We start from the raw sequence: 144,179 nt of genomic DNA, 5'->3' as shown, positions 1-144,179 counted from the left end.
TCTCTCTCAAATAAATAAATAAGATCTTAAAAATAAATAAATAAAATCAAGCGAATTTAAGACTACAGTGAGGGGGGGCGCCTGGGTAGCGCAGTCGTTAAGGTGTCTGCCTTCGGCTCAGGGCGTGATCCCGGTGTGTGATCCGCTGTGAGCCTGCTTCTTCCTCTCCCACTCCCCCTCCTGTGTTCCCTCTCTCGCTGGCTGTCTCTCTGTCACATAAACAAATAAAAAAAAAAAAATCTTAAAAAAAAAAAAAAGACTACAGTGAGGGGCTGAGTTATATATAATGAGTGAGCTTAGAAGCCCCATCTTAAGGAGCCCCCACTCCCTTTGTTTGCTCAGCATGCTAGTATTTTGCAGCGAAGCTTTTAGACTTTGAAGCTTCAGGACCTATGCTTTGCCAGTGCCAAGCCAGCTGTATTTGTTTCTTGCATTTACATCTTATCTAAGCTTCTGGAAGGAAAGAATGGCCAACTGAAAGTAGAGAGATACTTCAGGCGAAGAAGACAGATTGTGAAGATATTAGCGCTCTGTGTTCAGGTATCTTTTCATGGTAAACATGACTTTTCCTATTAAAATGGCTATTCTCCGTCATGGAGCTACACAGGTAATTCATTACAAGACCACAAGTCTTCAAAAGTACATGTTCAGAGGTAAATAATATTAAGCTTTACTATAGTTGCCATTTTTATAAGATTGTTTTGTAAGAGAGCATTTAAATCAATCTTTCCTCTTTTTTTAAACTTTAGACTAGTTTTTAACGGGTCATTTATTTCTTCTCTTCCCCAAAGATTTTTATTTCTTGTTCCACTTGTACACAGAATCTCACCTCAAAGTACATCCCGTGCCTAAATGTTATCCCTCTGCTCCCTCTGACCCACAAAGGAAAGAAATTCTTACAAAACTTCATTCTTCAGTTGACGGTTCAACGATAGAGCAATGGTCTTTGATTTTCCTTGTTTTAGATCCATCCCAAATCTTTTAAGTGAATAAGATGAGTGTTTAAGTCAGCTAGGGTATTATTTTTTTTAATGAAATTTAACCATGATTAAATACTACATAAGCATTTGTACACACATGGATAAGATCTGGACAGAAAATATGGACAAATGAAAGCAGTTCGATATACTTGCAAGAATGTAGGTACCTCAGTTCCCCATCTCTCTGCCCAGGGTCAGCTCAGCATAGCCTATGCCAAGGTCAGATTTTGCTCAAATTATAAAATGTGATCTTCCTCTTTCCTCTTTCTCATTTCCCTTTTTGGTTTCCAGAGGAACAAACGTTTCCTCCAAAGCTCCAAACTATGTTTGTCTGGCTCCTGAGAGACAGAGAAAGAGAAAGAGAACTTTTTACAAAATAACCCAGAAATGAAAAATTATAAACCATTATGAGGCAGTTCATTTGGCTCATCCTTTTACCATAAAACTCCATAACGTAGTAAACAGAAAGGATAGTCACTAGGCCCTGTAACCAGAACTGAATGAACCATGAACAGCAATTCATCCAGCAGACACTCTGACTTGCACCAAACTGCTGTCTACTAATTACCTATAAGGTTTGAAGAGCCAGTGATTTCCGTAACACTAGATAATACCTGGGCAATATATGACTATTCTGTATAATCTCCATCCACACTGTTCATGTCCACAATTACACAATCTGTAGGGTTCAAAGTCAAACATAAAGTATTGCTTAAGCAAACAGACATTAGGATATATTTTCCAAATTTCTCCCTGTTGGGCTACCTTCCATTTCAGGTAGAATATTGAGCACTGCATTCAGACCCTCATATGGGCAACTTTCTCAGTTTCTCCATGTAGACAACCTTGAAGACCACTCTTCATGTCCACATGACAAAGAGCTGTTGACTGTTCCTGTATTGACCTCTCGGCTCGGGGCTGAGCCTTCAGTTGGGATCAGTACAGACCCTGTTCCTGCCTTCACGGAGGTGAAAGCTTGTTGTCATTTGGTGGAAAGCTGTCATGAAGCTTCCTTCTGTAATTCTGAGAATCCAAAATATGGTTCTAGTTTGGCCCTTGTCTTTTTTATGCAGTTGGATCTGCTGACAAAGCTTGGACAAACCACTGAAATTAAAGGAAAAGTACTTAGAAATAGCAAAGCGTCAGCACCACCAAATCCCATCTGTTACTTCCTTTTACTCTTGCAGAGGCCTTATCAGGCTTGAGGAAAGCAGCTGTATTTGTCCTCACGCTACAGATGAGGGTGCAAGGAGAGGTGCAGAGGTCACTAAAAGTTACTTGGTAGTAGAAAAAGGACTGAAATTTTGGTTTCATGCCAGGTGGGTTACCAGTAAGCGACATTGTTATTCTTTGCTCTTTTTGTGCAAAGTCTACTTTCTATTTCCCTCCAAAGTGCCCACGCTTGCCTGAAAAGAAAAATTCCCCAGTGGAAATCAAGCATGATCAGAATGAGCATTTCTTACAGCCCCTTCACTCAGCTGTCTTACCAAATTCCCACTTCAAGAAATCTTTTCCAGAGACTTCCCGAGTTCTGAAAGTCTGAACTTAGGGCTGTTTCCTAGAGTTCGTAGTGAAGCTTCGAGAACAGGAAAGGGCATGTAGATAGTTAAAAGTTCACGATCTTCGGGGGCGCCTGGGGGGCTCAGTTGGTTGAGCATCCGGCTCTTGATTTCGGCTCAGGTCATGATCTTAGGGTCCTGAGATCCAGCCCTGCCCCTCCCCCAGCTTTCTCTCTCTCTCTTTCTCTCTCTCTAAAAATAAATAAACACTCCTCATGGAGTCTGCTTGAGATTCTCTCTCCCTCTCCCTCTGCCCCCCCCCACTTGCTCTCCCTCTCTCCCTCTCCAATAAATAAATAAATCTTAAAACAAATGTAATCTAAGGGCGTCTGCGTGGTGCAGTCAGTTGAGTGTCTGGCTCTTGGTTCCAGCTCTGGTCGTGATCTCAGGGCTGTGGGATCCCGCCCCTAATGGGCTCTGCGCTCGGCATGGAGTCTGCTTGAGATCCCCTCTCCCTCTGCCCCTCCCCACTGAGCGTTCTCTCTCTAATAAATACATCTTTAAAAAACCCCATAGTTTAAAAACTACAGTCCTTTTTTATATGCTATTACTTATATACCCCACAGGTAACAATACAGTTTCTTTCAGAGAATTAATTATTTGCCCTTGATATGGCCAGACAAGATTCTAACGGAAATACTGAAGGAAAGAGGGTAAAAATGTAAAGTTAATCTATTAGAAGCATTCTTCCTATTTTCTTACCCATTTTGCAGATGTGAAGATGGAGGTGGGGGAAACCATCCCAGGGGGAGGACCAGGCAAAACAGCCAAGCTGATTGGTTGGGAGACTGAAGCAAGGGTAGCCCAGTCACCTGGGTCCTCCTCTGTCCTCTTCTGGGGTGGGGGCACTAGGAGGGGAGGGGAATTGGCCTCTAGGCTGGAGTTGTGAGGGTGGGAAGCGTACCCTGCCTCTCCCTTATTCTAATTAGAAATTGGGCAGCATTTGTCTGTGGTGCTCCCCAAGACTTTCACTCCCCATCTGAAATGGATGTACAAACAGAGGCCACAGACATTCTATAGAAGCTCAACCAGGAAGATAAGCCCATGATCTAAAATGACCAAATACTGGGGCTAGCTAACACTGTGGAACCGAGAAAATAAAGGGACTTATTTGCTTGGGAGAGAACACAGATAACAGAGCAAATAGGTCAGAACTTCATTTAAAAGTTTAATTAATGTCTTCAAACACTGGAGAGATCACATACATCTAAGTTATTATATATTACAGAATTTTTAGAGATCTTGGAAATGAAATATCTAGTTGCTTAAAATCACTTTGGGTCATCAGCAGATAAATGAAATGTGATATATACATATAATAGAATATTTTTCAGCCTGGAAAAGGTAGGGAATTCTGACATATGATGTAACATACACAAACCTTGAAGACATGCTGAGTGAAATAAGCTAGACACAAAAGAACAAATATTGTATGACTCCTCCTATCTGACGTACCGAGCATAGGCAAATACATAAAGGCAGAAAGTAGAACAGAGGTTCCAGGAGCTGGGGGAGACCAAGGAATGGAGACTCAGTGTTTAATGGATACAAAGTTTCAGTTTGCGGTGGTGAAAATGTTCTGGAAATGACAAGTGATGAAGGCTGCAACAGCATTATGAATGCATTAATGCACTGAATTATACACTTAAAATGGTTACAATGGCAGGGGCACCTGGGTGGCTTTGTTGGTTAAGCATCTGACTCTTGAGCTCAGCTTGGATCCTGATCTCAGTGTCGTGAGTTCAAGCCATGCGTTGGGCTCAGAGCCTCCTTTAAAAAAAAAAAAAAAACAAAGGTTAACTTGGCAATTTTTATGTTCTGTACATTTTACCTCACACATGCAAAATCACACATGCAAAATTGAGTTATATAGGAGAACAAGTTTAGCAGGTGCTGAAGAACTTCATCCACAGGTAAGAGGCATGGCGGATACATTTGAAAGTTCTAGTACTGGGGCAACTGGGGGGCTCAGCTGGTTAAGCATCAGACTCTTGGTTTCAGCTCAGGTCATGATCTCCGGGTTGAGATTGAGCCCTGAGTCCGGGTCTTGCTCAGTGGGGAATCTGCCTGAGTTTCTCTCTCTCCTTCTCCCTCTGCCCCTCCCCCTGCTTTCTCTCTCTCTCTCTCTCTCTCTAAAAATAAGTAAACAAAATCTTCAAAAAAAATTAAAGTTCTAGTAGTGATTTGTATACATTTCATTGACTTTATTGTCATCATTCCTCATCAACGTCTCCACCAGCGAAATCACCGTAAGGGCCAGCTCAGTTCCCCCATCGAATAAGCCCCGGCTCCGTAGTCCCTCGGCAACCAGGGATGGACACCTCCATGGCCCGGCCTCTTCTCTTCTAGAGCACAGGTCTCAGAAGATGGGAGACTGCAGAAACCGTGTTTCAATCACTCAAAAGTGCCAGAAAAATCTTCCTCCGGTTCCAGTAGCCCCAGGTGAAAGCTGGAAAGTCCAGTGTCCTCACTTCGCCCTCTGCAAGCCCTGCCTTGTCCCCCTTCTTCCTCAGCCAGATTCCTCCAGGGTCATCGTTGGAGTCCCGTCTCAGTGTCACTAGATCCCCCAGCAGAGCAGGGAGGAAGCAATCGTGTGGGTAGGAAGCAGGGGGAGCCCATGACCTGGGGCCCTCAGGGAAGAGAGCCAAGGGGCCTGCCCATGGGACACAGGGGAGGCTGAATGCTGCTCCTCTTGGCTGGGTTCTCCCCACTCAGCCTCCAGAAGGCGTGGCAGCACGTTCGCCCAGACGCGCTCGGGTTTCCATCCAGGCTGACCACCCCGCCGCCGAGACCCTATCTGGCTCCCGGAATTCACGGGCTTGGTGCCCCGGAGTGAACCTGTTCCGGGAGAAGCCTCGTCCCGGGCCTGGTGACACCAGCAGGTGCTGGCTGCCTGTGGCTTTACCGCTGTGAGCGGATGTGGGGGTGGGGATCAAAAGGTCTGGAAGTGCCTTCCTCTATGAGCCCAATAAAACGGTCCGTTCTAATCATTTACTCATTAAATGACTGATACGCGCGGTGCGGGGGAGCGCGCCCTGCGTGGGCAGCCCGTAAAGTCCGCAGCAGGCGCGTCTGGGCGCTCCCCGCGCGATGGCTCCATGGCTGTGCTGTTTACGGAGCACGTCAGCCAGACAACCACGCGAGGCACGTGCGGCTCTTTCTCCTGTTTTTGAAATGAGGACATGGAAGCTCAGGAATAGTTCGTAATCCCCCAAAGTCGTAGAGGACACAAGAGGTGATGTCAGCTTGGGCTCCGTGCGATCTGATTCCGGGGTCATGGTCCCAATGACTCCATCGTGTTCCTGGCGTCTGCTTTTCATTCTGCTTTGACTGGCTCTGTGACCCTGTGCAAGTCATTCATCTGTCCCGGCCTTGCTTTCCTTATCTGTGAGGGGTCATGAAGCTGCTTTTGCGCTGAGGTTTTATGACTGTGATTGGAGCACTTGCTAGGTAGAAGGCCTTTGCCGATAGGCGTGGAACTAATAAAAATGCTTTTAGTGTACATTAAGTTCCCAAGGCCATCGAGTTCAAGAGACCTCTTTTGACTTCTAGACTTTACAGCCTCGTTTGCTTCTCAACCCCAAATTGTTCTAGTACCTCCCCAAACAAGTACCAAGCGATAAGTTTTAGCCTTCTCCACATTTGGACAAAGCTTTTTATCTGGAGTCCACTGTTTCTGGAGAAGCTTTTTCTCCCCTGCACTTTGGGTTGTAAGACCTAGACCAGCTCTGCCTTGTGAATCTCCCCTTATTATTGCTTTGAAACTGTTTTCCTCTTGGAAGAGCTCAAACTATTATTCATAAGGCTGTTTGTTGCAATCAATTCCTATAATATACCGAATTCCAGTGCAGCCAGGATCCTCAGCAAAACCTGGTTATGTACAAATCACATATCTTAAGCAGTCAGACAAACCCAACATCACTATGAGAACATTTGGAAGTATTCTGGTAAATACACCAGAATACTGTATCTGGATTTACACTGGAGTTCAAATTTCGCACCTACTTTTTTTTTAAGTAATGTGACTTTGGGCAAGTCAAATAGCTTCTCTGAGGTCCAGTTTTCCTCAAATTTCCAAAATATCATTTTTCCTATAATAGCAAACAAGTGTATGGTGTGCTGGGTATTAACTTATTTAATCCTCACAACAACTGCACAAATAGGTATTTTATTATCCCCATTTTACAGACAGGGAAAGCTCAGACACGTACTAAGGCTGTGGTGGGGTCAGAATTCGAACCAGGCAGTTGGTGCCAGAGCTCAGCCTCCTTAACACAGCAGAACCTTTATGGGCTTAGTAGTGGGTATGTTACTCCAACTAGCAACTCCTGGGCCTGCTTTTTTCCTTTTTATTAAAGTATAATTAACGTACAATGTTATGTGAGTTTTCAGTACAACATATTGATTTGACAATTTTTTAAAAATATTTATTTATTTAAGAGAGAGCATGCATGCATGCAAGCAGGGGGAGGGGCAGAGGGAGAGGGACAAGCAGACTCTGTGCCAAGCGCAGAGCCTGACGTGGGGCTCGATCCCAGGACCCTGAGATCATGACTTGAGCCGAAATCAAGAGTCCCATGCTTAACTGGCTAAGCCACCCAGGTGTCCCATTGATTCAACAATTCTATACATTATGACATGCTCACCATGGTAGGCGTAGTCCCCATCTGTCACCGTGCAACGTTATTGCAACATTATTCCCTGTGCTGTACTTTCCACCTCTGTGACTTATTTTTTTTTTTTATTTTTTATTTTTTTTTTAAGATTTTATTTATTTATTCGACAGAGATAGAGACAGCCAGCGATAGAGGGAACACAGGCAGGGGGAGTGGGAGAGGAAGAAGCAGGCTCATAGCGGAGGAGCCTGATGTGGGGCTCGATCCCATAACGCCGGGATCACGCCCTGAGCCGAAGGCAGACGCTTAACCGCTGTGCCACCCAGGCGCCCCGACTTATTTATTTTTTAACTGGAAGTTTTACCTCTTCATTCCCTTTACTGATTTTGCCCGTCCCCTCACCCCCCTCCCCTCTGGCCACCACCATATTTAAGTCTTTTTGGCTTGACTTTTATAACTCTAAGCTCTCAGTGACTTGTTATTGAAGAACCTAAGTACTCATCAGTGTGTGGAAGGGAAGTGGAGGAAGGGCAATACCCGTAACTTTCGTGCTCTTAGATCCCTGGCCGAAGTAGCTGCAGCATTTCCCGTGATTTTATTCAACTCAGAAGCTTTCCTTGTGATTTCTGGGAAAGGATGGGGCCTCTGCTTGTTCCGAAAATGGTGAGAGATTGAACATTAACTTTGAACTCCCTCTTCAGGGAAGGAGCTGGCCTAGCCCATGGAGACACTGTGCAAAGTTTAATCATGGGTAGTCCACAAAAAGCAGAAGGGAGAACTCCTGATGTCATGAGCCCTTCTTTCACTGAGAAGAGGCCAACATCTGTCCTCAGTATTCTTCAGCTTCCTTTGGGAGATGTTGTATTGTGAAGGTTTCAAATTGGTGGTGTGTGGGCCTCATATGGCCCACAGAACTAACCTGTTTGGCTTGCAAACTGTTGACCTACAGATCATTTTAAAAATGTAATTAGATGTCAACATTTAGCAATAAGAGTTCATATTTATATCCGAGTTGCTGGCCTATTGAAAAACCTGAAGGTCTAACAACAGTCCCACCAGTCAACCATCAGCTGGAGCCCAGCACATGCTGCTGCCATTAGAAGGGGTACATGCACCACTTCCCTGGAGCCCTCTCACCACCAGCAGCAGCTCAGCTCACTAATGGCCACACCGCCTGCACTCCTAATAGCCACTGACGTGGCCATCCTCATCCTAGCCTTTCAGGGTCTTCTGCTGACATTAGCCCTTTCATCAGATACTGTCCACTTCATTTACTCAATTAGGATGATTTCCAGGTTAAAAAAAAACTCTCAGCCTTGCTAAAATGCAAACATCTCCTTAGAAGACATTAAGGTAATAGTGTTAATAATAAAGATTCCAAGCATCCGGAAAATCCACTTTATCAAATGGCCTTTTGGCAGAGCCTGCTTAATAATAAATCATCCTCAGAGCATAAAATATATACATTTTAAGACTACAGTTTCTTTAAGTTTTTATTTCACAAATGAACCTTTTGAAAGATGAGTAAGTCAAAATGCCAGAATTATATAGATAATATAAGCATATAGATAATATGTTCCAAATGCAATGCCTGCAGAAAACTATAATGATGATCAACATATAGCTAACTTACAAATTGACTGTTTTTTTTTCTTCAAAGATTTTATTTATTTATTTGAGAGAGAGCATGAGTGGGGGGAGGGGCAGAGGCAGAGGGAGAAGCAGACTCTCTGCTGGGGGTGGGGGGGAGGGTTCCATGTGGGGCTCCATCCCAGGACCTTAAAGATCATGACCTGAGCCAAAGGCAGATGCTTAACTGACTGAGCCACTCAGGTGCCCCAAATTGACTATTTCTTGAAAACCCCTGAAATAGTATGCACCTAAGTGAATAAGACAGAGTTCTTCACAGACAGAATTTTCTTCATGATAATTCTTCATGAGAAAATTTTCAAACCTCTAAATTGGTATATGTGGTCTTAGATTATATATATATAGATATATATAGATATATATATCTATATATATATATGATATTCCCTTAGAAAGTATCAAATTATACATATATATGAAATCCTAATCTGGATTACTTTTAGATATACTTCACCACTTATTTTTCTTGACAATAGTTCTACTAAATCAAGATCTCTGGAAAATCTAGACCTACAGTCCCACACATAATGAAAATCCATTCATTTGTGGATATGAACCAAGATAGCACTATCACCCAAACCACAGTTGAGAATGTTCCTTCTCCCATCAGCTGTCAGATTTATGTTATACTTGGCATCTCTTAGAGCAGGTACTGTACAGCATAAGGAGCATAATAATTCATTATTTCTCCACCAAGAATGAGAAAGCAGGGCTGACAGGCAGGTGTGCCATCCAGGAAGAATAGGAAGTGCTAGATAAAATCACAAATGAGAGGAGAAATATCCACGAACACCACAGAGATACAAACAGTTATAAGAGACTATTATGAAAAACTATAGTCAACAAATTGGACAACGCAGAGAAATGGGTAAATTCCTAGAAACATACAAACTACCAAAGCTGAAACAGAAAGAAATAGAAAGCTTGAATAGACCAATAACCAGCAAAAGAAATTGAATCAGTAATCAAAAAACTTCCAACAAATGAAAGTCCACGACCAGATCACTTCACACTTAAAGAAGAGTTAATACTTATTCTTCTCAAACTATTCCAAAATACAGAAGAGAAAAGAAAACTTCCAAATTCATTCTATGAGGCCAACATTACCCTGATACCAAAACCTGATAAAGACACCACTAAAAAACAGAACTATAGGTCAATACATCTGATGAACACAGATGCAAAAATTTTCAATAAAATACTAGCAAACTGACAATACATTAAAAAAAAATCATTCACCACGATCAAGTGGGATTTATTCTTGGTTTGCAAGGGTGGTTCAATATTCCCAAATCAATCAGTGTGATATATCACATCAATAAGAGAATGGGAAAGAACCGTATGATCATCTCAATAGATGCAGAAAAAGCATTTGACCAAGTACAATATCCATTTATGATAAATAACCTTCAACAAAATAGGTTTAAAGGGAACATACCTCAACATAATAAAGGCCATGTATGAAAAACCCATAGCTAACATCATCCTAAATGGGAAAAAACTGAGAGCTTTTCTTCTACAGTCAGGAACAAGGCAGGGATGCCCACTCTCACCACTTTTATTCAACATGGTACTGGAAGTCCTAGACACACCAATCAGACAACAAAAAGGAATAAAAGGCATCCAAATTGGTAAGGAAGAAGTATAACTTTCACTATTTGCAGATGGCATGATACTCTATGTAAAACCTGAAAAACTCCATTAAAAAACAGCTAGAACTGGGGCGCCTGGGTGGCTCAGTTGGTGAAGCTTTGGCCTTCAGCTCAGGTCATGATCCTGGGGTCCTGGGATCAAACCCCACATTGGGCTCTATGCTCAGTGGGGAGCCTGCTTCTTCCTCTCCCTCTGTCATTCCCCCTGCTTATGCTCTCTCTCTCTCTCTCTTTCTCTCTCGCTCCTTCTCTGTCAAATAAATCAATAAAATCTTTTTTTTAAAAAACTGCTAGAACTGATAAACAAATTCAGTAAAGTCACAGGATACAAAATCAATGTACAGAAATCTGTTGCATTTCTATACACTAAAAGGAAGCAGGAGAATAAGAAATTAAGGAATCAGTCCTATTTACCATTGCACAAAAACCATAAGATACCTAGCAGTAAACCTAACCAAAGAAGTGAAAGACCTGTGTTCTGAAAACTATACAACATTGATGAAAGAAATTGAAGATGACGCAAGGAAATGGAAAAACATTCCATTTTTATGGATTAGAAGAACAAATATTGTTAATATGTCTATACTACCCAAAGCGGTCTACGTATTTAATGCCATTCCTATCAAAATACCAACATCATTTTTCACAGAGCTAGAACAAATCATCCTAAAATTTGTATGGAACCACAAATACCCTGAATAGGCAAAGCAACCTTGAAAAAGAAAAACAAAGCTTGGAACACCTGGGTAGCTCAGTCGGTTAAACACCTGACTCTTGATTTTGGCTCAGGTCATGATCTGGGGTCATGAGATCGAGCCCCACATCCAGCTCCACACTGGGCATGGAACCTGCTTACGATTCTCTCTCTCCCTCTCCTTCTGCCCACCACTCACAATCTCTCTCTCTCTTTAAAAAAAGAGAAAAGGAAAGGAAAGGAAAAGAAAAAAGAGAAACAAAGCTGGAGGCATCACAATTCCAGACTTCAAGTTATATTACAAAGCTGTAGTGATCAAGATAGTATAGTACTGGCACAAAAATAGACACATAGATTGAAAAGAATTAAAAACCCAGAAATGAACCCCAACTATATAGTCAATCTTCAATAAAGCAGGAAAGAGCATCCAATGGGAAAAAGGACAGTCTCTTCAACAAATAGTGTTGGGAAAACTGGACAGCAACATGCAAAAGAATGAAACTGGACACTCTGTTGCAGCACACACAAAAATAAATTAAAAATGGATTAAAGACCTAAAGGTGAGACCTGAAACCATAAAAATCCTAGAAAAGAACACAGGTAGTAATTTCTTTGACATTGGCCATAGCGACTTCTTTCTAGTTATGTCTCTTGAAGCAAGGGAAATGAAATTAATAATGAACTATTGGGACTACATAAAAAAAAAAAGCTTCTGCACAGCAGAGGAAACAATCAACAAAACTAAAAGACAATCCACTGAATGGCAGAAGATATTTGCAAATGACATATCCAATAAAGGTTTACTATCCAAAATATATAAAGAACTTATAAAATTCAACACCTCAAAAATGAATAATCCAATTTAAAAATGGGCAGAAGACATGAATAGACATTTTTCCAAAGAAGACATGCAGATGGCCAACAGATACATGAAAAGTTCCTCAACATCACTGAGCATCAGGGAAATGCAAGTCAAAACCACAACGAGATATCACCTCACACCTACCAGAATGGCTAAAACCAAACGACACAAGAAACAACAGGTGCTGGTGAGGAGGTGCAGAAAGGGGAACCTCGTGCACTGTTGGTGGGAATGCAAACTGGTGTAGCCATTCTGGAAAACAGTATGGAGGGTCCTCAAAAAGTTAAAAATAGAACCAGCCTATGATCCAGCAGTTTCATTACTAGGTATTTACCCAAAGAATACAAAAATACTAATTCAAAGGGATACATGCACCCTGATGTTTATAGCAGAATTATCTATAGTGCCAAAGTGTCCATTGATTGATGAACAGATAAAAAGTGATATATATATATATATATATATATATATATATATAATGGAATATTACTCAACCATAAAAAGAATGAACTCTTGCCATTTGCAAAAACATGGATGGAGCTGGACTGTATTATGCTAAGCCAGATAAGACAGCCAGAGAAAGACAAGTACCATATGATTTCATTCATATGTGGAATTTAAGAAAAAAAACAAACAGGCAAAGGGGGAAAAGAGAGAGAGAGAGGGAAACCAAGAAACAGACTCTTGACTGTAGAGAACAAACGGATGGTTACCAGAGGGAGTTGGAGGGTGGATGGGTGAAATAGGTGTTGGGGATGAAGGAGGGCACATGTCGTGATGAACACAGGGTGATGAATGGAAGTGTTGAATCACTACATCGAACACCTGAAACTCATATTGCACTGTATGTTAACTACCTGGAATTTAAATAAAAACTTAAAAAAAAGAATAAGAAATGCCCAACATAGTTTGAAGTCAATCCTAGTCCTTGATGTACTACATTTGACACAATTAAAATTACTTTCTGTCCTTTGAATATCCAAAAATAACTCATGGTTTTGGTTTACCTTTAATATTCACAAAACACTTTAACTGCAGCACATCGGAAAGAAAGATGGCAGCCATCAAATTATTATATTGTATAGGACGCCCAAAGCTCTCTGCCACTCAGCATCACTAGGCTTTGACAGTCCCCGAAATCACAGCTGTTAGAGACACACGGTGCTGCCAACAACATCTGCACCCTCTCTCACATTGGTGTCATCTCAACTCATAAATCCACATTTCTGCCAGCCTATCTGCAATCCCTGTCATCTTTAATTTACCCCATCTCCAGTAAGCAATAAAAATCTTTTATTGGTGTCTTCTTTATTCATTTTCTCCATCAGTTACATTATTACTATTGCTAGTATTTCCTATTCTATTTAGACCAGTAGTTTTCAAACATTTCTTTCTTTCTTTCTTTCTTTCTTTCTTTCTTTCTTTCTTTCTTTCTTTCTTTCTTTCTTTCTCTCTCTCTTTCTTTCTCTCTCTTTCTTTCTTTCTTTCTTTCTTTCTTTCTTTCTTTCTTTCTTTCTTTCTTTCTTTCTTTCTTCTTTCCAGTAACAACCTTATTGAGATGTAATTTACATATCATCACCCATTTAAAGTGTCCAGTTCAAGGTTGTTAGTATATTCACAAAATTGTGAAAACATCACCACAATCAATTTTGGACCATTTCCATCACCCCCAAAAGCAACTCCATACCCATTGGCATGCATCCCCCATTTCCCTCCAGCCCCTCAGCCCCTCACTGTGTGTCTCTATAGCATTGCCTATTCTGGATATTCTATATAAATGGAATCATACAATATGTAGTCTTCTGGGACTCACTTCTTTCCCTTAGCATAGTATTTTCAAGGTTCACCTGTGTTCTAGAATGTATGAGTACTTCATTTCATTTTACCGTTAAATAATATTTCATTTTATAAATATGCCACATTACAAATCTAAAGATACTAAGTACTTCAATGATGTGGGACAATGAGAAATTTGTATCCCTAAAGTAAATTCTTCAAACATTGTGAAGAGAAACTGGCAATACCACTATAGTTTAAAAAATGGGTACCCAAGGACACAGCAATTACAGTCCTAGGTATGAATTCTATAGAAATGTTTGCACAGGAGCACAAGACATGTACATGCACTCTCAGCTTTGTAACTGCAAAAATTATAATCCTTCTTACTGTTCATGAAGAAGAGAATGAGTATACCATTCTCATGAACAGTATATTCATTCAATGGACTATTTCATAATGAACTACAGAGATGGATGAAATCTGAAACATATGCCAACAGAATAGCTTTCCAGAACACATGTAATGTGATATCATGTATGTAATTTTTAAGATTTTAAATAATACTAAATACCTACTTTTGTATTTCTCTAAAAGCATTTATTTATTTTCAAAAACTATCCCCCTCTCCCCTTCTCAGTTAAGGTTCTTTAAAGTTTATAAACAATAGAAAATAACTCTAAAAGTTTTCAAATCAAAGTGATAAATTAAGATTATACTGAACAGTCCATATAGTCAAAGAATGTGCTGAACCATAAAAATCTTGAAATGGAAATTATGGCAGCACCAAAGTCCTCAGCAACAGGAAATTATCTATGGGTCCTGCCATTGTGACTTTGCTTCTGACCTTAAGTCTGTTGTGGGTTTTCTCCTTGGAAATGGAAATTCCTGAAAGGGTATATGTCATTGACCCACTTAGTCTCGCTTCCCTTATGGTAGGAGTGTGTAGGCTGGCACGTTCTCCTCTCTGACTGATTGTGCAGGCAAGGGGAATGAGCCTCTCAGATCCCTGACTGCAGGGCCCTGATTTGTGAATCCGTGGCCAGGCTAGCTCAGAGCACACGCTTCCTCCAGGCTGCTCTCAGCCAATCTGTAGGCTCAGTGGGGGTATGTGGCAAGCCTGGGAGTATCCAGGTCTGACAGCTCTCCCACCCTCTCCCAGCTCCCTCCGCATTTTCTCTCATAGGCATTTCCCCCAAATAAATCTCTTTTAATCCCATCTTGCCATCGGATCTCAAAGGAACTGAGTTAACATATGAAGTACCATATGGAGTGGGTAAAGACAGCTCTCCAAAGGATGGGAGCTGAGAAGAAAAAACACACCTATATTCCAACAGCACCATATTCCAGTACTTAACTTCCCAGCACAAACACATATATACACTCTAAATCCTTCTTCTGAGCCTTTCCAAAAATGTTCCTGAGATCCTGCAAGTTTCCACATACAACTGTAAGCACTCTCATCCCCTTACCAGTGAAAGGCAGCCCAAGTCATGCCTACCTCTTGCATCTAGAAATAAAGACTTCGATGTTTTCTGAATTTACAAGCTCCCAATAATGTCCATTCCATTTCTGATTCCATCCCAATATTTTATTAATATTCTGAAGTCCATGGTGAATTTAACCATTGCCCAAACTCCTGCTAACAATGCAAGAGGTAAGCATAAAGAGAAGGAAAAATTTTTAAATAAATAGAAGACCAAAAAAAAAAAATAAGGAAATAGAGACTGAAGTAAAGCATAGTCAAAGGATACAGCCAGTGCTCATCTCATCACTATCACATCTGTAGCTCTACTGGTCAGGGGTCTGTGCTCAGCAGGGTACCTGAATGCTTTATTCCCGAGGGTCTGAGACCATGATCCTTCTGCCCATGTAGGGTACTGGTAGTCCTCATGCACCTTTGCTATTAGGACTAGTGGTTAAGGAAGATCCCAGAGTGGACGTCAAGGTCTCACCATTCTCTTCAGGACCTCACTGTATTACAGTATATCTCTATATCAATTTTGAAAATCTCCATTTAAAACTGAATCAGAAACATTGAACTCTATTTTCTCAAGAACAGGAAGTCAGAAAGACATTAAGTTTCAGGAGCATTTTGGTCAGAGCTCCTGCTCAATTTCTGGAATCTTCTCTTTGGTCTTCCCTCCTTTGTGGGTCAGCTTTATCTATGCTACCAAGGGTGACAGGATGGGGGATTGGCTGCTGCCTTCCAGATACCTTGAATTAGTGACACATACAGTATTACTCTTCCCATAGAAGAATGCATGGATGCAGGAACCCAAGAGGAGAGCTGGGTGAGGGAGAGAAGAGGATTCTTCCCACAGTCGTAGGTCATGAACCACCTGTTTCCTTTCCCCCCAGACTCTTGGTTCTATGGGTCTAAAGGTTTTACTGATGTCTTCTCCCTCTCTCTACACCCTCCCCCCCGCCTAGGGCATAGTAAGATTTTTGCTGAAACAGAAGTTGCATTTGCCACTTGGCTATGTTTGGTTTTTTGCTCAACCAAGAAAACAGACAACAAGGAGGGAGTTAGAGTTACAATGTCGGCAAGTATGTGGCCCTGAGTCTCTCCACAAGGGAAAGAGAATTTGCTCCTTGTGGACACTCTTCCCTCAGCATCTGTCCCGCCCTTCCTCCTCTGCATCAGATCTCCAATTTTCATCCACCATTTATTTATACCCCTTATGATTCACGTGATTCCAGAGATGATAATCTCATTCCTACACACAGGGGTAGGTCCTGAATTGTCTAAGCCAAATAGGCTGATTCCATTGGCCTTCTAATATTAGAACCAGAAACCAAAATTAGAACCAATTAACACATGACACTCCCAGACAATTATCATTGGTTCAAGGTGGGGGAAGTGACCAATGTCGGTCCAGTCAGACTTCTGGGAAGAGCTTTTAGTCTATGACCAGGATAGAGGTAAGTGAAGTGTTTTGTCTCACAAGCTCCTTGTCTGCAGCGTTGCTTCAATACTTAATAAAGTTAATTGGATTCACGTTTGCACAATTCATTTCTAATTAATTGTAAAAGCACATTGCTCAAAACAGATTGTTTTTCCAAATTAATCAAAAGAAAGTCAAAACTTCCTTCATTCCTTAATGTTTCAAGTACTAAGCGAATGCCTGTTAAGTAATGCAACTGATCTCTTGCAATTTAATAATATTTCTTTTCCTTAAGTGACCAAGTTTTAGCCACAATAAAACAATTTTTAATCAGATTTAAAATCTTAAAAAAATCTTCTGATTTTTCTTTCTAATGTGTTCCACTGTGTTTTATAGTCCAAAATGGCTTGTCCCATTCCTTGATTCTCAATCACTTCCTGTTGCAAAAGAGAGTCCACACGTAATGATGCTGGGGAAGGCAGGGCAGACAGAAAGGGCAAAGCCAGATGCAGAATGTGTCTGTACAGGTGAAGGAAAAATTCCTGCCTTTTCCAAGAAGAATGAAGTCCAAGGTCACTGGCATACCACTAGGTAGCTGGCTGGTCATCTCAGGCCAGGGTGCCAGATGAGGGGTTCAGGGTGAATGATGGTGGCCAGCAAATTAGGCAAATTAGGCATCGCATAGTGACAGGTTTGGCGATTGAAAGTCCCCATTACTGAACTTCCACATAACTTGAATCCCTGCCATCGCGCGTGATGGATTCACGAGCATGCTGGGGTGGCCGGGGAACCAGGACACTACCATCCAAAACCCAGGTTGTCTCATGTCCTTAATTCAAAAGCTCCTCTGCAAGGGATAAAAAAAATTTTCTTGTCCTTTTGGGAACATAGCAAGGGCATGAATGAGAATATTCATGTGGCTCAAAGCCGGTATTCTCAACATGCCGTCTTGGCATTCCTTCCTCTACATCAGGTTTCTCAACCTTGGCACTATAGTCGTTTGGGGCCAGTGAGTTCTTTGCTGTGTGTGGGGGGGTGCTGTCCTGCTCATGGTAGGATGTTTAATAGCACCTCTGACCTCTCTCCTGGAGCACTCTCAGTGTGACAATCAAAAATATCTGTAGACAGCTAATTGTCTGAGAGCCACTGTACTATCTGCCAGTGGGTTTCTTATCTGTTTATATAATTTAACATGGGCACCATGAGGTCCAAGCTTGCAACAGGCAACCTAGAAAACCATCGAAATGTAACCATCTATTCAGTTAGCATACTGAATTCACACCGTGCTGATCATGCTGATGGTAATACTTTTATCTGGATTCAAAATTTGTCATGCTCTCGGTCTGGAGGCCCCAGGAGGCTCAGTCTGTTAAGGGTTTGCCTTCAGCTCAGGTCATGATCTCAGGGTCCTGCTGGGGGCGGCGGCGGGGGGGGGGGGGAGCCTGCTTCTCCCTTCCCTGCTGCTCGCCCTGCTTGTGCTCTCTCTCTCTGTCAAATGAATAAATAAAATCTTTTTTACAAAATTATAATCCTCTCAGTCAAACACCTTTAAAATTCAAGTCCCACAAATATTCCCCCAATTTCTAAGGAATAAAGTGAATTCTTAGAGTTTTTTGTTGTTTTTTTTTTAATCCCTGTTCTGCAGTCCTGCAGACCCACCACACCAGGGCTACACTGAGCTTGGAACTGGCTTACTCGGTAAGCAAGTATTACTCTTACTACAGTAGCTGCCCCTCGGACTGTTACAGGGCAGGCATTGTGCTTTTCCCTTTACAGGTCTGCACTTATTTCACTCTCCCAACAACCCCAGGGGGTTGCTACTGAAATACCGAGAAGTTGTCCCACCACAAATCAGCAGCAATGCCGTGGGCGGGGAATCACTTGCTTTTCCTGGCCAGGAAGGCAACTCTGGCTAACAAAGGGGGACGGGATGAGAGGGGCTGCGCTCTCTTTCTCCTGAGTTTTCACCAAGGGAGGGACCGTGAAGAGCATCTGTGTATAGGCGGACACTTGTGTAATGCGTTCCTAAATTCTTTAATTGGGATATTTTATTTCTGGAACTCTGGATATTCTTTGTTCTGATCCTGACTAATAAAATCATGGCTCAGGTCTGAGACTGCGGATCTCTAGCCAGCAAATCTCTAGTTTATGAAATTTTCTGAGGTAAAATGATCAGTGACCCAAGTAGTGCCGGAAGGCAACATCTGAGCCGAGCTGCCACTTAAAAGATCGTTAAATATATGAAGGCTGAGAACTTTCTTTAAGGCTTGGCGATGGTAAGATCATAAATCCTCATGCACAGTGAAGCCAGGTATTGGATATGGGACAGGGGGTTGGCTTGAAAGTCTAGGATACAAGAGATTAAAGGTGAGGGAAGTCCTGGTATAGAGTCATTTCATTATTTTTTTTTTAAGATTTTACTTATTTATAGTGCATGCATGCGAGCCGGGCCGGGGGCAGAGGGAGAGGAAAGGATAGAACCTTAAGCAGACTCCTGGCTGAGCACAGAGCGGGACTCTGGGCTCGATTCCAGGACCCTGAGATCATGACCTGAGCCGAAACTGAGAGTTGGACACAACCAATTGAGCCACCCAGGGCCCCTAAATTTAATTTTTTTAAAAAACTAGTATACTTCCTTGAGAGGATAAAATCAATGATGCAAGCCCTTTTGAGGACTCAACACTGACCTTGTCATTACTCTTGGGCAGAGAAAAAGGAGGAAAAATATTTACTTTATCGGTCAACATAATGACACAAAGAGAAAAGAACACTAGCCAAGTGGGGTTAAGGAAGGGCTGAATATAGTGTGATTTTTAGCATGACGAAGTTGTTTCTGGATAATTTTTTTCTCTGAAGGGTGAAATCTCCTCTAAAATCTATTTTTAAGTACAACAATTTTTCTCTCTCCTATGGAATTTAATCCTTAATCCTGAGTTTAGGGTTATAAGTTTGTTGTAAGATACTGTATTTATTATGTGTTTACTATAGGGAAATATAATTTTTAATTTCATGTGTTGTAGAAATTGAATTTACTCACTCACACCTTAATGTCTATGCCATCACGATGATGATTAGCTTATCATTGTTCTATAACTTCACCAGTATACATGTGACATGGATTCCCCTTCTAGGCAGACATTGTCTTGACATTCCTTTTCAAGACTTGTTTCAGAAAAACACATTTTATGATCTTAATAGACTTGCCTAAGTAAAATGTGAATCTTGTATCTCCAGTATCCTAAATATTTCTTAGATGCCTTGCGTATGGCATTTCTTGAAAAGGCAGTAAGATGAAAAGTGATCTTTCGGGGCACCTGGGTGGCTCAGTCGTTAAGCGTCTGCCTCCGGCTCAGGGTGTGATCCCAGCGTTCTGGGATCGAGCCTCACATCAGGCTCCTTGTTCTGCTGGGAGCCTGCTTCTTCCTCTCCCACACCCCCTGCTTGTGTTCCCTCTCTCTCTGGCTGTCTCTCTCTCTGTGTCAAATAAATAAATAAAATCTTAAAAAAAAAAAAAAAGAAAAAAGAAAAGTGATCTTTCATTAGCAAAGGATAGACCTTCTTCCAAAACGTTCATCGGAGAATCAAAATGTCTAAAGGATTATCGTATGCGTTGGCACTGTAACCAGACCCAAGTGTGCCAGCCTGATGGGCAGCAAAGACCATCCCTGAGACATCAAGCATGCAGCAGGGAAAGGGTCTACCCGAGCGGCAGCCAAAGGAGGGACGGAGGGAGAGCCTCAAATCGGCCTCACCTAAGGAACAGTAAGGGAAACCTAAAGGCGGACGAACAAGGCCTGAGTAAAAAGTCGTAGCTCTGCTTACTAGTCCCGTTAACCTTACCTGTTTTAGTACCAACACAAGAAATCCCACCAGCTCAAGCGCTCTGTTAAACGGCTAAGAATTAAATAATAATAATAATAATAATAATAATAACAAAGGCTTCAGGGCACGTGGGTGGCTCAGTCGGTGAGGTGTCTGCCTTCAGCTCAGGTCATGAACCTGGGGTCCTGGGATCTAGTCCTGCATGGATGGGCTCCCTGCTCAGCGGGGAGTCTGCCTCTCCCTCTCCCTCTGCCCCGCCCCCAGGCTCGTGTGCACCCTCGCACTCTCTCTCAAATAAGTAAATAAAATGTTTTTTAAAAATACCAAAGGCTTCAGGGCTCCTTGTTAGATTAACAGGGTGTTAAGAGGTTGTGTGGATTAAATCGCACTATTTGCATTTCCGTGACACTAGCAAATGTATTGCCACTGTACCGTGACCGTGTTCCGGTTGACTTGTCTTTTTAATGAAGGAGGAAACAGCTGACTGAACAGTTCTACTTCAACCTGAAGGTGTTGGGATGAAGATGTAATAACACGGTTTGTATTTTTAATGGCTAGATGAATTTGTAAGCGCGGACAAGCTGGATACTTGTGCCCACCAATACCGTCCTGCAAAGGGGATGCTGGCGACTTGTTTATTGGATTTATATCTGCAACTTACATGAGCGACTTTTGGCGTGACATTAGGTTTTCTGGCCTTTTCTCAAGACACTCCTCTTTCTTTTAAAAAATAATAGGAATGAAAAGTAACCCAAGTGAAAGACCATGTTTCACCCCACAGTATTTCTTGAGTATTAAACTGTCTTCTATCAGACAACAGAGGAAAACATGAAATAATTCAGAATCATTAATAACTCTGAGTTTAAAGAGAAATGTCACATGAAGAAAGATCTTTTAATTTTATTTAAAGATTTTGTTTATTTATTTGATGGAGAGAGACAGAGTGAGCACAAGCAGGGGGAGGAGCAGAGGGAGAAGCAGACTCTCTGCTGAGCAGGGAACGGATGAAGGACTCCATCCCAGGACCCTGGGATCATGACCCGAGCCGAAGGCAGATGCTCAACTGACTGAGCCCCGCAGGCGCCCTGAACGTTTTCTTAACTCCTCCCACTTTCCTGCTCTGGCCCACTCCACCCGGGACCCTGCGGAAATCACAGTGAGGACAAGCACCACCACTGTTTGGACAGTGGGAAGTAAACATCGCCTGGTGGAGCCGGGACAAGGTCATGCAAACACTGACAGCAGACAGGGAGGGCTGATGGCACAGCCGTGCCGGTCTTAGGTGGCTGATGGAGGTGAGTTTGTGTTGGCACTGAGTTTTTCCCTCCCCAAGGCATTGAGAACCTCACAACACTGGGCTTTAACACTGGCCCCGGAACTCCTCAAGGTCAATGCCTTCCCCTGGTTCATTCAAAACCACATTGATCGTTTCCATGCGGTTGCTCCCTTTTGCTCTGTGCGGCTTCTTTCCGTCACGCCCTGAAGAGCCTGGTGCTTCCTGTGCAGGCTCAGTGGAGCAGGTCTCTGCTCCCAGCCATCTCAGCCTCCATCTCCACTCAGGGTTAGAGTCCCTCTGCCTGGTCGCTGTTCTCTGTCACTGGTTTCCACTCTCTGAATCCCTTCAAGGACTTCACCTTCTTAAGAAGACTGTAGCTTATGTTTCCAATGCTGTGCTCTTGTTTGGAAGAAAGACAACAGAGTACATGTTCTGCAAGTCTTTAAAACAGTCCTTTGAATTTGGTCCTTATGTGAGTACTTAAGAGGATTTTCATTTCGGGGTATCCCTAATGGGAGCGACTGCCAGGCTGAACCACATTCCTGGAATGCACATGTCCCCCAGTGTGAAAGAAGTCATTTGTGCCACCCCTTTCCTCCCAGACCCTCCGCAGACATCAGCTCTCCAGCACAATCAATGGATTTCTAATCTTACTATCTGGCTTTTTAGCATAGCCAAAGTATGGATATTTGAAATAAAAAATTTGAGTTCTTTTATAAAAGTTGCACAGAAAACCAAATATCATAAAATACAGGTTATGCCCATTATAATTTCTGTATATATAGTTAAATATTATAATTATATTATGTATGGTTATATGGATCATAGTTATATAGTTATATGAATTATATATATATATATATATATATAAATTAAAGTGAATGCTCTGTAATGCTTGTGACAAACAGCCTCTTGGAAAGTAAGTGCAGGATGAAGGACCTATGAGAAGTTGTTTTCGAGTTATTGCTAACATTGTGATTCAAAGAGCTCTCCCTTGGCGTTCCCATCCAACCCTGACCGGTTCTAGCGTGTGGAGCATCTCGTGCGGGGCGGGGAGGTGGTGTAAACGGCCCCTCGTACTCTGCTCTGGCACCGTGAGAACACAGCATCCCCTGGGCAATGGTAGCTCCCATGTATTCAGCATTCGCTGTGTCCCAGGCAGGCACTGTTCTTGTGGCTTACATGCACTGAACATCTTCAATACTCCCGGCCACCCTTTCCTTGGAAAAGTGTAGTAACTCACCCAAGGTTGCATTCCTATGAAGTTGTAGACCCAGGGTTTACACCAGTGAGTCCCTCTGCAGTGTCTCTGCTTTCACTTTTAGGCTGCCCTATCTTGATCATTATACCTTGTACCGGCTTTCACCTTTCTTCCAAAGTTCCAAGGGTTGAGCGTAGAAGGAGGAGAAGGCACCTCATTCCAAAATACTAATGACTCCTGGAATATAGTAGCACTGGCTTTGAAACAAGTCCTTCTAATTTTTGTTTTCTCTTCAGCTTTCATCAAACAGAAAAGTATTTTCTTTGAAATACGTGAGTCTGGTCTTAGCTCTTTCGTGTTCTGGTTGCTGAAGTGGGCTTATGCCAGTGGGGGCTTGGGGTGTCTCATCGCAGAAGCAAACTGGAGGTGGGCAACCAAACACTGCCAGGATCCCTCCCTCATAGCCCTGTTCCTCTCTGAACATCTCTCTTTTCTTCACCTTGCCCTGCAGACCTGCCCTTTCATACAGAAGGACATGGACAGCCCCAGCGACCAGGCTTCCCCTGCCTCCCTTCTCCAACCCAGCCAGTCTGTGCAGGAGTATCTCGGTAATCGGTCCGAATTCTTGGCTCAGGGTGGTCAGGTGTGAACTCTTGTGAGAGATCCTGGGCCTGCGGCAAGGCCGTGTTATCCTAATGTGTCTGCTCCCTTAGCCAACCTGTTAGGATCTGTTGGTATGAATGAGCACTTTTCTGAAAAGGGATGAAGGCTAGGGGTGGCAGTGAGAAGGATAAACAGACCATCTAGTAGGTACCTACTACATTTCGATTTCACTGAAACTCAACTGGGAAGTCGTTGTTAGACCCCCAATCTCTTCCTGAACCCATCGGGTCCGGCTTAGTTTTGTGAGTTTTCAGAATAAACAGCTGGTTATTTGAAAGGAGGATCTGAAGCCGTTTCCCCCTGTGGCATTTTAAGGAATGCCTTTGAAAAGCAAAATAGGACAGTCAGCAAGAAGAGCAAGCTTTCTTAGGTCTCCTTAAACGGAAGACCCGCAGCTCCTACAGCCAGCCCTGGCACAGAGCAGACATTGGGTAAATGATAGCTGTTGTTTTAATTCTTGGAGAAGGCGCGGAACAAGTAGTATCGGATGTTGTCAAAGTGGGGTTACTGAGATGGGTGCTGGCACCCGAACTCGCTTACTCTTCTCTAGACCAAGGCCCATCACAGAGCATCAGCTGACAGTCCTCAGGAAGACTTAACATGATAGAAGCGCCTGGGTGGCTCAGTCAGGTAAGCTTCCGAGTCTTGGTTTGGGCTCAGGTCATGACCTCAGGATTGTGAGACAGCCTGGCATTGGGCTCGCGCTCAGCGGGGAGTCTGCTGGAGATTCGCTCTCTGCCCCTCCCCCCACGCGCATGCGTGTGTACTCAGGCACGCTCTCCCTTTCTCTAATGGTGGTCCCTTCTGCCCCGGATCGCTCAGGGATACTGGTCTGATCCTTCTTAGAACCCAGCATTGCACCACTCTTCCTCAGCAATGAACTCTGCTAAGGGGAAAAGACTTCTGGATGGGACGCCGGGGTGGCTCAGTCGTTCAGCGTCTACCTTCGGCTCAGGTCATGATCCTGAGGTCCTGGGATGCAGTCCCGCATTGGGCTGCCTGCTCAGCGGGAAGCCTGCTTCTCCTTCTCCCTCTGCCACTCCACCTGCTTGTGCTCTCTCTCTCTCTGTCAAATAAATAAATAAAATCTTAAAAAAACAATTCTGGGATCCTATCTTTTCTAAGTGAAGAAAGTCATGCCAACCGAGAGATGAGGAATCAGGGCATGTGGGCACTGGACGTGGCTGCCGTGAACTAATATCTCAAATCCTACAGGGGTTACGGAAATCAGGAATTATGGACAAACCAAGATCACACAAACAGAGGGTAAGACGGTACTCCTTAATTTATAGCACAGAACTTCTCAGGGTGCCAACTGGCTCCAAATGTCCTCTTTTTGGAGGGGGGCAAGATCAAACCATTTTATTGAGGGGCTTCAGGGAAAGGTCAAAGGGCTTGGAGGACAATGAGATCCATATCCTCAGTCTGGCCGGGATCTCCCCAGCTTCACAGTCACCAAAAAAAGTCCAAATGTGGTCTTAAGGCCCACATTCCATATTTTTTGGCAGTTGGCCTTCTGGTAACTTAACTATTCACTTAAGAATCACCGTGTGGTGCCCGCAATGATCTGGCTTCCCATAGCATAGGGCTCCCAAACTCCTCTACCCTGGTCACAGCCTTCATAGTTTTCCTTGCCTAAAATTCATATTTTCCAAACCAAATAACAGCAAGGTAGGCATTCTAGGTTTCAGATGGGGAAAAGTAGCATAGCTCAGATCTCAGGCCAGAGAAGGCTGTGCCCAACGGTTCCTGGCCTGCTGGATTCAGCCACCTCAGTCACCCCCCACGCCAGCGTCTTCTCCATCACAGTGGGGCCACTGTGCTATATTTCAGGTGCCTGCCCTGAAGTCAGGAAATTGCCACTAGACAGAGCACTGGGGCAATCCTGGGTGTCCCTTCTCTTAGGGGCTGTAGTCGGTGTCACTTCGGCACGGTACCTGGAAACTCTGCCTCGTGCATGTCTGGTTTTATAGAAGTTCCTCTTTGTTGGAAGAGAAAAGGGTATTTCTAAAAAGGAAAATACTATGTTTTTAAAATCTTGGTGAAACTAGGGCACCTGGGGGGCTCAGTTGCTGAAGTGTCTACCTTCGGCTCAGGTCATGATCCCAGGGTCCTGGGATGGAGCCCGCATCAGGCTCCCTGCTCATCAGGAAGCCTGTTTCTCCCTCTGCCTGCCGCTCCCCCTGCTTGTGCTCCCTCTCTGTCTCTCAGTCAAATAAATAAATAAATAAAATCTTAAGAAAAAATTTAAAATCTTGATGAGTCTGATCCTACCCTTGGCATAATCCCATCGCAATTCTGGGGATACTAGAAAAGAAACCATGCATGCATTTGAAAGATAGTAAAAGAAAATAGAAATATTACATTCTAATCTTGTAAGTTCAAGCTTTTCCATAATACTAAACTTGAGCTATGGAGAGCAGTAGTTGCCCTTGGCTATCTACCTGAAGAATGCTGAGAAGCCCTCCCCAAGGAGCATGGATAGACTGAAGCATTCTGAGCTCAACTTGAAACATTTCAAATTTTTTTAAATTATTTTTTTTTTTAGAAAGAGAGTGAGCACTCGTGGGAACAGGGGGTGGGGATGATCGGGATTGGGGGGTGTAGGGTGGGGGCAGAGGGAGAGACAGAATCTTTTTTTTTAATGTTTTTTTATTATATTATGTTAGTCACCATACAGTACATCCCCGGTTTCCGATGTAAGGCTCGATGATTCATTAGTTGCGTATAACACCCAGTGCACCATGCAATACGTGCCCTCCCTACTACCCATCACCAGCCTATCCCATTCCCCCCCTCTGAAGCCCTCAGTTTGTTTCTCAGAGTCCATAGTCTCCCATGCTTCACTCCCCCTTCTGATTGCCCCCCTTTCTTTATCCCTTTCTTTCCCTACCGATCTTCCTAGTTCTTATGTTCCATAGATGAGAGAAATCATATGATAATTGTCTTTCTCTGCTTGACTTATTTCACTTAGCATTATCTCCTCCAGTGCCGTCCATGTTGCAGCAAATGTTGAGAAATCGTTCTTTTTGTTGGCTGAGTAATATTCCATTGTATATATGGACCACAGCTTCTTAATCCAGTCATCTGTTGAAGGGCATCTCGGTACCTTCCACAATTTAGCTATTGTGGATAATGCTGCTATGAACATTGGGGTGCATATGGCCCTTCTCTTCACTACGTCTGTATCTTTGGGGTAAATACCCAGTAGTGCAATGGCTGGGTCATAGGGTAGCTCAATTTTTAACTTTTTAAGGGCCCTCCACGCTGTTTTCCAGAGTGGCTGCACTAACCTGCATTCCCACCAACAATGTAGGAGGGATCCCCTTTCTCCACATCCTCTCCAGCAATTGCTGTTTCCTGTCTTGTTGATTTTTGCCCGAATCTTAAATACCTAAGGCATCAATCTTGTGACCCTGAGATCATGACCCTAGCTGAAATCAAGAGTCAGACGCTTCGGGCGCCTGGGTGGCCCAGTCAGTCAAGCGGCTCTCAGCTCAGGTCATGATCTCAGGGTCCTAGGATTGAGCCCTGTGTCAGGCTCCCTGCTCAGCAAAGAGTCTGATTCTCCTTCTGTCTCTCCCTCCTGCTCTCTCTCTCTCTCAAATAAATAAATAAAATCTTAAAAAAAAAGAAAAAACTCAGACGTTTAACTGACTGAATCACTCAGGCACCTCAAAACATATTTCAATTTTATTTGGAGATTCATGGTTAATACCATGGTAGGATCTAAACTAACAATTCATTTAATCAGCATTCAGAGATTTTTGTTGGAAGGGTTGTTGTTCAAAAGCTTTAAGGAAAGATAGACAATCCTTTTGTTGCTAGTTTAAGTATCATTTGGGAACTAGAAAAGAATATTCTCTATGATTATCTGAAGCCTAATTTCATATCTACAAGCTGACTTAAAATAAATCAATTCTTTATATATTTGACAACATGAAGTATCTTTTTTGCATAGCAGTTTCTGTAAAAAAAAAAGTAACGTTTAATATGTTGTGTTTTTATTTGGCATTCTCATAATATATGCCCATTTATTTCTCAGTTATGAAGAGGCAATAAAAATACAAAATTTTTTGACACATCAGATAACCCTATCATCACCATGACATAAAGATGGGGAAAGTGACCCACAAAGGCTTCATGCCTCACTTTGAGCCAGGCAGCAGCACAGGGAGGGTCTGCCCTCAGGCTCGAGTTCCTCCCAGACCACCCTCTGCAGTGTGGCGAGTAAGACCCCAAGTTATCAGGGATGCTCAAGTCAGATTTGTTAATAACCAACGTTCACACACCTCTGAGGAAAAACCAGCATCATGGAAGAGAGATCACGATCTCTATAAACGGAGACTCTCTTGTAAAATAAGTACAGTTAATATTTTTAGTGGCTGAGAGACAACGGCACATGCAGAAAAGAGACAAGGTGTGGAGACAAGATCTTGCAAGGGGAAGATAGTTTTTACAGTTAAAGAATTCACCAGATGGGCTGAACGGCAGGAAAGACACAGCTCAAGAGTAAATCAATGAACAGGAATATCAAGCCAAGAACTTCTTTGAGAACACAGTACAGAACAAGGGAAGACGGACAGAAAGTTGAGATATTAAGGACGAACCCTCAAGTTCCAACATCATCCCCTAGTTGTTCTATTTACGTTGCTGTCAGCTCCTTCCTAGCCAAAAAATACATCCCCTGAGCCAGCCTTTTCTCTTCCCAAGTTCCAGGCACTGTGAAGTCCACCATAGGGGCCAAGGGCACCACGGCGCCCGGTGAGCTGAGTCTCCATCTGGTGAATGCACAGCCCCAGCATTTTGCCCACGGATTTGCAAAACCCAGGGAGGCAGATTTCTTTTCTCTCTTTCTCTCTCTCTGTAGCCTCATACCAACCGGGAATTCTTAGAACTCTCTTCAGTGACTTCTGGGTGTAGCTTGGCCACCGTTTTCACTGAAAGCCCAGTTGAGCATGACCACCACCATTCAAGCACACGTATGAGCAATTACGTTTTCTAAAAAACAACCAGCCAATGTGCACAAACCTTTGAGTAGCACAGGGCACACAAGTTGCTGGAGTCCCTACCTCGGGAAATAGCAACAGAAGCCGGGTTCAGTGACCCAGGACCCTGGACCTTTGGCAGTTTCTGTGGTTGCAAATCCAAACGTGCCAAATCCTGAGGGACAACCTACTAACTGTAAAAGAGCAAAAATGCATCAGGATTCAAAGAGTGGAAATCAATTTGTACTGAAAAACAAAGAAGCAGGCTTACTGTGAATCAGGCTGGGAGGACAGGCATAGATAAAGGCTGCTGTATGGGTCACAGGAACCATTGTGACCTAAGGTCATGCTATATCTTGTAAAATGCTATGAGGACCCCTTCTTGGGGAGCTTCTGCTTTCCTACCAATGATGCCCCCCAATCTGCTTTGCTAGTCCCATGGATTCCTGGAGATACCCAAGTTCGAAACTACCCTGTCCTCATGACAACACCTGTCAATGGACTGCATGTTTGTGTCTTCCCCAAACTCGGATATCGAAATCCTAACCCTCAATGTGATGCCATTGGGAGGTGTGGCCTTTGGGCGATGATTAGGTCATGAGATTGGAGCCCTCATGAATGAGGTTAATGCCCTTCTAAGAAAACACCCGAGAGCTCGTCCTCCCTACTGTCGGCCGTGCAAGGACACAACAGGAAGATGGATGTCTGTAGACAATGAAGCAAGCTCTTGGCGGATGTCAGATCTGCCAGGACCTTGATCTTGGACTTCCCAGCCTCTAGGACTGCAAGGAATAGTAAATGTTTGCTGTTTAAGCCACCCAGTCTATGGTCACTTGTTATAGCAGCCTGAACTGACTAAGGCAGCGCCCAAGTCCTGACTAAGCCCTGCTTCTACTAATTTCCCCAGAAAGAGCACACGATCCAGAACTGACCTCTGCTTTCCATACACCTGCTTCAGATTCCTTCAGTGGGAGCCCAAACTTTGCAAAAGATGCTTTCCTCCTCCCTCGTGGCAACCAGCACCCTATGTCTCCTGAGGAAGGTCCTCCCGCACTGTATTAAGTCAGTAAATCTGATTTTAACAGATCATAGGCTTGTTCTTGGTGGTCTTTGAAAGATTAGGCATTAACTCTTCCGAGAATGTTCCGAAATGGCTGCTTCGTGAAGAGGTGAACTGTGTCCCCAAAGCCTGTTTTGCCACCTTGCAATCACAGACACACAGCCGAGACAAACCCTCCCAGGTGCTGGTGTCTCAGAGCACTCAATGCTTTGGCTCAGATGTCCCTCATATGACGGGTCTGCTGTAATCAGTTCTTGACAAGACGGCCGATTGGCGGTGGGTACAAAGTGCACTGATAAGCAATGTTAATATTAGGGAACAATTTTTTGAGTGCCAAGTGTGTGTGTGTGTGTGCACACACACGCATTCACGTGCTAAGCATTATGGTAAATGTCTGACAAGGACTAAAACATTGAAAAGTCAGAATAACCCATTAGCTGATATTGTCATTATCCTTACTTCCTGAATTATGAAACAGGTTCTCAAAAGAACCGAGATTTGAGGCAGCTCACTTCACAGCCAGGCTTGAGCCATAAGCACGTACACCTGGGTCAAGTTTCGGCTCTGTGTAACCTTGCCGTAACCTTGGATAAGCCGTTCGCCTCTAAGGTTCAGGCTCTTCATCTGCAAATGACGGACGTTTCAGGACCCATAACTCCCAGACCATTCCTGTGAACTCCACACTTGTAAATTCAGCTACCTACTTTACTTTTTATCAGGAACTGGGAAGGGTCTGAAACTTTTATTGTGGCTAGCCTGCTACAGTGTCATGGACGCTGGCAAAAAAATGCAAGATTTAAGTCAGAAACAAAGGACTTGACTACTAATAGCACAGGAAGTAGCGTGAACGTCATGTTCACATTGGTTTGCTCATTCCCTGGGTACCATGCAGGAAATATGGGGCAGTCCAGGGGGATACTTTGCATGCTGACGAATCCTGAACATAGGGACCCCAGATCTTTCATAATGGGCAGTACGCCTGGCTGAACTTTCCTTTTTTTTTTTTTTTTAAGATTTTATGTACTTATTTTTGCACGCACACATGCCAAGGGAAAGAGAAAGAGAGAGAGCGTGTGTGCAGGAGCAGGGGGGAGAGGCAGAGGGAGACGCAGACTCCCCGCCGAGCAGGAAGCCCGATGTGAGACTCGATTCCAGGACCCCGGGATCATGACCCAAGCCAAAGGCAGACGCTTCACCAACTGAGCCACCCAGGTGCCCCCTGACTGAAATTCCCTTAGAGGGAGACATTATCATTATTACACGAGACAGGAAGAAAGCCTGCCATCTGCTCTGGAAAGAGATGCTCTTTCCATATTTCAAAGTTATTCACTATGTAAACATCCTTACAGAGCTAGTCTGGAACAAAGGCTCTCAGTGCCTCTGCGCACAAGATGTGCGGACATAAATCCGTGCAGAACTGTCTCCCACAATATCCACTCTGTATTTCTATACTGTCTTGGCCTCTTATGAATTTTCTCACAAGTGAGACAGTCTAATGACTCTGACCAATAGAGACTGGGACCAAATCTGTTAATTTGGTCTCATGCAGCATTTAAAGTTACTATCAATAGGACCTAAGCAGCAGGATGAAGCCAACCTGTGATGTTGACCTCAGTCATGCCCTCCAGGGTCCTGGACCCAACCAGCCGAACAAATCTAAGTCATCATTGTCATTAAGGTTCTGTACTGACCTTTCCACATGGTGCCAGGCATTAACCCAGGTGTAGCAAGATGCATTAGTGATTGCAGTCTCTGCCTTGGCCCTTCAGGAAGAATTTCAGGGCAATTCTGACACCCATAATAACCTCAGGCAGTGAGTTGAGGCTGGCCTGACTCTTTCCCATGGCCAAACTGGTGGTCACTTCATTAAAGTCAGGAACAATTTTGTACCACCTCTTCTAACTGGATGACTCTCATTGTAGGAAAAACTGTCTGCGATATGTGCATAAGTACTAAGTCGGTTATCCCTCTGGAAGATTCCCCTGAATAACCAAGAGCAGCCTCATTTTAGGTAGAGCTCTGCCATCATATTAGGGCTATATGACATTCTGGTGGTGTTTCCTTAGGCTCACCCTTTAAGTACAAGTCCATGTCTTTTGAGAAGGAGGTAAATTAATGCCTCAATTCCACACTAGAGGTGCAGTGCCAGAGGTCCATGTGGGGCCTCTAGAAAGAAAGTGTTGTTGACAACTGTCGGAAACTCCCAAGGGAAGCCCACATTTGTGGAGGGACACAGGTTGAGTACCTCCAACGTGACTTCCTGGTAAGGCCTAGCGTTCCCAGTTTCAGTTTGAGTAATTACATCTTGACTCTTAATCATAGGAAACAAACTGAGGGTTCCTGGAGGGGAGGCGAGTGGATGGATGGGATAACTGGGTGTTGGGCATTAAGGAGGGCATGTGATGTAATGAGCACTGGGTGTTATATATAACTGATGAATCACTGACCTCTATGTCTGAAACTAATATTATATGTTAATTAATTGGATTTAAATTCTATTTTTTTAAAAATTAAAAAAATAAAATAAGTAGCAATCAAATCATGATCAGAGCTGTCTAGCAGGGAGTATCAGAGCCAGCAGTCAGTTACATTTAAGGAGCTTGCCAAAGTTTAGGACAGTCACACTAGGGCATTTTCCTGTGTGAGGAAGTCTTCAGGGGCATTTCCGAAGACAAAGATTATGAACATCTCTCCTTCCCCTATACCTCCTAGAGCCAAGGATGCTCCCTCTACCCACTCACCCCACTGGCCCTGTACGTGGGTGTTGTTTTCTCTCCATCGACCACAAAATCAGTAAGTAGCTATAACTTCACTTTTTCCAATATTCCTGCTCCCACCCGGACCTTTCATCTTTAATGGCCATGGGCAACAGGGACAAAGGCATCATTTAAAAACTTACAGACTTCTATTATGCTCCACTACCTTGGTCCACATGGGCCACTGCAAAGGGACTCTGTGAACTGTGTACTCAGATGAGTGGTCATTTTCTTCAGAAAGGCAGGGACTATGACAGATACAGGAACCAAAGAAGCAAGAATTAATGGGCCATCAGAATAATGGAGCACCGACCCTTTTTCATCCTTGGTTTGATCCTCAAGGTCCAATTTCTCAACAGAATTTTCATTTTGGCCTCATCTGACTCACTTGGCTACCCCTGGGCCAGTTGGCAGTTCTACTAAGAACTGGAACTGAGGAGGGTGCTACCTTAGAGGAGGAAGAGAAGAATATTTGTCAGGTAAACCCAGGAAATGTCCCGTATAGGAAGTTATGCTTTTTGTCATGGTTCTCCATTAACACCTCCCCGACTGTTAAGGAAAAAAATTATTCGTGACACATGATAAAGACGGTAGGGAAGATTTTATTCAAGGGATGCTACTACAATGGGATTTTGTGGTATGGGAGAGAGATCTGCCTCAACTCTGAATACAGCAAGGACAAATGGAGATTTATAGCCAGAGAGGATGGCGGGGGTCATTAGACAGAAAATTAAGAGGAAACATCAGGGTTAAGGGTGGAGGGATTCTGCCTGAATCACCTGGACAGGAATATTGCTGAAGGAAGGCCAGGGTCATAAAATATTGAGAATGGGGGATAAGGAATTTTTTAAAAGATTTATTTATTTATTTATTTGGGGGGTTAGAGATAGAGGAAGAGGGAAATAGAATTCTCAGCAGACTTGCATTGAGCGTCGAGCCCAATGTGGGGCTTCCTCTCACGACCCTAAGATCACGACCTGAGCAGAAACCAAGAGTCGAACGTTCAACCAACTGCACCACCCAGGCACCCGGGAATAAGGAATTTGATCAGATATTAAGAGTGGTAAGATACCGGGGCACCTGGGTGGCTCAGTCGGTTAAGCGTCTGCCTTCGGCTCAGGTCATGATCCCAGGCTCCCAGCTCAGCGGGGAGTCTGCTTCTCCCTTTCCTAGTGCCCCTCCCCCTTGCTCATGCTCTCTCTCTCTCTCAAAATAAATAAATAAAATCTCAAAAAAAAAAGAGTGGTAAGATATTAAGGGTGAGAGATAAGGAATTTGATCAGCTATCAAGGGTAGAGTAGGAGATTTCTGAAAAATTGACTCAGCAGGATTCTTGCTAAAACTGGACTAAATGAGCAGAGCCTGAGGTCAGGGCCTGGGCAGAAAGAGGACTCAGAGGAACCTGACTCAACTTTGGTCAAGGAGAAAGTCTTCCTCATGCATGACTCATTGTATTTTCTGCAGTCAAAAGAATTTGATAATTCTTTTATCAAACAGTCAGTGAACAAGAGATATTAAAACAACAGCAATAATAATAACAAATGTAAGCACTCTAGCAGAGACAAGGGCAGTGCAGGAATCTGCCTCATCAGGTTTAGAATATACATGACTCTATGATTGAGTTACTACCAGCACTTGACTTAATTGTTGAGATTAAGAAGTAGCACAGAGGATCACAGGGGAAGGGAGGGAAAAAACTGAATGGGGAGTCATCAGAGAGGGAGGCAAACCAGGAGACACTCTTAACCAGGAAACAAACTGAGGGTTGTTGGAGGGGAGGTGGGCGGGGGGAAGGGGAACAGGGTGGTGGGCATTAAGGAGGACATGTGATGTGATGAGCACTGGGTGTTACACGCAACCGATGAGTTACTGAACTCTACACCTGAAACTAACGATGTACTGTATGTTGGCTAACTGGATTTAAATATTTAAAAAAAGACACTAAAAAAAAAAAGATGTAGCTAACTCACAATATCTTTGAGTGGAAGAATGTGTGGACTTTCTACACCCATGCGGTCCAAATACCATGGCTAGCAGCCACATGTGGCTATTGACCACTTGAAAGGTGGCCAGTGCAAACGAAGAAATGCCGTAAATGTAAAATACACACTGGCTTTCAAAGACATGTTATGACCAAAAGTCAGAGAGTATTGCAACCCTAACACTGCAAACATTGCATGGCATCTACAACTAATGGGAGTGGGAGCCAACCTGAAAGGTCAACCTGAAAGACCATGATGTCAGAAAGAACATGGGGGAGAAATACTTACAAACCTGGAGTGAACGGGCTGAGGCCAGTCAGGTTGCCTTTTTTTGTGCGCAATTCTGTATATGGACAAAGAGAATTCACTGGAGATGACATGTGTGTGCCTCACATTTTCAAAGGGATATTATCAAAATGTGTACAGACTGACAGCCATACGTTAATTATGTTTGAAATGTATTCAGACCTACCCGAGTCCATTAAAGTGTATCCTTTCATGTTTAGCTTCTCAATTTTGCTCTTCAGCTCCTCCCATTCTTGAAATCCCAACACAAATCCCATCTCTTGCCTAAGGACCATGAACGACCTCACTATCAATGGCCATAGTGATTTGTTCAAAACAACTTAATCTGGAGTGATGTGTCAGGTGCTGTTCTAGGGACTGGTGACACGGTGAACAAAACAGGTAAAGATCGTGCTTTCATGGAGCCTATCTGGCCTTAAGGGGGAGAGCCCTTCTTTATCAACACGAATAGACTTGCTATGGATGTTGTTTAGAATTTCAGTTTTTTCTTGGAGATATTCAAGTGATCATCTTGGAGGTGGTTCTCCTGAAAATCCCCTTGGAGGACTGATTCGACCTTCTGAGTCAGGAACTTTCCTAAAGACAGCAGTAACAGGAAAGGTGACAACTGGCACTCTTGCATTAAGAAAAAGAACCACAGTGCTTGAAACACAGATATGCTGCTCAGCTGTCAAAGAGTCCACAAGGCTGCCGAACGTGTGTGGCCAACAGACACAGAGGTTATCATCCTAAAGAGCAATGGGAAATCCCTCTGGTTGATGACTCTCCTTGACAGAGGCTTGACAATGGCCTTGATTCACTTACTATGATGTTTAAGTAATTGTACACATTATGAAAAGTACACTGGGCACTTCCGTTTCCATGACACCATCAAGGATAGTGTCGTTCTATTAAAATTTTGCATGGAGAGCTGTAACGTATAGAGTAGTTAAATCGTTATGTGGTACAGGTGAAACTAATGCAATGTTGTGTGTCAGCTATAATTCCATAAAAAAGAAATTTTTTGTGGTTTCTGATCTAGGAATCAGCCAGTGAATAATTCTATATCAGTGTCCAGTTACCAGGATAAACATGTGATTTATTTGTACTCCTGAGAGTAAGCTGAATTGTGATCAACAAGCTAGCTGGGCAACTACTCATTTATCCTGCTTAATAGAGACATACGAAGGTAAAAGGCATCTGAGGAGACTGATGATTTATATATTGAATAACATCTTGACAGGTATAAATTGCAATTTGTGCTTGGTGATAAGATTTTTGATATTTACTTTCTCCTTCCCTTGGCAAGTCAAGAGGGTTAAAAAGTAACTAGTGTTGAGTCCATTGTTTTTCTTAAATGTTTACAGAGCTATAGAACTCTCAAGTTTTCTTTATTAGACAGGATTAGATATAAATTAGTGATAAGATTTAAAACGATTTATACTGCTAAAATGAGAACTGTCAGTTTGAAGAAAGCTCGTTTTTATAACCAAAGCATTGCTCGGGCTAGAGATTAATGAGTGCTGTGCTCGGGGTGACTGAAATGATCGCTTCAATGACTGGTCGAACTTGTTCTGGATTCTCCCGCCCCTCTGTTCCACAGACCATCTTCTTCAGTACACGGCACTTCCCATAATTGCCTTCAGAAAGTCAGTTAACAGAACTGGGCTATTAGTTTTGCTTGTAAACCCCAAGTCCCTCCGCACACCTTGCCTGCGTCCTCTGGTAACTGACCACATTCTTGGGATCTGCTTGTCACCCTAGAGTGGGAAGGAAGGGCGGACTGCTCTTTTCCTCCAGGATCTCAGGCTCGCTTTCTCCACTCTCATCTCACACCTAACAACGTGGCCATGCCGGATAATAGCACCAACTTTCAGCAACCAGAAACCATCCCCAGATGATAAAATCACCAGCAAATGGACAGAAGAAATGCCCTACCTCTTCTTCCACCATTCAGGGCAGAGTCAGCTTGATGAGCCCACTGAGGACAACGAAGTCCTTCTAAGGAACAGACATGTCCAACCCCGTCGGTGCTTGATGGTGTTACACAGTGGCTGGAGAAGACAGAATGGGAATGGCACAGGGAGAACAGTGGGTTTCAGCTTCTTGGAAACAGAGCCCACATCTATTTCTATGTTTACCTCGCCGCTATAAACCCAGGTCATAGCACAGTGCCTGGAGCAGAGCAGTGGAAGCTCTCCAGAACTGATAACTATTGCTATTTATACACTAAAATTCCTCCCACAAAGGGCCAAGTGTCACAGCTTCCCCCAGTTCCCCACACCAGGCTGCAGCCAGGCCCGCTGGGCTTAAAGCAATGAAGAATCAAACTATTGGATTAAAGATGGCGAGAGGCATTTAACAGGACCCAGGTTACAGGAGCCATATTGTCCTTCAGGACCTTGGGTCTTACCAGTGACTAGTTTTTCACTTCTCTGAAGAGACTGCTCCCCAGATCTCCCTTGAACCTATGTCTGGAGTCCAGCACCAACACCTCATTTATAATCATATTGAATTTCTTACTATCACAGGAGAAATCTCATCAGAAACAAAAGTAAGCACTTATTGCCCATGGTTTTTTATTTTTTATTTGTTAGAGAGAGAATGAGAGAGCACAAGCAGGGGGAGCAGCAGAGGGGAAGCAGGGAGCCTGATGCAGGACTCCATCCCAGGAGCCTGGGATCATGACCTGAGGGCAGATCCTTAAAGGACTCAGCCATCCAGGAGCCCCTTATTGCCCTTGTTTAAAACTTAATGCATTCTCTCCCCCCACCCTCACTCATACACGCCCATTCACAGAGTCAAATACAAAAGCAGGTATTCCCCACTCTAATTCGCTAAGGCACTATGAGCTTAAGCTCAACCAAGTCACTTCGCCTGGGGCTGCTCTATTGCCTCCTACCTGCTTCTCTGTCCCCAAGCATGATCTGTGACTGAAGTGAAAGGGCGGTGGCACCTTCTGCCCTCCCTCCACAAGGCTGTCATCAGCACACTCTTCCCTGTGCCTCCACTCCCAGGCCCTGGCTGCATTGGCCCTCATGGTCTGCCCTCTCTTAGAGCCTTTCCACTCTCTCCAAGGGGAAGGGAGACCTTACTTCTCACCCGTGGCTGTCACGTGCCCTATGTATATTGTGATGTCAGCCCAATTAAGATCTTGGGAACCAAAGGACCTGCCTCTGGTTATGGATGAAACCAACTCTGGGGCTTGGGACACACGACACCAGCACAAGCTGGTAGATGGTAGATGGTTAAGGAATTACCTGAGTTTTCACATCTGGTTAACGGCAGAACAAAGAGGAGAGCCCGGATTTCCTATCTCCCAGGACGGTACTCTTTAAGTAACTTACAGCGCCATCCCTCTCGGGCTTTGGGAGTGGCACTGTTCCAACCGCAAAGTCTTGGTTCTGTGCAGCACTCTGGGCTCTGAGGATAGTCAGTCCAGAGTCACCCCCGGCTGGGAGCTGTGGTTGGCAGACGACTCCCAAATACCTTCCCGTCACAGTTACCCTGCGTCAGATGCGAAACTGTGGAACGCATGGGGCTTTCCTGTTGGCCTCTAGCACTGACGCCCGAATGGGCTTCAGAGTGATTTTTTACACCCACTTATCTTAACACATCACAGTGTGACTGCTCTAGAACTCACTCCAGGGTTTTCCTCCTGCGCTGACTGTTCCCCAAAAGTCATATGCAGAATTTCTAATCCCCAGCGTGACTGCATGTGGAGACAGGGCCTATAAGGAGGTAATAAAGGTTAAATGAGGTCATGAGGGTCCTGATCTGCTAGGACTGGTGTCCTCATAAGGGGGGTGAGATATGACAGCTCTCTCCCTGCCTCCCCACTGAGTGCCCACAGAGAAGAGGTCATCTGAGGGCACAGTTGAAAAGATAGCTATCTACAGGCCCGGAGGAAAAGGCTCACTGGAAACCAGCCTTGCTGGTGCCTGGATCTGGAGCTTCCGGCCTCCAGATCTGTGAGGAAACAAATTTCTGTTGCTTAAGCCACCCGGTCTGTGGTGTGTTGCTGTGGCAGCCTGAGCGGACAAAAATACACTGATAACGTTTCTTTCAAGCTCTGGGGAAACTTCTATACACTGTGCTCCATGCTTTGGGGTCGACCCTTCTCTCTATAGCTGTTGCTAATACTTGAGCCAGAGAAGTGCTAGGCACTAGGGATGTTGGAATTGGAGAGGATATCTATAACCATCCAGCTCAGCATCCCCAGCTATGAAGAATTCACACACAGTGCAAACGTGGTTATCCTGCTTAATTACCCTGGTGATTTCTTGATACCCAAACCCAAATGCCAGTTCCCCTGTGGAGTACTAACCTCACTACCTCCCTCCCTCACCCGCCTCCATGCAGACCTGGGGCCCTATCCTTCAACTCTTGCCAAGCCAACAACAACAGTTCATGATTCAGTTCCTGCCTCTCATGCTTTATTCATTGCCTCCTAAAGTCTGGTAACCCCACACTCCTCTTCTTTCCAAAAAAAATGCACCGCTCCCTTGGAACCTACCAGATGTTTTTTACCCCTACAATTTAGTGGACAACAAGGTACCAGAGCCTCTGAGTGACTATTAATGCCTATTTGTCACACTGTGTATGCTACAGAGTACCCTGTTCTGTGTTCTTAACAATCAGGGCTTTGACTTCTTGCAAGGCCTCTGAAGGCCCATCACCCACAGTAGTTTGTACGTAGCTGACGGTGGACTTTAACCAGAGTCTATTGCGCAAAGGCCAGAAGTGGTAAGTCCCTTGACCAGTGAATGAGGCATGCACACCTCCACACGTCTTGAGGTCCTCTCTTCAAATATACACATTCACTCTGAACAGTCATGCCCTCCCCGAGGGAAAGGATGACCACCCAAAATCAGTGCGTGACCTCAGAAAGTTGACGCTAGACTGTGCAGGCAGTGGTAACGTCCCCCAGTTCATTGGCCTCTCTCAGTGCTAAAAACCCCCTTTCTGTACACAAGCTTCCTCTCAAAATTCTAACCAATCAATAGAGGCAACTGGGTAATTTTCTATCTGCGTTACGAAAGTTCAGTGCTATGTATTTTGAAACAAATAATTTTGTACTCTATTGGGTTTGTTATTTTAGTAGAATTATCTGTAAGAGAGGCAGTTAGAAAGAGCTTTTGATGTACCAATTTAAATTTGAACTTATTCTGAATTAGTCATTTATTCTCTCCCCTCTCTCCAGTGAATTTCTTTCATGTCCTTAACAGAACTGAGAGTTCTTATATAGAATATGGATGATCACACTGACTCTATGATGCCTTGCTTGACCAAGATATTAAAGTATACAAACGTCAACTTTCAAAGGATTACCTCCAGCAAATTCTTATGTTTACCATAATGTTAATTTAAAAAATTTACTTGTTTAGATGCAGTACAAAGAATAGACGTTTGCCATTTCTGTAGCAAATTATTACTGGTTTTTCATTCATCTTTGAGAGTCCTAGTGAAGATGTTTGGTTCCCTTTCAAGTACTGAAAAGAAGATACTAAAAAATACTTGGAAGGACTCCTCTACCACTCTTTCCTACCATCCCCATTTGTACATGAGGAAACGGGGTGAAAACCTAGAGGGAGGAGGCCAGCAGAAAATGAAAGGGAAACAGGCTGAGAGACTAGAACTGAAGCTTCGCAAAAATATAGCCTTTCAGGAAGTAGAAAATGGGCTGTCTGCTTCCAGCTTGGAGATGAGAGTATGGAAGCTTGGGTAAAAGGAAGAAGCAAAATCCTGAAGATTATCAGGCTCAGGAGGAATGGGGTGGGGGTGGGGGGCACCCAGGTTACCAGTAAGTTACAAACCTTGACTCTTCCCATTTTCGTTAAAAAAAAAAAAATTAAACCCTGCAGTTCCCTCCTCTTCATCCCCCTCCCTCCTGCAAAGAGAGTAAAAAACAGTGACTCTCAGGGTTCCTAAAAATGAGTGAGACATAAACCAACAACCACAAACGTTTCAGAAAAACCAAACAATGAAAAAAACCCTTTAATATGTTTTATCGTTTTTTTTCAAAAGAGAATTTGCACCTAAGGGGTAAAAAAGTGATCAAGACATTAACATCAGTATAATTAAATTAATCATAGGGATATGCCAGAATATCATATCATGAAATGAGAGCAGGCAGTTATGAAAATTAACCGAGATCTTGGAAATACAAACAGCTATCGAAATAAAAAGAAACGTTTCAAGAGATGGGCTGAATAGCAGAATGGGCACTGCTCAAAACCGAACCAGGGAGCTGGAACATAAAGCTAAGGAATTCTCCCAGGAGGCAACACAAGAAATAAAAAGATAAAAGCTATGAATGACAGGTAGGGAATTATAGAATATAGATCTAAAAGTTTCAGCAAAGGTCCACAGACATCCATGGGTTTGACTGTCATCTTTCCTGCTTATCTTCTCAGCCAAAAGTGAAGCACCTGAGCCGTTGGGCTTTTTCCCAGAGTTACTGTTGGCTTCCGGCTCGGAGTCTCAAAGTGCCGGTTTGGGCCCTGGTTCTCCCTCGGGATTCGTCTACCAGCACCTGTAACTTCTTCAGACAGGCTCCCCAGGAAGCCCAGGACCACCAGCGGCTTCAACGCCACCCAGTCGCCAGCACTGCGCCTCCCCAGCTAACACTGTGGCACACGCTGCCCAGCGAGAGCGGGTCCGAGGCGACGCTCCGGGACTTGAATGACTCCAGCGGACAGATGCCAGTCCAGCGGTGAGAAAGCTCCTGAGCTCCTGGAAGCCGCGTGGGGAGGCGGGGATGCTGAGACACCTGCTTCACGGCCCCGCCCCTCCACGCAGACCACGCCTCTTCGTCGGCCACGCCCCCTCCGAGCGCGGGGCCTTGTGGGAGTTGTGGTCCCGCGCGGCCGCGAGCTGGCCTCCTCCCGGAAGGCGGGGCCGGCGGCCGGGAGAACCCAGGAACTACAGCAGCGGAGGCCGCTCCGCCTCCCCGGGGCCTCGGGCTAGACGGCGGCCAATGAGGCAGGACCACGCGGGCCTCCAAAACAAGAGGCGGTGCGGGCCGTGCGGGCGGTGCGGGCGTGCGGACGGGGCTCCCTGCTCCTGCGCCCGCAGCCGCCCGCAGCCCTCCCGAGAGCCTCCCCGCAGGCTCCGGATTCAGCCCTTCTCCTGCCCTGCACCTGCACAGCCCCGGGGCCAGGATTCGGCCGGACGTCCCAGAAGTCGGGCTCTCCTCCTCCCGGTCGCCTTTCTGTGACCGCCTGCCCAGGCGGTTACCAGCTATGCCTCCACTGGCCTGAGAACTTTGTCCAGGTAGTGCGGTGAGCAGTCCAGGACTCACCAGCTTGCGTTTCTGTCTCAGAGGTCACCGCTCTTTGATGTAGAGATGCTTGAAAACCATCGTTTTCATCTCTCCTGTCTGTTTGGGGCTTGTTTCAGGCTGGACGAGGAATCGAATCCCTATGACTGTTTCTTTGCTGGAAGCAGAAACTAAGGGTGGCTTTTGTTTGTTCGTTTTTTAAGTACTGTCTTAAACATTTTATGAAATCAACAGATCTGGATTCCAGAAAAACAGAGCGCCCCGGAATTCATGCCTAGTGCCTGCTGATGAAATAATCCGTTTAACTGTTCGCTATATTCTCGCGACTGGGGCTGATAACATCTCACTTTATGCATAATACCGAACTCTACATACACACGGTAGCAGTATTTTTCAAAGCCTACTCTGGGACGTTTGGACTGCGATTTTTAGGCTTAATATTTAATAATAAATAGGAAGAGGCCTGCTCAGACACCACTCTACACATTTACTGATTCTGGTAGAAAAATGGAGAAAACAAAGGAGTTAAGACTCCTTCCGTAAAAATTGACGGTCCATTTGGTTTTAAAATTAAATACACTAAGATATTATTTTCTTTTTAGAGTCCTGTCCTTCACATCAAAGATCTTTCACTACAGAATCAGGGTTACTTTTGTATTACTGAAGCACATACTCTTAAGAAATAAAAAAAGAAGAAAAAAAAAGCTGTCTCCCACTGGGTGTGAGCTGATGACTCTTCCGGCTGCTCAAGTGATACCAAAAATCGGTCCGGCTGGGCTCCTACTTCCCCAGGAAGATTCACTGCCTTTGATGGGGAACGACAAGGTGGTTCTGGAGGTGGAATGCCTGGCGATGGTTCCTCACTGCTCTGTCAAGCTTCAAACAGGGAAAGAACTCGTTACTGTAAGACGCCAGCTTTCACCACTGTCCCAGCTGCTTTCCTTGTAGCTTCTACGCAAGTTTTGGATCTTCCTCCTTCACCGACTTCTCCCTCCTTCACCGACTTCTCCCTCCAACCCAATTCTCAAGAGTTATAGGTTGCTCAGCTCCCTTGCAACTCCCCGGTGCCAGCATCAGGCTGGGGTCCCTCAAGCAAAGGCCTGAGTGCCTCTCAGCACGCACTGCTCTCCTCTCCCAGTGGTCTCTCCAGGAGGTGGGCACTCCCACCTGCACCTCTTGCCAGACCAACACTTACCTGTCCTGCAGGGTCACACCAGCCCGGCTTTTTATGTGTTCTCTTCCCAGTGGATAGCTTGTCGTCAGCGCTGTGCCTTGCTTCTGTCAGGATTTACCCTGGACATCAAAACCCTTTTTCTTGTGCCAGTGAAGCCTAAGAAACATTCCTGATGAGTGAACCAGGAAGTCGAATAGATCATATTTATCCTGAATGTTCTGTCCAAAATGAAAAATATTTACATTTCTGAGGAGCCTCAAGATCTCTGACAAGGGAAAGTTCATCGACTCTATCACGTAGTGGCGTATATAAATGTCAACCCCGATTCTGTGTCAGTTTTCCTGCTTTCCCAGCTAGTAATTCTCTACCTCAGAAAGCCCACTCTCAGCCCTTTCTTCCCTGAAAGGCCATTGCTCTTAGAGTCTGCACATGGTACGTGGGGCCTGATGGTGCTGGCCGCCCTCTGTACCTTGAGTCTAACTGCTGGGTATGCAGCACGTCTCTTGTTCTAAGATTTGAGATAGTTTGGGGCACTTAGTCAACAATAATCACTTTTTTGTTGATCCAAATGTTCACCCTTTCTTAATTATTCTATTACCATAATTGACTGGTTCTGATATTTGTTCCCCCCCCCCCAATTTAATATCTCTTAAGGTGGAATGCACCTTGCACGGGACAATACGTCATAGTGTAACTGACAGCATTTCTCTTTCTTAGCAGAACAGAAAACATAGTGCATCTTACCCTTGATAAAAGCTAAGATGCAATTAAATACTCTATTTCGATCATGATTCCGCTACTTTAAATCCTCTGCTGGCTCCCTGTGCCCCCACAGTGTAATATCTCAGCTCCTCAGCACAGTATACAAACCATCTCGCCCCCAGTGTCGAGCTCTGGGCTCAGCTTCCATCCCCACCCTTCCCCCTCCCGCCCGATGCTGCCAGATCGGTTGTCTGTCCGTGAAGTTGCTCTGGTTTCCCAAATGCACCCTGCTGCCTCCTGCCACTTGGAAACCTGGCATCTTCATACTCATTCTCCCACGTTGCATTCACACCCCCTCCCCTGAGAATCTGTTGCTGAGTGGCTCCTGCCCAGCTCTAGGTGACCCTTGGCAGCCTTGTATCTCCCTCTAGTAAAGAGCCTGTCACGCTGCACTGTGGACATGCCCACCACCCCCCGAGAGGAGGAAGAAGCCTTGAGGGTGCCGAGCGTTTTCAGCTCCAGTGTGGAGCCCCATGCCTGGCTCGCAGGAAATGCCGGATCCTGAAGACAGATGGAGGTCATCTTCTGGCTGCAGCGGGCTCTGCTTTGCCCACCACAGGGTCTGGATCAATAAAATAGTAGCTGGTTATTACTGCTGTTGTCCTAGGGATTTTTCCCCATATATTTCCCAGGTCTTGACTCTTTTTACATCACTTTAATTCAGGCCTCAACCACTTCCTGATCAGATCAGGTGAAAGCATTTTCCTTCCTGTACCTTCTATGGATTCCATACCCAGTAATTTATAATCTACATGGATTTACTGCATCAAATAATTCCATCTTCTTCAAATATGATTTTGATCAAGTCACTTGCCCTTCTTAGAACCATGTCATAACTCCAGTAGCAAACTTGAAATCTTGGCCATTGGTTTTGATTTTTGTTTTGTTTTTGTTTAGGGGTTTTGTTTTGGTTTGGTTTGGTTTGGTTTTTGTAACTTTAAAAATCCCTTCAGCTCTCGGCTCTGTCTGACCTGATTGCTTTCATTGGTTTCTTCCACAAAATTGTACTGCTTCAAAAACTCTCCTTGTTGTCAGTGGTGCCCCCACCCCCCCGAATGCTTCATTAGGAGAAAGCTTTTTTTTTTTTTTTTTTTTTGCTCTGGTAAATTTGTAACAACAATGAGACATTTCAAAGAGGTGATTCACAGAAAAATTTCTCTAAGGGTGGGGTGAGGGTTACTCAAAAAGGAATTTTACAAAGTTTTTTTTTTAAGACACGGATAGTTATTACAACTTAACGTAACTCATGGGGACTGTGCTCTTAACTGGTCAAACGCTTCTTGGCATGCAAGAAAGAGTAACAGGGTTCTAGATGGTTCTCGAGGCATTCCAGCACGAGTCTCTTGAGGTGCGGATTCTAGTCCTGCGCTGTGCAAAGCATGAGGCCTGTCAGTGAATCTATTTCTTCCTGTCCTTTCCACCTGAATAAATAATGTGGTGATCCTCTCAATGAGTTATACTTTTGGTTTAAACAGCCAACTGTCTTTTAAGAGGGCTGCAGTCATTTTTTTCAAAATCCCATATATTTACTCCGATCCTAGAACTTTGTCATTCTGACCCTCTCTGCTGATTAACATATTCTCTCCAAAACTTCAGTTATTTGCAGGTACTTGTGGTAGAAACAAAGATTCTTTACATATTAAAAAAAAATCCATTCACAAGCTTCATTTACAGTGATAATACCAAGACTTCATAGTGAAAATCTCAGGAATCTAAAAGAGTACCATATGCTATTCATCAAATAGTTATGGAATCTCCACTAAGTTCCAGGGCTGCAGAGAATGTGAGCTGAGAGGGAGGTAGCATTTGTTCCACCTTATGCTACCATATTTATTTCTTTGTTACTCAGAGGGGCCTTCTTTGTAGAACACATTATCTGATGTTTTAAAAATCATAAAGGTGGACATGGGTTTGAAAGAATGGAGCCTAGAACAAGCAAAACTAATTGAAGCTATTACAAGCATCCAAGACCCAGCAAGCAAGAACCTGAGTAAGAATCCAAAAATTCAGGGAAAGGAGTTAAGATGGCAGAGGAGTAGGGGTCCTCTTTTTCAGCCGGTCCCCTGAGTCAAGCTGGATAGGTACAAGACCATCCTGAACACCCACAGAATCAGCCTGAGACACAGGAAGATACATCTGGATCTCTACAAATGAACATCTCCAGCGCTGAGTATTGAGGTACAAAGCGGGGAGCCATGGAACCGCGCACAGATATCGGAAGATAAACGGAAGGGGGAGGGAGCCGCCACGTTCGGGCACCGGGAAGTGGTAGCCACCTGCACAGGGGAGCGGGCTGACTTGCGGACTGGCACCCGCGAGAGAGCAGACTGAGACCGTGAGCCGGGGAACGCATGCCACCAGACTTCTCACGGAACTCCGGTGTGCTCACTGGATCCAGACTGAGACCGGGAGCTCCGGGAGCACACAGGGGCGGCTGGCAGCTGGCGGTGTTAGAAACACAAAGGACAGAGAAGCGCCGGGCCGGGAAGTGAGGGCTGGGACGCCGGGTGTAGGGCGCACATCCCAGGATGCTGCAGGGTTGAGCAGCACCAACAGAATCAGAGTTAAAGTGGCCAGAACATCAGTGGAGAACGGCCCTCGATCCCTCTGATCTGAGACAGAGGCCGAGATTCGGCCACTGCTGCTCTGTCTCTCAGAAAAGGCACAGCAAACCGCCAGGGAAAGCCGCCAGAGAACAAAAGCCTGGAAACACCAGCTCACAGGGTGCCCATGCCCATCCCCCCTCGCAGGAGAAACAGAGACCCTACCCAAACAGGGTTGCCTGAGTATTGGCGTGGCAGGCCCCTCCCCCAGAAGGCAGGCTGAAAAATCAAGAAGTCCACATCCCTAAGATCCCTATAAAACAAGGGCGCACAGCCTGGGTCTTGGTCAATAATTTGGGCTCTGGACAACCCCGCAACCTCTCCTCATCAGAATGACGAGAAGGAGAAATCCCCCCCAGCAAAGAAAAGACAGTGAGTCTGTGGGCTCTGCCACAGAACTAATGGATATGGATGTAACCAAATTATCAGAAATGGAATTCAGAGTAACAATGGTCAAGATGATGTGTAGACTTGAAAAAAACATTAACAAAAATGTTAATGAGAATATAGAATCTCTAAGGGCAGAAATGAGAGTGAATCTGGCAGAAATTAAAAATTCTATAAGCCAAATGCAGTCAAAACTAGAGGCTCTGACGGACAGAGTAAATGAGGCAGAGGAACGTATCAGCGAATTGAAGGATGGGTTAGTAGAAGAAAAAACGAAAATAGAAACTGGACTTAAAAAAATCCACACCCACGAATGTAGGTTACGGGAGATCACGGACTCAATGAAATGATCCAATGTCAGAATCATCGGCATCCCCGAGGGGGTGGAGAAAAACAGAGGTCTAGAAGAGATATTTGAACAAGTTGTAGCTGAAAACTTCCCTAATCTAGCGAGGGAAACAAACATTCGTGTCCAAGAGGCAGAGAGGACCCCTCCCAAGCTCAACCACGGCAAACCTATGCCACGTCATGTCATAGTGCCATTCGCAAATATTAGATCCAAGAATACAGTATTGAAAGCGGCCAGGGCAAAGAAATTTCTCACGTACCAAGGCAAAGGCATCAGAATTACGTCAGACCTGTCTACACAGACCTGGAATGAGAGAAAGGGTTGGGGGGTCATTTTTAAAACTCTTTCAGAGAAAAACATGCAGCCAAGGATCCTTTATCCAGCAAGGCTGTCATTCAGAATTGATGGAGAAATAAAGACCTTCCAGAATCGCCAGTCACTGACCAATTTCGTAACCATGAAACCAGCCAGCCCTACAGGAGATGTTAACAGGGGTTCTATAAAGGTAAAAAGGCCCCAAAAGTGATACAGAACAGAAAGTCACAACCGATACAAACAAAGACTTTACAGGCAACATGGCATCATTAAAATCATATCTCTCAATAATCAGTCTCAATGTGAATAGCTTAAATGCTCCCATAAATGCCACCGGGTTGCAGATTGGATAAAAAGACATGACCCATCCATTTGCTGTCTATAAGAGACTCATTTTGAACCCAAAGATACATTCAGACTGAAAGTAAAGGGATGGAGTACCATCTTTCATGCCAATGGACCTCAAAAGAAAGCTGGGGTAGCAATTCTCATATCAGATAGATTGGATTTTAAACTAAAGGCTATAGTTAGAGACACAGAAGGGCAATATATTATTCTTAAAGGATGTATCCAACAAGTGGATATGACAATTATAAATATCTATGCCCCCAACAGGGGAGCAGCAAGATACACAAGCCAACTCTTAACCAGAATAAAGAGACATATAGATAAAAATACGTTAATAGTAGGGGACCTTAACACTCCCCTCAGCAATAGACAGAGCACCGGAGCAGAAAACCAACATAGAAACAAGAGCTTTGAATGCCATACTCGACGAGTTGGACCTCATAGATATATATAGAACACTACACCCCAGAACCAAAGAATACTCATTCTATTCTAATGCCCATGCAACATTCTCAAGAATAGACCATGTTCTGGGACACAAAACAGGTCTCAACCGATACCAAAAGATTGAAATTATCCCCTGCATATTCTCAGACCACAACGCTCTGAAATTGGAACTCAACCACAAGGAAAAATTTGGAAGAAACTCAAACACTTGGAGACTAAGAACCATCCTGCTCAGGAATGACTCGATAAACCAGGAAATAAAAAATCAATTTAAACAATTTATGGAGACCAACAAGAATGAAAACACAATGGTCCAAAACCTATGGGATACTGCAAAGGCAGTCCTAAGGGGAAAATACACAACCATCCAAGCCTCACTCAAAAGAATAGAAAAATCTAAAATGCAGTTTTTATATTCTCACCTCAAGAAGCTGGAACAGCAACAGAGGGACAGGCCTAATCCACGCACGAGGAAGCAGTTGACCAAGATTAGAGCAGAAATCAATGAATCAGAAACCAGAAGTACAGTAGAGCAGATCAACAGGACTAGAAGCTGGTTCTTGGAGAGAATCAATAAAATTGACAGACCACTGGCAAGACTTATCCAAAAGAAAAGAGAAAGGACCCAAATTAATAAAATTATGAATGAAAAAGGAGAGGTCACGACCAACACCAATGAAATTGGAAGGATTATTAGAAACTTTTATCAACAGCTATATGCCAATAAATTTAGCAATCTGGAAGAGATGGAGGCCTTCCTGGAAACCTATAAACTACGAAGACTGAAACAGGAAGAAATTGATTTCTTAAACAGGCCAATTAATTATGAAGAGATTGAGTCAGTGAAAAACAACCTTCCAAAACACAAAACTCCAGGCCCGGATGGTTTTCCTGGGGAATTCTACCAAACATTCAAAGAAGAAATAATACCTATTCTCCTAAAGCTATTTCAAAAAATAGAAACAGAAGGAAAGCTACCAAACTCATTCTATGAGGCCAATATTACCTTGATCCCCAAACCAGGCAAAGACCCCCTCAAAAAGGAGAATTACAGACCGATTTCCCTGATGAATATGGACGCCAAAATCCTCAACAAGATCCTGGCTAATAGAATCCAACAGTACATTAAAAGGATTATCCATCATGACCAAGTGGGATTCATCCCTGGGATGCAAGGGTGGTTCAACATTCGCAAATCGATCAGCGTGATACATCATATCAACAAGAAAAGACTCAGGAACCATATGATCCTCTCAATTGATGCCGAAAAAGCATTTGACAAAATACAGCATCCTTTCCTGATTAAAACCCTTCAGAGTGTAGGGATAGAGGGTACATTTCTCAATCTCATAAAAGCCATCTATGAAAAGCCTACAGCAAATATTACTCTCAATGGGGAAAAGCTGGAAGCCTTTCCCTTAAGATCAGGAACACGACAAGGATGCCCACTCTCGCCACTATTATTCAACATCGTACTAGAAGTCCTGGCAACAGCAATCAGACATCAAAAAGGGATCAAAGGTATCCAAATCGGCAAAGAAGAAGTCAAAATGTCTCTCTTCGCAGATGACATGATACTCTATATGGAAAACCCAAAAGAATCCACTCCCAAACTATTAGAAGTTATAGAGCAATTCCGTAATGTGGCGGGATACAAAAATCAATGCTCAGAAATCAGTTGCATTTCTATACACGAATAATGAGACTGAAGAAAGAGAAATTAGGGAATCCATCCCATATACAATAGCACCAAAAACCATATGTTACCTTGGAATTAACTTAATCAGAGACATAAAGGATCTATTTTCTAGAAACTATAAATCACTCTTGAAAGACATTGAAGAAGACACAAAAAGATGGGAAAACATTCCATGCTCATGGATCGGTAGAATTAACATCGTTAAAATGTCCATGCTACCCAGAGCAATCTACACTTTCAATGCTATCCCGATCAAAATACCAAGGACATTTTTCAAAGAACTGGAACAAATAGTCCTTAAATTTGTATGGAACCAGAAAAGTCCCCAAATCTCCAAGGAACTGTTGAAAAGGAAAAACAAAGCTGGGGGCATCACAATGCCGGATTTCGAGCTGTACTACAAAGCTGTGATCACAAAGACAGCATAGTACCGGCACAAAAACAGACACATAGACCAATGGAACAGAATAGAGAACCCAGAAATGGACCCTCGGCTCTTTGGGCAACTAATATTTGATAAAGCAGGAAAAAACATCCGGTGGGAAAAAGACAGTCTCTTCAATAAATGGTGCTGGGAAAATTAGACAGCTACATGCAAAAGAATGAAACTTGACCACTCTCTCACACCATACACAAAAATAAACTCCAAATGGATGAAAGACCTCGATGTGAGACAGGAATCCATCAAAATCCTAGAGGAGAACATAGGCAGCAACCTCTACGACATCAGCCACAGCAACCTTTTTCATGACACATCTCCAAAGGCAAGAGAAACAAAAGATAAAATGAACTTGTGGGATTTCATCAAGATAAAAAGCTTCTGCACATCCAAGGAAACAGTCAAAAAAACTAAGAGGCAGCCCACGGAATGGGAGAAGATATTTGCAAATGACACTACAGGTAAAAGACTGTATCCAAGATCTACAAAGAACTTCTCAAACTCAATACACGAGAAACAAATAAACAAATCAAAAAATGGGCAGAAGATATGAACTGACACTTTTCCAATGAAGACATACAAATGGCTAACAGACACATGAAAAAATGTTCAACATCATTAGCCATCAGGGAAATTCAAATCAAAACCACACTGAGATACCACCTTACGCCAGTTAGAATGGCAAAAATAGGCAAGGCAAGAAACCACAATTGTTGGAGAGGATGTGGAGAAAGGGGATCCCTCCTACATTGTTGGTGGGAATGCAAGTTGGTACAGCCACTCTGGAAAACAGTGTGGAGGTCCCTTAAAAAGTTAAAAATTGAGCTACCCTATGATCCAGCCATTGCACTACTGGGTATTTACCCCAAAGATACAGACGTAGTGAAGAGAAGGGCCATATGCACCCCATTGTTCATAGCAGCATTGTCCACAATAGCCAAAGCATGGAAGGAACCGAGATGCCCTTCAACAGATGACTGGATTAAGAAGCTGTGGTCCATATATACAATGGAATATTACTCAGCTATCAGAAAGAACGAGTTCTCAACATTTGCTGCAACATGGACGGCACTGGAGGAGATAATGCTAAGTGAAATAAGTCAAGCAGAGAAAGATAATTATCATATGGTTTCTCTCATCTATGGAACATATGAACTAGGAAGATCGGTAGGGGAAGAAAGGGAGAGAGAAGAGGGGGGTAATCAGAAGGGGGAATGAAGCATGAGAGACTATGGACTCTGAGAAACAAACTGAGGGCTTCAGAGGGGAGGGAGGTGGGGGAATGGGATAGGCTGGTGATGGGTAGTAAGGAGGGCACGTATTGCATGGTGCACTGGGTGTTATACGCAACTAACGAATCATCGAACTTTACATCGGAAACCGGGGATGTACTGTATGGTGACTAACATAATATAATAAAAAAACATTAAAAAAAAAGAATCCAAAAATTCAAAGATCTTTGAGAAATATCCAGGCCATCTACTTATGTATCACAAGATAGTGAAAGAATCAAACACTGAGTCATCAGGGATCCAATCATAGTTTAAATGACACAAATAAAAACCAGGTCATGTTTGGTTGGAAAGTTATCCATAAAGGATTTAATAGTAAAAAAAAAAAATCATAAAGCTGAATTTAAATTCTGTCCTTCATTTCCCACAACCTTTATAAAGCCAAGAAGTATTGGATGGAAAATAATTTTGCTCCATTTTTTAAGAGCCCATAGATGGCATTTTTTAATGTTATGTTTTTGAGTTTTCATCACTGTTTATTCACATTACTTCTGCTTTGGACAGATAAACAATTGCTAATGACAATGTGAACTTCCTCCAAATGTACAACCCAAAATCCCTAGGTACACCTTACTTAAGCTCTTTGTCCCCTCTAAACATTATTTCTCTCTTATTATGCATTCTTGTTTTGTATTGTCTTGCATTATAAAGTTTTTTTTAATAGACTTTATTTTTTAGAGCAGTTTGGGGATCACAGCAAAATTCCCTTTCCCCACATACACAGAGTTTTCCCCATTATCAACATCCTCTTCCACAGTGATAATTTGGCACATGCACTGACCCTACACTGACATATCATTATCACCCAAAGCCCATAGTTTACATTGGAGTCCACTCTTGGTATCGTACCTTCTATGCGCTTTGACAAGTGTGTGCTGATATGTATCTACTATTAAAGGATCACGCAGAATGATTTCACTGCCCTGAAAATCCTCCGTGCTCTGACTATTCATCCTTCTCCTCCCTAACTACTATAACACTGACTTTTTACCATCTGCATCGTTCTGCCTTTTCCAGAATGTCATAGAGTTGGAGTCCTACAGCATGTAGTTTTTTCAGGTTGACTTCTTTCACTTATTAATAGGAATTTTAAGTTTCTTCCATGTCTTTTCATTGTTTGATAGCCATTTCTTTTTATTGCCGACTCATATCCCATTGTCTAGATGTACCACAATTAATTTATCTGTTCTCCTACTGAAGGACATCTTGGTTGCTTCCAACATTTGGCAATTATGAGAAGAGCTGTGATAAACATCTGTATGAAGGTTTTTGTGTGCACACAGTTTTCAACTCTTTTGGATAAGTACCAAGGAGCACAGTTGCTGGATCATATGGTAAGAGTATGTTTAGTTTTGTAAGAAACTGCCCAGCTTGTCTTCCAAAGTAGCTGCACCATTTTCGTGTTCTCACCATAAATGAATGAGAGTGCTCTTGTTCCACATCATCAAGAACATTTTATGTTGTCAGTGTTTTGGATTTCAGCCATTCTAATACATGTGTAGTGATACATCATTGTTGTTTTAATTTACAGTTCCCTAATGATACATGGTGTGGGGCATCAGAGCATCTTTTCATACGCTTATTGCCATCGTCTTATCTTCTTCAGTGAGGTATCTCTTCAAGTCCTTTGCCAATTTTTAAATCACGTTGTTCATTTTCTTATGTTTGAGTTTTAATAGCTCTTTGTGTATTTTTAATAACAGTCCTCTCTCAGATATGTCTTTTGCAAATATTTTTCTCCCTGTTTGTGGCTTACCTTCTCTCTCTTGACAATGTCTTTTGTGAAGCAGAAGCTTTCAGTTTTAATGAAATCCAGCTTATCGATTATTTCTTTCATGGCTCATGCCTTTGGTGTGTATTTGAAAAGTCATTGCCATATCCAAGGTCATTTAGGTTTTCTCCAGTGTTGTCATCTGTTTTATAACTTTGCTTTATATTTTATATATATTTTATATAATATATAAAAATTTTATAATATATATTATATTATATATCATATATTTTTATATATTTGTATTTATATATTTATAAATTATATATTATAATTTTAAAGGGTGTAAGGTCTCTGTCTGGATTTTCTTTTTTTTGTATGTGGATGTCCAGTTGTTCCAGCACCATTTGTTGAAAAGAATATTTTTGCTCCTTTGTCAAAGATCAGTTAACTATATGACTATATTTATGCGGGTCTATTTATGGGCTCTTTATTCTGTTTCATTGATCTGTTTGTCTGTTTTTTGCCAATTGTACTGTCTTCATTGATGTAGTTTTATAGTAAGTCTTGAAGTTGATTTTTATCAGTCTGACTTTGCTGTTCTCCTTCAATATTGTGTTGGCTATTCTGAATCTTTGACATCTCCATATAAAATATAGAATCAGTTTGTTGATATCCACAAAATAACTTTTTGGAACTTTTATTAATAGGATTCTGTTGAATCTATAGGTCAAGGCGAGAATAACTGACATCTTGACAATATTGAGTCTTCCTATCCATGAATATAGAATATATCTTCATTTATTTAGTTGTTCTGATTTCTTTCCTTTGGGTTTTATAATTTTCCTCATATAGATGTTACAGATATTTTGTTAGATTTATAACTAAGTATTTCATTTTGGGGGGTGCTAATGTAAATGGTATTGTGTTTTTAATTTCAAATTCCATTTGTTCATTGCTAGTATACAGGAACATGATTGACTTTTGTATATTAACCTTGTATCTTGCAACCTTGCAATAATAGCTTATTAGTTCCAGGAATTTTTTGACAATTTTTTTTTCTACATAAATGATCACGTCACCTGCAAAGATAGTTTTATTTCATCCTTCCCAATCAGTATATTTTTAATTCCTTTTCTTGTCTTATTGCATTACGTAAGACTTCCAATGTGATGTTGAAAAGGAGTGCTGAGAAGCAACATCCTTATCTTGTTCCTAATCTAACAGGAAAACTTACAGTTTCTCACCATTAAGTGTAATGTTAATTGTGGGGGGTTTTGTACATGTTCTTTATCAAGAATGTGTATTCTGCTGTGGTTGAATGAAATAGTTAACAGATGTTGATTATGTCCACTTGATTAATGATGCTGTTGTGTTCAACTATGTCCTTACCGGTTTTCTACTGGATCTGCCCACTTCTGACAGGGGGTGTTGAATTCTCCAACTGTAATAATGAATTCATCTATTTCTCCCTGAAGTTCTAGCAATTTTTGCCTCGTGCATTTTGATGTCTGTTGTTAGACACATACATATTAAGAGTTGTGAAGTCTTCTTGGAAAATTGACTGCTTTATTATTATGTAATGCCCCTCTTTATCTCTGATAACTTTCTTTGCTCTGGAGTCTGCTCTGTCAGAAATTAATATAGCTACTCCTGTGTTCTTTTTATCAGTATTAACATGGTCTATATCTCTCTGTCCCTTTACTTTTAATCTATATATGTGCTTTTATATTTAAAATAAGTTTCTTTTTTTAAAGATTTTATTTATTTATTTGAGAGCAAGAGAGAGCATGAATGGGCGGAGGAGGCAGAGGGAAAGAGAGAAGCAGACTCCCCCTGAGCCAGGAGCCCAATGTGGGACTTGATCCCAGGACCCTGAGATCATGACCTGAGCTGAAGGCAGATGCTTCACCGACTGAGCCACCCAGTCGCCCCTAAAATAAGTTTCTTATAGGCAACATACAGTTGGATCTTGTTTTTTGGTCCACTCCAATAATCTCTGTCTTTTAGTTGGTGTATTTAGACAATTAACATTTAAAGCGATTATTGATATTGTTGAATTAATACCTACCATAATTGTGACGATTTTCCACTCCATGCCTTTGTTCTTTCTTCCTGTTTTTATCTTGCTCTGTCTTTTGTAGTTTTTTTTTTTTTTAAGATTTTATTTATTTGAGAGAGAGAGAGAGAACAAGGAGGGGGAGCTGCAGGCAGATGAAGAGGGAGAGACAGACTCCCTGCTGAGCAGGGAGCCCGATGTGGGACTTGATCCCAGGACCTGGGATCATGACCTGAGCTGAAGGCCGACGCTTAACGACTGAGCCACCCAGGCACTTGAGCATTTTATGTGATTCCATTTTGTCTTCTTTTGTGGGATATCAGTTATATTACTTTTTTAAAAAACTTTTTTAGTGGCTGTTCTAGACTTTGCAATATAATAACTAATACAAGCCACTTTCAAATAGTGAAAAAAATATATTATTATATATATAATAACAAAGTAATCCTAATTCCTCCCACATATCCCTTGTATCATTGCTGTCACTCATTTCACTTATATAATAAGCGTACATAAGCATATATGTACATAAGCATAAATAATTGAATATATTATTGCTATTATTATTTTGAACAAATTATTATTTGCTAGATCAGTTAAAAATTTTAAAAGTAAAGTTTTTTTATTTTACCTTGACTTACTGCTTTCCTGATGGTCTTCCTTTCTTTATGTAGGTCTGAGTTTTTGACCTATATTTTTTCCTTCTAAGGAACTTCTCTTAACATTTCTTATAAGGTAGGCCCACTGGCAATTAATTCCCTCAATTTTTGTTAATTTGAAAAAATCTTTACTTCTCTTTCACTTTTGGAGGGTAAGTTTTCAGGGTGCAGAATTTTAGGTTAGCATTTTTTTTTTCAATCAACACTAAATATTTCACTCCACTGTCTTCTTGTTTGCACAGTTTCTGAGCAGAAGTTGGATATAATTCTTACCTTTATTCCTCTATAGGTAAGGTGTTTTTATTCTCTGGCTTATTTTTCCTTTGTCATTGCTTTTCCGAAGTTTGAATATAATATGCTTAGGTATAGTTTTTGTTTGTTTTGGTTTAGTTTTCATTTTTGTCATTTATCCTGCTTGGTGTTCTCTGAGATTCTTGGATCTGTGGGTTGGTCTCTGATATTAATTTAGGAAAATTCTCCATCATTATCACTTCAAATATTTCTTTTGTTCCTTTCCCTCTTTCTTCTCTTTCTGATATTCCCATTACATGTGTGTTAAAACTTCTGTGGCTACCTCTCAGTTGCTGAATATTCCAGTTTCTTTTTCTGTCTTCTTTCCCTTTTCTTTTCCATTTTGGAATTTTCTACTGTCTTATCCTGAAGCTCTGAGTTTTTCTCCTCAGCCATATCCCATCTGCTAATGGGCCCATCAAAGGCATTCTTTATTTCTGTTATTTCTGTGGGTTTTTTTTTTTTTATTTCTAGCATTTAAAAAATTTTCTTCTGAGAATTTACATCTCCCTGCTTAAGTTGTCAATCTGTTCTTACATGCTGTCTACTTTATCTGTTAGAGCCCGTAACATATTGATCATAATTTTCAGTCCTCTGGCTGATAATTCCAACACCCTTGCCTTATCTGAGCCTGATTCTAGTGCTGTTTCTTCAGATTGTGTTGTTTGCCTTTTTAGCTTGCCTTGTAATTTTTTCTCGATAGGCAGACTTGAAGTACCAGGTAAAAGGAACTGCAGTATGTAGGCTTTCAGTACATAGGCCTTTAGTAATGTGGTGGTGAGTGTGGGGCAGAGGAAGCATTCTGTAGTCCTATTATCTGGTTTCAATCTTCTAGTGAGTCTGTGCCTCTGGACTACAAACTTCACAAATGATTCTCAGTCCAGTCTTGCCCCTAGATGAGACAAACTGCTAGAGTGGGTTGGAGTTGGCTCTTTCCTTTCCCGCATGGGGAAGGTTAGAGCCAGCTGAAGTTGGACATTTCCTTCCTCCAGGATGGTTAGGCTGTGATAAAACCCCAATAGTTTAGGTTTTGGTAGAATAGTTCCTCTGAAGGGGAGGCCTTTTTAAGAACAGAATGCTCTGAGTGTTTCAAGATGATTTTGTTTCTCCTCTTGTTGCCAATATTCACTGTGAGAACCTGGTCAAACTCCTGGAGGTAAAATTCATAAAAAGGTGTGGTCCCCTCTGGAGGTTTTTTTTTTTTTTAATTGAGATTTTTATTTTTTTTATTTTAATGGTTTTTTATTATATTGTGTTAGTCACCATACAGTACATCCCTGGTTTCTGATGTAAAGTTCGATGATTCATTAGTTGCGTATAACACCCAGTGCACCACGCAATATGTGCCCTCCTTACTACCCATCACCAGTCTATCCCATTCCCCCGCCCCCTCCCCTCTGAAGCCCTCAGTTTGTTTCTCAGAGTCCATAATCTCTCATGGTTCATTCCCCCTTCTGATTACCCCCCCTTTCTTTATCCCTTCCTTCTCCTACCGATCTTCCTAGTTCTTATGTTCCATAGCTGAGAGCCCTCTGGAGGTTTTATTTCTCAGAAATCCACGCTGAGCCTTCAGCCATTGACCAATCACAGTTCAGGGTTTCCTGCCTTAATACTAATTCCAGTGAAGGTGTCTGTTTATGGGTTTCTGTTCTGGTAGATTGTAATCCTCTATACTGGCCTGTTGGTTTCTCCAGTCTTGAAAGCAGTGGTTTGCTCTGTGACCCCACTTCTCTGATGGACCTGAGGAGGGCTGTTGACTTTCTGGTTTGTTGAGCTTTTCACTTGTTGTCAGGGAGGAGTGATGATGACTTTAGGCTCCATGCTGGCCATTATATAGTTTTAAGTATTTGAAAGCAGAATACTGATTTTATTGTTGTATCAATATACTTTTGTGATTATCGTTAATGTATCATAATTCGACCACTCTATTATTATTGAACATTTAGGTGCTTCTACTGCTCCTTTATTTCTTAGTTATACTTCAGCTGAAATGATTATGTTTGTGCGCTTAAAATTATTCTTCTTTGGATTATTTTTTTCTTACATCCAAGTTCACACCCATAACCCTCAATCCCAAACTCTATTAAGAAAATGACTGTAATATTCATAATTGATTGGATGTTTTGGTTGGGAGAGGAGGATGGGGGAGGAGAGAGATGAAGATTAGTCCTCTTTCCACACTTTCAAATCTTTGCACTGACTGAAATGAAAAATGTCTGAGTATCATAAGGAGTTGCCCGTTGAAACAAGTTTAGTGACAATCCGTCCTCTCCACTAAAGGAATAAGTAGTCCTGAAACTGAGAAAGCTTTTATTGAAATGCTGCTGATGGGCGTTTCTAAAATGCAAGTTCTCAATGATCACAAAACAAAGGTCAATTTAATTCTGTTAGCCTACGAGAAATTATATCCTACAATGTGCAACTTAAACTTCCCCTTCTGTTTCAACTGAATTAAACTTCTCTCCGTGCTAATTGCGTCAACTGTAACTTACTGATAAAGAAGTACAAGTTACTGCCCCTGAGGCTGCTGTTGCCGATGCTGGTTTGAGCTAGTTCACCGCAGGTCCTCTTACTTGTATTTGCCTTTGGTGCCCTCTACCTTTCCTCTTGGTGCACTTCCTTGCTCCTCTTCATCATTTCCTCCCTTCCTAATGTTCCCCCATTACCCCGAGAAAACCTGATTGGATTAAAATAGTTGATAATAGCATGAAACTATTTGCAATTTAAAAGAGATCAAAACAGTGTGACACAAAGGAATGAAATGCTAATTGGTATATAATCTCAGATAGGAAAAGTTGCAAATCATCTCAAATATGCTAACCACCACTTATTGTGTAAAATGGATAAAAAATCAATTTTACTTTCATATTTATGTCATAGCCTGCAATATTGAAATTTCATAATCTGGAAAATGAGAAGAATGAAGGAAAATTTTTCAAGTGACTAATTCTTTGCAAACAGATCAGCCTGAAACAGTGTTTATTGGGGGGGGGGCACAAGGTAGGTCGAGACTGATTTTTGTTAAGTAGGCACCTTTATGAAAACTATTTCCAAATTATCTATTTAAATTTTTAACTAAATAATATATACATAAATAAATATTTATGTCTAAAATTAGGACATTACAGAAAAAGCTAAAGTCTCTTGAAGCATTCATCTCTTCCTATCCTGGTTATCTTCCCTTGTTGCCCAGAGATAACCATTATTAGCCATTGTTATAAATTTGGCATGTATCCATCCTTACGAAAACAAGAAAAGCTTTATCGAGGTATAATTATCATACACCCAGCTACACATACTTAGACTGTACCCTTTGGTAAGCTCTGACATGCATGTACACCTATGAAAGCATTACCCCGAGCTCTATGTGCTGGACCTATCCATCCCCCAGGTTTACTCATTTCCCTTTGTCATCACACTTCCTTCCCAACCTCCATCCTAGACACCCACTGATCAGCTTTCTATCACTATAGATGAGTTTGCATTTCAGTAGGTTTATATAAATGGAGGCACACATTATGTACTCTTCCCTTTTTCTGGCCTCTCTCACTCAGAATAACTATTTGAAGATTCATCTGAGCTGTTATGTGTGCAAGAGTTAATTCCCTTTTTTTTTTAAAGATTTTATTTATTTATTCAACAGAGACAGAGACAGCCAGCGAGATAGGTAACACAAGCAGGGGGAGTGGGAGAGGAAGAAGCAGGCTCATAGTGGAGGAGCCTGATGTGGGGCTCGATCCCAGAACGCCAGGATCACGCCCTGAGCCGAAGGCAGACGTTCAACCGCTGTGCCACCCAGGCGCCCCAAGAGTTAATTCCCTTTATTACTGAGTAGTGTTCCACGCTAAAGGTATACCTCAATATTTTTACCCATTTACCTTTTGATGGACATCTGGGTTGTTTCCAGTTTGGAGTTATTACAAATAAAACTGCAGTGAACTGTGCACAAGTCTTTGTCTAGATGTGTGACTTTTTAAAACTTGGATAAATATGTAGAGTAGCAAGATCATGTTGTAGGTGCGTATTTAAATTTTCAAGAAAATGCCAAATGGTTTTCCAAGCAGGTTGTACTCAACATTGCAACCACTGGGTGGAGGATTCCAGTTCCTCCATATCCTTGTCAACATTCGGCATGATCAGTCTTAAATTTTAGCCTTCCTAACAGGTGTTAAAGTATCTCATTATGGTTTTAATTAGAATTTCCTAAAATGCTAGTGATGTAAGTGTTTATTTGCCATCTTCCTTGGTGAAGTGTTTCTTTGAGTGTTTTGTCCATTTTCATTGGGTTGTTTGTTTCTTTATGTGTTGAGGGTTCTTTTCATATTTTGGGGAAAAGTCCTTTGTCAAACACATCATTTGCCAATATTGTCTCCCAGCAGTGGCTGGACTTTCCATTATTCTAAGTTTCTTTAGAAAAGGAAAATTTTAAAAATTTGATGAAGGCCAATATTTCAATTTTTAAATAGGTATGTATTTTTGGTGTTGTACCTAAGAAATCCTAGCTGAACCCGAAGCCACAAGAATTTCTCCTCTGTTTTCTTCTTATAGTTTTAGGTTTTTATATTCATGCACATTGCTTTCAGACATGGTTTAATTGCTCTTGAGTGAATAAGGGTGGTAGGTACACATTTAATTTTTTTAAGAAACTGCCAAGTTGTATTATTTCTGGCTTCATTTTTTCCTTTATTGGCTTATTAACCATAACTCTTATTTGTTATTTTGGTGGTTGTTTTAGATTTTATTTATACATCTTTAACATATCACAGTACAGCTTTAAATGATATTTTAACAATTCCTGCATTAGAACCTTAGAAACATATACTTCCTTTTCTCTCCTCCAGGCTTTTGAGTCATTGTTGACATTAATTTCACTTCCACATATATTATAAACCCCACATATATTGTTACCATTTTGCTTTAAAAATCTATTAGCTTTTGGGACACCTGGGTGGCTCAGTTGGTTAAGCATCTGCTTTTGGCTCAGGTCATGATCCTGGACTCCTGGGATTGAGTCCCTGTGTCAGGCTCCTTTCTCAGCAGGGGAGTCTGCTTCTCCCTCTCCCTCTGCTCCTTCTCTCTTGCCCTCTCTCTCTCCCTCATTCACTCTCTCAAATAAATAAATAAAATTTTTTTTAAAAAACGATTAGCTTTTAAATACACTGACCAAGAAAAAAATCCTTTTCTATGTAACAACATATTCATCATTTGTTCTTCATGCCTTTGTGAAGATCCAAATTTCCATCTGGTGTCATGTTCTTGTCTGCCTGAAGGTCTTCCCTTAACAATTCATTTAGTGCCAGTCTGACAAAGACAAACTCTTTCAACTTCTGTATGTCTAAAAAATACGTCATCTTTATTTTTGCAATACATTTCTACTGAGTGTACAATTCTCAGTTGACAGGTTTTTTTTTTTCTTTCAGTTCTTTAAAAACATTGCTCCACCATCTCCTGCATGGTTTCTGATGAGAAATATGCTGTAATTCTTCATTTTGTCCCTCTGTAATGTATCCTTTTTCCCTGTGGCTGCCTTACGACTGTCTTTGTCTATGGCTTTGAGCAAATTGATTATGTGAGGCTTGGTGAAGTTGTTTTCATGTTTCTAGTGCTTGGGGTTCACTGAGCTTTTTGGATCTGTGGGTTTAAGGTTTCCATCCAATTTGGAAACCTTTCAGCCATTACCTCTTCGAACAATTTTTGGTTCCCCTCCATCTTTCCATTTCAGGGTTTTCAGTTACATGTATGTTAGGTGGCTTGAAGTTGTCCCACAGTTCATTTTTGTTAAATTATTTTTTCTCTCTGAGGCTCATTTTCAATGCTTTCAATTGCTGTGTCGTAAAGTCACTAATCTTTTCTTCTGCAACATCTTATCTGTTGTTAATCCCATCCAATGTATTTTCCCCTCCTTAGGTGTTATAGTTTTAATCTCCAAAAGTTTTATTTTGGGTTTTTTATTTTATTTATTTTTTTAAAGATTTACTTATTTGTCAGAGAGAGAAAGAGAGAGCACAAGCAGGGGGAGTGGCAGGCAGAAGGTGAAGGGGACTCCCTGATGATCAAGGAGCCCAATGTGGGGCTTGATCCCAGGACCCTGGGATCAGGACCTGAGCTGAAGGCAGATGCTTAACTGACTGAGCCACCCAGGCGTCCCCATTCTGGGTTTTTTAATAGTTTCTGTGTCTCTACTTAGCTCACCAAACCTATGGAATACAGTTACAATAAAAGCTGTAATGTCCTTCTCTGTTAAGTCTAACATTTGTGTTAGTTCTGGATTAGTCTCAATTACCTAGTTTTTCTCGTCATTATGAGCCTATGTTTTCCTACTTCTTGCAAGCCTAGTAATCTCTGTATCCCAGACCTGTGCATGTACCTTGTTGGGTACTGGATATTTTTGCATTTCTATATTTTGTATTTGTATTTATTGAGGTTTTCAGGATGCAGCTAAGTTACTTGAAAAGAGTTTGATACTTTTGGGTCTTGCTTTTAAGATTTGTTGGGTGGAACTGGGGAGGGCTTGATCAGTCCAGGCATAATTATTCTAATTATTCTGCACTACTGGGCAAGACTCTTCTGTGTACTCTACCAAATTCCCATGAAATAGAGGTTTTTCCAGTCTGGTTGGTAGGGCTAAGCACTATTCATGGCTCTGAGTGAGCACCAGGTATTGTCCCTTCTAATCCTCTAACATAGTCCCTCTAATCATCCTTTCTCCAACTGTGGGTGATTTCTAACATGAACGCTTCCATCAGGAAATGTCATGCTGAGTAGTCAAGAGGGGCAATCCATGGGTCTCTGAGGAACTTTCTGTGAAGTCTCTACAGCCTTCTGTCCCGTGACTTCTAGCTACATCTCTTCCCATCAGGGAATCATAGGCCTTAGAAAGGTCTGTGTTCCCTTTCTCTGCACTGTAGCCTGGAAATTCCCTTAAGGCAACAAGCTGGGGCAATCATAGGAATCACCTTGCTTATATCCTGGCTCTTAGGAATCACTGACCTTTTTTGTCTGATGTGTAGTGCCTTAAAAACTGTTGTTTCATATATTTTACTTGGGTTTTTGTTGTTCTTGTTTCAGGCAGGAGGGTAAATCTGGTTCCTGTTACTCTACCGTGGTCAGAAGGCAAAGTTGATATGTATCCGTTTCTTAAAATTTTTACATGTAGTTATAGAAAACATAGATTGGCTTATGTCTACCCCTCATATCATTTTGCGACTTGTTTTTTCATTTAAAATGTTTTTTAGCTGGTTTTTGGCAGCTTCTGTAAAATACTGCATTGCATGACTATATTATGTATTTATTTATTCTCCTGTTGATTGGCATTTAGGTTGTTTCTAATATTGGCTGTTACGAACAAGGCTGCAACCAACATTCATATGCATGCCTCCTTGTATCACATGTAGGTGTTCCTTTAGGGAAATTTTAGGTCAATTTTAGCAAACTTAGCAGTTTTAGGTCAAACTGCTCTTCAATGTGACCATATCACTTTACATTCCTACACTGTATGAAGACCTCTTTCTTTGCAATCTTGCCCGTATTTGATATTGGCGAGCTTTTAAGTTTTTGCCAGTCTGCTAGCTCACTGTTGCTTTAATTTGTGTTTCTCTTATTTTTATAAGGTTGAGCGTCTTATCATATTTTTATTGATCATTTTGGTTTCTTCTAGGAATTTTCTAGTTAGTCTTTATCTAATCTTATATTATTTTTTAACATACTTTATTTAAATGAATGCTGACAGCTTCGGATGCTGATCGTTTATTATATATATATATAAATTATATATTATATACTGTTCTATTTTATAATTAGAAATACAAATATTTTATAATTAAATTTTATTTTATATTTTGTTATAGTTATAAAATAGAATATTATATATAATTTCTCTAAGTTTATCCCCATTTTATAATTTTCTATTGCCTTTATGGTGCAAAATTTGAATTTTTATCCAGTTAGGTTTATCAGGTTTTTCTTTTATGTCTGTTTCTTTTTTGGCCTTAAGAAAGCCTTTCCTGGGGTGCCTGGGTAGAGCAGTCAGTTAAGTGACTCGTCTTGCTTGCTGCTCAGGTCGTGATCTTAGGGTCAAGAGATCCAGCCCCAAGTTGGGCTCAGTGCTCAGCACAGAGTCTGCTTAAGACTCTCTCTCCCTGTCCCTCTGCCCCCCCACCCCCCCAAATAAATAAATAAATATTGTTTAAAAAAGAAAGCCCTTCCTGCTACTGAAGTTATTAAGACATTCTCTCTTATAGTCTCTCTTAGTAATTTTAAAGTTAAATGCTTTAATATTAGATATTTCATCTATTTGAAGCTTACTTTTGTGTATAAGGTGAGGTAGGGATATAAATTACATTGTTTGCTATCTAAATAGCAAAATATCCCAATACTATTTTTGAACTGTCCATCTTCTCACCACTTACTTTAAAAAAAAAAAGATTTATTTATTTATTTATTTATTTGAGAGAGAGAGGGCACCTGCGTGTGTGTCAGTGGGAGAAGGTGCAGAGGAAGACAAACCCAAGCAGACTCCTCGCTGAGTGCGGAGGCTAAGGCAGGGCTCGCCACACAGACCCCTGCGATCATGACCTGAGCAGAAACCAAGAGCTGGATGCTTAACGGACTGAGCCACCCAGGCGCCCCTCACCATTTAAATGTCTCTTGTCATATAGCAAATTCCCAAAAGATACAAAAATCTGTGCTTGAATTTTTTCTGCCCCCATTAATCTTTTTTTTTTTACACCAACTCCTTTAATTACTGTTGCTTTATAATATCTTGCTATCTTGTAGGGCAAATCCCCCCACTTTGTTATTCCTTCTCAAAATTATCTTATTTATCCTTTCATATACATTTGCAACTAGTTTCATGTTCTAAGAAAATCTTATTAGCTTCATTGGGATTTATTAACTCCATAGATTAATTAGGGAATCATGAATATCTTTACAATATTGAAGCTTCTTCTTTTTTTTTAATTTTTATTTATTTATTTGAGAGAGAGAGAACGTGAGCTGGGGGCCCACCTTCCTGTCTTAGCTCAGAATGAATTCTAAATGACGAGTTGTTAAAATAATTTATTTAACAATGGATGATTTTGTAGATTTCTGAGTCACCAACTTGAGCCTGTGTTCCACATTGGGGGGGTGCACAACCCAGGAAACTAAGTTCTGGGGTGCTTACTATACAGGTTTTCGCTGGTCACTGATAACACCAGGTTTTCTTCTCATCTGTCCTCTTCTAACAGCAGAAACAACAAAATCTCCTCCAATTACTTAGGTTTCAGGGTTTAATGTGTAAAGCTCGTCCCTCTGAACAGATTTTTCTCTCAAAATCTGGAGCAAGAAATAAACTGTATTCACTAAGAAAGCAGCTGGAAGATGCTGAGCATGATGGCCCGTAAGATCAAGGCACCGGCACACACCTGTGAGTGGTCAGATCCCAAGGCTGGAGGAAGATTCTAGAATAAAGTGCTCATTAGCGAGCCATACCTTCTCTCCTGTCTCCTTACCCCTCTGCACCTCCCCCTTCCTATCCATGGCCTTTGAAATGTTTTAGCAACACAACATACTGAGAATCACCCACACTGTGCGACTCCGTGGAAAACCAAACACAGCACAAAAACTGGTTTTCTAGCTCATGCTTCTGGATGGTAAATAATTCAAAGCAAGCTGGAGGAGGAGGCAAGAAGGCATCTCCTAGACTCACGGCCTCACTCACCGATGTTCTGAAAGGCCAGTACGGGGTCACGTGCCAACTGCCAGAGTCAGGGTGAAGTTGCCACCGCCTACCCACGTGGACTGAAAGTGGAAATGGTGATTCTCTGGAAGAAACCTGGGGCATTACTATGAGAAGTCAGATGGCAAAACCGTACAGAGATGTAATCTTCTGTACAAAAAAGGGCTTTTCTGTAAGTGAGTAGAGGAAGTTTAAGAATTATTCATGTTTAAATATAGGCACCAGAATGCCATGTTCCTTGTCAGATAGGCTTCAAATCAGCAAAAATGATAATATTTTACTTACATAAGTTTTTTAGTCCCTCTGTTAACATTTTGGAATACATCATTTTAACGCACACCTGCAAATTTGTTAAGCAATCACTTCGTATGAGACAAGGAATGCTTAAAAAGGCAACAAAAGAACATTTACAATTTTCAGACATGAGCTTCCCTCACATTTGGATAAGGATGCAAATTCAACTCTGTAATAAATTACAGTGCATTGTAAAGATTAAATGCACTCAAGGATTGCGTTCTCTCCTTCCTCCACCCTATCCTACACACAGCTGCCAGACTAATCCTCCAAAAACACCAATTTTCATGTGCTGCTTTTCAAAACTAGCTTCCTGGCTTCCTGTTGCCTGGAAAATAGTCTCAAATGCTTTCGTCTGGCAGTCAAGGCTCTCTGTGATGTGCACCCTGGCAAACGTGTCCCTCTGCTTCTTTCTTCCACTGTGCACAAGTGTGGTGATCTCAGGCTAGTTATTTAGAGACCCATCTCCCCACTGACCCAGCAACGGTCCGTGCATCTCCTAGACTCACGGCCTCACTCACCGATGTTCTGAAAGGCCAGTATGGGGTCACATACCAACTGCCAGAGTCAGGGTGAAGTTGCCACCACCCAACCACGTGGACTGAAAGTGGGAATGGTGATTCTCTGGAAGAAACCTGGGGCATTAGTATGAGAAGTCAAATGGCAAAACCGTCAAGGTCCCCTACGACTGCCTTAACACACTCCGGACAAAATTTAAGGAGACAAGCAAACGTATTAACTCCCACTTAGGCCTCGTCCATCACACACAATTCCACAAGGCTGAATCAAGCAAATGCAACTGAGGGAGGCATTGTCTCATTCTGGAACAAAAGGAGCCTCCCGTAGCCCCCAATCCATGCACTACCATTATAGCTCTAGCCACTTTTGTATACATCAGTCCCTGTCCGGGAGCCCAGTTCGCTGGGGTCATTTGTGTACAATGGACATATCCTCAAGAATATAACTTTTTATCTCAGATTGCATAATTTTAAATAACACTGAACAAAAATGGGGTAAAGTGAACAAAACAGCATATTCTGTGATGAATCAAATGAAATATATTTTGAGTTGCGGTTTTCCCCCATTTAAAGATAACATTTCTGATAACTGTCATTATCCGTGAAAAGACACAAGACCAACAGTTTTTTTTGGGGGGGGTTTGGTTTTTTGCATGTGTGTTTGTGTGTATTTTTCCACTTAAAGCTGTAGCCATATTGTCACGAATAAAGATCTCAAATTTGCCTGGAAGCTTTCATGGCAAATTGCCGGTTTGGGGATAGTCACCACCCAGCCAAATGACTTCATCCATCATTAGTGCCTTTCTTCCACACATACTCTCTTCCTGGCATAAACATTTGGTACCCTGGCTCTACAGGGAAACAGTGTCTGTAAATCTCTCTTGATCATAAACTCCTAAAAGTTGGGGACTCTCACTTTGGTTTCCCCAGGGCTTCACACTTTGTTTGGTGCTTGGGGGGCAATGGGCAGTTCAAAAGGTATGTTAATGCTCTCACTCAACTCATTGCTCGATGCTAGGCACCAACACTGTAATACGTATCAGTTTATTTCTTGTAACAAAGGCAGTAGGAACTTCTCCCAATCGACAAAATTCCAAGGACAGAATGAAGGCAGGAAGGGAGCTGGTGTATTTGTACCTACTATGTGAGAGACACTGGTTTAGGGATATAATATATATATATATTCCACTGAACTGTCACAATCCTGCAAAATCTTACACGCTCAGACTTTGAACTGTCACAATCCTGCAAAATCTTACACGCTCAGACTTTGTAACCCAGACTCAGTGTCAGGCCCATGAGTCAAATCCAGCATGGTTGAGTCTGTGATGACCAAGTCCACTACCCATTTATCATGATTCTGAGATTCATGAGTGTGTATGTACTATTAGGAAATGTCAAAAATGCCCATTTTAAAGAGCGTTTTAAAACACTGGGTAGCAATAGAAGCAAAAGCAGAATGACATACTGTGATGACAGCAAATAGTTTGGGTGGGAACCCTTTGGGAACTCTGATGGATGAGAATTGTTTTTAAATTAGTTTTTTGTAAATTGCAAAAAAAGCGCTCCCATTTGCAGTGCACACTTTATAGTTCACAAAGCACGTGGCAACGATCAAGATAATGATGGGTTACAGTCGCAACTCATAGAAAAGGAGGTACAGGGAAATTGAATGCAAGGAAATAATAACCTACATCCACGGTCCATCTGCCTTGTAAAGAAAATCAGCCCGAAAGTGCATCCCCGCCGCCTCTCTCCTATCTGACATACTACAGAATGGCCGTGATACCAAGATGCAGCAGAGTTCAGGGTTTTGAAAAGCAGACCAGCTGCGGAGCAATGACCGAGCTTGCGCAGCTAACAGGATAGCTCAACTTGGTACGTGGTTCCCGACACCGACTTTCAGAAGTGATTCCATCTTCATGAGACGTCAGAAAGAACGACAAACCAAACCTCAAAATAGATTCGGAGAGAAAACACTCTTAAAAAAAACTTCCCTTCATGGGGTGCCTGGGTGGCACAGCGGTTAGGCAGACGCCTTCGGCTCAGGGTGTTATCCCGGCGTTGTGGGATCGAGCCCCACATCAGGCTCTTCTGCTATGAGCCTGCTTCTTCCTCTCCCACTCCCCCTGCTTGTGTTCCCTCTCTCGCTGGCTGTCTCTATCTCTGTCGAATAAATAAATAAAATCTTTAAAAAAAAATTTTTTCCCTTCTTATCAGAAGCAGACCAAAGGGAAGTTTATCCTCCCACTTGCTAAATTCCCCAGAAAGCTTCCTCTAGAAGGTTGTACGCTCTTCAGACGCCCAGCAGGACCCTCCTGAGGCTGGCACAGCTTCCACGGCATAGTCCGGAGAGTAAGACACTAACTTAGAGAGCGCCATGGGCCTCAGGGCTACAAAACAGATGATGATGAGAGGCATAAAGCAAGCCCCTGGTCACCAAGAGGGTATGTAGACGTTGCTGCTTTTCCGCGTTTTTCAAAGCTGAGTTTTTAGCTGGAGGCACCTGCTTTATGATAAATTGCTAAGACCGTACACTAAAAGCTATTATGTTAACTCTTACAAACCATTTCCTATCTTTCCATTCTCGTGTGCCAAGGCAGACATGGATTATTTAAAATCCTGAAGAGAGGCTATTAAATTTAAATTGCCTGTAACCTTTGTGTAATAGACTCATGACTGATGATAGGTTTAGTTAAAATGTAAGTATTTTAAATGTATTCTTGGTAAACGATTCCAATCTGTGCTCCCTTAAGTAACTGGTGCCTAATCCCTTTTCGATTAAACCGTAGCGCTCTTCTATTAAGGTCCCATTCTGCATTTCCGAGAGAACCCCGAGCTGTTTTTCTCAGCGGCTGTACGGGTGCGTATCAGGCGCCCTCTTTTCACTCCCTTTGTGCAGCATCTACCCTGGAGGTCATGTAATAACTGATCCCAAAGAAAAACTCAGATCGAAGTCAGTCGTGTGTGCCATCAGGCAGCGGCATACTCTGCCTGAAGACGAGCAGGCAGGCATCTCAGCGCTGGCCTGCGTCGGGAAAGCTGTGTCCTGGCCACGGGCGCGATTAGGGAGCCAGCAGAGCGACCCGAGACTGCAGCCCAGCGCTGGGCTAATCATTTCTTCGCAGCCAGGCGTGGGCCGCGCACAAACATCAGCTCGCTGAGCCGGGGCGCGAGGCTGCAAGGACGCCCGCTGCCGACGCTGGCGACGCTCCGGGCCCTCGAGGGCCCCTCCCCGCGCCCCGGCCGGGCCAGCGCCTCGGGAGGGAGGGAGGGAGGGAGGGAGGCGGCGGCGCGGAGCACGGGCTTTGCTAATTGCCGAAGCAGGAAGTGAGCGCGAGGAGGACGCCGCGGAGAGTCTGGGAGGCGGTGGAGGTGCTGCAGGAGGAGGGGCGCGCGGCGCCGCGGGGGTGTGCTGCGGCCGCGTCGGAACTGCAGGGCCGGCCGGACCCGCCATCCCTGCGCTCCCGCTCTCCTGCCCGGTCCCCGAGGCCGCGCAGCCCCGCTCGGGCGCCCGTCCGCCCCACCGCGCCCCATGGCTTCTCCGGACGACCCTCTGCGCGCAGGTAAAGTGACGCCGAGCCGCTCCTTCCCCGGGAGCGGGAACCGCGGGCCCGGAGCTCGCGGGGCGGCCGCAGCTGCCGCGGGACTGTCGGGGCCCAGCCTCCCGAGACCCCCGGATTCCCCCCTGCCCCGGGGCGAGCCGGGTCCGCGCGGGGTCGGGCCGGGGACGGCGGCAGCGCCCGGGCCCCGAGGGCGCGGCGAGCTTCCCCCTCGCGGGCGGGCGCACTGGCCCCCAACGCTCGGCACCCCCACGCGTGCCCGGGGCGCGTCTGCCCGCTTCCCACGCTGCGGCCGCGCAGCTTTTGTTCTGGACTCGGGATCCCAGGTTGAAACAAGCCTCTCAAACTTCTCCGGCGGCCAAGAGCGCAAGGAGTGATTTTCATCCCCCCCCCTTCCTTTCTCCCCGCTCACATGCCTTCTCAAGTCTCCTCTTCTCTCCTCATTTTCACTTTTATTTAATGGTTTTGTTCTGTATATTGGCCCTCAGAGCCTTTTCATAAATGTGTACGCACGAAAGGGAGAGCCGGATCCCACCTGTGGGATCCCACCTGCAGAGGCCTTTAATCAGAATGGCCTCCAGTTCTAGCCTTAATTTAAAATGCTGTGTGTACCTGAGGACTGAGTCTAGGTTTTTCTTTAATCTCTTATTTGGATTTGAAATCCTCCTCAGACTTCACCTTCCAGGATTCCTCCGTCCTTGCTCTCCCACGGTCTTGGCCGGATGGATCCCCCGTGACTGTTGAACACAGGAATGAATGAACGATATGTTCCCCAGGGCACACTGGGGCTTTTTCTTGTTTTGCTGAGGTTGGAAAGGCTAGGGAGAGAACCATACACACAGATACAGAACTGCATGTAATTGCTTAGGTAAACCTGCTTCCTAGTTTATTGCTTGGGCTTGGACAGGGCTGGAACATTCCGCCATGAGTCTGACTTGAGCAGTTAGGAAGAGACAATATCTGGAGGTGAGTCAGAAGACAGCGACATTGGCATCCTGGTGTGCTGGGTTTGGGAGAGTTTCCTGGAGATTCTAAAGAAAGCTAAATTCTTCAAGTGGGGAATGGTAAACATTGTATTGATGGGAGATGGAAAATAAATAAATAGTCTGGATATCCTTTCCCTCCCTCCATACCCATTATTTGGGAAAACAGAAAGGGAGGGGAGAAATCCTCCCACTCCCATCCCCACTCACCTCCACATCCTCCTCCTCTTCCAGGAACCTAATGGATGAAGCACCAAGAGGTGTTAGGCCTGTTGTTACCAACAGTGGTCTCCATCTCATTCAGTGGTCATGGTGAAGGGGATTCAAAAAGATCTTGGGGATGCAGGGATCCATTGAATGGGGATAAGTGTAAAATCCGCTTGGGCCCCTAAAAATTAAGGGTACCAGAGAAGACAAGGCTCAGGAACACAGGCTTACTAGTGAAACAATGTGTAAAAAGCTTCAGTGAGTCACTGCGTGAAGAGGCCACCAGGGCAGCGAATACGGTCGTAGGTGACCCTACGTAACAGCACTACAGGATCTGGATTTCCCATGGTGGTCTTGGTCGGCCCGGCCCTGCCAAAATGGATGCTCACAACCTGGAACAATAGGTTTGGGAAGTCCCAGCACATGAGGCATGATGAGAGGGTAGGATGATAGGAGGGTGTCCTTCGGAAGGACTCTGTCTCCTTGACTTTAAGAGGGAGAACCCAAATCTGTAGGTGAAATCTTTTGGGCTACAAAGAGGGGAGAAGCCTCCTAAGGTAGGGGTCTCCTTGTCACTTGCGAAGATGTCGGAGAACCTATTCAGACAGCTCAAAGAGGTCCTCATGTCCAGCCATTCTCACTCTGGAATTCTATCAATAAGGTGAGGGTTCCTCCAGTTAAAAAAAGACTAAAATGACTTCCCTTTCTCCTGTGTTTCTGTAACCTCCAGGACACACCCAGCTACCCCTTCCAGTGCTGTAATGAAGCCCCAGATGGTGCCCATTTGTGGAACTCGTTAAAGGCAACGTTCACGTGTACCCCCATCAAGTACCATGCTCCCTCACCTGATTTCCTACACTCATCTCCCACCTGGTGTGTGCACACCTGCCTTTTACCAACCCCTTCGCCAAACAGCAGCCAGAGTGGCCTTTCAAAGACATATCAGTTCCCGTCATTTGTCTACTAAGAAACCTGCAGTGATTTTCTAACAAACTCTCAGTCCTTACAAGGTGTCAGTAGTCGGCACATCCATCTCTAGCCCTCCAACTGATGTCTGTTCTGTCCCTGCCTCTCTGCCCTTCAGCCACTCTGCCTCCTTTTCCCCTGGAGAGCCCTCATCCCTCCTGTCTCCGAGCCTTTGTACAGGTGATTCCCATTGCTGGGAAGACCCTCTTCGTCTCCCCCCACCACTCCTCACTGCAGTTACCTCCTTCTTATTCTTCAGACTTCAGCTCAAAAGCCCCAGGGTATATGCTCTCCATGCGCCCTGTTCTTTCCTTTCTAGCGCAGGCCTCCGTGTCCAGCTGTGGTTGTGTCACTGCGGTCTCTCCCCAGCTCACCTCCAAGCTCTGGGATGGAGCGCATGTCCCCTTAGCTAGAACGCCCGACACAGTGCTCAGCACATAGGAAGCCCTGGTTAACTCCTTATTGCCTCATCGAGTGAGCGAAAGGATTTAAAAATTTCACCTCAGACGCTTCAAACTGGGCACAAAAAGCTTTCCTTGGATTGACATTTTAGAAACTTCATCAAGTTAGGCGTGTTCACTGACTTCACTTTTTAAAGTTAAAAAGAAAAAGACATTTGTATCTGCACCTGCGTCTAACAGAGGTGTGTGTTTACTATTAGACCACGTTATGAGATGAAGGGAAGGAGACGACTTTTTACATGGAGAAAACGTATGAGACTGTTGGGATCACATGGAAGGAAAATAGTCATTCTAGTTGCAGTTGCTATCTTACTCTATCTCTGCCACTAATAAAAATCTAACATGGGATGAGTCAGAATCGTCTGTCGGAGGTGAGGAAAATCTGGCTCGCGTTCATACAGACGTGAAAGCCAGGAAGGAAGAAAGAGGCTTTGAAAGCCTGGGTGAGGAGGTGGTGCGATTCACTGCAGTGAGCTAAGTGCCCAGGGCCAGCGGCTGCGGGCATGTGTCCTTCTTTTGTTCTGGGGTTCCTTCTGCACCGCGTGGCCAGGCTGGTGGCTGGGAGCAGCTCAGGACGGTGCCTAGTCACGTCTTACCTCTCCCCGCCCCTCCCAGCCCTCCTGTGGGCTCAGGTGGGTCCCAGGTGGCTGCCTGCCCTCCTGGCAAAGCCCAGTAGCCCTGGAAGCAGAAACCAGGACCGGCCAGTGAGCGCCGTGTTTGACAAACCCTACTGGCCAGCTCTTGTTCAGATGCACGAGGGAGCCATGGCCTGCGGCAGTTTTGCCTTCTCCCTCTCCCCTTCCCTCCCCGCTTCCTTCACTCCTTCCCTGCTGGTGAGCTTTCCCAATGCCAACTTCCTCTCTTTTCCTTTCTTGCATGCCTGTCTTCTAGATTTTCTTCTCTCTCTCCCAATTACTTCCCCTTGTCTGAATCTCCTCTTTGGTCCCTTTGTCCCCTCTCTTCCCTCCTCCTTCCCTGCCCTCTCTCAAGCTCCATCCCGTCTGTAGGCATGAGCCTGACTGTCACACTGCATGCTCGGCCACCCTCCACAGAAGTCACTCTTAGGTGGGCACCTTCCCGAGCCCCTGGTCCTGCCCCTGCTCTGAGGTCTGAGGATGACAGAGCGGGGCTGCTGCAGAATCAGGCCGGAGGAGAGGCTGAATCCTGCATCCACACCGCCACCCAGCATTGCTGTTCTGAGAGCTTTCGGGGTCCTGATAGGGTTAGGACTCTGGGGCTTCTTCAGAACCAGGTACGTGAAGAGCCGTAGGTCAAAAGAAAAGCCATCGCGCACACACACAAAATAATCATGAAGGAAAAATAAGTTAACTCTGAAATCCCGGGTTCGAAGAGTTGCCTTGAATTCGTCACTAGGAAGCACACAAGGCCTTACTGTCTTGGCTCCTGGTGCCCGGGAAAGGCAGGAAGCTCTCTGACACGCTTCCCTCCTTGTCGCTCCCAAAGAACATCCTTAGAGGCGGTGGGTTTTGTTTTGTTTTGTGTTTTTTTTTTAATTCTTTTTAAAATTTTATTTTTTAAATTTTAATTCTGGTGTAGTTAACATACGGTGTTACATTAGTTTCAGATGTACGATATAGTGATTCAGCACTTCCATTCATCACCCAGTGCTCATCACAAGTGCCCTCCTTAATCCCCATCACCTGTTTAACCCATCCTCCAAACCCTTCCTCTGGCAACCATCTGTTTATCCTCTATAATTAAGAATCTCTGTTAATTCGTTTCTCTCTTTGTCCCTTTGTTCATTTGTTTTGTTTCTTAAATTCCACGCATGAGTGAACTCATATGGTGTTTGTCTTTCTCTGACTTATTTCCCTTATATTGTCTAGCTCTGTGTCATTGCAAATGGCAAGATTTCATTTTTATGGCTAAATAATATTCCACTGTGTGTGTGTGTGTATAAGCATATATATGCACTACACTTTATCCATTCATCAATCGATGGACACTTGGGCTGCTTCCATAATTTGCTACTGTAAATAATGCTGCTGTAAACATTGGGGTGCACGTATCCCTTTGAATTAGTGTTTTTGTATCTTTGGGTAAATACCCAGGAGTGTGATTGCCAGATCAGAGGGTAGTTCTATTTTTAACTTTTTGAAGAACCGCCATATTTTCCACAGTGACCACCGGTTTGCATTCCCACCAGTAGTGGGAGAGGGTCCCTTTTCCTCCACCTCCTTGCCAAGAGGCGGTGTTTGAACCTCCTCGGAGGAACTGTGTCTAGGCGCTGTTGGCCGTCGTCTGCTGTGACTCGTGAAGGGAGATGTCAGGACAGGGCGTGTGTTGCAGAATACGAGACTGTGGCTTCTGGAGAGGCTGTGGGGTGCAGTCCGCGGTCCTAAGTCTCCCGCGGAGATTCGGGTCTCCGAGTGGATGAGGACGGATGAGGTTGTGGACTTAGAGTTGATGCTGCGATGACTAGTGCTGTGGGGGACGTTGGGTGAAGGTATTTTGCACATGGGAAGGACGTGAATTTGGGGGGCCAGACTGCATTTCCCCCAGGAAACCTTGTTGCCGTCCTAATCTCCCGTAGGTCAGGGTGAGACCTGATTCGGAGCTAGAGTCTGTGCAGCTGTAATCCAGTTACAATGAGGTCATGGGAGTGGGCCCTAATCTCCTGTAACTGACATCCTTATGAGAAGGGACAATCTGGACGGAGATTCCCCCACTGTCAGTGGTGGTCAGTGCGTGAACTTCTAGAAACTCTGAAAGTAGTGGAGAACAGGCACAGATGGGCACTAGGTAAGTGGGAGCTCTAGTGGAATTTTGGGTGAAGGTGCGATGGACGGTGGCATCTTGTGTCATAGTGACGTCAGCCCGAAGATGCTCTTTTGCCTCTGGGGCCCCTGCTTCTCACCACGCACCGACCTTTAGAGCTGGAGGGACATGTGGAGGCTCTCTGTTCCCCCGTGAGTATTGCCAACTAGGGACAGGAGGCCCCGAGAAGCAGCCTGCCTAGTTGGCTCTCACCAGAGGTCTCCAAGAGCGAGGCCCGGTGCCCTCGCCAAGGGCCATGCTGTGTGAGTTCACCCTGGGCCTCTCTCAGGCCTTTTGAGAACATTCCGGATGTTCTTACAAATTAAACATTGTCCTCACTGCCAGCACTGGGATCCTTTTGGGTCAGTTGCCAGCTGATTTAGTGTGGTCTGTGCCCTGCCTAGACTCACCCATGCAGGAGAGGCCAGGTGGCTGTGGGAGGAAAGGACTGCCCGAGACAGCAGAGGGACAGCCGAGAGCTAGAGAAGGTACCCGTGCGGCCCTGGCCTGAGCTCCCATGGCCCCCCTTGTTTGTTTTGGCCCCTCCTGTGCCTCCTGTCTCCTCTGATATCAGAGCCTTGCCTGGGGGCCCTGCCTGCTGTTCCCTGGGGCCTGTAAAAATAAACATTTTAATGCTCCCAAATCAATGATTTGATCTTAGAGTTAGTGATATTGTAAATGTGCAGCCCCAGGAGCTCTCAGAAATCCTTTAGGACAACTTCCTACTTCCAGACCAGTGTCAGATAACCAGGGTCAGCCCTCCTCCACGTAATCTTCTTGGTGCACAGCCATCCGGGCCTTACAAACAGAGGTAGTTGAGTGGGAACCACAGGACTTTCCGGCAGAGGAAGGCGCAGAGTCAGGCAGAGCACGCTGGGCGCCACGTGGGCCTGGCTGGTGAGCGAACGTGGCACGATGTGTGTGGAAGAACTCCCTCCACGGTCTGACCTGCGTCAGGGGTTCCAGCGAACTCCATCAAAGGCCCTGAAGGTGCCGAACCCACGGCCTTTTCTGATGGCCCTTTCGCGTTGAGGCCGTGCCTCAGACAACGAGAAACCTAAATTCATTGTGCCCTTCCCGTCGCAAGTTCCATCTATTCTCAGAGATTACGGACCAAAGCAAGAGACTTGGGGCCTCCAGACAGGTGCTGTTGCTGGGCTGGCTCTTCATGTTCACCTTACAGCCTCCGGAGACGTGCTCCCGTGGGTCCGAGGCGGGCGGACGGGGTTGCCATCTGTCTCCCGGCCCGACTGCGTTTTACGGGGGAAGGAGCCTGAGGCAGCAAGCGCTTAGGGGAGTCACCAAGATCACATTGCGAGGCTCGTCCGAGGTCACCCCTGGACCTACTCAAGGCCAGACCGCTGCTCTCAGCAGCGGCGTGGCGGGGAGAGCCCAGGCCTTCTGCACCCAGCCCACTGTGCCTTCATTTTAACTGTGCTGTTGGCTTCCTCACTGCGGATTTTGGTGTGATTCTGCCTTTCCCAGCCATGCCCTCCATTTCCTTCCTCTCATGCTGATTTTTCTACAGGAAACGGCACTAACGTGTCATAGATGTAGTGGGCGGTATGTGCACAGATCCTGTTGAGGGTCGTTTAGAAACCCCCCCCACCACGTACCCCAGCTCCCCAGCTCCTGCACAGCCCCTGGACCTGAAATTCTATTGTTACCTGCTAACATTCCACACCACGGGTGGGGGGCTTGTTTTACATCATCATCGTCCAGCTACACTTTAGTGAAACTGGAATTATTGAGGCAAGGCTGTGACAGGAGGGCGGGAGGAAGAAACTGGAGGTGGCGTCCACCACCCTCTCCCCAGCCGGGAACCAGATCGAGAAGCATGGAAAGGAAAAACTCAATAACCACACTTGGTATGTCTGGCTGGATGTATCTGGAGTCCACGAATATGTTGTGTTCTCTCCCATCTCTTGGCCTTTGCCCATGCTGTTCCCTCTACCTACAATGCTGTTCCCCCCCTTCTCCTGTCTCACTTCAGCTCATCCTTCCAGGCTCAGCTGTCAGTTCCCCTGCAGGCTCTTCTCTCCTGCTGCTCTCTCCGCATGGCCTCTGCGCACCCTGGGCTGAGCACAGGCTGCTCCTCTCAGTTCCATATCATTCTGCACTTCTGTGACTTCACACTAAGGGCTCTGTGGTGTAAGTGCCTATTCCTTGGACCACACAAGTCCTGCGAACTCAGGGTGGAATGAGCACAAGTGGTTCTTACTTTATCCCATGGATTTAAATCCATTTTGAGTCTGTATTCTACTGGGCTGCTAGGAAATTCCAGCTTAGTCTGAATTGGGGCCCCGGCCCCCTTGTTAGGGTCACACAGGGACCTGAGAGGATGAGGTGGTGCTGGGAGAACTAGGGAGGCATCTGGGTAGGCATCGATATCCTTGGGGTCAGGCAGCGCTCTGCTTCTGTGCCAGACACAAATCACGGTTTCTTTGCTAGAGCGGAGGAGTCCCCTTTGTGCATCCCCTGATGTGGCCTTGCTACCTCTGGGCCCTTCCAGGGACCAGGGCACAGTCCCCTGCTCCATGGGAGGATGCTGGCAGAAGGCTGTCTCCATGCGTCCCCACTCCTCTGGGCCACCCCATTTAACCTCTCCAGTGACTAGCCTGTCAAAAACCAACAGAGAGATGTTGCCTGCACACTGCTTCTCCTTCGGGCATCATCAACATGTGCTGGGCAGAGAGCTGTGGAAACCCCAGACACATTCTAGAAGGGAGACATCTAGGGAGAACAAACACAGATTAACATATCAACAAATCATCTTGCTGTGCTCCTTAGAATCCCCAAAGGTGTTTCCTGGGCCTGGTGCCTGGTGCACAGTGTGTACTTAATTCAAGTTAAACTCAACTTTCCTCTTGGCTGGTGTCAGGCTTCCGCTGAGGGTTCTATAGGTTGCGCACTGCATAAATCTAGAGGACCGCACTCAAACGGATTTGCTCTTGATTAACATAGTTTTCTGGCAGATGTCTGGTCAGGTGTCTTGGAGTGGGGGAGCTCTTTTCCACTTTGAACAAACTCTTAAGATCTAGTGGTGGCCTCGACCGAGGCCTATACCTTTTTCTGTTTTTTCCTCATTCAATTCCTTAAATGCAACAAGTGTGGTAACTAAGAAGCAACATCTTGGGAAATCAAAATCACTTTTTGCTTAATAATGATCCTGGGAGGTTGCTGGCTTTATTAATTTACCTAAACCACAGCCAGAAGCTTAATATTTTAAAACGATTTGAGAAAAAAAAAAAAGCATTACAGAAGAGTGGGAAACATGGAGAGGAGAAACCAGGATCATGTCATTCCTGCTCAAAGATATAATCAAATTACACCAAAGAGTCATGGGTACCATGTGTGCATATCCATTGTTATATAAAACTCCGAGGGTCTGTAGATCTCTACAGGTAAACGGTTCAAAATATGGTGTTTTTTATTTTATTTTATTTTATTTTATTTTATTTATTTATTTATTTATTTATTTATTTATTTTTAAGATTTTATTTATTGGACAGAGAGAGACATAGCAAGAGAGGGAACAGCAGCAGGGGGAGTGGGCGAGGGAGAAGCAGACTCCCCACTGAGCAGGGAGCCCAATGTGGGGCTCGATCCCAGGACGCTGAAATCATGACCTGAGCCGAAGGCAGATGCTTCATGACAAGCACCCCAAAAATATGGTGTTTTTTTAAAATAGAGTTTGTCTTAATCTCTTTCTTGGTGCCATCAGACCCCATTCCTTCCTATTTTGTTTCCAGTCATGGTTGACAGTAAGTTTTTCTCAAGCCTGAGTAGGGTGTCTTGCATCAATATGAAGACGGTTCTCAAAGGACACGTCTGTGCTCTTAAATTACAGAGAATACCCTCCATTTGGATTTTTTTGTTTTTTTGTTTTTTGTTTTTTGGTTTTTTTTACAGATCATATGGCAAAGGAGCCAGTGGAAGACACGGACCCCAGCACTTTATCCTTTAACACGGTAAGTTACAGTCTTTACATCGATGGGGAGAACGCTTGTTATTCCTTGTGTGCCTTTGTTACATTTTTATTGCTCAGTATTGACACGAAGATCAGAAACCCCAAAGTCAGGTTTTCCCAAGGTAAATTTCTTTATCACCGTGTTCTCTGTGATGTAAGAGGCTTTGGGTTTCTCAGGGCGAAAAATGGTACTGGATTCTGTTCTTGTGATCTTTTTAGATTACATCCAGTCTGTGTATACTTGTCTATTTTTAATACTTGTCTATCTACTTTTAACTTCCTCTTCTTCAAAATTCAAAATATTTGGGGCACCTGGGTGGCGCACTTGTTAAGCGTCTGCCTTCAGCTCAGGGCGTGATCCTGGCGTTCTGGGATCGAGCCCCATTGGGCTCCTCCGCTGGGAGCCTGCTTTTTCCTCTCCCACTCCCCCTGCTTGTGTCCCCTCTCTCACTGTCTCTCTCTGTCAAATAAATAAGATCTTTAAAAATTTCAAAGTATTTAACATGAGATGGAAATTAAAAACAGGACTGCAGTACAGTTACTGGGGGCTGGCCCCTTGGCCAGCTGGGCACACGCTGTTTGATTCACATGTGTTACCGCATCTATTCCCTGCAGCAACCCTATAAGGTAAGCCCTGCCCATTTTACAGATGAAAAACAGAAACGCAGGGGTTGCGGTGAGTGGCCCCCCGTGGAAGCCGCCTAGGCGGGATGCAGACCCGGCAGCTGGCTTCAGGCCCTGCCCTCCCAGAACCACTCTGGGGCGTGTCTGGTGCTGAAGGCTCACCAAGGATTTCGCACACAGCATTCTGCATCCTCCACGTGATCGCCGAGATGGCAGGACGGCCGCCCCGTTCCGCGGAGGAAGCATGAAAGCTAACGGATTCGTATACAGTCCCCCAGACTGGAGCGCGGCTCTCCTGGGTGGGACCGCCTCTTGCTTAGGACCAGATCCGTGCATCTGGCAACATCACATGTGTTCTTATGCATATAGGGTGTGACACGTTCCTTTTTTTTAAAAAAAAATTGGAGGAGAGGAACTCTGATTAATAAAATTCTGATTCACTAATTTAGTTAGAATGACATAAAGTACACAGCACAATACCATTAGACAATGTAATTCGATGAAATGTCCTCAAGTCTTTGGTGGTTCACGAGGCACCTCAGTGTCTTGAAGACCTGAGGTGTTTGTCCTTGTGTCTCGAGTCCCCACCGCAAGTTCGCTAAGGGGCACTGTGGGGGACAAAGCTGGACCCATGGCGGAAATCAGTATGGAAACATCCCCTGCCCCTGCATTGCACAACGACAGAGTGCGGGACGGCCCCGTGGCTGTCGCCCACCGTCCCCTGGGCAGTAGCCCTGAACGAGAGCCTTTGGCTGCTAGAACGTGCACTCAGTTCGTCCTTCCGGTCCCCTTCCCCGGCGCCCGACCTGCGCTGCTCTCGGGCTCCCACTCTCTTCCCCACATCAGGTTCTCCTTCCCTCTCACTGGGGGTCACGGCCACCTCTGCTCACTTCTCCGTGCCAGGGCACAGTGATTTCCCCAGACCTTCCCTGGGTCGGTTTGCTGGGGCTGCCACAACAGAGGACGGCATGGCGGGGGACCTAAGTGCCCCCCACTCCTGCAGGTTGGAAAGGCCAGGGCCCTTCTCCTCCCTCCGAAACTGGTGGGGAAGAATCCTTTCTCATTTCTGCTGGTCTGTGTGGTGGTCGGCAACCCCTGGTGGTTCTCAGCTTTGAGCTGCATCCCTCCAGCGCCCTTGCTGCCTTGGCTCGTGGCCGGGGTCTCCCCGTGGGTCTGCGTCTCTTCTTTGTAAGGACGCTGGTCCTATTGGCTGGAGGCTCCAATCCACTCCAGTACGATCTCATCTTAACTAGTCCTCTATCTAAGTGTGTAGCAGCCCTATTTCCAGATGAGGTCACATTTGGAGGTACGGGGGGTTAGAACTTCAACAGAACTTTTTGGGAGGATACAAGGTCAGCCCATAACATTGCAGGTGCTCAGGATGAAACCCGTACTCCTCAACATGGCAGATGAGGTCATGGCTCCATGACCTCATCTCAGCATCCCTCCTGATGAGCCAGTCATGTGTAGCTCTTTGCTGCTGCTGAAACACCCCACACCTTCTCACCTTCCCGGGGTGCTAACACTGTTCCATCCAGCAAGGAAGATCTCCCCGCTTCCTCACCTATGGAACTCCTCCCCACACCTTCTCACCTTCCAGGGGTGCTAACACTGTTCCGTCCAGTTGATGGGCCAAGCTTCCCAAGAACCTGGAATGGCACCCATCTAAATCTTTTCACCTCACTTCCAGAATCTTCCATGTAAACTGGCTCCATCATTTCCCGTCCACCCCTGCCCCCTCTAGCGTGCATCTCTGCTTCTACACCCGTCACCCTTCACACGCCCTGAACTTGCTCCTCTGTGCCCACCACCTGCGATCACTGTGCTCCTTCCTCTTGGTCACCGAGTTCTTGGGCATTCTCCACGCCTAGCTCAAATGTCGGCCACTCCAGGAAACCTGCATTTGCTCCAGCCTGTTGGTTCCTTCACGCAGATTTTGGTTGAAGTTTAACACTGAGTCAGAATGTGGGGTTGCAAAGATCATAGTTCCTTTTTTAAAAAAGCTCTGAGTCTGAGGAAAAGGCAAGTACATACTTTAAAAACAGCCTGATAAGTGTTACAGTGCAGGTGTGTTTTCCGTGCTCTGGGGAACAGACTATCTAGAAGAATTTAGTCTCGGGGAAAATTTGACTTTGAGTTCTCCGTGATTAATGATTGATGGAGTTCTCCAGTGGAAGAGGAGTTCGAGGCTTTTAGAAGTTCTGAAACTTCAGTGTTGAGCTCCAAAGAAGCTGCAAGGAAGGGGTTTTAAAATAAAATCTTTGGTTCCACGTTTGTTTCTTTTTCTCCTCTGTCAGAGGAAGACATGTGTGAGACCTACAGGCACTTAGAAGGTGCAGCCTTTTTTCAAGGCCGGAGGAGGTGGACCCAAAGTCCCAGATGGGGAGTAGGAGCCAAGCCGGTTGGGGGACAGGATAGGGGGGCTGGGCACATTCCACTCGTCTGGTGTAAGTCATCAGAGAGTGGCCAACATTGTTCAGTCGGAAGTCAGAGTTTCCAGAAAGAAACACGTGATTGTAAGAGCCTTTGCTGTTTTGCATTCCCTCCCATGGTACTGCCCCCATCCCGTGCTGAGGAACTGAGTAGATCTTCGACATCCTTGTGCAGTCAGGAGGCTGGTTGGCTTTTGAATCCTATCCTGGTCACCCCAGGACAGAGCTTTACAAGAGTGAGGACTGCCTCGTCCACAGGCTTGTTGACCCAAAGGAATGCCACAGAAATGAGGACAAGAAATTGGTCTATCCCCATAATTTGTGAAAAGAAATGCTCCTCAATTTTAAACTACAGGAAATGGGGGTGGGATAGCACTGCAGAAAAGAGAAGTGTGGTTTAGCGGTCAGAGCTGAGGAAGTTTGGAAGGATTATTGTGTCTCGTATTCCAACATTAACTTCTTGTCAACCTTGATTTCATTTTTATAGGCTGAAGATAAAAACAAGCAATGGGTCAGGCCTGTTGGTAAATCCATGGCTAGAAAGTTGCAAGGTTTTAAACTAAAATTATGACTTTCCCCAAACAAAGCCTTCTTTTCACTTTGCTCTTATAACTGAACTGTGACGTTTAAAAATAACTCTCCTCTTTTGTTGGTTTCCACAGTCAGACAAATATCCCATTCAAGATACGGGACTCCCTAAAGGTATGTACACTCAATATAACTACTTGAACTTGTGATTATTTTAATACCTTGAACAAAGCACTAGTCAAAGTCATCTCTCGTTACTTAAAGTTGTTAAACAGAAACATAGTGACAATTTACCTTTTGACTTGTTGATTATCTCAGGCATGGATTTTCTTATTGAAATCTATAAGTCGTTTCATTACAAATTGTACATTAAATCCCTATGGTGTTTTTAAGATGCATAAAGTGAACATAGCCAGGACTCTGGGTTGCAAGTGACAGAAACCTAACTGAAGCTCATTTTAAAAAGGGAGGAGGGACACACTGGCTTAGGGTCTTTGGACGCTGCTGGGTGCAAGCATTTAAAGGATGCTGTCAGGCTCAGTCTCTGTGTCTCTCATGGCTCTGTCTTGATCTGTGTTGGCTCCATTTTGGGGCAGGCTTTCCCTTCACGGCAGGGAAGATGGTCACCGACACCTCCAGCTGTACACGGTGCCCGTCAAGATGGCGCCCCCCTCGTGCCCACAGCACAGTTCTAGGGATGACTGTCATACGGGGAGTTTGGGTCACGTGGCCATGCGTGAATCAGTTGTTGCCCTCAGGACGATGGAGGACACTGGTCAGGTCTGCGCCTTGAGGTTGGCTGGGGGAGGGCATGGAGTGAAGTCCACCCAAACCACAGGAAAGAGGCTTCTGTTACTAGACAGAGGGGCAAAGGATGCTTGTCAGTCCCCAAAGCAAAAAGCAAAAAAAAAAAAAAAAAAACACCCCAAAACCCAAAAAACCTATCTTTTGTAATTCACAGACTAATGTTTTAGCCATGGTACAGACATGGCTAGGCTTAGCCTCTTGTAATTTCTTCTGTGGGGCACTTTGCAAAGCCGTATCTGTTGTGGACGCCGTCTGGTTGCCCTCCTGGAGCATTTACCTTGTGCTTGCTGACAAGCCAGAGAGGAGGGGTGGACGGGGTGGGGGACAATCAGATCTGACCAGCTTCAGAGATGTCGGGGGCCCCCAGCTTCCTGGAGAGGTAGGACTTCCCAGCATGTGGGAATTTAGTGGGTTTTCCTGGCAGTCCTGGTGATAGGGTCACCCGACCAGAGGGTGGGGAGGGAGCTCCCCGCCAGGGTCCACCTGGAGTTAAGTGCAGGGTTCTGGCAAGGCTCCCCCCCCCCCAGTCCTTACTCACCAGACTCTTCGCCTTACACCCAGAAACTACACAACTAGGGTTTCATTCCTTTTGCACCCTGTGCATGCCCCTGGGAGTGACAGTGATGTAGGAAAGAGGGACCGAAGGCCAGGTTTGAGTCCACATCCTGGCTGTACTTGGGGAGGCTTCTGGCAAGTTCGCTTCCCCCTTTCCCCTATTGACTTCTAAGTGTCCCGAGTCCTCCAGTCTGTGATTCGATTCTCTAGTTCGGCCAGAAGGTGGAAGATGCCAGCCAGGTGACCAGGGGCAGAGGGGAGGCAGTCTCAGGTGCTGCTCCCTGGACTTCAGTGTGCAGTGAAGAATTACCAGGGGAGGGGAGGGGGCTGTTTAAAATGTAGGTTCTGGGCCCAGCTGCTCTGAAATCACCATGTGGTAGGTCTGGGGCCAGGCCCAGGAACCTGTGTGTAAATGCACACCTGAGGGGCTGGGAGGCAGACCTCAGTTTAACCTAAGAAGCTTCAAGGATTTGGTGTGTCCACCAGGGAGGCACATAGACAAGAGAACCAAACTGTAGCCAGACCACGTGCTGGACTCTGAGTACCCTCAGAATGGTGGTTCCACATCTCAGGGTCTCAGTTTCCTGTCTCCTGGTGTAGGAAGGACGGTCTCCTCCTCCCCCTCCCCCCCCCCTCCCCGCCCCCCCCCCTCGAACGCTAGTGAGCATCGAGTGAAATGAGTCCAGGACAGTGCCTGACACAGGCGAGCATCAGATGGCAGAGGGAAATCTGGCCAAGGAAGTGTGCGAGATCAGGCTTGAGGATGCTTTCCCAGCCCCATGGCAGAAACAGCACTGCTTGAGACAACCACTGAGCTGCAGGGACTCTGGAAATGCAATGTCATGGTCTGATCTGTCTAAAGATCTTTTTTAACACCCTTGAAAGTGATTTCCTGTTTTGGGGGGAAAAAAAAAAGACTGGTTGCTTAGCAACCTGATACTATAGTAACTGTGTTATTGGTTTCTCCTGGAATTTGAGATTTACAAAACCTTAATTAAACTGATGATGAGTTTATAAGTAACATGACTGTGAAAACCACGTTTATGAGAAATGTGACTAGATCTTTCTTCTATCCTTATTCACGGAGAACAGTATAATTAAGCACATGATTTCTTACCTCTAAAGAAATATATCATCTTATATATAACGTCTAAAAGTTTAAAAACTTACTCCAAGGGCGCCTGGGTGGCTCAGTTGGTTGAGCGTCTGACTCTTGGTTTTGGCTCGGGTCATGATCTCACGGTTGTGGGATCGAGCCCCGCATTGGGCTCCCTGCTCAGTGGAGAGAGTCTCTCCCCCTCTGCCCTTCCTCCCAATCACTCACACGCACGCATGTTCTCTCTCTCTCTCTGTAAATAAGTAAATGAATAAAATCTTTAAAAAAAACCTTCAACATTTGCATTCAATAATGTCTATGACTTGGGGTGCCTGGGCGGCCCAGTCGGTGAAGCGTCTGCCTTCAGCTCAGGTCATGATCCCAGGGTCCTGGGGTCCAGCCCCCACAGCGGGCTCCTGGCTCAGGGGGGAGCCCGCTTCCTTCTCTCCCTCTGCTGCCGTTCCCCTACTTGTGCTTTCTCTCTCGCTGTCTCTGTCAAATACATAAATAAAATCCTTAAAAATAATGATAATAATATCTATGACTTGATATTTGCTAGTATTTTTTAACACCTACCAATGGGGCCAATATTATCATTAAACATTTATGGTCATTTTTTCATTGTAAATGTTTTTACAGAAAGAAACCCCATGTGAATCAGTGTGGAAACTAACGTGTAGATTTAAAAATAAATGTAATCTAATTAAGTCCGAGCTTGGACTCTAACATTTAAGTGAATTTTAGGGGGTCCTGCTTTATTTAAAGGAGGATTTGCCTGTAATTAACTTGACCGATTTCCATATGGTTAAAAAGTCTTCAAAATTTATTTTCTTAAGCAGATTAGGCATGTTTCACAAAATCTTTGTTACACGTCTGGTATATTCCTGCTGTCTTCATGGGCAGTTTTAAACTCTTCCTCACACGGTCCAGACTAGAGTGGCTCTGAATTATGTGCTTTCACCACAAACCAACAGTGGAAATCTAAGGTAACTCCAGCGATCAGCATGTTTTTGAGACGAAGCACGTTGTTAAACTTGTTTTCTTACCGAGAACCGCCTCCCCTAATTTTAGAGATTTCAGGGGGTTCGTTCTGTCCGGTGTCTTTTCTGAGAGCTGTTCTGTGACGGTCTGCAGGCGCCACACTCAGGGCTTATCTGATTACTGTTATTCTATTTGAGTGTAGTTGACACACACGTTACATCAGTTTCAGGTGTAGGACATAGTGCAACACAGTATGGAGGGTCCTTAAAAAAATTAAAAACAGAATTACCATAGGATCCGGTTATACCATGACTGGGTATGTACCCAAAGAAAACGAAAACACTGATTCGAAAACACAGACGCACTCTTATGTTTGCAGCTGCGTTCTTTGCGGTAGCCAAGCTATGGAAGCAGTCCGCGTGTCCGTGGACAGATGAATGGATGAAGAAGATGCGGGGTGTGTGTGTGAGAAGTAGAATGTCACACAACCTTCAGAAAGGATGAGATCGTGCAGTGTGCGACATGAGTGAAGCTTATTTTATGTCAGAGCTCCTGATGTCTTGTAGAACTGCTGGCTCGAGTGCTCTGGAGGGACTGCGACTCTTCACAATTTGAGAGAAAATGTGTTTGGAAAAAAATTCCGATTTTTGAGCCACTCTTCACAGTGAGGGGAAATCATTGCACATAAATACGTCATAAATCAATCAGGATTTTAGCCTCTTTTTCTCTAGGGTTCCTGCTCTTTTATTGTTCAAAATATTTTGTGGAGAATTTTAAGTTAAAGAGACATAGGGGCGCCTGGGTGGCACAGCGGTTGAGCCTCTGCCTTCGGCTCAGGACGTGATCCCGGCGTTATGGGATCAAGCCCCACATCAGGCTCCTCCGCTATGAGCCTGCTTCTTCCTCTCCCACTCCCCCTGCTTGTGTTTCCTCTCTTGCTGGCTGTCTCTCTCTCTGTCGAATAAATAAATAAAATCTTAAAAAAAAAAAAAAGAGAGACATAAAGACTAATTCTATTGTGAAAGTTGAGGCATTTGAACTCAAGCGTAGATGATATTTGGGGGGACCTTTTAGAGCAATTTTTAACAAGTGTAGAAGTAGTGGTTCAATTTTAAAAAGGAGAAAAATAAACAAATATGAAGGAATTCACTAAAATAATTCAGAAGTAAAAATGTTTGCCCTAAAACTTGGAAGCCCATGTGTTGTATTTTGTACAATTTCTCCCCTCATAGACTGACAGCATTTTGTTAATAGGCGTCCTTGTTCTAAGACGAGACTGACCACCCCTCCTGCCTGCACAATTTGCCGTGTCCTGGTCCTGCTCATTCCATAAGTTCATGGCCTCCCACTCAACCTTGACTGGGACTCTACAGGAAACTCCCAAATCAACCTTTCTCCCCCAAGTTATGATTTAAATACAAAGGTAACCAGCCTGCACAATTTTTTTAGAAGATTTGATTTATTTGAAAGACAGCGAGTGAGAATGAGAGCGCGAGCTTGGCGGGGGGGGGGGGGGGGCAGAGGGAGAGGAAGAAGCAGACTCCCCGCTCAGTAGGGAGCCTGAGGCAGGATTCGATCCCAGGACCCTGGGATCATGACCTGAGCCAAAAGCACATGCTTAACTGACTGAGCTGCTCAGGCGCCCCCATCCGGCACAGTTTTTTTTTCCTTTTGTGGAGGGTAGAGAGGAGAGAGAGGAATATGACCACAGGAGTGTTTGGGGTACCACTTCACAAAAGTAACTATGTAAGTTCAAGTTGTCCTCATATTGGGGAAAAAAACATGCTTTCACAAAAATGCTGGGTTGACCATTATGACAGGAGCCCTTCTGAGAATCAGTGTGACGGAGATCACACGTCTGTTACTTTTTGCTGTAATGCATCAGGATTCTGTGGGATGCCTGTTGGATGTCAGGTTCCTGGGGGCCCCACAATTCCAGGTAAGGAAGTCTGGTGTGGGGCCTGGGAATCTGCATTCTTAACCAGCACAGGTGCTTTGGATGCCTGAACGCTGGGCACTGTCTCTTGAGAAGTGTAGGCCCAGGTGAGATCTCTACTGCTCTTGTGTCAAAAGAATAGAATCCTCATGAAGAACCATGCTTTTAGTTGACATTCCTCAGATCATACGATTAAGGGGAATCATGTAGGAGGCCATGAATGTAGCCCCTTGTTTGAACAAACCCAGCAGCCCGGCACTTCATAGGTGACTGAAAACGAATGCAAGAGATGAATCAGCCAATCTCTCGTTCGGTCTCAGCTGTTGGCCCCTGATAAATGATTCTTTATTTAAAGCTCTATAACTCTAAAAGTTCGCCTAAACGTTTCTTTCATAGCATCCTAGATTTCTGTCAACTGTTTAGAGAGTAGTATTAAAATCTGTAAAGATTCAAATCTGATGGGACCAAAATCAGTTCATCTGTGCCGTCCTCACCACAAGTCGGGGAGCTGCGAAGTTAACACCTAAGTCAAACAACCTAAGAATGGAGGTTTCTTCCCCAAGTGAAATTTTTGAAAGGTGTTAAACACAGGTCATGCATTGCGGGTTCTTTGACTTTCACTGGCAATCCCCACTTTGACAATAGCGCTGAGGTGGCTTTGCTTTGACTTTAAGAGGCTGAGCTATGACGACAGGTGCAATCCCACTGCCTGCTACCTGCCAGGCTTAGTAAGATGTCAGCTGAACAGAGCAGCACAGTGAATTCTGATGTGGTATTAAGCAGAGGGGAACGTGTTTGGAGTGCCACTTACTCACCTGGCTGCTGAGGGAAGGATCCTGCCCCGGGGTTAGGCGGATGGCCGCACATACCTGCACTGGACGGATGGGATGGACAGCAGTTTATGGGTCACTTATCCTCACGGCCTGGGGCGGGGGAAGCACCGCAAGCCACTCAGGGTCACAGGGGGTTGCCCTCAGGAGCAGCGCGGACAAGCCGGGGCTGCAGGTGGTAAGTGTGGCGAGAGGAAGAGGGCCCCTGGTTCCCCGGGAGGATGTGATTGTTTCATCTGAGTAATTCTGTGGGCTGGCAGGGAACTGAAACTCAGAACTCAGGGGTGAGTGGGGACTGTGGCTTGAGTTTAGCTAGGGGGCCTTATCCACGGAGCAGAGTGTGGACAGCTTGTACCTCGGCCGTTCGAGGCCCTCCTGATTTTACCAGATGTCAAGACAGCACATGACATTGAGTCTTAATCTTAGATCTTATACTCCAGTTGACTCCATGGTGCCTTGACCTCAATTTAAATCTTAGTGACGAGCGAGACTTACAGGGTAGAGACGGTCCCTAAATGGCAAAACAGGCACTTAACCAGAAGAGAATGGGCCATGTGGTGTGGCATTGGGGTAGTGAGTGCACGGCCCCAGAGGGCATGAATTAAGATAACCCGTGCCTGTGACAATTGTCACCCCAGGCAGAGGCTCTGTTTGCACTTTGTAAGTAAAGCAGGAATTCTGTGAGGAGCCCATTATACCTTTCGATGTAATCTGTTGCCCGTAGAGTGGATGGAAGTTCCATTGAATGGCTCCTTTTAGAGCCAGGCATTGTGCATTCTGAGAGGTGAAATGAACATCTTCGTCCCTGTCCAGTAATGTCTCGAACTCCAGGGGTTAGGGAGTAGTCTAGCGAGGCCTTATATTGTGGTCTTATAAGAAGAGACATCTGTTACCTTGATTTATAGTCTGTTCATCTGTGAGGCAAGAGATTCCCAGAGTTCTTTACCCCAGAGTGGACAAGTCTCCCAGGCAATGATTCAAGAGTTCCTAAAAAAAAAAAAAAAAAGTGCTGATGGGACCATTTGTTGGCCAGGGCATCCAGCACTAAGATGACAGCCTGAAGTTTGGCCAATTGTGCTGACCCTTGACTCCCATCTGTTATCAGGAACATCCTGAAAGTGCTGGAAAGCACACTTGTCAATGGGCTCCATCATGTATGATGGTGGTGATCTCGTCTGTAGTGTCTACGAGCTCCCACGGCTATTTGCTCAGTTGATCTGAAGCCCCCCCCCCCCCGCCCCAGGTAACCCAGGAATCTGAGCAGAGTGATCTCTTCCAGCACCATGGCATCCAGCAAGAGACTGAGGATAGTGGGGGACACCCCCTCCCGTGGGTGGAATATGCCGGAGGGCCTAGGTTTTGCTCCACTGAGTAGCAAGGCCTCAGAAGCTATGTCAAGCTTGTACGGTGCTGCTTCCGTGACCCGAGGCATAGTGGGCAGCAGGGCATGGAGGCTCACAGGTACAGATCAGGGAGAGCCTCTGTTTCCAGAAGGGCCTAGCATGCAGCCAGCAATCGCTGCTCTCATGGTGTAGAGAGAGGAGCAGTTTCTTGCATCAGAAGCCCGTGGACAACTTACGGCTATTACGGTGGTCCAGAGACTTCAGGAGAAGTGGGAGGAGGTGGTTGAAACCCTGACACTGAAGGGGTCTCTGAGAAGGCTCACCGTAGACTTTTGTTGGAGGGAGCCAAATTCATGGTGGACCAATTTGCACGAAACTGTAGCAATGAGAGTAAGTAAATATGTAAGGGGAATACGTTGCCTCCAGAATTCCAAAGGAACTAAAAGATGTTGGACTTGTATTAACTTGTAGGTTCTGAGAAGGTCCATAACTCTTTATTGGCAGTGTCAGAGATGGTTACCAGAAGAGTCTTAGGAGTTTAACCAAGTTGGCCGGGCGGTGCACTGTGTTGGGGGGCAATGTCCCGTTCCCTTTCTGTGAGCTCTTTTATGGATATTTATATGGCTTGGATGATTATGTCAAATGGATGTCCTCAGAGGAGGATGTCATCCATGTAGTGTCATACCCGTGATCCTGGAGAAGGCCGGGTGTAGTTGAGACCTTGCCTGCAAAGACCGTGTGCTAGGACGAGGCTGGTAGGTACCCATGGGGAGCCCGGTCACCACGTGTGGGAGCCTTTGCAGATCAAGGCTCATTGCAGCGCAGAGGCTGCTGAAGCCGACACTGCACAGAACATATCGGCCAAATCTGTAATGGCCAGACGTTTACTCGTGGCTGATCGGACGGAGCCAGCAGTTTCAGTAGTACCGGGCATCAGTGTGGGGCCACATTAGGGTGCAGTAATGCGCTTCGAGGTGCCGTTCATTTGCTTTCAGGTTTAAGAGGAGGCCAAATTCAGCTGTTAAATGGAGAAGCAGTAGATAATCAGCCTTTCCCTCATCAGGGCTTATATAATAATTTTTGATCTTTGAAGGTCCTGTTTAATTTACATTGGGCCATATTAGTTATTTGAACTAAGAGGTCTATGGGGTCCCATTTTGTCAAGTCATCTAACTGTGAAGATTTAATAATAGTTCATGGAGTCAGAGCAGCTGTGCCCCCAGTGGGACGCTCCAAGGCAATGGGTGCTGTGACCGTGGGAAACTGAGGCAAAGCAGGAGGTCTCACGGTCAGGGTGAGGCGTGCCAGTCCTCTGTTTTACATGCAGGAGCTCTCCTAAGATTATGGGGGAAACCATGTTGACATTCAGCGGCATCTCCAGGAGTAACTGTAATTCGAGCCCCAGCACTGATTAAGTCCATGAGGGTTTGCCAATTCATGCACTGAAGCAGCTATTAGAGTGGATTCAGAACCTATGTCATCAGGTACGGAGGCATCCAGCACTTTTTTTTTTTTTAGAGTCTGTGTGCACACGTGCAGTGGGGGGAGGGGCAGAAGGAGAGAGGGAGAATCTCAAGCCAACTCCACGCTCACCGTGGAGCCCGACAGCAGGCTCAATCTCACGACCCTGAGATCACAACCTGAGCTGAAATCAAGAGTCGGATGCTCAACCTACTGAGCCCCCCCGACGCCCCCCCCCCATCCAGCACTCTTTCATCTGTGGGCTGTATAAATGATTATAGTAAATGTTGGATTTGTCAGTGGGTCCACCTGTGCACCTCCGTTTTTAGTTTTATTTTTCCTTTTCTCTCCTCCCCAGTATCCAGGTTTCTGTCCATCTTGCTTTCATTTCCCTTCCCCTTTTCTTTTTGCGTCACTGGATAAATTCTGGGTGCAAGTAGGTGGGGGAATCCTCTACTCTGCTCATATTTCTACATTTCCTCCTCCACAGAGCCTCAAATCAGCACTGTGGGGGTTGGGGCCTGCCGCGGCTGCCCACCATACGGCAGTGGTGGCTCGCACGTGGTTTCGGGACCCCAGGCTTGCGTCAGGCTTGAACTAACCCCTTGCCATGCCGCAGGGGGACCATGGGTTTCCCCTGTAACTGGGGATCAGGATCTTCTTTGCAGCCAGGCACGGGTGGCCCAGTGGCCAGCAGGCAACGGGCTGATACTGCGCTTTGCGACAGCCCTGCCTTTCCTTTGTCTTTTATGCTTTCTCTGCAGATTCCCTTGGAATATTTTTATTTCTACCTGCATAAAGTCTCACATTTTTTTTCTTTCTTTCTTTCTTTCTTTCTTTCTTTCTTTCTTTCTTTCTTTCTTCCTTCCTTCCTTCCTTCCTTCCTTCCTTCCTTCCTTCCTTCCTTCCTTCCTTCCCACAAGCAGGGGAAGTGGGAGAGTAAGAAACAGGCTTCCTGCTGAGCAGGGAGCCCAATGCGGGACTCGATCCCAGAACGCTGGGATCATGACCTGAGCCAAAGGCAAATGCTTAATGGCTGAGCCACACAGGCTCCCCTCGTCATTCACTTTCTGATCATTCATGGTGCAGACTTTCTGGGGGGTTTATAGGGACAGGCTGGGGAAGCTGATGGCCCACCTCATAGGGAAGGCCAGTCTATCTGCTTGGGGTCGGGAATCCACCTCCAGGAAGGTCCTACTGCTTATGGGTCAGGTGGGGCCCATGAGGCCCGCGATCGCAGGGTCGGTCCTTTGGCATACCGTAAGCAGTTCCTGGGCCACGGGCTGCCATGGATGTAAACCACGTTGCCCTTGGAGGTCAGGAGAGCTTGTGTGCCGGTAGTGAGGGAAGCAACAGCATAGGAGACAGGCAAAGTCAAGGTTTGTACCTGAACAACCAGAAGCAGGGAGCCCTGTCTTAGTCTCTCTGGGGTGGTGATCTCATTGGTTTCTGCAAACCTCCCAAAGGGCCATCCCCACACCCATACTGGCCATGTACGATCACAGTGCCTGTGCGCCTGGCCCAAGTACCCACCAGGCTGGACACAGCCCCCCGAGAGCTCCAGCCCAGCCCTTGATAGCTGGGACTTAAGTAACGTAGTGACCAGCCAGGGCGCTTAGAGCTGGAATCCTCCCAGCTCACCTGCCCAACATCGGTGGAACCCGACAACACATCACAGTGGGGGACAGATGGTGAACAACAGCTTTCACCTTGGGGACGAGGACATTTTAGGTGGGAAGAGAGGACAGACATCAAAGGAAGACAGCAAGCGTACGTCTGCCAGCAACTGGCAGTCCTGTCCCAGGCAGCCCCCGCCAAGCTCCTGCCGCTAGCTCAGTCTGACTGAGTGTCTTCCCTAGTGGTCGGGCCGTGCTGGTCGTGAGGCCAGTTGTCAGACCACCTCCTGTGCACCCCTAACGCTAAGGGAGGATCCTGCCCCGGGGTTAGGCGGATGGCCGCACATACCTGCACTGGACGGATGGGATGGACAGCAGTTTATGGGTCACTATCCTCATGGCCTGGGGGAGGGGAACGCTGCAAGCCACGCAGGGTCACGGGGGTTGCCCTCTGGAGCGGCGTGAACAACCCGGGGCTGCAGGTGGTGAGGGTGGGGGGAGGACGGAGGGCCCCTGGTTCCCTGGGGAGGATGTGATTGGCTTCTCTGAGTAATTCTGTGGGCTGGCAGGGAACTGAACCTTGGTACTCAGGGGTGCGTGGGGACTGTGGCTGGTGACCTCCCAGGCAGCGGGGTGTAGCTCAGGGGGCTTACTCGTGGACGCGGAGAGGGCAGAAGACCTCGCGCCTTCCCGGTTTTACCAGGTGTCCAAGCAGCATGTAATCCTGAGTCCTGATTCTAGGCCTTACGTGTCAGAGCGCGCTCTTTATGAAGCCCTGTGTCTTTTTCCCGCAGCTGGGGAACGTGACGCCATCACTCCGAACCGCCCAACAGACTATGAGGTGCGACATCAGGTAAGACTCGTTTCAGCTCTAGTTTCACCCTCAGCTTCTTCCCTATCCATCTAGAGTTGTTTAGAAATTATCTTCCAGAGCTTTGAAAAGAAAGAAGAGGATTTTTAGGTAATAAAATAAGTCTGGAAATGATCTTTCAACAGCCCAGTGATAGAGCACACGGATACAACTTTTGTTACTCCCCGTTGCATGGGAGCTTTAATCCAGTCTTCAAAAAAAAACACTTGTCTGTAGGCTACACACGGACCGTCAGTGTTCGTGCATGAAAGAGCAGAGGCTGCTTGCTTTCAGATGGAGCTGGTATGCTGTGAATGAGAAGCTTTTTTTTTTAGCCCCAAGCAAAACTGGATAGTCTAATAACATTTTTGACACGTTTTCATAAAACCTTTCCTTTTTTCAGTAACATGTTATTTTTTTTTCCTGTCTTTTGCCAAAAAAGCAAATCCAGGTATTGTTTTCCGATTATAAAAGAATGTTTGTTATTTTAAACTTTAGAAAGGACAAAACTGTACCCCCAAAATTGAGAATTGCCTGTCATTCCATTGTTCACCTTTTGAGGTACATTCTTCCAGAAGGTTCATTGGGTCGCCGTGTGCTTCACTGTCCAGCCCATTGCTTTCCACGCGCTCAAAGCTCATTAGCAGAATTGCACAATACTTCACATCTGCTGAACTATGTTTAGAGTGTCAAGTGTCTCAAAAAGCATGTCTTGCCTCAAGATGGGCTAGTTTGATCCTGCCCGTTCCTTAACAGCAAAGTAATTCTTCGCGAGACAGATTGAAAGTTCTGTTCAGACTTGCTTGTCAGACATCAGTCTGTCATAAATCATTAATAGTGATACTCTTGGACAGTCAGATCACTTCTGCAAAAAAAGCAAAATTATAGTGTAGTTGATAGCACAGTCGATTTTAAGTTACACAGCTCTCTTGAAAGTAGTCAGTGATGCTGCTTTTACCTTTGGTTTGGGGCTCTTCGGTCACCTACTGTGAATACCATATTCTTATTTAGTAATCCTTAGCATTTTCCTTGGCATTACAATCTAATGATTGGCTTTGGCACCGACTAAATTTAAACAATTGTACTAAACCCAAAGTATTAAATTTCTCTTCTTGCATTTCTTAATTTGTTTAACAAAGTTTTGTTTCTCGCACGTTTTGTAACACGATACAGACTCACATGAAAACGCAAGAATGCTACAGTGTTTGTTTAGCTCGCTCTTAGGGATTTTCCAAAACCAGTTAAGATTAGGTGCAGAAAATACCTTAGGACACTGTTCAGAAACTGTTTTAGTGTCATGGGTCTGGCTATATGAAGTGAAGTCTATCCTACGAGATGAAAATAGATCTGTCGACGAATAAAAGGGGAAGAAACCTATTTGAGATCGTTTTCAGTTCTGTTGTACAAGAAATTGTCCTGTTCCTATGTAAGGTGGGACTGTACCTAGCTCCTTCAGTTCATTATTTCTGAATCATCTATAGGATTGGTTCTAACTGCGGGATATCCAGAGGATTCTTTGAAACCAACTTGGCAGTTAGAACAAAGAAAACTCACTAGGGGTGACACGTTTAAAAAAACCAAACCAAACCAAACAAAAACACCCCACAGTCCATTTTCCAGAGCTCCGACATTAAAAGCAAGCCGAAAATATGTTCTTCAGAATACGTAACATTTGACGTGTGAGTGCTTTTATCATTTGAAAACTAAAATCTGCCTCTTTGGATGAGGTGGAGGGAGAACATCGCAGCGTCCTGGTGTGCAGAGTCGAATTCGACTTCTCAGACAAGATTTCCTGAAGAATCCTTTACTTTTAGGACCTTAAATCCATACCCCATCTGCTAGAGCCTGTCCTACTTCTACAGTTTATTACAACTGTGACTTGTTTGATCATCTGCTGAGACCAGACCTGGACTGGGTGTTCTTGGACGTAAGGAAAAGCAGGGGGCGGGCAGGGAGGAGAGAAGACCTCTGCAGAGCTTACGGAGTTGCTGGCGAACCAGAGCCCCAACATGAGATTCTAGGTGTGGGGATGGTTCACAGGGCTTAAAAACATTCATGGAACGTGGGACGGCTGGGTGCTCAGTCGGTTAAGCATCTGACTCTTGATCTCAGCTCAGGTCTTAGTCTCAGGGTTGTGAGTTCAAGCCCCACACCGGGCTTCACCCTGGGCATGGACCCTACTTACAAAAACAAACTCTGTGGAACTCTATGTTCAAGAACACACTTTCCAGAACCTTTAGCCCACAGTAAAGTTTCAGCTACGTGAGCCACATGCGCAAACGTCTGGCCAATGAGACTAAAGCAAAATTGTTCCAGTTTGTAGCCAACAGTCCATGCCGAGAGGAAATAATAAAAATAATATCAGGTTGCTCACTCAGAGCTAGAGGTTATGTGAAGAGTGACATTTTCCTCTATTTATGTGTTTAATTGGTTTTATCAAACTAAAGCTTTTATCTTTTAAGATTTAGAAACCACATGAAAGTACTGGGCTCATTTAGTTGTGACAAAAGAACCGTACTAATGTAAGGTGTTAGTAGTGAAGGGAATGGGGTGTAGGGTATAGAGGACTCTCTATACCATCTTCTTGAGTTATCTGTAATTCTCAAACTACTCTAAAAATATTTTATTTTAAGATTTAATTATTTTAGAGAGAATGTGCAAGTGGGGGGAGGGGCAGAGGGAGAGGGAGAGAGACTCTCAAGCCGACTCCGTGCTGAGCTTGGAGCCCAACATGGGGCTCAATCCCACGACCCCAAGATCACAACCTGACCTGAAACCAAGAGTTGGCTGCTTATCTGACTGAGCCACCCCCTAAAGTAAAAATGTATTTTAAAAACCACACTAAGGGGGACGCCTGGGTGGCTCAGTTGTTAAGGGTCTGCCTTTGGCTCAGGGCGTGATCCCGAGGTCCTGGGATCGAGACCCGCATCGGGCTCCTCTGCTAGGAGCCTGCTTCTTCCTCTCCCACTCCCCCTGCTTGTCTTCCCTCTCTCGCTCTGTCAAATAAAGAAATAAAATCTTAAAAACAAAACAACACTAAGGGACACCTGGGTGGCTCAGTCAGTGAAGCATCTGCCTTTGGCTCAGGTCATGATCCCAGGGTCCTGCGATTGAGTCCCACATCAGGCTCCTTGCTCAGCAGGGAGCCGCCTCCTTCCTCTGCCCCTTCCCCTGCTTGTGCTCTCTCTCTCTCTCTCTGACAAATAAATAAGTAAAATCTTTTTTAAAAATTTAACAATAAATAAGTACCAAACGAAGTAAAAGTTAGAATCTAGGAAAATGAAAAACTTCATTCACAATTTCACTACTCTAATATAACCATTTTTTACCATTTGGATGTATTCCCTCATACATTTTTTTCATATGAATAATTATAACAACTGTAAATATATCTTGCTTTTGTTGTGTAATGTCATCTCACAAACGTTATCCAGTTTGCGACATGGCTGTGCTGTCAGTTTGAATGGCTGCGTGGTGTTACCGTCTCTGACATGGAAGTGATTCTGGGATGCGTGTCCAATGGCAGGACCGGCAATGGTACCCGTCAAGGTCTGAGGAGAGAGTCACTGACAAAGACTTTGCCTGGAGCTGAAGTATTAGGAGATCCTGGATGATAAGGCTGAGGGATAAGTTGGAGCCAGACACGGGTGGATGAAAGGTATTGGGCTTCGTGAGTGATGGCCCCATGACCATATTCAGGAGCCCAGGGGGACTGCAGAGAAGATGAGGGTAAATTTTAAGCCTGTACCTGGAAACTGTTCCTACCAAAAATATAAATAGAGAATTCAGGAAGAAGATAGGATTCACGTATTGCTGGGATTAAGTTCTGTTTGTCTGTGGGCTGTGAAACAGGAGATGAAGGTTTGTAGAGGTTGGGGTGTGTGAGATTTGCGGCAATGCCCAGTAAGTGCTAGAAAATGCAGCTCTAGGGCCTGGTTTAAGAGTCTCACGTTAGAGGGGCGCCTGGATAGCGCAGTCGTTAAGCGTCTGCCTTCCGCTCAGGGCGTGATCCCGGCGTTCCAAGATCGAGTCCCACATCGGGCTCCTCCGCTGGGAGCCTGCTTCTTCCTCTCCCACTCCCCCTGCTTGTGTTCCCTCTCTCGCTGGCTGTCTCTCTCTATCAAATAAATAAATAAAATCTTTAAAAAAATTAAAAAGAAATAAAAAAAAAAAGAGTCTCACGTTAGGAGGTTACAGCTGAAGCCTCAGGAGTGGACAAGACTGCCAAGGAGGGAGTCCTTGTAGAAAAACAAAGAAAGGAGCCAAGGGTGGAAGCTTGAGGAACACCTCATTTTGAGGCCAGAGGAAGAAAAGGAGCTCAGAAGCAGAAATCGGTCCTCAGGACAAAAATATAATTGCAGGGTTTAAAGAATCAGTGGGTGATAAGAAAGTTCATGCAGTCCTGGCAGATTCCTTAAGGGAACAAGGGAAAAAAAATTCTTGTTTGAGGGTGTTAGAAAATACAGGAACAATGCTGGTTCTTTTCAGGATGGAAAACAGTGGATTTTGAAGGATAAGGTATTACCAGGAGTGAAGATACCCAAAACAGGAGAAGGAGAAGTATAATAATTAGTGGGGTTTATTTTCCTTCCAGGGTTAATGTTCCTAGCAAATACTGATTTATAATGTGCTTAAAGATGTTCTGTGGAGGGGCGCCTGTGTGACCCAATCAGTTAAGTGCCTGACTCTTGATCTCAGCTCAGGTCTTGATCTCGGCATTGTGAGTTTGAGCCCCGCGTCGGGCTCCGCGCTGGGTGTGGAGCCTACTTAAAAAAAAAAAAAGTGTTCTGGGGCGCCTGGGTGGCACAGTCATTAAGCGTCTGCCTTCGGCTCAAGGCGTGATCCCAGCTTTCTGGGATCGAGCCCCACATCAGGCTCATCTGCTAGGAGCTTGCTTCTTCCTCTCCCACTCCCCCTGCTTGTGTTCCCTCTCTTGCTGGCTGTCTCTGCCAAATAAATAAATAAAATCTTAAAAAAAAAAATGTTCTGTAGGGAACACCCAGCATATTGGTTTCCTCCAAGGAATGTAGAGTCTGGCAGAGAAGATATACGCACACATATTTTAGATAAATAATCTTATCCTAGGCACATATCGATGAGTTAGCATTTGAGAAGTAAGAATCTCTGGGCACTTGGGCGGCTCAGGTCATGATCCCAGGGTCCTGGGATCAAGTCCCACATTGGGCTCCCAGCTCAGTTGAGGAGTCTTCTTCTCCCTCTGACCCTCTCCCTTCTTGTGTTCTGTCTCTCTCACGCTCTCTCAAATAAATAAATAAAATCTTCAAAAATAAAAGTAAGAATCTCAACTTTTTCAGAGACAGGACAAAAAGAAGGCTGGTTAGGTAAAGATGCACGCATTCTTTTTAGACGTGAAGACCCTGGACGCTGAGATAGTTGATGTCAGATTTGAGTAACGCCTTGAGTGGCGACCCTTGAGTGGGGCAGGAGGGGATTGCAACAGGCTAGATGACGCTGCCTCCATCCATCCATCACATCTTCAATACCGCACTCTCTTAGGTGCCGGGGATATAGTGGTGACCGCTTAGAGCTACAGTCATAGTAGCGTTTGACATCTCCAGCCTGGAAAGCTGAGTAGGAATGTTTCTGGATGCTCCAAGAGCAGAGGCTCCGTAGGCAGGTAAGCTGAGAAGCTCTCCCTTAGATTCTTGGAGAATCTCAGCGCATCTCCGTAAGAGAAAGCAGAGCGCGGAGACAGCTGGTTGAGTTCATTTGGCAGGTAAGCCAACTTCTCTGAACAGGGAAGCCTTGTTTCTCCCACCACCTGGGCTTGGCTGTCAACCTGGGCATCCAGCGGGGTCAACAGCTCCACTTTGGAAAGCGCTGCTCTGGGCAAAGTCGTCTTGATCTTGCAGACCTGGGGAGCTTCCTGAAAGAGTGTCCGTGTAGAATGATGGCGTAAGAACAGAGTTTTAGACAAGTCATCCCGGCAGTGGCTCGTCGAGGGGAGGGCGGGGGAGAAACACGGAGGCTGTGGTGCTCACCCAGGAATGGGGTCCCCAGGGCTTGAGTGAAGATGTGCAGGGGAGAATGAGAAGGGGAGGGTGCCTTTCCTAGCATCCGTGCTGGTGTCTAGGGCTGCTCTTGCCAAGCTCTGCAAGCAGGGTGTCACTGCCCCGGAGTCTGTAAGTCCAAGATGGATCCTTCTGAGGGTTCTGGGGGCAGGCTCTGTCCCCGGCCTCTACCCTTGCTTGTCAATGGCCATCTCCTCCCTGTGTCTTCCTGCCGTCTTTGCTCTGTGCGTGGCTCTCTGTACAAATGTGCCCTTTTCACAAGGACGCCGGTAATACTGGTTTAGGGCCAACCTGCATGACCTCATTGGAACTTGATACCTCTGTAAAGAACCTGTCTCCAAATACAGCCACGTTCTGAGGTGCTGGAGGCCAGGACCCCAATGTGTCTCTTTGGGGGAGTACATAATTCAACTCATAGGAACATTTGCAAACAGAACGAAACAAGAACCAAACGTCAACATGTTTGGAAGGAAGTGAAAGGGCTTGACGTCCATCAGGGCTTGGGACAGAAGAGAAGGGAACCTGGTGACTGCTGGTGACTGGGCGCGTGGGGGGGGGGTCACTGTCAAAAATAGGAAAACAGCGAATCTGGGCAGTGGGGGGGAAATGAATTGGTCTTTTTGAAGCTCTTAAAATGTCATCCAGACATCAGAGATGCTTTACGGGCGTGCAACTAGTAAGTAAGACTGACAAGGAGCCGACGGTACAGGATCGATTGTTTCTACTGGTACTAGTGCTTGGAGGGAAATGAAGCAGGGGAGGAGGATTGGGGAGCCCCAGGACTGGCCGGGAGTCCCAGGACTGGCCGGGAGTTGCCATTTGTAATCGGGACTCAGAATGAAGCTTGCCTTGCTCCGGGTACCAGAGCAAGTGACGCGTTTGGGGAACATGGGAAAAAAAGCAATCAAGGCAGAAGACAAGCAAAGTCATCAGAAATCAAGAGCCGGGCCAGCTCAGGTACAGGCAGCCCCCCCCCGCCATCCACCCAGCCGCTCGTGTGGCCGTGTGGCTTGCAGGGACCCCCAAGGCCAGGTTTCTCCCTCCAGAAACCCACAGGGCAGCTGAGCTGGCAGGACACGCAAGGGAGCGAACACAGCTCGAGGCATTGACTTTGGGGTTCAGCCAGGCTCCTGCCCCTTGAGACCAGGACTGTGTCCTGCACTGGGTTGGTCCTGTTATCTGGGAGGAAGAGGGGTGCGGAGGCCTTAGTGAAACCACCCTGCTGGCCATCGTTGAGAAGAGGCAGGCGGGGTAGAGACAAGGGAGTGGGGCAGGTTGTCGGAGCTCGGAGCTTCCAGAACAGGAAGAGAGAGGGCAGAACCTTCCCAACCCAGGCGTCGATTCTAAAAGCCCCGTAGGTGGGTCTGATGCACCCCACTTCCTCTCCTGCAGACCAAATCACTGAATAGGGGGGTAGCACCTGGCCATGGGTTCAATCGCCTGTTCCACAGCAAGGCTGAGGAATGAGTAATTTGAGTTCACGTTAACATGGACGTGCAGCTACAGTTATTGTGAGATTTGTCAAGTGTGCCTCTTACCCCTCATCTGCCATATCCCCTCAGCACCTGCCCTTCTTGACCATCTCTGGATAATCTGTGAGCCTGGCTTTGCACAGAGAAGGGGCAGGGGTCCTTCGTGTGTCAGGTGGCTGCTGTGCGATCTGACGCCGTAGGCAGGAAGGAGAGTCCTTAAGGACAAATTTACAAAACATGGAAAACACCTATTAGTGGCCCAGAGAAAACAGATTTAAGTTTTTGCCCACCTGTGATCTGCTTAGCCCAGTGGATCTGAACCCTAACCGCACATAGGAATCACTTGGAGAACTTTTATGATACGCCAGTGCCTGGGTCCCATCCCGCAGAGATTCTAACTGAAATGGTTTGGGGTAAGCTCCCATTGCTGACAGTTCTTAATGCCCTGGGAACTTCACTGCACAGCAGAGTGAAGAAGGGTGGGGTAGACCACACATCCAGGGGGTGACAGGTGCAGACACGCCCATGGCCTTAACTCGTCATTCCCCACACATGCGGGCTGCTCCCACCTGCTACCAGGTATGGCCCTGTGTGGTGCCCATCTCCAAATGTCCCCTTTTTTTTTTTTTTAAAGATTTTATTTATTTATTTGACAGAGATAGAGACAGCCAGCAAGAGAGGGAACACAAGCAGGGGGAGTGGGAGAGGAAGAAGCAGGCTCATTAGCGGAGGAGCCTGATGTGGGGCTCGATCCCATAACTTCAGGATCACGCCCTGAGCCGAAGGCAGACGCTTAACCGCTGTGCCACCCAGGTGCCCCCAAATGTCCCCTTTTTATAGGGAAGCCCGTCCTCTTGGGTTAGGGTCCTCCTTAATGACCTCTCTGTGACTTGATTACCTCCGTAAAGACCGTATTTCCAAATACAGTCACATGCTGAGGTCAGGACTCTGACATATGAATTTGGAGTGGGGGTGGGGGAGGCACAATTCAACCTAAAACAGCATTCAGTGATTTGGTGTTGATTATATGACAGCATTTATCTTGGAATCTAATACTTGGTAGGCATTTAATAAGTGGAATGGATGGAGGAACACCTGTCTTCTAGCATCCAGGGTGTTGCGTGTGCAGAACACATGCACCCTGGTTGTTTACGTCCTCTTCCAGGCAGAAAGCCAGAGCTTTCCCAACTGACTAACCTCCAAGTAAAAGTCATGTTCTTATGAAAAGAAGATAAGGGAAGTATTACTCTCCTTTTCCTTTACATGGGTATAACTATTTTGTGTATCCCTGTAATCACACTGTACAGACAATGTAATTTTAAAAAAAGATTATTTATTTTAGAGACAGAGAGTACAAGTGGGAGGGGGAGAGGGAGAGCAAGAGAGAATATCAGGCAGACTCCACACTGAGCGTGGAGGCCAACACGGGCTCAATCTCATGACCCTGAGATCATGGCCTGAGCCGAAACCAAGAGTCCGACTGAGCCACCCGGGGAACCCCTCCTTTCTCAACCTAATATGGTATCCTAAGCATTCTAAGAAGTTAATGGGATGCAATCAAAAGAAGAGTAATTAACATTTTTAAGGCCAAGAGTTATTCCAGGCACTGACCTGTATGAACTCATGTAATCTTCCAAATGACCCTATGTGGGATATGTGCTATTACTATGTCTGTTTTTCAAATGCACACTGCGACACAGGAAGATTAAATAATTTGTTTAAGGTCACACAGCTACTGAGTAGTGGAGCGAAGATTTGAACCACGCAGGCATTCGGACTCCAGACGCCATGTTATGGTTGCTACTGGCCTCACCGTGGGCTTTGGAGCCAGACAGACCTTTGAGGCCCCTAGCTCTGTCACCTTGAGCTGGTTACCTGACCTCTCTCGGTCGGTTTCCTCCTTCGTAAAATAGGTACAATAGTACTAGTCTTCCGGCACACGGTAAACGCTCAATAAATATCTGGTTAGCGTTGCATTTAAATGAGTGCCATACCGTACTTGACTAAGTCTTGGCCTTAAACCTCTAAGCTTGTCTCCACACCTTCAGCTCAGGCCTGATCGAAATTCTGAGGCCCAAAGAGATAGGGACGTAGTTCCCCTCTCCTCCCCCACGTGAGAACACAGCACCATAGAATGACCTGATGTGGACGGAGCACTCCCAGCTGAATGTTTCCATCTGCCCCCAACAGCCAGTCCCAGCCGCGTCTCCTCCAGTGGTATGTCACACCATCTTACCTGCGTAGGCTCCTTCCAAGATGGCTCCGGTGCACTTGGCCAGCGGAAACTTGTCAGGGACAGCTCCCTTGTCATTTCCTCAGACCTTCCCAGTGGCAAAGGGTTGGGCCCGGAGTCTACACATCGGTTGGCATCCAGTCAAGGAGTGAGAGGCTGGTCTCCCCGTTCTGACAAGCACCCCCCACAGGTGGTGATACTGAGGCCCCCTCACCTGGCTTGGGTGGGCACAGAGGTCCCCCTTCCTCCTAATGGCAGGGAAGGGAAATAGGCACAGCGCTCACGTCTTCCGGTTCCTTCAAAGACATCTCTCCTTAGCTGAGCTGAAGGCGGGGTGGGAGATTAATGGCCACACCAGCACTACCGGTCCCCCCTCAGCTAGTCCTTTGGGGTTTACCTGGCCTCACTGGGCAGTGTATGCACACCGGTGTCCTCCACTTGGGGCCCCAGTCAAAACTCTTGAGACACTAGGAAAATGTCCCATCTCATATCCTGTTTTATTCTTGGCCATAGAGGGATTTAAGAGTCTCCTTCTTGTGGAACTCGAGGTGGTTTCAGCTGTTAGGCTGTCTGAGATGTTGCTGTGGCGAACATCCTTTCCCTGCCTCTCTCCCCACTCCACCCCCCATGTAAGGCTGCAAAGTTCTTAGACTGCATTTGCATCTGTATTTACAGACTAGACCTAACAGACCAGCCTGCCAGTCTGATCTTCCTCCCAACGAGTTCCAAGAGCTCAGATCCGTTCCTAGTGACAAATGGCACCAAATTAAAAGAAGATACTGTTTTATCCGTTGAGAGCCTATCAATAACTAAGTGATTTCTTTGAAATTGAACAAAACCTTTCAAAAATAAAGCTGCACAGTATGTTGCCCAGAGTATGGGGGGGGGGCGCAGGGGGCCATAGCCAGTTTTTAAGCCATGAAATGCCAAGCATGCATGTTGATAGTATTACACAAAGTACCCTACAAGGACCAAGACAGAAGTGCTCAACCCTTTGCAAGCCGGAGAACCATCTCAGTTAGTAACTGACGCCCAAGACATTGTGGCTAATCTTGGCTCTTGTATATTCACCAAAGAAACGGAAGTCTTCTATTTCCAAGGACACATGTTTTGTATCTTAGGTGGGACTCTCCCCCCCAACTCCCCGCACCGTGGCCTTGACCCCTTACCTACCATCGGTGCCTCTTCTTTTTTTTTTTTTTTAAGATTTTATTTATTGTTTTAGAGAGAGAGAGAGAGAGAAGGGTGGGGGGCCGGGTGCAGAGCAAGAAGGGGAAGGAGTCTCAGGCAGGCTTTGCACTGAGCAGGGAGTCCGAGTGGGACTCGATCCCAGGACCTTGAGATCACGACCTGAGCCAAAACCAAGAGTCATCCTCTGAACCAGCGGCTCCACCCAGGTGCCTCCATGCCTTCATTTCATCTCTGGGTCCTCACCTTCCTCCCAGATCCCAGAGGCCAGCGAGGCACTGCTGATCCTGACCATTTAGAAAGTGGGTTTGGGCCCAGATGGGCAGACTGACAGCTTGGCAGGGTTAGAGCTGAAGAGGCCCACAGAAATCATGTTGTTCATGATTTCTCTTGTTTTGCAGCGAGGGAACCTGAGACCGTTGATGAGGGACAGAGTTGGGACCGGTGCCTTGTCCTGTGTCCCCCCCACCCCCGCGCCCCCACCCCCAATGCCCAGCGTTTCTGAGTCAGTAGCAGCTGCTCTTTGCAGTTGCTTCTGGGCCCCTTGCCTGGGGAGATTTTCGGCTTTTCCCACAACTCTAAATGCTATCTGTCTGGCAGCACAGCGTGGGTCAGAGCGCCTGGAATAAAACCGGGTAAACGGCGGGGTTGCTCTTTGCTTTAAATTGGATCGAGAGGTAGTTGGCAAAATGCTCTCCAGCGGGCTCGTTGCCTTGGCAGGGCCACCGACCTAGCTGACTGGGCAAACCCGAGCCATTGTGTGCGTCTAATAATGGGGCGGCCAGGCGGCGCTGCGATGGGATCTTACGGGAGGCAGCCCAGCAGGCCGCCACCTGCCCTTCCGCACGATCCGTTCAAGTGCCAACAAGATCTGTTAACAGGTTGGGGAGCCCTCTCGTTTGTTCTTTGAGGGGAAAGCAGATAGTTCTGGGTGTGGGAAATACTAGTCACCTCTCACTTCATCGAGAATGAGGAAGCAGTGCTCTTAGGTGAAACCAGAAGACTTCCCTGGAGGCCGAAGTGGCTATTTTTAACTCCGGTGAGAGGGACTTCCTTGGGCTCTGCGGTCACTAGCTAGCGGGCCGAAACAGAGTGCCCGTTCTTGCAGCAGGCTGGGAGAGGGCTCTCAAAGACGCACACAGCTAGCTCTCTGGGTGTGTAGAGGAAGGAGAAGGAATTTCAAGGGTGGGTGTTGCTGGGACAGAAACCGCCTGTTCTGTAAATATAAGTATTATACATCTCCCACGTCCGCTGCTCCCTCTCTCCCTCACTGACCCACCCTTCCCCCCACTCTGCGCACTTGACCACCTCACCTCTACTAACGGGACTGGGGGGAACAGATACATGTTAAAATTAAGCAATACCAGGTGAATTTGATTAGGGTCTTTCAAAGGGGTCGATCTTTTCTTTGTCTTGATACCCTAGACAGTTGTGCCTAAAACACATCAAGATCTGACTCTGTCTCCCAAGATAGAACTTAACTTCCTCAGGTCGTATCATCTTACTTGTTCCAGACTAAATTTGTGTGTCCGGCAAGGGGACCTTCCGCTGGCCGCCTCCTCACTCTGCTTATGCCATCGCTGGGAAGGACCGCAGCTGGTAGCACATCAACACGGGGAGCAAACCCGCCACCCCCCCAGCACCCAGCCTTGTCCCTTTATCCTCTCCCTCCTCCTCCCTCCCCCAGCCCGCAGGCTCAGCCCTCACAGCCCTCCCCTTGTCAGGCGTTTCCGCCGGTGCTGCTTTTGCTGACTTTCGGTGGAGCCTGCCTTGCCTAGCCCTTGGCTGGGGTAGACCAGGACCACCTGTATTCTGTTTTTTTTTTTTTTTTAAGATTTCATTTATTTATGTGACACAGAGACAGCCAGCGAGAGAGGGAACACAGCAGGGGAGAGGGAGAGGAAGAAGCAGGCTCCCAGCGGAGGAGCCCGATGTGGGACTCGATTCCAGAACGCTGGGATCACGCCCTGAGCCGAAGGCAGACGCTTAACGACTGCGCCACCCAGGCACCCCCTGTATTCTGTTTCTGAACGCTGGACACAGTAATGAAATGTAAACTCCTGTTCCCACGACAAACTCACGCTGTCCGCTGCAGTCATCATTCCAGGGCCTCGAGAATATTTTCTTTAATAAGCTTGCCAGAAATGAAATTTTAGAAGAAAAATCAAAGTACAGGCAATTCCCCACATAGGATGGGCCAACTGACGATTTTTCGACTTTACGGGGGTACAAAAGCGATACGTGTTCAGTAGAAACCACCCTTGAAATTTGGGCTATGCATGTTTTCCCGGGCTAGTGATCCCCCAGGACGTCCTCTCTCTTGATGCCGGCCAGCGGCCCAGCGCCCAGGCAGCCACGCGACCACAAGGTCAACAGCCAACACACCGATACCCGTTCCACACCCACATAGCCGATCTGCTTCCCACTGTCAGTACGGTGCTCCGTCAACGACAGGAGATCCTCAACACTTTCTTGTCAAATAGGCTTCGTGTGAGACACTCTTGCCCAATTGCAGGCTAACGTAAGTGTTCTCTCTCTCTCTCTTTTATGATTTATTTATTAGAGTGAGCATGTGGGAGGGACAGGCAAGGGAGAGAGAGAGATGCTTAATCAGACTCTCTGCTGAGCACGGGGCTCGATCCCACAACCCGGAGATCATGACCTGAGCCGAAACCAAGAATCTGATGCTTCCCTGACTGGCCACCCAGACGGCCCACCTCAAGTACGTGCTCTGAGCACGTGTCAGGTCAGCAGGGCTGAGCTATGGTGTTCAGTAGGTTAGCTGTAGTTATGCATTTTCAATTTAGGATATTTTCAACTTACAATGGGTTTATTGGGATATAACCCTCTCATCAGTCAAGGAAGATCTATACTCTAATTTGATAGTTTAATTTGATGTTTTATTAACTTATTTCTACTTTTGGGCCAAGTCAAAATAATATATTTGTGGTCAGACACATATAAGCCAAAGGGCAGGAATGCCGGCTTTCTAGCACTTAGTAATTATGTCCCTAGGAACAGCATAAGAGGAGTTTATTAGTCACTGAATTATACAGCCCCTCATTATATTTACTCTAATTGTTTGACTTAAAGGCTTCTGTTCTCATTATCATTCAGCACTTTGTTGGCTGTAATGCCTTTGAATTTCACTAGTGAGTGAGAATTTCACTGAGACTTCCCATTGGTGCAGGGTTGGGCTGCAGCCTCCCACATGCACCGTCGAGAGTGCAGATTGATACAGCTTTCAGAGCACGGGTTGGCAGTACCCATTACTCATTGATCAGGCCATCTCCCTTTGAAGATCCTACAGAAATCATAGCAGAGTGTGTTTGAAATAGAGAAAAACTGCAGATAACTTACGTGCCCATCTGTAGGGACTGGTCGAATACATTTTGGTACTTCGATGCAGTACAATTAAAACTATTAAAAAGAGGAGATATCACTGGCCTTAAAAGATATCCATAAAATATTATTTTTTTAAGATTTTATTTATTTGAGAGAAAGAGAGCATGAGCAGAGGGGAGGGGCAGATGGAGAAGCAGACTCCCTGCTAAGCAGGGAGCCTGACACAGGACTTGATCCTGGGACTCCGAGATCATGACCTGAGCCGAAGGCAGCTGCCTGACCGACTGAGCCACCCAGGCGCCCTCCATAAGATAATATTAAAACAAATTGTAGGGGGACACCTGGGTGGCTCAGTCAGTTAAGCAGCTACCTTCGGCTCAGGTCATGATCCCAGGGTCCTGGGATCGAGTCCCGCATCAGGCTCTCTGGTCAGTCGGGAGCCTGCTTCTCCCTCTCCTCCTTGCTCGTGCTCTCTGTCACTATCTCTGTCTCTCTCTCTCAAATAAATAAATAAAATCTTTTAAAAAATACACATTATTTAAAAAAAAAGTTGTAGGGGCACGCGGGTAGCTCAGTCAATTAAGTGTCTGACTCTTGATCTTGGCTCAGGTCATGATCTTAGGTTGTGAGATCGAGCCCCCTGTCGGGCTCCAAACTAGGTGGGGATGCTGCTTAAAATTCTCTCTCTCCCTGGGGCACCTGGGTGGCACAGCGGTTAAGCGCCTGCCTTCAGCTCAGGGCGTGATCCTGGCGTTATGGGATTGAGCCCCACATCAGGCTTCTCTGCTGTGAGCCTGCTTCTTCCTCTCCCACTCCCCCTGCTTGTGTTCCCTCTCTCGCTGGCTGTCTCTCTCTCTATCAAACAAATAAATAAAATCTTTAAAAAAAAAATTCTCTCTCTCCCTCTTCCTCTGCTCCTCCTCCACTTAAAAAAAAAGGGTGTAGACTTGTATGGTTTGCAGTTAAAAAACTGTGTCAGTCTTGGTTCCTATGACTAAGGAGTCAGGAAGGACACGCCCCAGATTGTAACCAGTAACCTCTGGAGTGGGAGATGGGCTGAGAGATCGAGAGAAAGATTTTCATGTCTCTTGTGGCTTTTTATAAAAATTTGAATAACAATATTCCTTAACTTACAGTGGGGTTATGTCCTCATAAACTCTTCATAAGTTAAAAATATTTAAGTTGAAAATGCATTACTGGACGCCTGGGGGGCTCAGTCGGCTGGGCCTCTGTCTTCGGCTCAGCTCAGGATCCTGGGATCCAGCTCCACGTCCGGCTCCCTGCTCAGCGGGGAGTCTGCTTCTCCCTCTGCCCCGGTCTCGTGCTCTCTCTCTCAAATAAATAAATAAAATCTTTTTTTAAAAAAGGTCTAAACCACCTTCCAAATATTGGCACTTGCCACCACGTGTCCCCACATAATGATGCACCGAGGGAAAATGATAGGGTGAACTGAAGGCTGGTGAGAGTGTCTGCTCATCTTGCACGAGTCTGTGCTCCAGCGTCACGTGCGTCCTTCACCTGGGATTTGCAAGTGTTAGAAATCTAGGCAGCAACCCCCTGCCTCTCCGTGACACCTGCTGCCTTTGCACGTGCAAACCATAACCTCCTGTGAAACACTTGGTGATATTTCAGAACAGTAATCAACTATACTTCATGCTCAAGGGGAAAACCCCTGCCTCCTTCACCTTTGAAACCATAGCAAGGGTATGAAATTACACCTAAGCGTGCCTGGCCTCCAAGTCGCAGGGGAGCACCTGTGGGCTTTGACCCCCACTTCAACTCCAGAATAGCAGGTCTTCCTTGCAGTTGGATAGAACCCTCTTTGAACCAAATGTACACAAACCTGTGTGTTTGCTCTCACCCCAGCAAAGCAGGGCAGCCTTTATTTCAAATTTCCATTCTTCTGCATTTTGTTCTTTCATCCTCAATGAAACTTCCCCTGTTCCCTGTGGTCTCACTTGAATTCCTGCCCACCTTTATGCTCCCCTGGCATTCTCTCTGTGCCTTTCTAATACATCACTCATTCCTTGTGGTGTCAGTATTTATGCTCATGACTTTGTTTCATTACTGGCTTGTAACCTTGAAGCAGCGAGGATATGGATCCTTTGTCTCCAAATTGCAAGCCTGAGAATGGTCTTGGACACTGAGTCGGTGCTTGGTAAACGTATCCTAAATTAAATGCATTTCTGAAGGCTGGTTTCTGGAATATACTTTCAAATAAATAGATATGCCCAGCTTTTTATATACATAGTATACTTCAGCAAAAAGTAAAAGTGTAAACAGTTACTGTAATAATTGTTATTAATTTGCAGAAAAAGAATTAAGTATAAATTGCTTTAGAAAAATCCAACAGGAGACGCATAGTCTAGTCCTACTGTGTAAAAGCGGTTGATCATTTAATACATTCAGGAGAGTTGCATGGATACCTGCTGTGTCTTGGGAATTCACACCACTGAAAGTGGCTTGAGTTTCACTGGGCGTGTGACAGAAGAGAGTCTAGAACACTCTAAATCCGAGCTGTAGAAGATCTGTTACTATTGCACACCCAGGCTTTTAAAATCATATTTTCAAAGCCATTTACAAAAATATTGTCTTAAAGCAGAGATCGAGATTTAGCGTTGGTCGTTCTCCCGAAGAAGCTACTTACGGAATTTCACTGAGCTGGTACCCCGCCTGGGCAAGTCATTCAAGTGGAAGGTAGCTCTTCTCTGGCTCTTTGGGTCTAATTCAGGTTGCTCCCACCAAGTGAGCAGTGATAACTTGGTTTTGGTCTTCGTGGTGGTTTCCAAGCAGACTCAGGTGATCATCAGGTTAAGTGCTTTCCCACGCAGTTATCCTTACAAAATAACAAAGATGGAACTCTTTATTAATTAGCTAAGTGTAGACATTTAAAGATGGAACCAGACAGTCCAGAAGGGCGTGTTTCCCAGAAGACCAGCTCCTACGTACGGCTTGGTACCTTCCCTGTCAATCTGTCAGCGTCTCCGGTCTGTCAGTCCAGCCCCACGTGGGACGGACCATACATGACGTACACATGCCTCTGTGAGGAGGAAGTCTTCCCCACAGTGTGTTCTTGGCCGTGGGGGTTCTGCTGCTGTGTGAAATCCATGCGAGTTTCCAGAGCCCTGTGGGAGCCCTGTGTGAAATCCGCAGACGTGGCTGTTGGTCACCTGGTGCCTGCAGCTCCCTGAGCAGAAATGGGACCTGGCGACCAGTGTATAAGCTAACAACCAAAGCACAAAACGAGGGTAGCCTAGCCAACTTTCTGCTCAAAGAATTCTTGGCAGCAGTTAACACCTCTGCCCAAATATTAGGTAATTCCCCCATATTCACAATGAGAAGGCTTTACAAAATGGAGATTTTCTTTAGCCTGTTTGGTTTTATATAAAGCATTAGCGTTCAACTTCGCAATCCCTTCAGATTTCCTGAGAAGATTAAGAAAAAAAATTTTTTATTGTGGTAAAATACACATAACATAATATTTCCCATCTTGATCATTTTTAAGTATATGATTCTTGGCATTAAGTCCATTCATGTGCAACCATCACCACCATCCATCTCTAGAACGTTTCATCTTCCCAAACTGAACCTCTGTACCCATTAAACACGAATTCCTTCTCCACTCACCCCAACTCTTGGTAATCACTATTTTACTTTCTGTCTTTTGAATTTGATTCCTCTCAGTACCTCATATAACTGGAATCATACAATATTTGTCCCTTTGTAACTGGCTTATTTCACTTACCGTAATGTCCTCAGGGTTCATCCATGTTGTAGCCTGGGTCAGGATTTCCTTCTTTCTAAGGCTGGGTCACATTCAACATTTTGTTAGTCCATTCATATGCCAACGGACATTTGGGTGGTTTCCCTCTTTTTTCTTACCTAGACCTTTCTTTTTTGGCACACAGACCCAACCATACCCAGAAACTATTCGCTCCCATAAAACCGATACTTTATACTTGAACTTCATTCAGAATTAAAACAAGGCTTTTAAACAGAAGTCTTTTTTGTCGTTTGTAAAGAGTAGCCCTTCGCTCCTGAGAAGTACTCGGAGTAGCCAATGAGCTAGCCCAAAGGGTCATGTGCCTGGCACGTGCAGAAGTAAGTCCTTGAGAAGTCTGGAAAGAAGTAGGGAAGAAGAAAGGGAGTAGAATGAGGGGACTGGTTTCAGAGGTTGGCTTACAACAGGGGGACTTGTATGTGATAGGAGACCCCTGCTGTCCTGGCTTGCTCACAGCTGAGCCCGGTGCCGCTCTGACCCACGACTCTGTCCTCCAAGGTCCTGGATCAGTTTTAATGGGGGAACGAGATCTCAAGCTACAGCTTGTGCGACTGAGCACCATTCAATCCCTCGGGCCCCAGTCCTGGGTCCCAGGGATGCCACAGGCTGGACCTCTGTGCCCCAGTCCTGTGGACTCTAGTTCCTAGAACTGGGCTTATGTTGGGTTCCCATCACCAGCACACCTCCTGAGGACTGGTGCTGGCCCTGTCTGCCACCAGGGATCATCTGCCCATGTTTCCTACTGGTTTGTCACAACCCTCTGATCTCCAGGTGGAGCCCATGGTCTCCTTCTGGAAATCCTTCACATCAGCTGCTCCCAGAACCATCACAGAACTTGCCACATCCTCTGTATCCTGGGCCTTGTCCATGAGCTGGTCCTCTGCTCCCTTGTCTACCCCTGCACTCCGCAGGCCTGACCTGGTCCTGGAAGCAGGTTCTGTGCTGTAGCGAGAGGCCCCCTTGCGACGATTCTGGGCTCAATTATATTGAACTAACATTTCTGAACACAGCATCTAATATCAGTGCTAGGCAATATAAAGACAAATAAGGTATGTCCCACCCTTCCCAGTAAGTGCCATTAAAAACATCTGCACATGACCACAGTTCAAGGATAAAGGTTGGGTCTTGAAGGTGAAAAGACGCCATCTCTTTGGAGATAAGAGAAAAGGAGAAGAGTAGGGACAAACACATTGACCCAGCCCCTTCTCAGGATAAGAAGCACAAGTGGGTATGAGGCCTTCAGCTGGGTGGAAAAGGTTTGGAACAAAACCCAGGAGGGCCTTAAGGAGGACAGTGGAAGAAAGAACAAGCATGACGGAGGAACAGCTGAGATCAGATATGTAATCTTACGAATGTGGGAGGGTTATCACTTCTTTTTCCCAAGCAATACTCAGCAGTTTAGAGCAAGACAGGGGGAAGGGAGGGCAGAGCTAAGGACTGGCCACGGGCCCGCAGCTAACAGACAAGTCTAGGGTGTTTTTAATCACATGGTTAAGACACTGGACCATGACTGAGTGGACAGGAATCCAGGTGAGGCCAGAACAGTGGAGTGGGGGTGGAGGCCACAGAATCAGTGACCAAGAAGATGAGGCCAATGAGCAGGGTTGGAAGCATGAGGGAGGCATGGGGAGAACATCCTGGAGGATGGCAGTTCATCCCCTGCTCCAGAGACCAGACTCCACACAATATTTGTGTCTTCTTTCCTTCCTCCTGCCCACTCGCTGTCCCTTCCACAGATAGTCTGTGTTCTCTGTTTCCAACGTGCTAATCACAGGACGGCATGGACAAGGGCCCTTGCCTGGCAGTCCTGTGGTCTAGTGCAGAAGAGAGACACTTCAAACCCCCACACCCAGTGTAGCAAGCATCCCGTGGGATGCGCAGACAGGATGCCCCCAACACATGACCCACACTGGGAGTTTGCAGAAGGCTTTCCAAGAGGAAGTGATGTCTAAGCCGGGACCTCAACAGTAAGAGGAAGTTGAGCAGACAGAAGGGTGTGGGGGTGGGTAGCCCTGCGGGCTAACACCTCTGTCCTCACCGCCCACCTGGTAGGAGCTGGCGTCCATGTCTGCTGCAACCGTGCTCAGATATCACCACTCATCTCCTCGCCAGATCTTGTCTTCGCGGGGCCTACATAGCCCCTGAACTTTCCCTAACTTGATGCTATCACCTCTTGCTTTTCTCCCTCCTCTCTGACCTCCCTTCTCTGCTTTCCTCCTCATTCCCTCCCCTGCCCCCCAAAATGTAGGTGTCGGGCTGCTCCTCAAGGCTGTGAGCACATGTCCTGCTCTCCAGCACCTCTCTTCTTCCCTAATACTGTCGGCATCCGTATTTTCATCTCCGGCCCTGACCTCCCTCAAGGACCAGCACCATGTTTTCAATACCCATGGACGTCTCGTAGTCTCATCCATCACTCTTGAAAAAACTTGATTTCATCTCCTTTTGGCTCGTGCGCGTATCTCTGCAGTGGCTGCGGCGTTATCCCTTCCTTTCCCAGATGAGTGGTCTGGGGTCTCATTAAGCGTCCCCTCCGAGGCCATCTTGCTTTTCCCCACAGCACCGCATAGTCACTGGGTCTGTACATGCTCCGTAACTTCCATACACACAGCCGCGTTTCCTGGACGCCTCTGAGCACGCCTGCTTGTGGACAGAGCTCCTGAGTGACCCCCCGCCCCTGTCTGTGAGATGAAGCCCAGCTCCTGACAGGCTTCCGGGCCTCAGTGCGGCCTCAGAGCCCCTCCCTCTATTGCCTCTCATGGCCTTTCTTCGGACAAGGCGCCCTACAGCCGCCATGTTGCCGCTTCCTTGGCGGCTCACAGGGCCCCCGGCTCAGTGCCCTTGCCTCCAAGTGCCCACTGTCCACATCCTCAGCAAAGCGTGTCTCAAACATCTCTGGTTCAACGAAACCTCCTGTGCTTTTTCCTGTCGGAGGAACCATCTCCCCTCTGACTGTGTCTATACCTCCCTGTTGGAACTCAGCACCATCTGCCACGTATTTTAGTTATTGGTGTGCGTCTCTACTTCCCCAGCATATCTGAGGGCAGGCCTGGAGGTCGAGGGTTCAGATTTCTCTGTCTTTGCATATAGGTTCTGACATGGGGAACTGGTATAAACCGGGTGCTGAAAGTGGCTTAGGGAAGGCCATTTTAACAAATGCAAAAATAAGTCTTCCGATTTCACTCTTAGAAAACTAACCTCAGAAGGAGCGTAACGTAATAATGAGAGCAAGAACAGAGATGGTACTTCGTGAGTCACTCTGAGTCACGTCATGTCCCTCGTCTCTGTCACGGGGATGACTCAGGCCGGACGTTGTCTTTGGTAAAAACCGTCTGCAGTTATGAGACATCAAGGCACATAGGCCACGTAACGTAGTGTCTCGTGAAAGGAAAGCTCCTGGGTTAGCGGGGACCTCCGTGGCGCGAGTCTGTCCAGTTTTCACGTTCGTGTCCCTGAACACCAGGGGAAGGTCCTGTTCCTGTTTGCTCCGTGCACGTTTCCAATTCGGTGAGCAGAACCGTGACTTTGCTGATAAAAGGGCCTGCCTGCCCGGTCCTGCCACGGTTCCACAGATGTGGGAAGGCAGGTCCCTACATGACCCGTTCAACGGTGGCCCCACCCTTGTGAAGCTTCTGGGGTTAACCCTGTAAAAGGAAAAAACAGAGAGATTTGTGTTCATTCAAAAACTTCCCATAACCCTGACCCGCTGTATACACAGAGCGAGCGGGTTTCTTTGCGCTCCAGTTAGAACAGCAAGACTCAAACAGAAACGAGAGATTTAGATTCGTTGGGGGGCGGGGGCGGGGATCTGGCTGGTTAAACATGGGAATGCTTCTTGTGTAGAAAAAAAAATGAGACTCATAATTAGACAAATGTATCTATGCTGCTGAGACATGGGAATTTATGAGCGTGGAGTGAGGGGGACGGCTTCTTAGACGATGGAGAGAAAAAGACTTGAAGGGCTGGACCGCAGGGAGTTAGCACGCCTTTTCAGGGCGAAACAGAACGCAGAGCACCTTAGTGATGAGCCAGTCTGTCGCCCACCTCAGTCTACAAATGAGGGTGCCGAGACCAGAGCTGGTAAGCGAGGTCCTTCAGGTTACGAGTGCAGCTAGACCCCACGCCGGTGCGGCTTCTGGAACCCAATGGAGGGGGTCAGACCCGCTGCTGAGAGAGGTTTTCATTGTCTGAAGATGGCATTAACATAAACAAACATGGCCTGATGATGGTCCCCTGTGTTGACTTCATTGCACACACACACACACACACACACACACACACACACACACACACTCAGCCTCCTGCAAGGTCACAGGAAATCCATCCGTGGAGCCTGTTCCACAGCACGGCCTTGCTCGTCAAGACAGAACCCCCAGCAGAAGGGCAGAAGCACAGTCAGCTCTCACGAGATTTGGACACTGCCTTGGACAGTGTCTCTTTGCAATTTCGAAATACGTTTTTAAAAAATATGATAGATACAGAAACAAATTACAACCTAGACTGACAACAAGCCCAAGCAAGGAGTAGATAGGGAATAAAATAAAAATCATCCCTCGTGTGAAATAAAAGTAAGACGGTAGCACATTGTTTCATCCATTGGGGTCTGCTATGTGCCAGGCACTGTCCTGGGCACAGGAGGACCCAGCACAGGGAGCAAATAGACCAGACTCCTGCTCTCCAGGAGCTTCTGTTCAGAGGAAGATGCATAGTTCCCTACCCATTACAATCCTGTCCGTGAGATCCATCCCACCCCCTGCCAAGCTCTGGTGGAAATTTAACTATGTTAGAAAATTGATACTATCTCCATTCACATATGGGTGTGATTCTAATGAAGGTTGCTTTCTGGTTGACAGGGAGAAGAAAATGGCTTTCCAGACAGCACTGGAGATCCCCTTTCAGGTAAACGATTGACTGCAGATGTCTGGGCTTCTCTGATAACTGGCATGATGGAATTAAAGATAATTCACAAATAAGTTTATCATTAACTTTAAAAATCTGTATTACAGGCTAGAGAAACTTTCCAACCACAGGCCATGGGGAAGTGGCAGGAAATGTTAGCCAGATTTCACAAAAGCCTTCAAAGAGTATTTTCTCCAAGCTGACCCTACTTGGCTCGTGAGGGGCACAGCCGGGTTCTCAATAGGAAAAGTTTAGGAGGGGGCGACAGATCAGAGCAGAGCCTCCTTCCTCAGAGTCCTGGGGGCCTTGGCATTGATGGAAACCTGCCAGGTGGAAGAAGGCAGCGGGGCTGGGGCCAATCAGGCCAGCATGGGAAGGGCCAGCTCAGCCAGCCACTGCCTCTGTCCCCACTGTGTGCCTGGGGCCCTCTGTTAACCAAGGAGCCCCTCCCTCACCAGCCGTGTGCTCGTCCCCATTCTGCTGTTGGTGTGTTTAACCTGAGAAACATTCAGATCTGTCTCCTTTCCCCACTTGTTATTGTAAGTTGGAAACTTTGGCAATCTTCAGATTTCTTACTAATTCATCATGGAGAAAATCTGGAGTGAACGTTAAAATAAGCTACCAAAAGAACGACTAAAAAACATAATCACTAATGTTTTCTATACCTTTTAAAACACATATCATAGGACCTGAGTCATTAGGGTTTTGTTTCTTTCTTTCTTAGAGGGACGGTGGTGGACCCTAAAACCCTGAGGATAATTTGTCACCAGTCCTACCTAGACTGTGCCCATATAACCATGCTGAAAATCAGAATATGTGGTGTATAGTCAACTTTTCTCTCCCCTTAGAAACATGATGTTAGCAGTGCCTGGGTGGCTCAATCGGTTAACATCCCACTGTTGATCTCAACTCAGGTCTTGATCTCAGGGTCGTGAGTTCAAGCCCTGCACTGGGCTCAGAAAGAGAGAGAGAAAGAGAGGGAAAGGAAAGGAAGGGAGGAAGGGAGGAAGAAGGAAGAAAGAGAGAAAGAAAGAAAGAAAGAAGAAAAGAAAGAAAGAAAAAGAAGAAAAGAAAAGGAAAGGAAGGAAGGAAAAGAAAGGAGGGAGGGAGGGAGGGAGGAAGGAAGGAAGGAAGGAAGGAAGGAAGGAAGGAAGGAAGGAAGGAAGGAAGAAGGAGATGTTAGCAGCCGTTATCTCTGGGTGGTGAGACTCTAGGTGACTTTTTTTTCATTGAATAGATTTTTATTTATTAAGGACCTACTGTGTGGGTCCTAGAGCAGAAGTACAGCTCTGGGAGACAGAGGTTGGGATCCTGGTTCCAGTCCAGCCACTACCCTGCTGTGATTAGAGAAGTCAAAGGGGAAACTGAGCCAGTTGAACTTGTAGGGAGCCTTCCCACCAGGTTTCACAGGACAGGCCCAACGTCAAGGTCCCATCTGGACACCCCACTGGAACCTGCTTTCCCTGGACCACACTCCGCCCTGACCAGAGGCTGGGACCTCTGGCCAGTAATTATCCCTCCTACACAGATGCGCAGCAGACAGGCTCGAATCAGAAGCACTAGCTGCGTGATGTGGGGAGGAGAAAGCATCTTTGCTCACAAGCAGTCAATTTTTGTTTTCTTTCCACTCTCCTATATTTTTTAAATTTCTCACATGAGTGAATACCAGAAAAATCTCTCCCCCAAAACTTCAACCTGTATATGCAAATGTGTTTCTAACAAACGATCAGATGCAGGCAAATATATACAACGTGTGGTAAAAGAACCACGAAGCCCATAATGGGCTAATTGACCGGCTTGGCTGGTAGGAGCATGATTTTTTCCCCCTGTGCTCATCTGAATTTTCAGATTTTCTGCATTAAGCACGTATTTCTTTTCTAATTAAAAAAAAAATCTGTATTTAAACTTTTAAAAGACTAACACCCTACACATTAATGTGGAATGTGAGCTAAAAGTGGGAATGGATAAGGTAAGTTGTTTAGGAATATCTATAGACCTTTACGATTTAAGGTTGTTATCGCCTAACAGATTCACTGTAATCAAATTTCAGTTGTCTCTTAAAAAATTTTACCTGTGTCAAAATGACATGGAAGACTTTTGGAGAAAATAACCCTTTCGGAGTGGTAGCAGGTCAGTGATGGAGAGCAGATGGTGCCGAAGGGAACACCCAGCGGGCTGCTCTGCACACAGTGTGTTCAGGGCTTTGGTGGGATTTTTGTTCTTGTTTTTGTTTTTCATAAACAAGATGAGAGACACTGACTTAATGGCTTTGCTCTTGAATAAACGGGCAAAAGCTGATCTTTGAGTGAGAGTAGCAACTTCAGTAAGCTTTATCATTTTAGTTACAAACACTAATTTAGCACTTACTGTATACCAGGCCCTGTTCTAAGTACTTTAAACAGCCACTTAGAACAAGTGCCCATGACAGCTCCGAACTTATTTTCCTCACCAGGTGGATGTTACAGAAGTCATGCTGGGTCACAGGGGTCCTACGTGGGACTCAAGCCCGGGGCCTGGCCAGGAGCTCAGTCCCAACTACCACACCAGGCTGCCTCTCTACGAGTCAGATGCGTTCCTGGGCGTATACACATGGAAGGCTTGAGTGTCCTACGGGGGTAAAGGTCAACTATCTCAGATACATCTTAATCTGGAACAAAGCCAGAGCCCACCCCCAAAGTCAGTCTCTGAACCGCTGTAATACCTTTCCCAAAAAGCTCACTAAGTTCCCTGGATCAGGCCCTCAGGCCTGAACTCAGAGCCTGGATTTCATTTAATTCTTGTCTTTAACCAGCTTATAGCTGGTGGGGAGAACGGGAGGCACTGCCCCAGCAGGAGGGATTAGACAGACAGGAGAAACAACAGCGACAGTTTGTAAGCAAGGAAAGATAAAGTACACATCGGAATCAGCTACCTCCTTCGTGGGGCCAGTGCGGACGGAAGCAAACGCCCACGAGGGGCAGAGCACGGGAAAGAAGACCTCACTGTGGCCGTGGAGTCCTACAACAGCACACCTGCTCTCCACACTGGGCCAGTTTTTCAAGGAAGATCTTCTGACCACCTTGCATAATTCAGCACTTGCCCAACCTAAACCTCATTTCCCCGCAGAAATGAAGGTAAAATAGGATTGTTACTTTCTTTCAAAGTAGGTCCATTACATGACACTTTGTTCATATGTTTGTGTCACATAATTTCAGAATCCAAATTCACATGGAATTCTATGCTGAATTTTTACCTGGGCCCTTCCGGACCTAAGTTTGTTTTTTTCTTAAAGTGCCCTTTCCACTCCAGCTTTGATGACAAAATCAAGGTTCTGCCTGACCTGCCCCAGATCCTTCCAATTTGTCGGTTAGACTCACCAATGCTGCTGCCAACTTAATGTCTCCTTAAAAGGGTGTTTTAGAGAGACAGAAAATGAAATTGCATTGTTTTTCCCTTTGGTTAAGAGATCAAACGCCCACCAAAAGCCCTTGGGTTAGTTTCCTGGGAGATAAAAATAGTTCATCATTTTCCAGCTCAGAGCATATAAACTACGTCCGATGAATAATGTGGTGTGTGCGTGCCCCAGTAATTTATCAAAGCCATAAACTGACATTTTAAATATATTTATTTCCAACCACACTGGAAACCACACACACATAGAAAAAAGCATGAATTTATACCCTCAACGCACGTAACTGCAGAAGTATTTGACTCCACGCTGACACTGTTGGTATTTTGCAGGCTCCAAATCCGATAATTTATAGACACCTGGGGTAGAGTTATTTTATTTCAGGACCACAATATTTTGCTATTTGCAAAGTTGCCAATAAAAAAATGTTTACGATTTAATTGTTTGAATTAACTCAAGACCTCGTTATCCTGCAGAACGTTATTATAAATGATCTAAGGGCTCACAGTGGTCCTGAGCGCATGGGAGGGAAACACCCGTGTGGTAATAGTTCTCGAAAAGCCAGGTTGTGCAAGATAAAACGGCACCTAGCCTGCAGGGAGACACATTAAGTCAGTCTGTGATCCACTGCCAGCATCCTGACTGGAGCCAGTTTCTAGGCTCAAGTCATCATGACCTTTGTGAGTCCTGAATATTGTTCCAATTCACAATTAACTGTTAATTGACCAGTATTTTCAAACCCGCCAGCCCCAAACCCGAGTTAGACACTGCACCGTCGGACGCGCGGTTTCTTACTGTTGTTTCAAATGACGCAGCCACAGCTTGTCGGCAAACATTCTAGAATCCCAAACGCTTCTTTAAAGTCTGTGTAAGTGTGTGTCTGAGAGAGGATGGAGAGTAGGGGGAGAGGACTGAAAACACCCCATAGGAAAACCCACTCATCCACTGTGGAGTGTGGGGAAATGACAGGCCATCTCTCAAAGAAAAGTAACTCTGATTCCAAAGTGTAATTTTGGCAGGTCCTTCTGACTAAGAACTTACTCTGCGGGTATCTTTAAGGCAAAATGGTTTTCAACCCCAGCTGCATTTTAGAATCCCCAGGGGAGCCTTTAAAAATTCCCATGCCCCTCCTGCACCCCAGACCAATTCAATAAGGATTTCAGTGGGTGGGGCCAGAGGGCTAGGGGGTGGGGAGCGTTCTGGAGGGGGAGGTTGAGAACTACTGCTTTAAAAGAGGCTGTTGGTTCTGCTCCCTTACCCACAGCCTGCCTGCTGTGCCCTGGGCTGAGGCTTTCATGGATGATCTCATTCAGTCCTCGCCACAACCTGTGAAATAGATCGCACTGTCCCGTTCAGGGAGTGAGGATATGGCCTTGGAGAGCTCAGTTACTGGTCCAAGTTGCACACCTGCTTCATGCTCATACTGACAGTTGGCATGCTTCTAAAGCCATTCTTAATTTCTGTGGTACACAGGGTACTCCTTCTGCATAGCGACCAGGCATCTTTCTTCTGCTTTGTACATGCTCAGTTAGCACTTAAAAAAGAAAGTTTCGGTTGATCTGGAATTTTCTAGATAGCTCTTCTTAGGCTGCCCAGAGGTTTCTAACTGGACTATTTCTCCATGACACATTCTTCAATCATTTGATTGACTCAACAAATATTACTGAGCGCCTACTGTGTATCTGGGATGAAGTGGTGACATTAGATACGAAAGTCCCTTTCCTCTTGGAGTTTATATACTAGTTGGGAGTGACAGACAATAAACACAAATAAGTCATTATATATGATGGTAGGAAGATAAATGAGGGTAATGGCATTTTGCCTGGTAGGGGAGGATGCTGCTTTAGCTAAGAAGGTTCACGGGGACCCGAACAATGCAAAGGAGCCAGCCGTGTGAAGATCTGAGGAAGGAGGACTCCAGGGAGCAGAGCTAGCTGGTGCAAAGGTCCTGAGGCAGGCCTGAGCTTAGTGATCTAGGGACCAGTGTGGGCAGGGAAGAGCGATAGAGAAGGAAGTGAGCTGGGAGGTGTCAGCAGAGGTCAGACCACATGGGGACTCTTTTCTTCCCAGTGTCCTTACAAAAAATAAATGTAAGACCTAACATCTTTACATAAGACCTGACAAAAGTGCTTTCACATCCTTTATCGCATTTAATTCATGAGATACAGAAATTACCATTTTCATTTAACGGATGAGGAGTCTGAAGTCTGTGGATGTTAAATGCCTGGAGAAGTCAAGCTCTAGGAGGTGGGAACGCTGAGATTCGATGAGCCCCACATGACACAGGTTGGAATGATGCAGGATCGAGGGCTCTGTGCTGGGCTGGTCATAAGGTAGTCCTTCCATAATGACAGTTGGCGTGATGAAGAGACTCTGAAATCTGGTGCTTCCTCCTCTGACAACCCTCCCCAAGTATGAGCCGGTGCTCAGATGAGACTCACCTCGAAATTAGAAGTCACTGTTGTTAATGGTGTGTTCCACTCTGGCTTTGCACTGGCAGAAAACACGCAAGTCGAGCGTCGAAATATGGCAAGTGAGGACCCTCATTAGAGAACCTGAGTGACTTTTTATACATAAGTGACTTCCTTCTTGAAATAGCCCTCTCCTCTCCTCCTCAAATCTAGAATCAATCCATTCTCTTGTATTTTAAGACCAGTGCTGTATTGTTTTCCACCAATATCTGTTTATCGCCAGGAGACACCAGCAACATTCCCTTTCCTTTTAACTTTCTCTCTTCAGGTCCTAGGATGCATCCCACAATAATCACAAGTCTACCAGGGGGCACCTGGCTGGCTCAGTGGGTAGACAGTGACTCTCGATCCCAGGGTCGTGAGTTCAAGCCCCACATCAGGTATAGAGATTACTTAAAAATAACAAGTATCCCTTGTCTCCTGGGGAGAAAGCAGAGTTCTTATTCATTTGGCAAACAATTTCTAAGCTTCAACTGTACAGCAATCCTATGCTTGTGTTTTGAGAGGCATCAGATAATCATCCCATTTTCCCCCATTTCTGATGAAGGCTTCTCTGGTCCTCTATCTCTCTCTCCCCACAATTGTTTCTTCCCCAAGGCATCACCTAGCCTAGCCTTTTATGTGCGCTATTACGTGATAGGTGTTTAAAGCAGGGCAGGACAGAATATATTTGATACAAAACAAAACAAAACATGTTTCTCCACTGAAGTCCGCCAGAGAGCTAATTATAGTTTATGATTCTAAAAGGCAACTTTTAATTCGCTAGTGTTGGCAGTCCGTGGAGATTGCAGTTCAATAAACGGTTTGTGGTCTGTGTCACGGAAAATACAAAAGGAAAACATCGATAGATTTTTGGCACATCATTTATTTTCAAACAAACTAATAAATGGTCAACATAATTGTTCAAAGAAAAGCTTCTCTTAGGGGCGCCTGGGTGGCACAGCGGTTAAGCCTCTGCCTTCGGCTCAGGGCGTGATCCCGGCGATCTGGGATCGAGCCCCACATCAGGCTCTTCTGCTATGAGCCTGCTTCTTCCTCTCCCACTCCCCCTGCTTGTGTTCCCTCTCTCACTGGCTGTATCTATCTCTGTCGAATAAATTAATAAAATCTTTAAAAAAAAAAAAAAAAAGAAAAGCTTCTCTTATACTAGAGGGCTTAAAGGAGCTTCACAGAAACCTTACGTCTTTCTTCTTCTTTATATTACTTTTTGTTATATTATTTTTAGTCTTCTTGCCAACATTGAATCTTACAAAGGTGGTACTAGAGATCACCTTTGGGCACCAATAGATTTAATTCTGGACTTCGAGATTTAAATCCTCCTTTCTTTTTCTGTGACATTTAGAAATATTTTTGAAGTATCCAAAGAAATACAATCATTATAAAAAAAATTAGGAAATATCCATTGGTAACACTTTTGATATACATGCTTCCAGACTTTTTCTATGTCTGTGAATATGTATATAATATATGCTTTACATGGATATAAATGTTGTTTTCTGGTCTTTTTAAAAAAGATTTTATTTATTCATTTTTGAGAAGGGGGGTCAGGGAGGAGGGGGAGAGGGAGAAGCAGGCTCCCTGCTGAGCAGGGAGCCTTGATGCAGGGCTCCATCCTGGGACCCTGAGATCATGACCTGAGCTGAAGGCAGACGTTTAAGCAACTGAGCCGCCCAGGCGCCCCTACTATATTGTTTGTTTTTACAAAAACAGAATTATACATACTCTTTGGTAACCTGCTTTCTCGGCCATTTGATGGAATATTGTACATTTGACCCTACCTTTAAATAAGAGCAAAGAAAATTGGAGGATTTCCCTTATACCCTTCGTTTAGTAAGGAATCACCTTTACCATTACAAAGGTCGTTTTTTAAATAAATTAACTTCTGTCCTATTGTGCTGCTAAAGCTTTACTTCTTTTTTTTTTTTTTTTAAGATTTTATTTATTTGACAGAGAGACAGAGCACAAGTGGAGGTGGGGAGGCAGAGGGAGAGGGAGAAGCAGATTCCCCGCTGAGCAGGGAGCTGGACATGGGGCTCCATTCCAGGACCCTGAGATCACGACCTGAGCCGAAGGCAGATGCTCACCTGACTGAGCCACCCAGACTTCCCAGAGCTTTACTTCTTAATGCATCGTTATTAATGTGGCTGAAGAAGGTCTCTCCCCGTACTATATAGAAATGTAGTGCAACATTTTTAAACTCTAAGATGTACAGCGCAGTGCAGAAGGATCTGGATCTGTTCTCGGGGCATTTAAGGTGTCATGAGGAACAAGAGAACCACGCAGACTGCCTCACTGCAATGCAGAGTCAGGAGATGCAGACGAAATGATGGGATTCTGGGGCGCCTGGGTGGCGCGGTCGTTAGGCGTCTGCCTTCGGCTCAGGGCGTGATCCCGGCGTTCTGGGATCGAGCCCCACATCAGGCTTCTCCGCTGGGAGCCTGCTTCTTCCTCTCCCACTCCCCCTGCTTGTGTTCCCTCTCTCGCTGGCTGTCTCTATCTCTGTCGAATAAATAAATAAAATCTTTAAAAAAAAAAAAAAGATGGGATTCTGAATGAGGCATCATTCCAGGCCGGGGCTGGGGAGATTGCATGCAAGGGCTGAATCTGAGGGGGGTTTTATAGGATGGATGAAGTTCAGCAGAGGAAGTCCTGGGAGAGGCGGAGGGAGAGAAGAGAGAAAACTGATCAGAAAGAAAACACCAGGAAAGACACGGAGGTAGAAGAATTTGAGGCCCAATTTTCCCGCCTGTGAAATCGACAGACATTTTCACTTGGTGCCGACAAAGGTCCGGTGACGTGGGCAGCATCACTGCTCGCGGTTGGAGTATAAATTGTACCACCTTTATTTCTGGAAAGCAGGTTTGGGCACATGCATTGATAGCCTTAGAAAGCTCATACTTTGGGGCCTAATTATCCCATTACTGGTGCAATGAGTATAGATGTGGCCAAAAATACACGCGCAAGGGTCTGCATCAAATTGTTCCCCTTAGTTGTAAGAATTTGGGAAAGCCCCTAAACGTTCAGTAGTTTATACAAAATCTGTAATGGTATATAATTTCCAATTTTTCTACCCTGAGCTGATATTAGTCTTTCTTTTAATTTAATTAATCCGAGGCAGGCTTTATAGGCTGGATGAAGTGCGGGGAAGGGAGTAGGCCAGCTGGTCTGGAGCACACATTATATCTGAGAAGGAAAACAGGAATTGTAGCGTGGAGAGCTTCCAGGGGAGGCCGCGACCTGGTAACTCGTTGGAGGCAGTGAAAAAGTCTACAAGGACACCTAGGGAGCTGTCAGTGTCCGGAGGGGAGTTGGAGTGCCGTTGATGCGTAGGGGGAGACATTTAAGTGCTGTTTTAGGTCCCCCGAGTTGGAGATGTCAGTGGTCAGCTGTGGAGCCCAGAAGAGCAGGCAGGCTCCTCAGTCACTCAGTCAACATTGCTTATGCATTTGTTATAAGCCAAGGGCTGTGCGGGGTCCCACAGATGCAAAGAGAAGGGGCCTTCCATTCTAGTGGGAGTGCGTGGTGGGGGTTGTTGGGAGTGGAGGATGTGGCCAGAGGGAGGGAGTGTGGGAGGGGAAAGCTTCGGGCTAAGAACAGAACTGAAGCACCTCCTTGTCCTGCTCAGGGACTCAGCAGCCAGACAGGCTGGGATCTCAGCACGTCAGGTGACAGGGGGAGGGATGCAGCTGGGACATGGTGGGCTGAGGCTGGGGGTTTGGGGCTTGGCTGTCGGAAGGAACCTTCAAGGAGGATGCACTCTGCCGTGCAACGGACAGTGTCCAAAGGGGCAAAGGAGCCTCGGGCCCAGTTCCAGAGGCAGCCATATCCCAGGGGAGCTGGTGTGAGGGGGACATTAGAAGCCACAGCAGGTCCAGGTGACCTTCAAAGTCAGGTGGGAACGTGCTTGTTCATGTAAGACATTGTATTGGTTACCACAGAAATAAAACACCACTGGAGAAAGTTTGGAAAATAGAAACAATCCTATGGAATTAAGACAATAGCGATTACTGTTTTTGTGCATTTCCTTCCATAGTAATAGTAACATAGAGTTTTCACATAGTTCTAAAGTCAAGGACACACATTCTCTACATCCGGCACTTTTCACTTGACATTACGGCACGCACATTTTCTGGGTCACGACGTAGTCTTCAGAGTTACTTAAATAAAACTCCATCAGGCAGTACAGTGATTTATTCCACTAGTCCCCTAACGTTGGCATTTGTTTAAAACAACGGGTAGTAAAGATCAGACCGTCATTAAAATATTTCGTGTGTGTACATATTCTAGATTATCTCCTTAGGCGGGATTCCCAGAAGTTGTGTTAGTAGGTCAAAGGGTGTGAGCCGGGTTCTCAGGGTTCTTGTCATCTTGTCATTTGTACTCGCCTCCAGTTGGCTGGTTCTCAACCTTGGGAGCACCGAAGACACTCCCTTTTCCTAAATTCTTTCCTCTCCGAAATTGGGAAGTCCAGGGCTCGGTATAGTAAAGGTCATTGTAACCAACCTCCCAGAATTTTCCAAGCCAGTGATCTCTGGTGTAGCCTTTGGCTGTTAAAGTCCTCGGTCGGAAGGGTCAGGAGCACCAGTGCCGATGCAGTTGAGACACTCACGTTGCCATGTTGTGCAGACACGCTTACAACTTAATCCTAAATGACCTGTCGGCACTTGTCTCTGCTCCCTCATCGCCCCCTGTCCCCGACGTGCTTCCTCGTGTTGACATGAGGCTGCAGATGACTGACGGAAGAATGTCTGCCCTTCCTCTGGGCTGGGGCTGTGCCCTTATCGGTGAGGCTCAGCTCAAAGACCCCTGTTCATCCGTCCCACGGTGCACACCTCAGGTGTTGGCTCCACTTCAAAGGAGCCCCGTGCGTGAACAAAACACAGATAAAGGCGAAGGGATGATAAGGTGGCCATAAATCTCAAAAGTAAGTTTTCTGGCATTATCAATTATCACTCTGTTCCAAATATGCGTGTGGAGTGGATATTCCAGTTTTGTGTGTGTGTGTGTGTGTGTGTGTGTGTGTGTGTGTGTGTGTTTAAAGGCCTTGCAAAGAACTGTGCAATCCTTTATCCCCTAACATGCTGTGTTTGGCATTAAAAAGCTGTCAGGGCTGACTTGTAACTTGGAAGGGGTAAGAGCAGAGGTTCAGGCAAGTATGGGCTGGCTTACTTGGGGGACAGCGGAGTGTGACTCCTGCCGGGGACCCACCGGCAGAGAGAGCCCTGCTCCTTGAAACCCAGATTCCAGCCAGTGGTGCCGCAAATGCACAACGTGAGACTCAGAGTCTCCAAAAGAAAGGGATACTGGCTGTATAAGCCCTCACTAGTTCTTCCAGCAAAGCCACCCCTCCCCTGGCTGTCAAGAGCGCCACGTTTGTCGTGTGAATCTATAGAAATGAGTATTCTGAGAGTATCTGTGAGTATCTGTAAGACCCGCTGTGTTCCACTCACACCGGTGCTGCTGGCATTCGAGCAGGAAGATGGAGGGCGGGAGAGATGGGCGCACGCGTTCACTTTCTTGCTGACCTGTGGGCTGTACTGCTTACTCCTGCAGATACAAGCAAGGGCGAGTCCTGCAGGGAGAACTGTACCTGTCCCTCCTGCTTGCTCCGGGCCCCGACCATAAGTGACTTACTCAACGATCAGGACTTGCTTGACATCATCAGGATAAAGCTGGATCCGTGTCACCCGACAGTAAAGAACTGGAGGAATTTTGCCAGCAAATGGGGCATGCCGTACGATGAGCTGTGTTTCCTGGAGCAGAGGCCTCAGAGCCCCACCCTGGAGTTCCTGCTGCGGAACAGCCAGCGGCCGGTGGGTCAGCTGATGGAGCTGTGCAGGCTCTACCACAGGGCCGACGTGGAGAAGGTCTTACACCGGTGGGTGGATGAGGAGTGGCCCAAGAGGGGGCGTGGAGACCACCCCAGGAACTTCTAGACCTCCGCGCCTTCATACTGGCCTCTTGGGACCTCGAAACAACCACAGGTTAAGGAGGAATGGGGGTCTGTTCTTTTTTTAAGAGTTTAGGATAAGGACGTGGAACCGTGGATATCGGTTTTCCCCAAAGCTGGTGGGTGTTTTTTGGAGGGGTAGGATATGTTTTGGTGGCGGATTTTTGCTTGTTTAGTTTTGCACATTGGTTTTAATTTAATATTTGAATCTGGACTCGGGAAAGATACTTTGTAGACTCCTCTAGGGACCGGGGCCAAAGACGGCAATCGGAATGGATTCATGCCATGACGAAAATAAACTTATCCTGTCCCTTCGATGCTGCGGGAGATTGAAATGAGAACTAAGATTGTTGGTGGCCCCAGTCGATCATCACCCACGGGATCCCTCATGATGAACCGCGCTCCCGCATCTGACAAGAGAACGGCACAGAGAAGTCACCTCGCTTGTTCCTTTTTCGGGCATGAAGCACTTCGGTGAAGTGGCAGGATATGGGTATCCTGGGGCCGTACCTTCAGACCGTATGTGCCATCTTTTTTATTCCAATACTTTGGTACCCTGTGCACTATCAAAAATGTCCTTTGCTCAAGTATTTTTGGCAAGAAATGCAAAATCAGTGGTGGGAGGACAGAGTCCGGAATCAGAGGGGGAATGAGGACCTTGGGCAAGCTGTTTGACAAAGAGAGTCACAAAATGCCCTTTGTTACCCAAGACTTTTAAAAAATTACCTGAGTATTTACTTTTACACCTTTTATATGAGGCTGAGTGTTTCACCCCGAGATCAAGTTCAGTGAAGAAATGAATAAAAATCACCTGGCCCCTGGTTGACATGCAACCACTTCAGCCCCTACTGTCCCAGCTGGAAACAGGCCACTAACGAACTACGCAGCGGTTTAGCCAAGAACAGGGACTCGGTATTAAAATCCAAAATCCAGAGGATTTTAAACCAAATGAAACATGGGGTCCAAACAATACCTGATGTTCTTATTTGATGGTTTAAGGGGAGGTGAGGTGTGGAGGGTGGAAGGGTTCGTTACTGGAGAGATCTGATTTTCTCGATGTTTTACAGGGTAACAGATACAAGGCAAAGCCTTGGCTTGCTTGACAATTTCATAAAAGCGCCATTTGGTTTTGGCCTTGGGTTCAGACAATCAAGGTACTTCTTTCGGTTTGGTGGGATTCTGTATATGTCTCTGATTTAAAAAAGCAGAAATGACGAAGAGCACTGATTAAAAAGCTTAGGATTAACTCAGAAGAAAAATATTTTCTCAGCCACGAACATAGTTTTGCACGAACCATTTTAGCGGTTTTTATCAGGTGGCTAATACATACAGTCAGCTTCGCTATCAAATGTAAACTCCAAACTAGCAAAATCTACGGAGATTTACTCCTCACTTCTGACTCGGGGCTCCTCGCACCCAGCTCATCTTCCCTTGTCTGATTTATCAGAGAAATGTCAGGTTTATCACAAGATGTATTTAAAGGAGCAGCACTTAATAAAATGTGGAGATTTTTAAAAATAGGTTCTTCTGCAGTTGATGTCCAACGAGGGGGTTGTTACATATTTACTGTCAGCCGGGCTCCAGGCTCCGTACAGAACTCATTAAGGGGGCTCTAATCTTCTAGGAATTTGATTTGATGTTCCGTGTTCTCGTTAAGTTACACGTGACACCCGCCCCCATATGTTAGCCCAAAATTTGCTGTGGGAAAATACAGATGAGCTTTTCGCATTAGTTACTGATACGTTAGGGAAGTGGGACAGGAAAGGGTTGTGACTATCAGTGTGGCATGGTAAGGACCCCCAGCGGGGGATGCTGTCACCTTGTGTCCCACCACCCTTGGGATACAAATGTCCTGCTGATGGCTGTCTGGGCAGGGCCACAGAAAGTCCCTTCCCTCTCGGGCTGCTGAGGAACTCCATCTTTTCATCACACTTCCCTCCTGCCCATCTCCATCCTTGCCGGTTGTCACGCCACCTCAGCACCAGGCTGTGGGGGGCTCTGACCAGGTAGAAGCAGGAGGAGAGCAGAGAGGGAGGAAGATGCCAGGGAAAAGCCCTTTGGCTCCCTTTCCTCAGCCTGCTCCTTTGTCCTCCCGCCTCTAGGCCTCTAGGCTCTCCCCTCCCCCAGACAGAGACGGAAAACAACAGGTGGAACCTCCACTCCCACCCCCAGCCACCATTCCCATGGGGGGAGGGTGGGGAAGTTTTCCTTATTTCCGGAGACTTCCTCCACCTCCAACTCACACAGGACAGGGGTGCAGCAGGAAGAAAGAGCAACCTGAGGGAGGAGGGGATTGGAATAACACCACCCCCACTACCCTGCCCTCCCTCCCCTGCTGCCCCACCAGCTTGCCTGGTCTCCCCCTCCCCCACCAGGGGGTTCTCAGCTCAGTGGATGCCCAGCTCTATTAAAAACCCTGGCAGGTCACAGACCACCCTTAGTGGCTTGGAACAGTACCTGGGGGAGGTGGGCTTCTACATTTCTGTCCGGTAGGGCCACAGCTGCAAATTTTAAAAAATGTTTAAGGTCCTAATATCCCAGATGTTCAATCTGGAAAATACTGTGAAAAATTTTCCCATAGAAACACAGTTATACACGGTGATTAGGGTCTTTAGAACTGTCAGTTCTAGATTTCACAAATCCCCGGATTAAAAGTTTTTCGTAAACTGGCTTGGGAACGCAGGTCCCTATTGGCACTGCTTCTGTTTCCAATTTCAAACTCCAACTTTCAATCTGAAAACTGACGTTCGAGGGAACTTATTGTCATATGTATCTTGAACATGGCTATCGTTCCTAAGTGTCTGCTGAATTCACCTCGGAGCTGGATCAAAAATGTTAAGACAGGATTCAGGTGATTCGGGTCTGGGCGGAGCGGAGTGTTCTCCTTTTCCATCAAATTCGGGAATTCCAGGAAAAGTGCGTGACCACAGAGTACCACCCCCACATTTCCCCATGTGGCATCATTACTTGCAAAGTCCTCATTGTTAATAATTTCCAATCCTGGCTATGAAATCTGAAAATTCCTGTTTATAATTGCACAGGGGAAGTGCCAGGGTAGACAGGACTTTTCAAATATGGGAGTTGATATGACCATGCTGTTTGAATTTGATTCTACCATTATTTTCACATACTGACATCTCTATCGATTGACATTTATCTTATGAAAAGTTTCAATTATTAGAAGTATGATGTTAGCAGAGAGAAATTCAGCCATAAGTTTTTTTAAAATACAAGTTCTTTCGGACTCTAGGCTTTGATTAAATGTACGGTGCTTTTGTTTCTGTTACATGCAGGCATATCAAAGAGTAATCCTCAACGGAAATAGAACCAGCACTCAATTGCGTAATAACCCAAAATACTTTTTAAGTTAATTTTCAGCAAATAAATACTGTAACAGCAGGGCATCTGGGTGGCTCAGTCGGTTAAGCATTGGACTCTTGGTTTCGGCTCAGGGCACGATCTCATGAGTCAAGGGATCAAGTCCTGTGTGGGGCTCCGAGCTCAGCAGGGAGTCTGCTTGAAGATTCTCTCCCTCTGCCCCTCCCCCCAGTCGTTCTCTCTCTCAAATGAATAAATCTTTAGCACAAATACCGTAACAGCATAAATATGGTGAGACTTCACAACAGTGAGAGTGGAAAGGAAGGAAATCACTTAATGATTAATTGATCAAGTAACTGTTAAAACGTAAGCTCATTAATACGTAAGAGTTTTTCTCATTATGTGTTCCTAGGGATCTGGGTTAAATTGAACGAAACTGCTTATGATGAGGTCCTTTGCCATTAGAAAGATGAAATCACTTCAGCTGCGTTCCAGGATGTAGTGTTTCAAACAGCACTCTCATACCGCAGTGTTACGTAGTGAGGCTTGATGTTATGAACCGGATTTGTTTGCTTGCAATGGAAAATCACTTCATGTGAGAAAGGGAAACAAAGCTGCCATAAACATCACATACACCCAAGACACATACACGCCCGAGAGACTCCAACAGGTCATGCTTTCCTTAAATTGTGAGATGTGAAATGGTTAGGGCTTCAGTTTTTGCCAGGATTGCCCACCAATATTTCTGGATACCCCATATGCACAAGGCACCCATTTTGGTGGCACCCAATAACAGTCATTAACAACATAGAAAATTCGAGGTAGTAGACAAAAGATGGTACCCGTCAGGGTCTCCCTCAGAGTCATTTTTATGTGGTACTGCCCTCTGCTGGAGTCTGAAATCGGCACACACGTCCTTTCTGGTTCAGCTGCCTTCCCAAGACCAGCCCAGAACCCACCTTGCGTTCGTTGTAGGTGGTACTGTAGAACCCTTACCAGGAGCCCCGATGGAAGATGGGAAGAGCTCGGTTATTTTCCAAATTGACATAAGCAGAAGGAGGCTGGCATAATTGAGATGAGGATCCAGTAGCCCGAAAGTGCCCATCGTCACATGGCCCCTTCATCCAGGTGGGTTGTGTGACCAGTCTGCTCTACGAACAGGTCCATGCTCTGAGAATTACGTCAGTAAGACTTTTCCTCCATGTGGCTCTAGAGTTAGCCATTTGTGGGTGTTTGGTGTTTCTCCCTTCTGATCTAGCGACGCTCTTTCATATTCAGGGAAGTGGCTGTGAGCAACAGTGGCTTTCGCGTGAAAAGGCAAAGGGATCGCCCTCCCTTAGTTACAGCACATGTCGACCGCCAGCACTAGCTTTCTTCTTCCTCTATAAGTTATAGTATAAAAATATATTCTTTTAAATACAACATTAATAACTAAGGTCTAGCAGATTTCCTTTCCCTTTCTTTTTTGTTTTTTTTTTTTGTTGTTTTTTTTTTTTTTTTAAGATTTTATTTATTTATTTGACAGAGATAGAGACAGCCAGCGAGAGAGGGAACACAAGCAGGGGGAGTGGGAGAGGAAGAAGCAGGCTCATACCGGAGGAGCCTGATGTGGGACTTGATCCCAGAACGCCGGGATCACGCCCTGAGCCGAAGGCAGACGCTTAACCGCTGTGCCACCCAGGCGCCCCTCCCTTTCTTTTTTGAAGCAATAGATGTTTCATTTAGTTTTGCACCAAGACCACACCGTCCTTATAACATTCTCCACTTCTGCCCTTCTGTTCTATGCTTTCCCTCGCCTTGGGTCCACGTTTCTGCTTTGCGTTGCTCATGTCTGGGTCAGATTTCCCCGCTGTGCCCATGGCCTTCTTCCCCCGCTACAGACTGACGTCTGCTTCCTTTGTTCACTTGCACGTGCGGGAGCAATTTGTTGGGTCATCTTTCATATTTAATGACACTTTCGGCCTAATAATGTTAAAACTGTTTCCTACCCTTGTAACTGAAACATACATAACTACATTCGCCCAAGAAGTGATGAGAAATGTTCACCCTAATTTGTTGCACGGTTTCCTGCTTGGGAATTCAGGCTGCCCCTCTGAAGCCTGTGCACTGGGGTATAAATGGATGAGGGCAAGTCTTGCTTCCCTGGTGTGTAGAGAAGCTCGTGGCCGTGATGCTAAACCATGTGCTAGGCCTGCTGGAGCCTTGGGGTGAGGGGTGCCACAGCTGGGGTGCTGGCCACCTCGAAGCCCCCAGTAGACGAGAGCCTGTTCTCTTTCCTCCTGGGGCTGTGGCTTCGCTGAGAATGCCTCGTAGACGCCAACCCTACAGTTGAACTGAAGTGATCGGTCAACGGTGCAACTGGAGATGAAATGACTGAGTTTACTAACCCTTTTGGAAATGTAAAAAAAGCGTAGCTTCTCTTGACTTCCCAAGCTGAGCCACACTCTTCCATGTCATATGGCAGCCAGCATCCCATTTTCCTTTGAGGCATGGCCTCAGAAGCTTCTCAGAAGACATTTCTTCAGCTGATAAAGACAATGCTTTTAAACAACTGAATTTTTGTGATACTCTACTTATATATCTTAATGGTGTACTTTTTTTTTTTTAAGATTTTATTTATTTATTTCATAGAGAGAGACAGCCAGCGAGAGAGGGAACACAAGCAGGGAGAGTAGGAGAGGAAGAAGCAGGCTCATAGCGGAGGAGCCTGATGTGGGGCTCGATCCCGTAAGCCGGGATCACGCCCTGAGCCGAAGGCAGACACTCGACGACTGCGCCCCCGAGCGCCCCCTTACTGGTGTACTTTTTAAGCTGCCCTCATTTTGATCTCCTGTATGATTTTGTGTTTTTCTTATAAACAACTAAAGATTATTTTAAGTCTAACAATGGGTACTACAACATTAGAGACTGATGTCAACCATTATCTTTAACTGGTGCTTTTACGTGGATTCCAGTGCAACCATTGATTCATGTGATCTGTTGGTCAGTCGTCAACCAGAAAACTAGTGAGTTTCTAAAATGTGTCCTGGACACTGGGGATGCAAAGATAAGCAACACCTTCCCACCCTCAAGAAGCCTATAGACGAGGGAGAACCTCTGAACAGGATGAGAGACGTTCCCGGAGAGAGCAGTGCGCACGTGGTCCAGGAATGGGCAGAACAAAATTGAGAATCCCTGAGGTAGGAAGAAAGACAGGTAAACAATCCAACCAAGTGTTTCAGATGCTCTGCTATCTGTACGTGAGGGAGGGTTTTAGGTTACTTTCTGCCTCTTCGACCTTTCCATCTCTGGCCATGGTGTATCCTCCGAGCTGCCAGACATCATGAACTAACCGACCCGACCTTTCCACATGGATGCGTCTGCGGGCACCTCAAACTCAACCTGTCCTAAAGTGAACCTGTGACCCTTCCTGCCAAACTTGTTTTTCACCAGAGTTCCCTACCTCACCACTCGCCTTGTTGCTTGAGTCATCATAGAGACCTTCCTCTCCTTTCCTGCCAATTCCACCTCCCAAACATTGCTTAAATCTCTGCCCTCCTCCCCACCTTCCTGACTGTTACCCTAACCCAGACAGCCACCCTTCCTCACCCGGTAAGGGCCTCCCAGCCAGTCTCCACGCAGGTGATGAATCCTGTCATCACCACGTTAACCTCTTCTGTGGACTCTCATTTGCGAGATAAAGTCCTGTGAGACTGCCCCCCCACCCAGCGCCATCTTGCTTCATTCTTCCACAGCTTCTGCTGCTTCAGCCTCACTGGATTCTAGGTCCCCAAGGTTGTTGTTCTTTTTCCTGCCCACGTCTTCACCCCATGCCGCTTCCTCTGCCCTGTCCACACACAGCTGCACTCACACCTGGATGTACCATCCTTCCCAGCTGATCTACTCAGCTCCAGGCCTCACTCGCAACACCATTAGCTCAGAGAAAGTGCACCTGACTCCCAGACTTGGTTGTCTTCCTGTCATTTACCTCCACAGCAGGAACCACAAAAGTAACCCCTTGATTGCAGTGTTGTCCTGCCAGGCACCAGCCCCCCCTTATTCACCTCTGGGTCATCAGTACTAACTGGCCTAAAAAATATTCTAAATATGCTGAATGAATGAAATGAAACTAGTGAATAAGTACTATGTAAAGCAAAGTCTTTCTTTACATGGCCTGCGAGGAGGAAAAAAGGTTATAAATAGAAAATACAAAACAGGGGATTCACTCCGAACCGTGAATGCCTCCGGACACTGAAACTCCTGTTAATTTTGATGAGGCTCACCCATTCCATCCCTCCCACGGGCCTAAAAGGTCAAAGCAAAAATGTGGAGTTTACGTAGTGGTGACAGGCCCACAACTTTGTGAATATTCTATAAGGCACTGAATTGGGCACTTTCAGATGGTTAATATGGTTAAATTTCATGTTCAGTAAATTTTCCCCTAAGTAGGGGAGAAAAAGCTTAAAAAATAATCACCGATGTCCCCACAGGAGAAAGTGAGGCAGAAAGACCAGCTCCCCGATGAGAGACGGGAGCCTGTGGGGGGTGGGGGGTGGGGAGCAGGGAGAGGGCGGGAGGGGGGAAGCGAGCAAGAAGCTGGTTGCACGCCTAAAACAAATGTAACATGCTGTGTCAACTACACTCAAAATTTTCTTTCTTAAATAATACAATGAAATATAAAAGTAAAAACAGAAAAGCAGCAAAACAAGGAGTTGGTCTTGACAGCCAGTAAAGGCTCTGCTCTGTGACCCCGAACCAGGCATGTGTCGTCCATCTCCTTAGTGACAGCAAGTTGACAAGAAGCACCCTGGAGCTCTGCCCTCCACTGCTCTCCTCTCCACGCACCTCAGGGCTGAAGACCGTGTTCCTCAGAGGGTCTGTGTAGTGAGGGACCGTGCTCCAAATGCCACCGTGCGTCCAACCACCTTATCCTTAAGGCACCTTAGCCCCTCCCTCTCCCAAGACTGGAGAGGCCAAAGTGATCAGGACTGTCGCTGTGGGATTTGTACAAGTGATAGAAAATCATAGTATAGACTCAATAAATAACACAAGAGAAACAACTGGACCATAAAAACAGAAGGGAATATAAATTGAAGACAAAAAATAAATTATGGTATTTGTCTTCCATCCAAACTTCTCCCACCATTAAAAAAAAAAAAAAAGGCTCTCCAGTTCAACTTCATGGCTGTCTATAGCTTCCTACTATCTCATCTTTCTCTCTTCCTTCACAGCCGAGCCTCTGGAAAGAGTTTGTCTGCTCTTCTGGTCTAGAACTCTTAATTTCCCATTGGATTTGGTGACTTGCTGAAGTCTGACTCCAGGGGAGGTGCCTGGCAGAGGTGAAGAATGACCTTCTAATGTAGCGTTCACTTGTCCACACCAGTCCATATCCTTATATAGACAAGAGCTCATCTTGCTCCATGCATGGCCTCTAGTGTCCACTGGTGAGGTTCAAATCTGTTGACTAAGTGGCATCACAGACCCAACAGAGAATGGCTGCATGGGATCCAAGGAGCTGCTGGGCTGGAACTCCAGCCATGGCTCCTGCTAGGTGGATCTGGACATGTGGGGGGAATTGGACAGGTCTTCCCATCAAAGTCATATTTGCAGGGGCCTCCCAGGAAAGAACACAAGCTGAGAAGAGGAACCAAGTATATAGCAAACTCCTAAGGTACCAACACATGCTCATTGGAAGGAAGTAGAGGTTTTCACCATTCTATAGTGAGTGCTTCTTGAATCTTCCACCAGTGGATGCCCCAAACCTGGAGATCCCTCCAACAAATAACACGCCTCTGACAAACTGTGACTCAAAGGGGAGGGACCCATGTCCCCTCACTCTGCCACAAATTCCCCTGAAGCTTAGGCACCTTGACTGCCCAGGGTGGTCATGGCATAATGGGACCATGAATAGCAGAGTGGGGACTAGCAGTGCCTTTGACCCCCAGCTACTGTGGAACCAAGGCCATCTGGCTGAGGAAGGGTCCATCATGCCCAGGGGAGAAATGCCTTATCTGGAGAAGCCTGAGAATCCCATGGAAGAGAAACACAGATGTGATGCTGCCAAGGACTCCCAGGGAAGCATTTCTGGTTGCAGAGAACTCAGCAGGTGCCAAGGGCCTCATGTCTCCTGGTAGAAGTGAGAAGCCCGGGAAATTTTTCCCTCCCTCCCTCCCTCCCTCCCTCCCTCCCTCCCTCCCTTCCTTCCTTCTTTTTCTTCCTCCCTCCCTCCCTCCCTCCCTCCCTCCCTCCCTCCTTTGGCTTCTGAGACTCCATTCTCTCCCAGTTCTTTTCTACTTCTCTGATTTTTTCCTTCTCATCTCCTTTGTAGCCTCCTCTTCCTCACTGTCTCACAAAATGTTGGTGGCCCTCAGTGTTGCGTTTTTCCTTCCCTGCCCTTCTCATGTTCTACTTAGTCTCTCTGGCTTTGATTACAACCCCTATGCAGGTAATCCACGATCCTATTTCTTAGCCCTGACTGCCTCCTGTGCCTCCCATACAGAATGCAACTGTCCATTGAGCAAGTCCCAGGTGCCTCAAATAGAATATATCCAAAATGGCAGACATCATTTCCTGCTCAATATCTGTTCTCCCCCTAAATTACTTATCTCAGAGAAGAGTGCCCATTTACTCCAGTGAGGAAGTGGGAAGTCAAGCTTGGCGTTGCCCTCCTTCATGACCACATCCCAGTGATCACCAGTCCCGTTGGTCCTGCCTCAGTCCCTACCACCCAGACCAGCCCAGGACCTCATCTACTCTTGTCTAGCCCTATGGCTGTCATCATAACTGGTCTCCCTGACCCCCAGCCAGTTTCCCTTTATGCCTCACCACCCCGAGTCAGAGTACTATCCTGCTTAAATTCTTGTGTTTGCTTCCCCTGCACTTCCCTACCCTCCCAACCCCAGCCAAATCAAATACGTGTCCCTGTCAGTGAGGGAGACTGTTTCACTCTTTCCAGGGGCATGAAGCAATATGGTAGCTCAGTACTGATATTCTGTTCAGGTCCTTGATGGAACTATTTTTACTTCTATTCATGAAAACAGAAAGTCCTTTTACACACCATTCAGAAAAGAACCGTAATGGGCATTGTTTTATCCGTTCTTGGCGAAGACAACTTAGCTCTTAACAAGCAGGGTGACTATGAAAATATTTTGCTTCAAGTTAATATTTAAATATTTAATTAGAAAACTCTGAAATGGAGGAGGGCATTCACTGGAAGGTTGCTGAAACTTCATTCACTTCACAAATTATGCTATTGTGTAAGCACCATGCCAGGCCCCGAGGAACTGGGTAGATGTGGCCCTGCCCTTCTGACCATGTGCCCAGGTGTGCCCAGCCCACCCCAGCATTGCTGCCCCTCTTAGGCGCATCCCTCCCTCACTAAGGGCTAGATCTATCAGCTTCTGGCCTACCTGGCCAGGTTTTCCCCAGCATAGCCGACAAAGACGCAATTTCCAAAATGCATGTGTATTAGGGTTCTTCAGAGAAGCAGCAACAATAGGGCGTGTATATACATATGTAAGAAGATTTATTCTAAGGGATTGGTTCATGCGACTATGGAGGCTGACACATCCCAAGATCTGCGGTGTGCGTTGAAAGGTGAGAGACCCAGGAAAACTGATCATGTTAAGTTCCAGTCTGGAAGCTGGTGGGCTCAAAATGCAAGAAGAGCAATGTTTCAGTTTAAATGTAAGGGCAGGAGAAGATGAGTCCCCGGTCAAGGCTATCAGTCAGTGGGAGTTCCCTTTTACTTGTGGGTGGCTCAGATCTTGTTTTATTCAGGTCTTCAACTGACTAGATGAGGCCCACCCACATTGGGGAGGGCAATCTGCTTACCGGGTTTACCAATTCAAATGTTAATCCCATCCAAAACCACTATTACAGACACGCTAAGAATAATGTTTGACAGATGTCTGTTCACCCTGTGGCCCGGTCAAATTGACACAGAGAATTCACCTGTCACAGCATGTCAATATGTTTGACTGAACCTAGAATACTTTTAGGAAATATCAACCCTCTAATATATTTTTAGAAATTAGTTTAATACATTTTTTTAAAAAAATGATTGAGGGCTTAGGTGGAGAATCACCTGGGAAATCCTTAAAGCTAGGTCCACACGGCTGGACCTCGAGAACACGGTGCTAAGTGAAGTCAGTCAGACAGAGAAAGACACCGTGTGATCTTACTTACTTGTGGGACCTAAAAACAAACAAAACCAAGTTTGTAGATACAGAAAAACAGGTATGTGGTTGACAGAGCTGAGGGGTGGGGAAGTGGGCAAAATGAGTGAAGGGAGTCAAAAGGTACAAACTAATAGCTATAAGGTAAGTGAGTCGTGGGGATGTCATGTACAGCGCGGTGCGCGACCTGACAATGCCGTATTGTATATCTCGAAGTGCTAAGAGTTAATCTTAAAAATTCTCATCACAAAAAAAATGTTTTGTATCTATGTGTGCTGATGAATGTTCACTCGACTTACTGCGGCGATCACTTCACGACATGTACTATATCAGACCACTCTGTGGTTCCCTGGAAACTAGTGTAACGTTGTAGGTCAATCATACCTCAGTAAAGAGGAGAGAAGATGAACAGATGGCAAATTAGCACAGAAGAAGATGCCCCGCATCGTATATCAGCAGGCAACTGCAAATGGAGACCAGAGACCACCTCTCAGAATGGTCAGATCCAAGCACGGACACCACCAAATGCTGGGGAGAACGTGGAGCAACAGGAAGTCTCCCTCGTTGCTGGAGGGAATACAAAACAGTGCACACATTTGGAAGAGAGCATGGAAGGTTCTTACAAAAGGAAACATACTCTTACCGTATGAGCCAGCAGTCATGCTCCTTGGTACTTACCCAAAGGTCCACACGGAAGCCTGGACACACACGTTTATAGCAGCTTTATTTATTTATTAAAAAAAAAAAAAAGCTACACCTCCATCTGCGTATGAGAAAAACACTTTGGTCAGAAAAGGAGGACTTGGGGGCGCCTGGGTAGCGCAGTCGTTAAAGCGTCTGCCTTCGGCTCAGGGCGTGATCCCGGCGTTCCGGGATCGAATCCCACATCGGGCTCCTCCGCTGGGAGCCTGCTTCTTCCTCTCTCACTCGCCTGCTGTGTTCCCTCTCTCGCTGGCTGTCTCTCTGTCACATAAATAATAAAATAAAATCTTTAAAAAAAAAAAAAAAAAAAAAAAAAGAAAAGGAGGACTTGGGGCGCCTGGGTGGCACAGCGGTTAAGCGTCTGCCTTCGGCTCAGGGCCTGATCCCAGCGTTCTGGGATTGAGCCCCACATTAGGCTCCTCCGCTATGAGCCTGCTTCTTCCTCTCCCACTCCCCCTGCTTGTGTTCCCTCTCTCGCTGGCTGTCTCTATCTCTATCAAATAAATAAATAAAATCTTTAGGAAAAAAAAAAGAAAAGAAAAGGAGGACTTTATAACCTTGAATGAAAGCAGGAACTCTCTTCTTAACTCTGGCCAAGCCAGAAACCTGACTGCCAGCTCTATATCACTGTGTTTCAGTTATGCTTTTGAGAGTGCCCTGTTGGGGCGCCTGGGCGGCTCAGTCAGTTAAGCGTCTGCCTTCGGCTCAGGTCATGACCCCACGGTCCTGGGATCGAGCCCCACGTCAGGCTCTCTGCTCAGCAGAGAGGCTGCTTCTCTCCCTCTGCCTGCCACTCCCCCTGCTTGTGCTCTCCCTCTCTCCCATAAATACATAAATAAATAATTTTTAAAAAGAGAGCCCTGTTGATCAAATTGTTCGATAATAAACTAATTCTAAGACCCACATATGTGAACTTGTATTTTTTTTCATTCTCCATATCACAAAACAGAATGACTAGCACAAGGATGAAGAAATATTTATTCAGAACATCAAGAAGGGCCAAAGGCCAAGAGTATTTAAAGTGTAAGACCCTCGTTTTCCTTGGAGAATCTAGTGCCCTTTCTTGGTTCTGGCCTGTACACCCCTCCCAGATGTCCATAGCTGGCGGGAGGATTGTAGGCCGCCTGTGTTGTAGGATTTGAGTGAATGAAATGAAATGAAAACATTTCCACTTCCTGCCACCTCCATTGGTGTGGCTCTCTTAGGCTACCTGATTTTGCAAGAAAGACCTAGGTAAAATATGGTAAGAGTTCAGTGAAGGTATAACCTATTCTTATTTTCTGTTACTATGAGAGAAATTTTGGGGTACCTCTGAGATACAAGAACTGTGGTACTTCAATATGGCAAAAGTCACCGCCAAACCAAAAGGGATGTGGGATTTCCAGAATTTCCAAAGTAATAATAGCTAATGTACTTACTTACATGGGATTTACGACTTGTTTGTATATGTGACATATATTAACTCATTAAGCCTTCACAGCCCTCTGAGGTAGGTAATCCTCTTATGTCTGTTTTATGGATGAGAAACCTAGGGTACAGCGTGGTTAAGTCACTTGCTTAAAGTCATGTGGGTGGTGGAATCCAGATCCCCACACGTGAGCCTGGTCCCAGAGGCCAGCTCAGCTCTGCTTTCACAACCACCTAAGGACAGGAAGTGAAGAAACACACATTCGGAAATGACTACCATCAGGAAGTCATAAGATTCCTGGAGTGTTTATAATGTCGCTCCTCTTGTTGTTTTTCAAAAGCTCTGTCTGTTTGCCTAGAGCGAATCCAGTAAAATCTAGGAATGGAGGGGAAAAAAGAAGGAAGGGAGGAAGGGAGGGAGGGACAGGTTGGTGACAGGAAAGCTGGGGGGTGGCATTCCCTTCCACTGTCTGAAAGGATTGTTGGTGGCCATGTAGATGGTAGCAGATTTAGGAAAGCAAAGGAAAAAAAGTTCAGCCTTTGAGGCTTTGAAGAAGAAAAAGGAAGTGAACAGTGGAACCTGGCCTACCAGAGAGAAGGCACCCTGAATTCACAGACACTCATCCGTTAGCACCTATGAATCCCTTATTTCCTGAGATCACGTTAGCCAGACTGCTTTATGGCAGAATCGTCAGGTCAAAGAAATGATTTGCTTTGTTTTTTGTTGTTGTTGTTTTGTTTTTGTTTGTTTTTTTTTAAAGATTTTATTTATTTATTCGACAGAGATAGAGACAGC

General features: G+C 45.5%; 1 protein-coding gene and 1 long non-coding RNA gene across 4 annotated transcripts; one reads left to right on the top strand and one right to left on the bottom strand.

The window, feature by feature from the left end:
• Positions 1-3,687: 3,687 nt before the first annotated feature.
• On the bottom strand, positions 3,688-36,815 carry LOC148110021 (uncharacterized). The gene is made up of 2 exons (XR_015724673.1): positions 36,649-36,815; positions 3,688-4,309 (listed from the first exon to the last, which is right to left on the bottom strand). It is a non-coding gene; the product is annotated as an uncharacterized LOC148110021 (long non-coding RNA).
• A 33,635-nt stretch (positions 36,816-70,450) lies between these two features.
• EDARADD (EDAR associated via death domain) lies at positions 70,451-137,636 on the top strand. 3 transcript variants are annotated; one of them, XM_045802320.2, is made up of 7 exons: positions 70,492-70,623; positions 72,541-72,683; positions 79,928-79,986; positions 83,704-83,743; positions 94,989-95,047; positions 117,946-117,991; positions 129,404-137,636. In XM_045802320.2, the coding sequence occupies exons 2-7, from the start codon at positions 72,644-72,646 to the stop codon at positions 129,784-129,786; spliced, it is 627 nt and encodes a 208-aa protein (XP_045658276.1). In that variant the 5' UTR covers positions 70,492-70,623; positions 72,541-72,643; the 3' UTR covers positions 129,787-137,636. The 3 variants fall into 3 exon arrangements, with proteins under 3 accessions (XP_045658277.2, XP_045658278.2, XP_045658276.1); XM_045802321.2 differs by lacking the exon at positions 72,541-72,683 and having other exon boundaries at positions 70,451-70,623; XM_045802322.2 differs by lacking the exons at positions 72,541-72,683; positions 79,928-79,986; positions 83,704-83,743 and having other exon boundaries at positions 70,451-70,623.
• The last annotated feature ends 6,543 nt before the right edge of the window (positions 137,637-144,179 follow it).

The sequence above is a fragment of the Ursus americanus genome, chromosome 6, assembly GCF_024610735.1.
Source record: "Ursus americanus isolate L20-20 chromosome 6, mUrsAme1.1.p, whole genome shotgun sequence".
In the NCBI taxonomy this organism is placed as follows: domain Eukaryota; kingdom Metazoa; phylum Chordata; class Mammalia; order Carnivora; family Ursidae; genus Ursus; species Ursus americanus.
This window is presented reverse-complemented; position numbering and strand designations above follow the sequence as displayed.

Coding starts and splice junctions, on each gene's coding strand:
- EDARADD (XM_045802320.2), top strand. CDS start 72,644: ATGCTCCCTCACCTGATTTCCTACACTCATCTCCCACCTG. Junction 79,987..83,703: donor GCACTTTATCCTTTAACACG/GTAAGTTACAGT, acceptor TGGTTTCCACAG/TCAGACAAATATCCCATTCA. Junction 95,048..117,945: donor ACTATGAGGTGCGACATCAG/GTAAGACTCGTT, acceptor TCTGGTTGACAG/GGAGAAGAAAATGGCTTTCC.